The sequence below is a fragment of the Hordeum vulgare genome, chromosome 2H (genome assembly GCF_904849725.1).
Source record: "Hordeum vulgare subsp. vulgare chromosome 2H, MorexV3_pseudomolecules_assembly, whole genome shotgun sequence".
NCBI classification, from domain to species: Eukaryota; Viridiplantae; Streptophyta; class Magnoliopsida; order Poales; family Poaceae; genus Hordeum; species Hordeum vulgare.
In genome coordinates, this window is record NC_058519.1 from 357,937,378 (window position 1) to 358,081,556 (window position 144,179).

The 144,179-nt window shown below is 44.5% G+C and overlaps 1 protein-coding gene across 1 annotated transcript; it reads left to right on the forward strand.

The window, feature by feature from the left end:
- The first annotated feature begins 114,415 nt into the window (after positions 1–114,415).
- Positions 114,416–118,298, forward strand: LOC123426284 (DEAD-box ATP-dependent RNA helicase 53-like). Its single transcript, XM_045110082.1, has 7 exons — positions 114,416–114,821; positions 115,902–116,029; positions 116,121–116,529; positions 116,741–116,839; positions 116,928–117,152; positions 117,284–117,445; positions 117,521–118,298. Exons 1-7 carry the CDS (start codon positions 114,480–114,482, stop codon positions 118,025–118,027), a joined length of 1,872 nt encoding a protein of 623 aa, XP_044966017.1. The 5' UTR covers positions 114,416–114,479; the 3' UTR covers positions 118,028–118,298.
- Positions 118,299–144,179: the final 25,881 nt, after the last annotated feature.

Here is a 144,179-nt window from a genome sequence, read left to right on the forward strand (position 1 = left end):
CTCTCGTAATTTTGGATGCAATAGAAATCCATGTTTAGGTGTAGTTTGCTTGTTCTCAACTTGCTAGAAAATAATGTTGATTTAGAGATGCTGAAATATTTCGAAGTCTGAAATTTATTATATTTTGTTGTTGTCTTCCCATGAGTTTATCTGGTGATATGTAGCTCTTTTAAGAATGGTGCAATGGAGTTAGTTGTAGTCCTTAAGATTCTCTAGCATGCTATGAATTTTCATGTCATTTGGAGCCCTGTAGCTTATAGTTTTGCTGCTGTCAATATGCCTTCAGATCATAAAATCCACTGTCATAAACTGATATTTCACTAAGTCTGAAACTGTGAGTGTGAGAATTCATTTTGTGAGTTATTTTCCTAGTGATCCATGCTACCATGCTAGATGTTATTAGTAGTATGTTCTAGTGTGTTGCGGCAACAAAAGTCCTTCCCTGGCGCGTAGGAATTCCTCTTGTTACTTCTCTGATTTGTGTTGGTTTTTCCCTTGAAGAGGAAAGGGTGATGCAGCACAGGAGCAATAAGTATTTCCCTCATTTTGAGAACCAAGGTATGAATCCAGAAGGAGGGCCTTGTCAAGTCCAAAGTACCTGCGCAAAAACAAACAACTTGCACCCAACGCTTCAAAGGGGTTGTCAATCCCTTCAAGATTGTTTGCAAAAGTGAGATCCGAAGGCGGAAAGTGCAACGAAGTACAAAGTGTAAGGCTGAAAATATGGTGTGGAGTAGACCCTGGGGGCCATAGTGTTCACTAGAGGCTTCTCTCATAATAGCAAATATCACGGTGGGTGAACAAATTACTGTCGAGCAATTGATAGAACCGCGCAAAGTCATGACGATATCTAAGGCAATGATCTAGCATATAGGCATCACGTCCGAGACAAGTAGACCGATACTTTCTGCATCTACTACTATTAGTCCACACATCGACCACTATCCAGGATGCATCTAGTGTATTGAGTTCATGACGAACATAGTAACGCTTTAAGCAAGATGACATGATGTAGAGGGATAATCTCAAACCAATGATGAAACCCCATCTTTTTACCCTTGATGGCAACAACACGATACGTGCCTCGCTACCCCTTCTGTCACTGGGTGAGGTCACCGCACGGTATGAACCCAAAACCAAGCACTTCTCCCATTGCAAGAATCATAGATCTAGTTGGCCAAACAAAACCCCACAACTCGAAGAGAATTACAAGGATATGAAATCATGCATAAGAGAGATCAGAAGAAACTCAAATAAGATTCATAGATAATCTGATCATAAATCCACAATTCATCGGATCTAGACAAACACACCGCAAAAGAAGATTACATCGGATAGATCTCCATGAAGATCATTGAGAACTTTGTATTGAAGATCCAAGAGAGAGAAGAAGCGATCTAGTTACTAGCTATGGACCCATAGATCTATGGTGAACTACTCACGCATCATCGGAGAGGTCATGGTGTTGATGGAGAAGCCTTCCGTGTCCGAATCCCCCCTCCGGCAGGGCACCAGGACGTGCCCCAGATGGGATCTTGCGGAGACAGAAGCTTGTGGCGGCAGAAAAGTGATTACGATGCTCCCCTGAGTTTTTGTGGAATTTTTGGGGATACATAGGCGCAAACCCTAGGGCAGACGTGGCCCAGGGATCCCACAAGCCTGGACAGCGCGGGCCCCCCCTGGCCGCGCCATGAGGGCTTGTGGGGTCCCTGAGGACCCCCTGCCTTGGTTCTCAAGTCTCCCGATCTTCTTCCGTTCCGGAAAAAAATCTTTTCGGAAGTTTTATTCCGTTTGGACTCAGTTCAAAATCCTCCTCTGAAAGGGGTCAAAAATATGGAAAAAACAGGAACTGGCACTTGGCATTGGATTAATAAGTTAGTCCCAGAAAATAAATAAAAGGCATGCAAAACATCCAAAGTTTGACAAGATAATAGCATTAAACCATCAAAAATTATAGATACGTTGGAGACGTATCAAGCATCCCCAAGCTTAACTCCTGCTCGTCCTCGAGTAGGGAAGTGATAAAGAATGAATTTTTGATGTGGAATGCTACCTAGCATAGTTGTCCTTTGCAACTTCTTTCACGTGGCAAGAATATTCAGATCCGTATGATTCAAAACAATAGTTTGCTATTGACATGAAAACAATAATACTTCAAGCAAACTAGCAAAGTAGTCATGAACTTTGAAAATAACAAGGCCAAAGAAAGTTATCCCTACAAAATCATATAGTCTGGCTATGCTCCATCATCCTCACACAACTAATGTAAATCATGCACAACCACGGAATTGGTCAAGTAATTGTTTTCGCACTCTTACTTTCACAAACTTTTTATAACTATCACGCAATACATGAGCGCGAGCCATGGATATAGCACTATAGGTGGAATAGAGTGTGGTGGTGGTTGTGAGACAAAAAGGAGGAGATGGTCACATTGACTCGGTGTATCAATTGGCTCTGGAGATGCCCATTAATAGATATCAACGTGAATGAGTAGGGATTGCCATACAAGAGATGCACTAGAGCTAAAAGTATGTGAAAGCTCAAAAGGAAAACTAGTGGGTGTGCATCCAACTTGCTTGCTCATGAAGACCTAGGGAAATTTTGAGGAAGCCCATCATTGGAGTATACAAGCCAACTTATATAAAAGGTTCCCACTAGCATATGGTAGTGACAAAGAAAGAAGCTCTCAATCATGAAGAACATGGTGCTAATATGAAGCACAAGTGTGGAAAAAGATAGTAGCATTGTCCCTTCTCACTTTTTCTCCCATTTTATTATTTGGGATCTTAGGCCTCTTGATGGGGTTATAGTTGTGTAGCCCCGCGACTGGGAAGCGCCTCGGCGTCGAGGGGTGCATCCCGAGGCCATGCCGAACCGTCGGCGATGAAGGAGAGGGCACCGAAGAGGATCTCATGACCCATGCACAGATCTCCGCCGGACGACATGACGAAAATATGAAATCGCAAACTCGCCGGAAGTCGCTTAGACGCCTGCCCCACGGTGGGCGCCAACTGTCGTGGGTATAAGTCTGATAGTAGATGTATGGGGTACGAAAGTATATGGGTAGAGCCTTAGCTACGACGAGGATGTATGAGTTCAGGCCCCTCTACGGTCGAGGTAAAAGCCCTACGTCTTAGTGCTCTTGGGAGCTTTGTGTCGAGTGGATTATAGGATTACAGCAAGTGCCAACCCCCGTACCAGTGGTGAAGGGCGGCTTATATAGAATGCGCTGCCCTTCATAATGGCCTGGTGGACAGGGGTGGAATAGTGGCGAGTAAATGCTTACGTTACAGGTAACGTAAGCTTTAAATGCTAATAATGGTGTATGAAAACGTATGGCCGTTGCCCTCTTGGGAGGTTACGATGTACAGAGTGGATTCCAGTCAGTACGCTAGATATGCTCCGACTGGATCGTTGCCGACTGGATGATGGGTGCACCCTTAGTTCAGTTGGAACTGTCTAAGGGCCCTGTCTCCTATGAAGGGTAGTCCTAGGGTAGGGTCATAGGTCTGCCCTATAGGTCCTACCCAAGGACTACCCTTCATAGGACTGAGCTACCTTCCGAGTATCCGGGTCGCGGGCCTGCAGCCGAAGTTCTCATGGCCGATTCCCATGAAAGTCCCCTCGGGAGTGGTCGAAACGAGCGTGAGTTCGGAGAATCATCCGGCGCTCGTCGTCAGCACCATCGTTCTTCCAGTCGACGCACTCGCCAGAGCAATGTCGAGGTGTTCCGCACACCCATCCTCAACTTGGCTGCGGCCGCCAGGATAGCCGATTCTCTCCAGCCGACTGATTCAGAGGCTGGTAGAGGAATCGAGCAGATCCGTGCCCTGTTGCATACGGCGCAGCAGTAAAATTCGGCGGTCTCCCAGTCGCACAACAGGATCCACAAGAGTTCTGTTCAAGCAAACACGCATCGGTCGGTTTTCAGTCCCGACTCTCACCAACGACACAGAGGGGGCAGCCGTTCCAAGGAAACGAGTCGGAATCCACTTCCCATTCGGTCTCATCCTGAAGATCGCCGCCGTTCGTGTACTCCTCCGCGGAGTGGGCCTTACGGGCCCCGGCATTACGATGATCGTCGTTCTGGCGGTGGCGCACATGATCCAAGGCCTGATGCAAGAGGGTACATCGCCCAGAAGAAGGTCGACAGAAGTCGAGCCCACCGTGATGGTCACGATAGAGACCGTCCGAGTGGAAGCAGGACTGTCGTTTCTCGCCCCGAGTGCTTCAGTCGGGCCATCCGCTCAACTGATATCCCTCCCAATTTCCGATTGGCGACGGGAATCAGCAAATTCACGGGAGAGTCCAAATCAGAAACTTGGTTGGACAACTACAGAGTGGCGGTCCAGATCGGTGGCGGAGATGACCATGTCGCCATGAAACATCTCCCCCTGATGCTCAACGGTTCGGCTCGAGCTTGGCTAAACCAGCTAGCTCCGTCAAGCATCTACAGTTCTGTAGATCTATCCCGAGTCTTCATCAGGACCTTCGAGGGTACGTGCAAACGCCCTGCTGGTCTTGTAGAGCTCCAGCACTGTGTCCAGAAGCAGAGCGAGCCCTTGCGCGATTTAATCCAGCGATGGACGACCCTCTACCACATGGTGGAGAACGTCACAGAGCACCAAGCAGTCTGCGCCTTCAAGGCAGGCGTGCGGTACAGAGACCTGTACCTGAAGTTCGGTCGGACAGGCGACATCTCCATGAGCAAGATGATGGAGATAGCTGCGCGCTATGCAAATGGCGAAGAGGAGGACCGCATACGTAGCAGCAAGCATAAGTCAGTCGCCGATGGAGATGGGAACAACAATCGGAAGCAGAAGCAGAAAGCTCAATCCACTCCGCAGGCAGAGGCAGCAGCCGTTAGCAATGCCAAGTTCAAAGGCAAGGGGAAGGCACAGTACACCCCCAAGAAGAGGCAGTCAGGAAACTCCATCTTAGATCAACTGTGTCTGATCCACACAAAGACGGATGAGGAAGGCAATGTCATATTGCTGAAGCATACCACTCGGCAGTGTCGCCTCCTGATCCAAGGATTCGGCGAAGGACAGCCGAGTGAGAAGGACACCGAGCAGGATGATGAGGACAAGGAGGATCCGTTCCCCCAAGTCCATCTGACATTGATGATTTTTGCTGATGTGGAAAGCAAAAGTCGACTGAAGCTGGTCAACAGGGAGGTAAACATGGCAACCCCATCCACTCCCACGTTCCTCTAGTGGTCACAGACTGCGATCACCTTCGATTAGTCAGACCACCCAGCACACGTACCCACCCCAGGGAGGCAGGCTCTGGTCGTCGACCCGATGGTGGAAGGAGTTAGGCTGCGCAAAGTCCTCATGGACGGCGGCAGCAGCCTGAATATCATGTACGCCAACACTCTCAAGGGAATGGGCATTCCGATGTCCAAACTTAGCGAGAGCAGTATGCAGTTCCACGGCGTCGTCCCAGGAAGAAAGGCCAAATCACTCGGCCAGATTGCGTTGGATGTCGTCTTCGGCTCTGACAAGAACTTCCGCAAGGAGAAGCTGACATTCGAGGTGGTAGACTTCCAGAGTGCATACCATGCGATTCTCGGCCATCCGGCATATGCGCGTTTCATGGCCCGTCCATGTTACGTCTATTTGAAGCTGAAGATGCCCGGTCCCAAAGGTGTGATTACTGTCACAGGCAATCGGCAGCGGGCTGAGGAGTGTCTGCAGCAGGGGTCGAAAATTGCCGATCATCAGATGGTTATACTCGAGCTGGATGAGTACAAGAAGACCGCCGACCCCACTGACCTGATGCGTTCAAAGAAGCCAGCTTCCGAGTCTGCATTCCAGTCGGCGGGAGACACGAAGAAAGTCAGCATCCACCCGACGAGCGACACCGCTGCCCCGACAAACATCTCCACCACCCTTGATCCAAAATAGGAAGCCGAGCTCATCCAATTCCTCCGTGAGAACTGGGACATTTTTGCATGGAAGCCTGCTGACATGCCAGGTGTACCCAGGGAGTTGGCTGAGCACCGACTGCATGTGGATCCTGCTGCTCGTCCCGTCCGAGAACGCCTGCGTCGGTCCGCCGTGCACAAGAGGAAGGCAATCACAGAGGAGGTGGCTAAACTTTTGGCAGCCAACTTCATTCGCGAAGTACACCACTCCGAGTGGCTCGCTAATGTTGTCATGGTGCCCAAGAAGGACAAGTCTCTCCGTATGTGCATCGATTTCAAGCATCTCAATAAGGTCTGTCCAAAAGATCACTTCCGGCTCCCCCGCATTGATCAAATTGTTCATTCGACTGCGGGTTGTGAGCGTTTATCCTTCCTTGATGCCTATTCGGGCTATCATCAGATCCGTCTGTATGGTCCAGATGAATTAAAAACAGCCTTCATCACCCCATTCGGGTGTTTCTGTTACATCACTATGCCATTCGGTTTGAAGAATGCAGGAGCAACTTTTATGCGCATGATCCAAAAATGCCTCCTTGACCAGATCGGTCGAAATGTGGAGGCATATATGGACGATATCGTAGTCAAGTCACGCAAAGGTTCCGACCTACTGACTGACTTGGCAGAAACATTTGCCAACCTACGTAGGTACGATATCAAGCTCAACCCAGCCAAGTGTTCATTCGGCGTTCCCATGGGGAAGTTACTCGGTTTCTTCGTTTCCGAACGAGGGATGGATGTCAACCCCGAAAAGATCGGGACCATTCTTCGAATGGAGCGGCTGGTAAGAGTACATGGTGTTCAAAGGCTCACAAGTTGCCTAGCGGCTTTGAGCAGGTTTATCGCTCGACTCGGCGAGAAGGCGTTACCTCTGTACCAACTCATGAAGAAGTCAGATACCTTCGAGTGGACAGACGAAGCCCAAATCGCATTCGATGACCTCAAAGCCCTGCTTTCCACCCAGCCGGTTCTTACTGCCCCACTCAGTAAAGAACCCCTTCTTCTGTACATCGCGGCTACAAATCAAGTCGTCAGCACTGTTCTGACAATCGAACGCGAAGAAGAAGGCAAAGCGTACAAGGTTCAGCGGCCAGTATATTATGTTTCCGAATTCCTGACTCCTTCCAAGCAGAGGTATCCCCGTTATCAGAAGCTTATTTATGGGATCTACTTGACTGCAAAGAAGGTGGCTCATTATTTCCAAGACCACTCGGTATCTGTCATATCTGATGCTCTGTTGTTGGAAATTCTCCACAATCAGGACGCATCAGGCCGAATGGCAAAGTGGGCAATGGAGATGCTATACTGCGACATCAAGTTCGAAGCCAAGAAAGCTATAAAGTCTCAAGCTCTCGCTGACTTCATAGCAGAATGGGTAGAACAACAGCAACCGACTCACATCTACTCGGCTCATTGGACCATGTTCTTCGATGGGTTCAAGATGTTGAATGGCTCCGGCGCCGGCGTAGTGCTCATATCCCCGAAAGGTGATAAACTCAAGTATGTGTTGCAGATCCATTTTGATTCTTCCAACAATGAAGCAGAGTACGAAGCTCTCCTTTACGGGTTGCGCATGGCCATCACGCTCGGCGTCCGTCGCCTGATGGTCTATGGCGACTCAAATATAGTGGTTAATCAAGTAATGAAGGAATGGGATGTAAGGAACCCCACCATGACTGCATACTGCAACGCAATAAGGAAGCTCGAGAAGAAGTTCGAAGGCCTGGAACTTCACCATGTTCCCCGATTGAAAAACCAAGCAGTAGATGAATTGGCAAAACATGGATCCACTCGGCGACCGGTCCCGAGTGATGTCTGCCTCGAGCACCTACACCTCCCCTCGGTAAAATAAGATCCTTTACACAGGAACCTGTGGTTGATTTGATCATGGAGATTCTAGCTGTCATTCCCGAATGGACTGTGTCGTTCATTGCGTACATCATGAGGCAAGAGTTACCAGAAGACGAAGCCCAAGCTAGGCAGATCGTTCGCAGGTCGAAGTCCTTCACCGTCATTGATGACCAGTTATACAAGGAAAGTGTTTCAGGCGTCCTTCAACGGTGTATCTCTCCTAAGGAGGGGCAGTTAATCTTGGAAGAAATTCACTCGGGAACCTCCGGCCATCATGCCTCCTCAAGAGCAATCGTCGCCAAAGCATTCAGAGCTGGTTTCTTCTAGTTGCAGGCGAATGAAATGGCAAAGGATATGGTCGACCGTTGCGAAGGTTGTCAGTTCTATTCAAACAAGTCCCACAAACCAATGTCTGCACTGAAGACAATTCCTCTTGCTTGGCCATTCGTCGTGTGGGGATTGGATACAGTCGGACCATTCAGAACAGGCCAAGGAGGATTCACTCATCTGCTGGTAGCAGTCGACAAGTTTACCAAGTGGATTGAAGCCAAGCCTATCAAGAAGCTTGATGCCCTTATGGCCATCAAATTTATCAGAGACATCATCGCCAGATACGGGGTTCCGCACAGCATAATCACCGACAATGGCACATACTTTGACTCGGACAGGTTCAAAGGTTTTTGCGCAGGCCAAGGTATCTGAGTGGATTTTTCTTCCGTCGCACACCCCCAAACAAATGGACAAGCGGAGCGGGCGAATGGACTCATTCTCCAAGGGTTGAAACCTCGACTCCTGCAGGAAGTTGGACATGCAGCCGGCACGTGGGTCGCCGAGCTGCCTTCGGTGCTGTGGGGCCTCCGAACAACTCCGAACAGATCGACAGGGCGATCCCCGTTTTTCCTCGTTTATGGAGCAGAGGCAGTCCTTCCGAGTGACTTGCTTCACAACTCTCCACGAGTCGAACTCTTCTCCGAAGCCAAAGCAGAGCAAGCCAGGCAAGACGGAGTGGACCTTTGAGAAGAGGAGCGCGAGATGGCACTGATCCGTTCGACAATTTATCACCAAGATTTGCGGCGATTTCACGCGCGGAACGTCAGGAGCCGCACGTTCCAAGAAGGCGACCTGGTGCTCCGAGTGGATCAACAGAGACCATACAAGTTGGCTCCCGCCTGGGAAGGACCGTTCATCATCTCTAAGGTGATGAACAACGGAGCATATCGACTCTACAACCTCGACAGGGAAACGGACGAGCCGCGAGCATGGAATGGAGATCTACTGAAGCGCTTCTACACATAACCGCCGACGGAGACAATGTAAAGAACAAGTATCATTGAAGTAATACAAAGCAGATTGATTTCTTGCCGATTCAAAATTCTTCCGCGTTTGCAGACTCCGGTCAAAAAACTAACTCCGAGTGTGCACTAAAAGTCACACTCGGGGACTTAGCTACGACCCAGAGTCGCCTAAGTACAAACTCGCTCCGAATGTGCACTAAAAGTCACACTCGGGGACTTAGCTGCAACCCAGAGTCGCCTAAGTACAAACTCGCTCCGAGTGTGCACTAAAGGTCACACTCGGAGACTTAGCTGCGACCCATAGTCGCCTAACTACAAACTCGCTCCGAGTGTGCACTAAAAGTCACACTCGGGGACTTAGCTGCGACCCAGAGTCGCCTAAGTACAAACTCGCTCCGAGTGTGCACTAAAAGTCACACTCGGAGACTTAGCTGCGACCCAAAGTCTCCTAAGTACAAACTCGCTCTGAGTGTGCACTAAAAGTCACACTCGGAGACTTAGCTGCGACCCAGAATCGCCTAAGTAAACAACTCACTCCGAGTGTGCACGAAAAGTCACACTCGGGGACTTTGCTGCGACTCAGAGTTGCCTAAGTAAAAAAGCTTCCTCCGAGTGTGTACTCGAGATACACTCGGAGGCTTAGCGGACCCTCATTGAGGCTCATGTGGATGTGAAGACAACTGACAAGTACATGAGTAACAACTCGCTCCGAGTGTGCACGAAAAGTCACACTCGGGGACTTAGCTGCGACCCAGAATCGCCTAAGTAAAAACTCGCTCTGAGTGTGCACCAAAAGTCACACTCCGAGACTTAGCTGCGAACCAGAGTCGCCTAAGTAAAAAGCTTCCTCCGAGTGGGCACTCGGGATACACTCGGAGGCTTAGCAGACCCTCATTGAGGCTCATGTGGATGTGAAGACAGCTGACAACTACATGCTCCGCATGTTTGCCATTGGCTTCACCAAGAGACGCCCAAACAAAAACCACGAGCCAAAATCGTGTCAAAAAAAAACTCAGCAAAAGAACAGCAAAAGATCCGATTCGAATTCAAGTTGGATCGACGATCAGTCGGCTCGGTGTGAATCAAGTTTATCCACACCGAACCACGAATGTACCGGCCAACGGCAGTGGCCAAAGTTTAATACAGATTCCACTCGGCATACCGAGGTAAATGTGCGTTCAGCATAAAGTTTATCAAGCGTCGTCGGGACTGGCAGGCTCCACAAAGGTGTCGAGGTCGATTCCGTCTGCAATCCGAGTGGCTGTGTCGAGTAAGGTCTCCATGAAATCTTCAAATCGAAGCTTCTTGGTGTTGGTGACCTGCAACGTCTTCAGCTTGTCTTTGCGGGGTTCCTTGCAGTGCACTCGGACCAGAGACAGCACCACGTCCGCACCACACCGAGCGGCAGACTTCTTCCATGCCTGCACTCTGCTTGGGACGTCCTCCAGTCGAGTCATCAACCCCTCTATCTCGTTCCGGGAGTCGTCTTCAGGCACAGCTCCTTGTCGATTCGACCGACAACTCTTCTCAGGCAACCAATGAAAGGGCCCACCCTATTAAGGCGAGAATGCGCTCGGAACATGTCCCGGTTAGCTTCATCGCCGAGTGGAACATTCGGAACAAGCGACCGTTCAATTTCGGCTGTTTCAGCCTCAACGCCCCGACAGAAATCTGCAAAGAAAAGAAAAGCAGAAAATAAGCGCGGAGTGAACTCCAAAGTCAAAAAGTACTCGGCAAGAACTTACCACCAAGCAGTGCGACCATCTTCCTCGCCCAGTCGCTGCGTAGTTCTCCTGCGCTCTGCATCGAGTGTTCATTACCTTCAGCTGGGCCATCCAGTCAGATCTCTCCTTCTTCATTTTTTCTACCTCGGCCACCAGTGACTTGTTGGTCTCCAGATATTCCTCCAAAGATTTCTCTCGGTCAGCAAGAGCCTTCTTCACGCCAGCCAGGTCATTCACAGCCACCTCCAAGTCCGCAGCAAGTTGAGTCTTCTCAGCCTTCAGAGCATTGTACACCGATCCCATTTCACAAGTCTTCTATCAAAGAGACACAAAGGGAGGATCAGCCACATTCAACAAGGAAAAGTCTCGACAGATATGACAAAACAATCAAAGCTCAAAATTCTTCAAACCCCTACCAATGCAAGCAATCGACAGCGGTCTCGGGGACTACACCCAGTGGGTTCACTGAGAGTGACCCCACTGGCATGAAGCTCGAACAGGTCGGCCCTATTGAGCTCCATAGCAAACCAACAACACTATGAGATTACTATTACTCGACTTGAGTAACATACTCTCGGGGGCTACACCCAGTGGGTGCACTCGGCATGCCCCCACATGTACCATTCGGGCAGATCAGCTCTGATCTGTACATTATGGAAAATACATATAAAGACAACTGCCGGTGCAAGCACTCGACAGAAGTCTCGGGGACTACACCCACTGGGTTCACTCGGAATGAACCCACTGCAAAATCATCCTACTTTATCCTAGTATATCGCTGAAATCCCCAGTGGGTACCAAGAGGAATGTAAACACTTACTAGCGCACTTACTCAGATATCGTCTCGAAGCTCCAAGCTCTTCTTGTACAGGGATGCTATAGAGTCATACGCTCCCTTGGCGTCGCCCACCATCAGCTCTACCTGCACCATGGCGTCCTTGGCGGCTCCTACCTGGTATTCCGGGAGGTGTCGGGCGTCATATTGAACAGCCGACGAACCCGGCGTGGCAGAAGACTCCTTGGGCATCCCGAGCTCCGATCCACTTGGTTCCGCTGTGAGGGCCATCGTCTCAGTCGGTGGAACGTTTGTGGCGGGATTGGCAGCAGATGGGATAACCCCAGGGACAGGCGCCAAAGCTGGCCCCGACCTCCTTTGGTCGTCGTCGTCCAGATAGATCACCTCCGAAGGAAGCCCGACTGAACAAAATAAAACTACAGAAAAAGGTCAAGATCAAAGACAACACTCGCGAAATAGTAATACAGCTCTCGGAGTCGTGACAACATACCTTGCTGGGACGTGGCGGCGTTATCCGTGTCCATGGGATCATCATCCTGGCGTGGCAGAGAGGTGGTGGAGGTAGCAGCTCTGTTGAGGGAAATCCACTCGACGGATAAACATGAGTTCCAAAAAGAGGAGTTCAATCGGATACTGAAGGAAGATGAAAGAGTAAAGATACTTACGCTGAGGCGACCGGAACAGTGATCCTCATCCGGGGCAAGGCTTTCCGAGGATTAGGCCCACTAGGTTTGGCCACCTTGGACGGCTGGTTCACGGGCTCGGCAGAAGCACCCCTGGTTCTCTTCACACTCCGAGCACTCGGAGCCACGGGAGGAGCTGGCGGAGCACTCGGGGCCGTGGGAGGAGCTGGCGGAGCAGCGGGGTCATGACGGCGCTTGGTTCGGTGCTCCGATGGTAAGGGTGACTAGCTCTGCTCTCCACTCTCCTCCTCCTCCTCTTCCGTCTCCTCCTCCGTCTCCCCACTGTCAGAGACGTACTCGGCGCTGTCCGCGCTGCCCTCCTGGCTGCCCTCCTCTTCCTCGACTGGATTCCCGTTCGAGACTGCAGAATGCCAGTTTGTCCACTCCTGCACAAAACACAGTCGGCAACGTCAGTCAGCGAGGGAAGAAAAGCAATAAAGCTGAGAAGGTTAAAAGCACTCGACAACATGTACTCACCTCATTCGGAGGAGGATTTTCGGCGCGGAAGGGCTTCACCCGTCGGGCTCCCACGGGGTTGTCACACGTGCCTGTGATGCTGCGGACCCACACACTCACAGTCTCCCCGCTCACGTCCTCTGGATGAGACCGAGTGGAATCCGAAGGCCCCGCGTAATGCCACATAGCGTGGTCTCGGGCCTGAGCGGCTGGATGCGCCGACCCAGAAAAGTCTCCAGCAGGTCTATGCCGGTGACTCCCCTCCGGACGACGGCTATCAGCGCGTCGACCAAAGGCTGGATCTGGGTTCTTTCTCCCTTAGAGAGCGCAAGCTTCCTGGGAGGGCCCGGACGGTCTAAACTGAAAGGTGGCAATCCGCTCGAAGCATTCGGGCAAGCAATGTCCTGGCAATAGAACCAGGACGATTGCCAGTTCCTAACTGACTCGGATAGTTGGAGGGAGGGATAGCTACTCTTTGTTTTCTTCTGAAAGCCTAAACCCCCGCAGAGCTGGAGGATGTGCGTCTTATCATCCGATTGGCTAAGTTTTTTTACAATTTGGGATCTAGCGGAGAAGACATATTTAAAGAGCCCCCAGTGGGGAGGGCACCCTATGAAGCAATCGCAGAGGGTGACGAATGCAGAAAGGTGAGCTATTGCGTTTGGAGGAAAGTGATGGAGCTGCGCCCCGAAGTAATTCATGATACCTCGAAAGAAAGGATGGGGAGGCAAGGAGAAGCCTCTGGCCACGTGGCTGAGCAGCAAAACACGCTCCCCCTCCTTCAGCGCTGGCTCCGTCTTGCCTTCCGGTAGCCTCCAGGACTTGTTGGCGACAATTCCGTGCTCCACCAGCTCCAGGACGTCGTTCTCCATCACCGAGGAGGGGAGGAAGTCCCCCTGGATCCAGCCCGCTGGCAGCGCCCGCTGCCGCCGCTGAGTGGAGGCTCCCCCTTCTTCTTCTTCTTCTGCGCCTCGAGCTTGCTGGTCTGCCCCTTCGTCATGGCGAGGGCAACGGATCTGCAGAGGAGGAGGGGAAGGAGGTGGCCTGAGGTGTGCAGAGAGCTGCGGGAGGAGCGAGATTAATGGGAGGAGGATGAGCAGCGCAACAGGAAATCCTGCCGGGGAGGCTTTAATGGGCTTCCGACTGGGTCACTTACAGGTGGGCCTAGGATCTTATCCCCCCAACCGGCCGCTGCAAGATTAGTGGAGAAGATAACGGAGCGGTAATCGAGGAGGCAAAACCTACTCGATGGCAATGTCGTCATCCCCGCTGAGCACGCGGCTACCGAAATTTGAGGATCCCGGAAAATCCGGCGCTGTCAGTTTGACTAGTCACGTCGAAAGAGTCCGCGAAAGCACTCGGTCCCTGACGGTTCGTTTCACTGGCATATTCACTCGGATCACTGGCTGAAAAGGTAAAATGGATCGAGCAAACAACGCTAAAGTCACCTCAATACCAGTCGGTTCCGAACTCCAGACATCACTTCATCGTTCCAACCCCGATCCATTCGGGGACTAATGATGGGGTTATAGTCCTAGGGTAGGGTCATAGGTCTGCCCTATAGGTCCTACCCAAGGACTACCCTTCATAGGAGACAGGGCCCTTAGACAGTTCCGACTGAACTAAGGGCGCCCCCATCATCCAGTCGGCGACGATCCACTCGGAGCATATCTAGCGTACCGACTGGAATCCACTCTGTACATCGTAACCTCCCAAGAGGGCAACGGCCATACGTTTTCATACACCATTATTAGCATTTAAAGCTTACGTTACCTGTAACGTAAGCATTTAGTCGCCACTATTCCACCCCTGTCCACCGGGCCATTATGAAGGGCAGCGCACTCCATATAAGCCGCCCTTCACCACTGGTACGGGGGTTGGCACTTGCTGTAATCCTATAATCCACTCGACACAAAGCTCCCAAGAGCACTGAGACGTAGGGCTTTTACCTCCACCGTAGAGGGGCCTGAACTCATACATCCCCGCCGTAGCTAAGGCTCTGCCCATATACTTTCGTACCCCATACATCTACAGTCAGACTTATACCCACGACACCTCTTTTTTTCTCTTTTCTCTTTTCTCTTTTTTTTTGTTTTTGGGCTCTTTTGCCTCTTTTTTTTCCTCACATGGGACAATGCTCTAATAATGATGATCATCACACTTTTAGTTAATTGTTTAGCAGATCTCTGGCAATGGCTAGACAAATGCTATTCTCGATTGCTTAACAATTAGAAATTGTCTTGCAATGACCCACCAGCGCGTGGGGTCGAGGCAGTTTTCGAGGGTAGAGTATTCAACCCAAATTTGTTGATTCGCCAGTAGGAAGTGAGAGGATACTCTCAAGTATTAGCAGCTAAATATGTCAGATTCAACCACACCTGAAAGATTAATATCTGCAAGCAAAGTATCAACGGCAAAGTAATATGATAACAACGGTGTCAGAAATGATCTGTTGACGACACACTATTCCTAACGATTGTATCAATGGCGCCAAAAAAGTATTGTAGCAGGTAGCAGCAGTGTAACAAGTATCAGTAGTGGCAAGGAACAACACTAGTGACAGCAGTAGCAAGTAGCAACAGTAGTAAGTAACAGCAGTAGCAAGTAGCAACAGTAGCAAGTAACGGCAGAGCAAGTAACAGCAGCAGCAACAGTAGTAACAGCAGCAGAGAAAAACAAGTAACAGTAGCAGTGGAAGTAGTAACAGCAGTAGAGCAAAGCAAGTAACAGTAGCAGTGGGACAAACTCGTAGGCAATGGGTCGGTGATTTGTTTGGATGATATTCATCATGCAACAGTTATAACATGGAGAGATATGTGGCTAGCTCCCGTTTGTCAATGTGATGTAGGCATGCATTCCGTGTGTCGTCATACGTGCTTAGGGAAAAGAACTTGCATGACATCTATTGTCCATCCCTCCCGTGGCAGCGGGGTCCAAAAGGAAACTACGGGATATTAAGGTTCTCCTTTTAATAAAGAACCGGACCAACGCATTAGCACTTGGTGAACACATGAACTCCTCAAACTATGGTCATCACCGGGAGTGGTTCCGGTTATTGTCACTCCGGGGTTGCCGGGTCATAACACATAGTAGGTAACTATAACTTGCAAGATCGGATCTAAAACACACATATATTGGTGACAACATAATAATTTCAGATCTGAAATCATGGCAATCGGGCCCTAGTCACAAGCATTAAGCATGGCAAAGTAGTAGCAACATCAATCTCAGAACATAGTGGATACTAGAGATCAATCCCCGTCAAAACTAACTCGATTACATGATAGATCTCATCCTACTCATCACCGCCCAGCGAGCCTACGAATAGATTACTCACGAACGATGAAGAGCTTCATGGAATTGGAGAGGGAAGAAGGTTGATGATGACGATGGCGACCATTTCCCCTCTCCGGAGCCCAAAACGCTCTCCAGATCTGCCCTCCAGATGAAGAACAGGATGTGGCAGCGCCTCCGTATTGCAAATTCGACGAAATCTTCTCTTTTTATTTTTTCTGGGACGAAAGTGAATTTATAGAGCTGAGTTTGGGGGCGGCAGAGCCACGTGGGCCCCACAAGCTTGCTAGCTACCACCAGCGGGTGGCGGCTATAGGGCTTGTGGCCCACTGTCCCATCCCCTCCGGTGGATCTTTGCGCAGGTATTTTTCATATTTTCCAGGAATATTCTCCGTAAATTTTCAGGACATTCCGAGAACTTTCATTTCTGCACAAAAACAACACCAAGGCAATTCTGCTGAAAACAGCGTCAGTCCAGGTTAGTTCCATTCAAATCATGCAAATTAGAGTCCAAAACAAGGGCAAAAGAGTTTGGAAAAGTAGATACGATGGATATGTATCATTGCCCAAAGCTCAAAAATCACAATGATGATGACTCCATAGGAAATGCCTCCGGCAGTGTACCGGGATGTGCAACGATCTAGTATGATCATGCAATGGCAATATGAGAGTGACGGCACAAGTCATGAGACGGAACGGTGGTAGTTGCATGATAATATATCTCGGAATGGCTATGAAAATGCCATAGTAGGTAGGTATGGTGGCTGTTTCGAGGAAGGAATTTGGTGGGTTTGTGCACCGGCGAGAATAGTGCAGCACTAGAGAGGCTAGCAATGGTGGAAGGTGAAAGTGCATCTAATCCATGGACTCAACATTAGTCATAAAGAACTCACATACTTGTTGCGAAAGTTTTTATTAGTAACCAAAACAAAAGTTCTAAACGCATACCTCGAGGGGAAGGGTTGGTAGGTGTAAACCATCGAACGATCCCGACCTCAACACAAAGGATGACAATCAATAGATCAATTATGCTCCGACTTCCTAACATAGCGGTTCACCATACGTGCATGCTACGGGAATCACTAACTTCAACACAAGTATTTCAAGATTCACGACACCCTACTAACATAGCTTTTAATATTCCCGAATCCATGTCTCAAAACAAATTGAGAGGAATCGAAACTTTTCTTTCTACTCAATGCACATGAAGATGGAAGTTTTTGCATCCTCTTTGGGTACCTAGCACATGGGACTACTTTCATAGCATAAGCCAACTACCAAATCACGCACCGCCGTGCTCTAAAGATATAAGTGAAGCACAAGAGCAAAAGGTATCTAGCTCAAAAGATATAAGTAAGCACTAGAGCAAAAGTATCTAGCTCAAAAGATATAAGTGAAGCACTAGAGCAAAAGTATCTAGCTCAAAAGATATAAGTGAAGCACTATGAGCATTCTAGCAAAATCACGATGAGTGCATGTCTATCTCTCTCAAAAAGATTTGCAGCAAGGATGATTGTGACACAACAAAAAGAAAAGACTCCTATGATACAAGACGCTCAAAGAAAAACACATATCATGTGGTGAATGAAAATATAGCTCCAAGTAATGTTACCGATGGATTGAAGATGAAAGAGGGGATGCCTTCCCGGGGCATCCCCAAGCTTAGGCTTTTTGGTGTCCTTGAATTTGTCTTTGGGGGCTTTGTGCATCCCCAAGCTTGAGCTCTTTCCACTCCTTATCTCTTTGTCCATGAGAACGTCACCCAAAACTTGAAAACTTCACAACACAAAACTTAAACAAAAACTTGTGATAACATTAGTACAAGAAAGCAAACTACCACTTCTTTTGGTACTGTAGCAAACTTGAATTCCATCCATATTGATGATGAACTACTGTATTCTCACTTTTCCATGGCTAGTACCCCCCGATACTAACCATAGTTTCATCAAAACAAGCAACCAACTCAAAAAAAACAGAATCTGTCAAAAACAGACCAGTCTGTAGCAATCTGTATACTTCGTATACTTATAGTAACTCAAAAGATCTGAAAGATTACTAAGTTCTAGGGAACAAGCATATCAATCAGCAGAAAAAACAATCAACTCAAAAGCTCTTTCTGAATAAAAATGAAAAATCATCTCGTGAGTGAAAAGTTTATGTCTTTTTCCAGCAAAATCAAACAACCATTACCAAGACCAATCATAAAGGTCTTGCTTGGCTCAAACACAAAAATAAACACAAAAAACACATTCACAACAGAGTTGTGAAAGTGTGGACACAACAAAACAGAAAGAAATAGATAAATTCATTGGGTTGCCTCCCAACAAGCGCTATTGTTTAACGCCCTTAGCTAGGCATAGTAGCCATAGAATCACGTATCGTCGTCTTTGGTGCTCAAACCATAAGTAGCCATCATCCTGGATTCATAAGGCAATCTTATTTTCTTTCTAGGAAAGTGTTCCATGCCCTTCCTTAAAGGAAACTGAAATCTAATATTCCCTTCCTTCATATCGATGATAGCACTGATAGTCCTTAGGAAAGGTCTACCAAGAATAATAGGGCATGTAGGATTGCAATCAATGTCAAGCACAGTGAAATCCACGGGTACATAGTTCCTATTTGCAATAATAAGAATATCATTGATCCTTCCCATGGGTTTCTTGATAGTAGAATCAGCAAGATGCAAATTAAGAGAACACTCTTCAATCTCATGAAAACCCAGAATATCACATAAAGACTTTGGAATCGCAGAAACACTAGCACCCAAATCACACAAAGCATTGCACTCATAGTTTTTGATTTTGATTTTGATGGTAGTTTCCCACTCATCATGAAGCTTTCTAGGGATAGAAACTTCCAATTCAAGTTTCTCTTCAAGAGCTTTTATCATAGCTTCGACGATATGATCGGTAAAGGCTTTGTTTTGGCTATAAGCGCGTGGAGAGTTTAATATGGATTGCATCAAAGAAATGCATTCAATCAAGGAGCAACTATCATAATTGAATTCCTTAAAATCCACGGTAGTAACTTCATTACTACTCAAAGTTTTAACGTCTTCTACTCCACTTTTAACGCTTTTAGCATCAAGATAGATGGACTCCGAATCATTGGGGCACTTTTCAACCAAAGTGGATTCATATCTAGCCCCATAATCATTAGGTTTGACACAAGAAAACAAAGATTCAATGGGAGTTACACCAAGCACTTTAAGATCTTCGTGATTCTCATGACGAAAACACGCCTTTTAAGCCATTCATGTCTAGCACGAATTTGGGCGGTTCATTTTTGGCTCTCAATCATGGAAACACGCATAGCTTTCAAAGTTTCATCCACGTTGATTTTGGGAGGAGCACATCTAACTTTCAAAGCATCAACATCACAAGAAATCTTATCCACGCTCTTAGCCAAATCGTGAATTTTGAGTAGTTTTTTCTCTATGGACGCATTGAAAATCTTTTGAGAGTTGATGAACTCTTTGATATTACTCTCTAGATCAGAGGGTAATCTATTGTAATTTCCAAGAGTATTGTTGTAGGAGTTGCCAAAATTATTAGAGGAGTTACTAGGAAAAGGCCTAGGAACATAGTTTCCTCTAAAAGCATTGTTGTTGCCAAAGTTATTCCTACCAACAAAATTAACGTCCAAGCTAGCGTTGCTACTCTCAATCAAAGAAGACAAAGGAAAATCATTAGGATCCAAAGGAGCACTTCTACTAGCAACCAAATTCATTAACTCATCCATCTTAGCACTCAACGAGTTAATTTCTTCTATAGCGTGTACCTTTTTACTAGTAGGTGACCTTTCAGTGTGCCATTGAGAGTAATTTGTCATGATGTCGTCTAAGAGATTTGTGGCTTCTCCTAACGTGATTTCCATGAACGTTCCACCTGAGGCAGAGTCCAAGATATTTCTAGAAGCGAGATTCAAGCCAGCGTAAAAGATTTGAATAATCATCCAAAGGCTCAAGCCATGAGCGGGACAATTTCTAATAATTAATTTCATTCTCTCCCAAGCTTGTGCAACATGTTCATGACCAAGTTGCTTGAAATTCATGATATCATTACGGAGAGAGATGATCTTAGTCGGTGGAAAATACTTGGATATATAAGCATCTTTGCACTTATCCCAAGAATCGATACTATTTTTGGGCAAAGAAGAAAACCAAGTTTTTGCGCGATCTCGCAACGAGAAAGGAAAAAGCTTCAATTTAATCACGTCATTATCCACATCTCTTTTCTTTTGCATATCGCAAATCTCAATGAAGGTATTGAGATGGGATGCGGCATCTTCACTAGGAAGGCCAGAGAATTGCTCTTTCATAACAAGATTCAGCAAAGCGGCATTGATTTCGTATGACTCCGCACTAGTGGTGGGAGCAATCGGAGTACTAATAAAATCATTATTATTAGTATTCGAGAAGTCACAAAGTTAGGTGTTTTCGTTCATGGTGACTTCAGGAAGCAAGCAAGCACACAAGCAAACAAAAAGCGGGCGAGAAAAAGGGCGAACAAAAAACGCAAATTGGTGAAGTGGGGGAGAGGAAAACGAGAGGCAACTCGCAAACAAAGTAAATGCAAGAGATGAGTTTGCCACAGTTACTTAGATGAGTTCTTGACTTGATCTCCCTCCCCGGCAACGGCGCTAGAAATTCTTCTGTTGCGGCAACAAAAGTCCTTCCCTGGCGCGTAGGAATTCCTCTTGTTACTTCTCTGATTTGCGTTGGTTTTTCCCTTGAAGAGGAAAGGATGATGCATCACAGGAGCAGTAAGTATTTCCCTTAGTTTGAGAACCAAGGTATCAATCCAGAAGGAGGGCCTCGTCAAGTCCAAAGTACCTGCACAAAAACAAACAACTTGCACCCAACGCTTCAAAGGGGTTGTCAATCCCTTCATGATTGTTTGCAAAAGTGAGATCTGAAGGCGGAAAGTGCAATGAAGTATAAAGTGTAAGGCTTAAAGTATGGTGTGGAGTAGACCCTGGGGGCACAGTGTTCACTAGAGGCTTCTCTCATAATAGCAAATATCGCGTTGGGTGAACAAATTACTGTCGAGCAATTGATAGAACCGCACAAAGTCATGACAATATCTAAGGCAATGATCTAGCATATAGGCATCACGTCTGAGACAAGTAGACCGATACTTTCTGCATCTACTACTATTACTCCACACATCGACCGCTATCCAGCATGCATCTAGTGTATTGAGTTCATGACGAACGGAGTAACGCTTTAAGCAACATGACATGATGTAGAGGGATAATCTCAAACCAATGATGAAAACCCCATCTTTTTAACCTTGAGGCAACAACACGATACGTGCCTCGCTACCCCTTCTGTCACTGGGTGAGGTCACCGCATGGTATGAACCCAAAACCAAGCACTTCTCCCATTGCAAGAATCATAGATCTAGTTGGCCAAACAAAACCCACAACTCGAAGAGAATTACAAGGATATGAAATCATGCATAAGAGAGATCAGAAGAAACTCACATAAGATTAATTGATAATCTGATCATAAATCGACAATTCATCGTATCTCGACAAACACACCACAAAAGAAGATTACATCAGATAGATCTCCATTAAGATCATGGAGAACTTTGTATTGAAGATCCAAGAGAGAGAAGAAGCCATCTAGTTACTAGCTATGGACCCGTAGGTGTTGGGTTACGTAGCATAAATTTAAAATTTTCGTACGCATATTCAGATCTTCCTATGGAGAGACCAGCAACGAGAGAGGGGTAAGAGCATATTCATACCTTTGAAGATCGCTAAGCGGAAGCGTTGCTAGAACACGGTTGATGGAGTCGTACTCGCAGCGATTCCGATCTAGTGTCGAACTACGGCACCTCCGCGTTCAACACATGTGCAGCCCGGTGACGTCTCCCGCACCTTGATCCTGCAAGGAGGAGGGAGAGGTTGGGGAAGAACTCCAACAGCACGACGGCGTCGTGTCAATGGAGAGACGAGGTCTCCCGGTAGGGCTTCGCCAAGCACCGACAAAGAGGAGGAGGAAGAAGGGCAGGGCTGCGCCGAGGGAGAGGGAGAAGTCTATCTCCCAAGGGCCAAAACCCCTCTCTATTTAGAGGAGGAGGGGGAGGGGGTGCGCCACCCCCAGGGTTCCCCCTAGGTGGTGCGGCAGCCACCAGATGGGAAGGGGGGCGGCGGCTAGGGTGGGAGGGGGTGGCGCACCACCTGGTGGGCCTAAGGCCCACCTGTGCCTAGGGTTTGCCCCCCTTCCCTCTTCCCTGCGCATTGGGCTAAGTGGGGAGGCGCACTAGCCCACCTAGGGGTTGGTTCCCTCCCCCACTTGGCACACCTTACCTCCCGGGGTCGTTGCCCCCCCTTCGGTGGACCCCCGGGGCCACCTCCGGTGGTCCCGGTGCTCCCGGTACGTTACCGGTGATGCCCGAAACACTTCCGGTGTCCAAAACCATCCGTCCTATATATCAATATTTACCTCCGGACCATTTCGGAGCTCCTCGTGACGTCCGAGATCTCATCCGGGACTCCGAACAACTTTCGGTAACCTCGTATAACAATTCCCTATAACCCTAGTGTCATCGAACCTTAAGTGTGTAGACCCTACGGGTTCGGGAGACAGGCAGACATGACCGAGACACCTCTCCGGACAATAACCATCAGCGGGGTATGGATAGCCATGGTGGCTCCCACTTGATCCACGATGATCTCATCGGATGAACCACGATGTCAAGGATTCAATCAATCCCGTATACAATTCCCTTTGTCTGTCGGTATAGAACTTGCCCGAGATTCGATCGTCGGTATACCTATACCTTGTTCAATCTCGTTACCAGTAAGTCTCTTTACTCGTTCCGTAGCACGTCATCGTGTGGCTAACTCCTTAGTCACATTGAGCTCATGATGATGTTCTACCGAGTGGGCCCAGAGATACCTCTCCGTCACACGGAGTGACAAATCCCGATCTCGATTCGTACCAACCCAACAGACACTTTCGGAGGTACCCGTAGTGCACCTTTATAGTCACCCAGTTACGTTGTGACGTTTGATACACCCAAATCACTCCTACGGTATCCGGGAGTTGCACAATCTCACGGTCGAAGGAATTGAGACTTGACATTAGAAAAGCTTTAGCATACGAACAATACGATCTAGTGCTATGCTTAGGATTGGGTCTTGTCCATCACATCATTCTCCCAATGATGTGATCCCGTCATCAATGACTTCTAATGCCCATGATCAGGAAACCATGATCATCTATTGACTAACGAGCTAGCCAACTAGAGGCTTGCTAGGGACACATTGTGATCTATTTATTCACACATATATTACTGTTTCCTGTTAATACAATTATAGCATGAACAATAGACGAACACATGAACAAGGAAATATGATAATAACCATTTTATTATTGCCTCTAGGGCATATTTCCAATAGTCTCCCACTTGCACTAGAGTCAATAATCTAGTTACATTGTGATGTACCGAACACCCATAGCATTATGGTGTTGATCATGTTTTGCTCGTGGAAGAGGTTTAGTCAACGGGTCTGCAATATTCAGATTCGTGTGTACTTTACAAATATCTATCACTCCACTCTGGACATGGTCCTGGATGGAGTTGTAGCGGCGTTTGATGTGCTTCGTCTTCCGGTGAACCCTGGGCTCCTTGGCTATGGCAATGGCCCTAGTGTTATCACAGAAGAGTGTCATTGGACCCGACCTGATTGGAACCACTCCAAGGTCGGTGATGAGCTCCTTCATCCAAATTCCTTCATGAGCTGCTTCTGAAGCAGCTATGTACTCCACTTCACATGTAGATGCTGCCACGACTTGTTGCTTGCTGCTGCACCAGCTCACTGCCCCACCATTCAACACATATACGTATCCGGTCTGTGACTTAGAGTCATCCGGATCTGTGTCGAAGCTAGCGTCGACGTAACCCTTTACGACGAGCTCTTCGTCACCTCCATAAAGGAGAAACATTTCCTTAGTCCTTTTCAGGTACTTAAGGATATTCTTGACCGTTGTCCAGTGTTCCATACCGGGATCACTTTGGTACCTCCCTACCAAGCTTATGGCAAGGTTTATATCAGGTCTGATACACAGCATGGCATACATTAGAGAGCCCACGTCCGATGCGTAGGGGACAGAACTCATCTTCTCTCTATCTGCTGCCGTGGTCGGCGACTGAGTCTTACTCAATCTCATACCTTGCAAAACTGGCAAGAACCCTTTCTTTGAGTTTTCCATATTGAACTTCTTCAATATCTTGTCAAGGTATGTACTTTGCGAAAGACCTATGAGGCGTCTTGATCTATCTCTATAGATCTTGATGCCTAATATGTATGCAGCTTCTCCAAGGTCCTTCATTGAAAAACTTTTGTTCAAATAGGCCTTTATGCTCTCCAACATCTCTATATTATTCCCCATCAATAATATGTCATCCACATACAGTATGAGGAAAGCTACAGAGCTCCCACTCACTTTCTTGTATAGACAGTCTTCTTCGTAAACCTGTATGAACCCAAACGCTTTAATCACCTCATTAAAGCAAATGTTCCAACTCCGAGATGCTTGCACCAGCCCATAGATGGAGCGTTGAAGCTTGCACACTTTGTTAGCACCCTTAGGGTCGACAAAACCTTCTGGTTGCATCATATACAACTCTTCCTTGAGGTTCCCGTTAAGGAATGCTGTTTTGACGTCCATTTGCCAAATTTCATAATCATAAAAGGCGGCAATTGCTAAAATGATTCAGACTGATTTCAGCTTCGCTACGGGAGAGAAAGTCTCTTTGTAGTCAACTCCTTGAATTTGTCGAAAACCCTTTCCGACAAGTCGAGCTTTGTATACGGTTACATTACCGTTTGCATCAGTCTTCTTCTTGAAGATCCATTTATTTTCTATGGCTCGCCGGTCATCAGGCAAGTCCACCAAAGTCCATACTTTGTTCTCATACATGGATCCTATCTCTGATTTCATAGCCTCAAGCCATTTGTTGGAATCTGGGCCCGCCATCGCTTCTTCATAGTTCGAAGGTTCACCGTTGTCTAACAACATGATTTCCATCACAGGGTTGTCGTACCACTCTGGTGCGGAGCGTGCCCTTGTGGACCTTCGCGGTTTAGTAGTAACTTGATCCGAAGCTTCATGATCATTATCATTAACTTCCTCTTCAGTTGGTGCAGGCGCCACAGGAACAACTTCCCGCGCTGTGCTACTATCCTGTTCGAGAGGGGGTGTAATTACCTCATCAAGTTCTACCTTCCTCCCACTTACTTCTTTCGAGAGAAACTCTTTCTCTAGAAAGGATCCGTTCTTGGCAACAAAGGTTTTACCTTCGGATCTAAGATAGAAGGTATACCCAATAGTTTCCTTAGGGTATCCTATGAATACGCATTTCTCCGCTTTGGGTTCGAGCTTTTCTGGTTGAAGTTTCTTCACATAAGCATCGCAGCCCCAAACTTTAAGAAACGACAACTTAGGTTTCTTGCCAAACCATAGTTCATACGGTGTCGTCTCAACGGATTTAGACGGTGCCCTATTTAAAGTGAATGCTGCAGTTTCTAACATGTATCCCCAAAATGATAGCGGTAAGTCGTTAAGAGACATCATAGATCGTACCATATCTAATAAAGTGCGATTACGACGTTCAGACACTCCGTTGCGTTGCGGTGTGCCAGGCGGCGTCAGTTGTGAAACGATTCCACACTTCCTTAGGTGTGTGCCAAACTCGTGACTCAAATATTCTCCTCCACGATCAGATCGTAGACACTTGATTTTTCTGTCACGTTGATTCTCGGCCTCACTCTGAAATTCCTTGAACTTTTCAAATGTCTCAGATTTGTGCTTCATCAAGTAGATATACACATACCTACTCAAATCATCGGTAAGAGTGAGAACATAACGATAGCCACCGCGAGCTTCAACGTTCATTGGACCACACACATCAGTATGTATTATTTCCAATAAGTCGGTTGCTCTCTCCATTATACCTGAGAATGGAGTCTTAGTCATCTTGCCCATGAGGCACGGTTCGCATGTGTCAAATGATTCAAAATCAAGTGACTCTAATAGTCCATCAGTATGGAGCTTCTTCATGCGCTTAACACCGATATGACCAAGGCGGCAGTGCCACAAGTATGTGGGACTATCATTATCAACTTTACATCTTTTGGTACTCACACTATGAATATGTGTAACATCACGATCGAGATTCATCAAGAATAAACCATTCACCAGCAGAGCATGACCATAAAACATATCACTCATATAAATAGAACAACCATTATTCTCTGACTTAAATGAGTAGCCGTCTCGCATTAGGCAAGACCCTGATAGAATGTTCATGCTTAAAGCTAGTACAAAATAACAATTATTAAGGTTTAAGACTAATCCCGACGGTAGATGTAGAGGTAGCGTGCCGACGGCGATCACATCGACCTTTGAACCATTCCCGACGCGCATCGTCACCTCGTCCTTGGCCAGTCTCCGCTTATTCCGCAGTTCCTACTTTGAGTTGCAAATGTGAGCAACAACACCGGTATCAAATACCCACGAGCTACTACGAGCGCTGGTAAGGTACACATCAATAACATGCATATCACATATACCTTTAACGTTGCCGAACTTCTTGTCCGCTAAGTATTTGGGGCAGTTCCGCTTCCAGTGACCCTTTCCCTTGCAATAGAAGCACTCAGTCTCAGGCTTGGGTCCATTCTTTTTCTTCTTCCCGGCATCTGGCTTACCGGGCGCGACAACAGCTTTGTCGTCCTTCTTGAAGTTCTTCTTACCCTTGCCCTTCTTGAAACTAGTGGTCTTGTTGACCATCAACACTTGATGCTCTTTCTTGATTTCTACTTCTGCATACTTGAGCATCGAGTACAACTCGGGAATGTTCTTCTCCATCCCTTGCATGTTGTAGTTAAGCACAAAACCTTTGTAGCTTGGTGGGAGAGACTGGAGGATTCTGTCAATTATAGCATCATCCGGAAGTTTGACTCCAAGTGAAGTCAGACGACCGTGTAACCCAGACATTTTGAGTATGTGCTCACTGACAGAACTGTTCTCCTCCATCTTACAGCTAAAGAACTTGTCGGAGACTTCAGATCTCTCGACACGGGCATGAGCTTGAAAAACTAGCTTCACCTCTTGGAACATCTCATATGCTCCGTGTTGCTCAAAACGCCTTTGGACCCCGTTTCTAAACTATATAACATGCCACACCTAACCAGAGAGTAGTCATCACTCCGCGTTTGCCAGACGTTCAGAATGTCCTGGGCTGCTGCGGGAGCGGGAGGGTCACCTAGCGGTGCATCAAGGACATAAGCCTTTTTAGCTGCTTCAAGGATGAGCTTCAAGTTGCGAACCCAGTCTGCATAGTTGCTACCATCATCTTTAAGCTTGTTTTTCTCTAGGAATGCGTTAAAATTGAGGTTGACGTTGGACATCTACAATATTTATAAAGACAACTTTTAGACTAAGTTCATGACAATTAAGTTCATTTAATCAAATTAAGTATGAACTCCCACTTAAATCGACATCCCTCTAGTCATCTAAGTGATACATGATCCATGTTGACTAACCCGTGTCCGATCATCACGTGAGACGGACTAGTCACCATGGTGAGCAACTTCATGCTGATCGTATTCAACCATACGAGTCATGTTCGACCTTTCGGTCTCTTGTATTCGAGGTCATGTCTGTACATGCTAAGATCGTCGAGTCAACCTAGGTGTTACGCGTGTGTAAATCTGGCTTACACCCGTTGTATGCGAACGTTAGAATCTACCACACCCGAGCATCTCATGGTGCTTCGAGACTACGAACCTTCGCAACGGTGCACACTTAGGGGAATATGTTCTTGAAATTTTAAGAGGGATCATCTTATTATGCTACCGTCGTTCTAAGAAATAAGATGTAAAACATGATAAACATCACAATGCAATCATATAGTGACATGATATGGCCATTATCATCTTTGCTCTTTCGATCTCCATCTTCAGGCATCGCATAATCATCATCGTCACCGGCGTAACACCATGATCTCCATCATCATGATCTCCATCATCGTCTCTCCGTGAAGTCGTCACGCCAACTACTACTATCACTACTACTATAGCTAACCGTTAGCAATGAAGTAAAAGTAGTAAGCACATGGCGTTGCATCTCATACAATAAATTAAGACAACTCCTATGGCTCCTGCCGGTTGTCATACTCATCGACATGCAAGTCGTGAAACCTATTACAATAACATGATCATCTCATACATCATACATGCAACATCACAACTTTGGCCATATCACATCACATGTCAAACACTCCAAAAACAAGTTAGACGTCCTCTAATTGTTGTTGCATGTTTTACGTGGCTGATTTGGGTTTCTAGCAAGAACGCCTTCTTATCTATGTGACAGCCACAACGATGATATTCCAAAGATATTTACCCTTCATAAGGACCCTTTTCATCAAATCCAATCTGACTAGAGTAGGAGAGACAGACACCCGCTAGCCACCTTTATGCACGGTGTGCATGTCTGTCGGTGGAACCAGTCTCACGTAAGCGTACGTGTAAAGTCGGTCCGGGCCGCTTCATCCCACAATACCGCCGGAAAAGAATAAGACTAGTAGCGGCAAGCAAATTGACAAATCATCGCCCACAACTTTTGTGTTCTACTCGTGCATAGAATCTATGCATAGAAAACCTGGCTCGGATGCCACTGTTGGGTTACGTAGCATAAATTCAAAATTTTCCTACGCATATTCAGATCTTCCTATGGAGAGACCAGCAACGAGAGAGGGGTAAGAGCATCTTCATACCTTTGAAGATCGCTAAGCGGAAGCGTTGCTAGAATGCGGTTGATGGAGTCGTACTCGCAGCGATTCCGATCTAGTGCCGAACTACGACACCTCCCTGTTCAACACACTTGCAGCCCGGTGACGTCTCCCGCACCTTGATCCAGCAAGGAGGACGGAGAGGTTGGGGAAGAACTCCAGTAGCACGACAGTGTGGTGTCGATGGAGAGACGAGGTCTCCCGGCAGGGCTTCGCCAAGCACCGGCAAAGAGGAGGAGGAGGAAGGGCAGGGTTGCGCCGAGGGAGAGGGAGAAGTCTATCTCCCAAGGACCAAAACCCCTCTCTATTTATAGGAGGAGGGGAGGGGGTGCGCCACCCCTAGGGTTCCCCCTAGGTGGTGCGACAGCCACCAGATGGGAAAGGGGGGCGGCGGCTAGGGTGGGAGGGGGTGGCGCACCACCTGGTGCGCCTAAGGCCCACCTGTGCCTAGGGTTTGCCCCCCTTCCCTCGCCCCTGCGCATTGGGCTGAGTGGGGAGGCGCACCAGCCCACCTAGGGGCTGGTTCCCTCCCCCACTTGGCCCACCTCACCTCCCGGGGTCGTTGCCCCCCCCCCTTCGGTGGACCCCTGGGGCCACCTCCGTTGGTCCCGGTGGTCCCGGTACGTTACCGGTGATGCCCGAAACACTTCCTGTGTCCGAAACCATCCGTCCTATATATCAATCTTTCCCTCCGGACAATTCCGGAGCTCCTCGTGACATTAGGGATCTCATTAGGGACTCCGAACAACTTTCGGTAACCTCGTATAACAATTCCCTATAACCCTAGCGTCATCGAACCTTAAGTGTGTAGACCCTACGGGTTCCGGAGACACGCAGACATGACCGAGACACCTCTCCGGCCAATAACCATTAGCGGGGTCTGGATACCCATGGTGGCTCCCACTTGCTCCACGATGATCTCATCGGATGAACCACGATGTCAAGGATTCAATCAATCCCGTATACAATTCCCTTTGTCTGTCGGTATAGAACTTGCCCGAGATTCGATCGTCGGTATACCTATACCTTGTTCAATCTCGTTACCGGTAAGTATCTTTACTCGTTCCGTAGCACGTCATCGTGCGACTAACTACTTAGTCACATTGAGCTCATTATGATGTTCTACCGAGTGGGCCCAGAGATACCTCTCCGTCACATGGAGTGACAAATCCCGATCTCGATTCGTACCAACCCAACAGACACTTTCGGAGGTACCCGTAGTGCACCTTTATAGTCACCCAGTTACATTGTGACGTTTGATACACCCAAAGCACTCCTACAGTATCCGGGAGTTGCACAATCTCACGGTCAAAGGAAATGACACTTGACATTAGAAAAGCTTTAGCATACGAACAATACGATCTAGTGCTATGCTTAGGATTGGGTCTTGTCCATCACATCATTCTCCCAATGATGTGATCCCGTTATCAATGACATCTAATGCCCATGATCAGGAAACCATGATCATCTATTGACTAACGAGCTAGCCAACTAGAGGCTTGCTAGGGACACATTGTGATCTATTTATTCACACATGTATTAATGTTTCCTGTTAATACAATTATAGCATGAACAATAGACGATTATCATGAACAAGGAAATATGATAATAACCATTTTATTATTGCCTCTAGGGCATATTTCCAACAGTAGGTCTATGGTGAACTACTCACGCATCATCGGAGAGGTCATGGTGTTGATGGATAAGCCTTCCGTGTCCGAATCCCCCCTCCGGCGGGGCACCAGGACGTGCCCCAGATGGGATCTTGCGGAGACAGAAGCTTGCGGCGGCGGAAAAGTGATTACAATGCTCCCCTGCTTTTTTGTGGAATTTTTGCGGATATATAGGCGGAAACCCTAGGGCAGACGTGGCCCAGGGAGCCCACAAGCCTGGACGGCGCGGGCCCCCCTGGTCGCGCCATGAGGACTTGTGGGGTCCCTATGGACCCCCTGCCTTGGTTCTCAAGTCTCCCCATCTTCTTCCGTTCCGGAAAAAATCTTTTCTGAAGTTTTATTCCGTTTGGACTCCGTTCAAAATCCTCCTCTAAAAGGGGTCAAAAACATGGAAAAACAAGAACTGGCACTTGGCACTGGATTAATAAGTTAGTCCCAGAAAATAAATAAAAGGCATGCAAAACATCCAAAGTTTGACAAGATAATAGCATGAAACCATCAAAAATTATAGATACGTTGGAGACGTATCATAGTGCATCTTGCCCTCTATTGTCTCATGCCTTGGTTGAGCATATTGGATTTGTGTAGCTAGTTGTTCGAGGGCGTAGATAATGCTATGTGGCTGATTTTTGCAGATTGTAGTGATTTCTTGTTTAGCTCGTGGTTGTTGAACCGTTGCTCCGTTTTGCTCGTGTCCTACATGAAACTTTCTTAGAATCTCGTGTAGTTTCATATTACCTTGATTTTTGTATGTTTTGGAATGCTTGTGACTGTCGTTGCACACATATTGCATTCATGTCATCATATCATGCGGTGTTTGTATCTTTTGCACCGTAGCTCCGTTGGAGATGTTCTCTATATGTAAATTGATTGGAACGACGCGTAGAATCACGGGAACCTATTTATTTTGCTGTTTAACAAACATTTAGACTTGTTAATTCAGATCTGGACAGAATTATAAATTAACGCCTGAGGTCATCTCTGAGATGATATATGTCATTTCCGACCTCATTTAAAATGCCTAGATAGGTAGTTTAATTATGCTTCACCTCTTGCCATGTTTAACCACATTTAATATTGTCTTGTACCTAATCGGGATAGAACTAAATAATCTGTATGTGGAGTTTTGTCAATATGCAACTCGTTGCATATTGAACTTCACTTACTGTGTAGTGTTTGATTGTTGTGAATTGTCATGCCATGTCTTGCGTATATTCAACTGATCATGCATCATATGTGGATTGCATCTTGTCGTGCATGTGCCGTGGTGAATATCTGTGTTGATGCTTGTTTCCGGTTTGCTTCGTCTCAATAGAGTTCCGCAAGCGTGTCGGATTGTGAGGACCGGTTCGACTACATCGGTTCGTCTGCGTCATGGAGTCATTCTTCTTCCAAGCGGGGTCTCAGGCAAGATGACCATTTCCCCAGATACCATTACTATCATTGCCATGCTAGTATTATCATTTTTGTCTCTATGTCTCGTTGCCTACCACCAGTTAAATATCAGCCTCTCAACATTGCCATGAAAACCTTCAACCTGTTCACCACCTAGCAAACCACTGATTGGCTATGTTACCGCTTGCTTTACCATGTGTTAGCGTTGCTATTTGCATGTGCATTTGCTTCCATGTGATAACATGGGTTCCTTGTCATATCACCATATTAAATGCTATTTAATTTAATGCACCTATATACTTGGTAAAAGTTGGAAGGCTTGTCCTTTCTAGCCTGGTGTTTTGTTCCACCTTTGTCGCCTTAGTTTTCGGTTACCCGTGTTATGTTCCATATTTGAGCGCTCCTAACATGATCGGGGTTATTATGGGAACCCCCTTGATAATTCATTTTAGGATAAAGCTCGTCTGGCAAGGCCCAACATTGGTTCCATATTTTCCCAACATAATTATTTTGTTAATACTCAAAAGCATAGGGCGTCATGAACCCGAGGAGTAATTCTACATAATACAGGGAGGGTCAGTGCTGATGGTGCTGGTCCAAAACAGAGCAGCTTATTAAGGCTACCTGGGGCAACTCGGCGTTTGGCGTGGTAACCATCGCTCATCCGTCGTGTCCTGAGAACGAGATACGCGGCTCCTATCGGGATCGTCGACACGCCGGGCGGCCTTGCTGGATTAGTTTTACCTTTGACGAATGTCTTGTGCATCGGGATTCCGGTGATGCTTTGGGTAACCTCACAGTTGAGGTTTTCCACTAAGGAGTCCGACGAGATCCCGAGTTTCATGATCGAGGATTTCTATGCGGCTTGTGGTAATTTGTGATGGACTAGTTGGAGCACCCCTGCAGGGTTAAATCTTTCGGAAAACCGTGCCCGCGGTTATGTGGCAACGTGGAAACTTTGTTTAACATTGTTTCTAGATAACTTGAAGTTAACTTAATTAAAATATGCCAACTGAGTGTGTAACCGTGACTGTCCCTTTCGCGAGTTCCTCCTCCGATCGAGGATACGGTGGGGTTATGTTTGACGTAAGTAGGTGTTCAGGATCATTCATTTGATCAACAATAGTTCACGTCCGCTATGCGTCGATCTTCCCCCTTTTTATTCTTGTACTCGTAAGTTAGCCACTAAATAAATGATTAGTCGCTTGCTACAGCCTCACCACTTAACCATACCTCACCCATTAAGCTTTGCTAGTCTTGATAGCTTTGGAAATGAGATTTCTAAGTCCCCTGTGGCTCACAGATTACTACAACACCAGTTGCAGGTACATGTAAGGTGATTAAGACGTGAGCGTGATGGTTGTTCATTTGGAGTTTCTTCTTCTTCTTCATCGATCTAGGAAGGGTTCCAGGCCGGCAGCCTGGGATAGCAAGGATGGACGTCGTTTTATTTTCTCGTTTGTTTTCATCCGTAGTCGGATCATGCTCTTCTCATGATGTTTATGTATTATACTGATGTGACTCTGATGTAGCTTGTGGCGAGTGTAAGCCAATTCCATATATCTCATCTTTTCAGTACATGTACTTGTAACAATATCCATTCTTGTGAAACGACGAGATGCGCTTCTATCCCTCACGAGGCCCTCGTGCCAAATTGAGGATAGGATCGCATCTTGGGCGTTACAAGTTGGTACCAGAGCAGTACCGACCTAGGATCCCCCTTGATTGATCGAACTTGGCCGAGTCGAGTCTAGTAAAAATTTCTTTGAGTCTAGTTATATATCGGAGGGTAGGATTCTTTTTTCTCCTCTTCTATGCTTTGGTGAGGATTCTTGACGTAATATTTTAATTCTACTCCTCTTCTCACTCAAAAAAATTTAGGATCACGCGGATATTTTTGGAATCTATATGATGTCGGTGTGACGGAGTTCTGTCTTGGTGCCTCCTGTCTGACTTGATTTCTTCCAGGGAGTTGAGCTCTAGGGGATTCTTGAGCGCATCTCTATCATTCAGATTTCTCAGTATCTCAGGACCAAGGATGTTCAAAATTGCTTCAACACTAGTAGTGGCGAGAGGAGTCCGGCTTCCCCAGTACTGGTGCAGAGAGTTCCAGATGTATCGCCATACTTAGTATCATTGTGATTACGAGTGTCTGAAATAGATGAGTTTCCGAGAATCTGGTTGTGTGTTGATGGATGTGATACACAGGACGGGTTAGTATAGGAGTTGAGTGATATATTACTCCTTGTATCCGTGGACCAGATTGCATGACCAAAAATTTCGGGAGTTCTTAGGTGGGAATTCAAGTAGTTACTTATAGGACAATCTTCGAACAAATGCATGATGTTAGGTTGGGGTTCGACATCTAGTGGATTCGTTTGTTCACGGTCGACTAACAACGGTTCTCGTTGTGTCTTAAAGAGTCCTTGTAGCTTGCTACGACTCGGGGACACTTCGTATGTCATGTGCACTGCCTTGCACAGGATGGCTACTGTAAGGATCGAGCCCGTGCGATCCTATCCACGAAAATATCAGACGAAATCTCTCTCATGAATTTGTTCTATCTTGTTTCATAAGCCTCATCCCTTTGTGTTGTTGGAGTATGGTAATTCGAGTTGCTTCGATGTCAAGTGGTGATTTCAGATCTTTCCAAAGCAGTGTTCTCTTATTCATGTGAGAGTGCTAATCCTTTTGCTTAATCAATTCTCTTGTAAATTCTTGTCAACTGGAGTTGTCATGTCAATTTCCTTTCAACCGGTGTTCTTCTCTTCAACTGAATCCTATCCTTTCAAATTTTGCAAGATAAATCTTTTTTTCTTTCCGGAGTTCATCTCATCTGTCCCAAGTTGTATTTATTTTTCCCGCCCTCCCACCCTTTTCTTCAGTGATTCAATTTTCATCCAAGTGTCTTCTTTTAGTTGTTGCTTCCGCTATCTCTTCTTCCTTTTGTAGCCGGTGATTCATTGTGAAGATTCTCAGGAGCTTCATGTTCATCTTTGTTCATTCTCATGGTCATTTTCGGTGAATTCAATTTAGATATTTGTGTTCATCATATCCTTGTCATCCTTGTAATTCCTCCCATGTTGGAAATTCTTTTTTAAGCCTCTCTTTTTATTATTCCATCTCTGTTCTAGCCCGAGTGTTGAAGATGTCTCAGAAATTCTGTTCTCAATCCTTTCAATTATTTCGAGGTTCTCAACCTCATCGAGTTTTCTTTATACCAGTGCAATATCTCTCTTTCTAATCAGTTGTTTCAACGGAGTTTTCTTTTGAGTGGGCCCATAACCCACATTTTTTTCCTAGGATCTTATTTGTCTCCTTTAATATTTTCCGGAGATCTCTCATTCTTTTCAACTATGATGTAAGTATGGATTTCATTAGTCATATTCTTTCTTCAAGATCATTTTGAATTAATTCTCATATTTGGTTCAACCTTTCATTCTTCAATATTCCGGAGTGTCTCAATAATTCTTGGTGGTGTTCTCCTCATCATTTTCAGCTTGGAAGACTGAAGGGGTGTTTCTCTCAAATCTTGGTTCATTCTCTTGAAGATTCATCATTTTAGCTTGTGGCATCATCTTGATTTGTTCCAATCATGAGTAATCCCTTTCTTGCTATCCGGTGCTTTGTGAGTTGTTTTAATTCTTGATCCTCCGAAGGCCATCATTTCAGAAGATTCTTCGTTCTCAGCTTTCAGCTTTATTCTCAAATTCTTCTCGATTGTTGTCTCTTCGTTTGTCTCTCAATTATTCCGGGGTCTCCTCAAGACTTCTTCAAGTTTGTGCTCATATATCTCCTCAATCTTTTCAAGAAGAATAAGGGGTATGCTAAATCCGTTGCTTGTCATCAATTTAACTTGATGAAGGATAAGTATAACATAATTCTTATTCTTGTTCATAGTAGTCTGAATTCTTCTTCCGGAGTGGCTCATGATATCAATTCTTTGTCTCAAGGTGTTCTTCAAGATTCTTGTGGTAGTAGTTCTCATTTTTCTTCTTCTTTTTTTCTTGCCAAGAGCTAGTTTCTATTCTTTCTAACGGAGGCCTTGTGGTGTTGCTCTCTTCAATCTATCATTTTGTATTTTCAAGATCATATTGTTTCCTTGCTTATCAATTTAGTTTGTTTGTTGTGAATCTTGTCTAGTTCTCCTATCTTATCGAATTTTTTATTCCCTTTTTCCTATCGAAGTGTTGCCTAAATTTTTTGTGAATTCTTGCTTGTTCCTCATATCATTCCTCATTGCTTTGCAACCTTCAAGGAACATTGGTTTCACTCATTTTTCAAAGAAGCAACTAAGTTTAACCTCTTGCTTTCTCATCCTCTCCCCCTTTTCATTCTTGGATCTCGGGTCGAGATCCTCTTGTAGTGTAGGAGAGTTGTGACAGCCGGAGACCGACGTTCTAGAAGATTCCCCTTTTATTTCGTTTTCGTCGTGTGGCTTATTTTATTTGTCGCATCATCATTGCATCATGCGCATCGTCCGCATTGCATCGCCATCCCGTTGCCGCCAGTTTTCAAACTTGCATCCGATATTAGTTGCCGGTTCTCTCCGTTCTCGTCGTTGTCCGTTCTGAGCCCGACCACACACGCACGCGCCCGCGACATCGTCCAAACCTGTTTTTCAAAGTGTGTGTAAAACTTTCCCTGATTGGGTTGAAACTTGACGTGCGGTCTTATTTAGATATAGCTAGGCCTCATGCCAAATTTCGTCGCAATCAGAGTTTGTCTGGTACCCGAACGGTCGACCGTAGCGGCACCGTATTCGGTTATTCGTCAGACGTTTTTCGGTGTTTTAAATCACGTTGTCGGGTGCCCGTTTTCCCTCTCATCTCCGGCTAGCCACTCTTCACAGCAACTTAGCCCGTTCCCGCATTCGAGATTGTTCGATTCCGATCGTACGGTTGAAACCGGGGAAAAATTCTGCTAAACCTACCCCCCCCCCATTGTTATATATAGACCCCCATGCCATTTTAGACACCCAACCCCCCTTGCCTCGAAATCCGTGCCAGCCTCCACCTTCTCCACCTTATCCTCCCATATCCAATCTGAGCGATTTGGACCGTCGGATCGGAGATCCAACGGACCAGATCCTCCCATGCCCGAAATCCTCCTCCTCATGTAGCTCTCTCTGCCCGCAGCTCCTCTCCTCCCGAGCTCCTCGCCGCGCCGGAGCTCTCAGGCCGCCAGATCTCCGCCCCCCTCTCCTCTCCCTTCTTCTTCTTCCTCCTTCCCCTCTCCTCACCCGTTTTCTCTCTCTCTCTCCGTCGCAGGTTCCAAGCAGCCATGGCGCCAGCCTCCGCCTCCTGGCTCGGTCCCGAGAGGGATTGGGTCTAGGGGAGGAGCCCCTCCAGCGCTCACCTGGGTCGGCCAGCGCCCGCGCCCGAGGCCTAGCCGCGCCTCCCTCCAGCCGTGGCCCAGGCCTCCCCCCGAGGCCCAGCTACTCCCTCAGCCTCGCCTCGGCCTGCCTCTCCACCGTCCTGGGCTAGGCCCAGCTAGGTGACCTGCCCCTGCCTCTTATCCCTCGCACCCGGTGTATTTTAGTTAAATGTCGCATGTCTCTGCTAGGCCCGATAGGAGAGATTCGGCCCATAGGGTTTTATTTAATTCCTGCGAATTTACTTGTTTTCAGAAATTGCTAGATTTTAAAATGGTCGTAGTTAATTAACCATGCATCGGATCGGAATGATTTATATATGAAACTTGTGTAGTTTTTTGGGTAGATTCATAATTTGCAACTTGCATGCATGTTTGAAGTGATTTGACTTGCCATATGCATAATTTTGCGTGCTGTCCTAATAGGGGATTATCCCGTAAATATTTTCGTGCGTGTACGGATTGCTCAAACCCCGTGGATATAATGCTCATATTTTTAGGGACCTTTTTTCATGTATTTTAGAGTAGTTGTTTGCATTTTTGCATGTAGGTTCCATAGCTAGTTTGTTATATCGTGTTTAGCACATATTATCGCATATACGTGTGGCGATATTTTTATTTTGCAACCCCTCATATTATACATGTTTTCGTGGTAGGAAAATCCATAGAATCTAAATGTGCATTTAGTTATAGCTTTTGAGCAAGTTACTGCGCGTGATATTTTACCATGTTTCCCTTTTGTTTATTTTGTGGGATTTAATCCGTGTATGATATGAATGAGTCGTCAACTAGATATATGCCCTTGGATATGTATGCTAGCCTCTGGTAATTTTGGATGCAACAGAAATCCATGTTTAGGTGTAGTTTGCTTGTTCTCAACTTGCTAGAAAATAATGCTGATTTAGAGATGCCGAAATATTTCTAAGTCTGAAATCTGTTATATTTTGTTGTTGTCTTCCCATGAGTTTATCTGGTGATCTGTAGCGCTTTTGAGGATGGTGCAATGGAGTTAGTTGTAGTCCTTAAGATTCTCTAGCATACTGTGAATTTTCATCTCATTTGGAGCCATGTAGCTTATAGTTTTGCTGCTGTCAATATGCCTTCAGATCGTAAACTGCACTGTCATAAACTGATATTTCACTAAGTCTGAAACTGTGTGAGAGAAGCCATTTTGTGAGAGAAGACATTTTGCAAGCACAAACGTTAGTTTAAAGACAACCCGATGGCTCGTGACGGTTGCCGTACCTTCGACGTGCAAGTCGATATTAACTATTACAACATGATCATCTCCTACATCCAATATATCATATCACGTCATTGGCCATATCATATCACAAGCATACCCTGCAAAAACAAGTTAGACGCCCTCTAATTGTTGTTGCATGTTTTACGTGGTTGCAATGGGTATCTAGTAGATCGCATCTTACTTACGCAAAAACCACACGGAGATGTGCAAATTGCTATTTAACCTCTCCAAGGACCGCCTTGGTCAAAACCAATTCAACTAAAGTTGAAGAAACAAACACCCGCCAGTATTCTTTATGCAACGAGGTTGCATGTCAAGAGATGAAACCAGTCTTTCGTAAGCGTACGAATAATGTCGGTCCGGGCCGCTTCAATCCAACAATACCGCCGAATTGAGAAAAGACTAAGCAGGGCAGCAAATCGAACATCACCATCCACAAAACCCTTTGTGTTCTACTCGAGAATACATCTACGCATGAACCTAGCTCATCATGCCACTGTTGGAGAACGTCGCATGGGAAACAAAAAAATTCCTACGCGCACGAAGATCTAGCATGGTGATGTCCATCTACGAGAGGAGATTTGGATCTACGTACCCTTGTAAATCGCACAGCAGGAAGCGTTAAGAAACGCGGTTGATGTAGTGGAACGTCCTCACATCCCTCGATCCACCCCGCGAACCGTCCCACGAACCGTCCCGTGATCCGTCCCACGATCCGCTCCGATCTAGTGCCGAACGGACGGCACCTCCGCGTTCAGCACACGTACAGCTCGACGATGATCTCAGGCTTCCTGATCCAGCAAGCAAGACGGAGAAGTAGATGAGTTCTCCGGCAGCGTGACAGTGCTCCGGTGGTGGTGAAGGATCTACTCCTGCAGGGCTCCGCCCGAGCTCCGCAGAAATACGATCTAGAGGAAAAACCGTGGTGTTTGTGGTCGGGCTACCGTGGCAAAAGTTGTCTCAAATCAGCCCTAGAACTCCACTATATATAGGAGGAGGGGAGGGGAGGCTTGCCTTGGGGTCCAAGACCCCAAGGGTCCGCCGGCCCAGGAGGTGGACGAGTCCACCTCCAATCCTAGTCCAACTAGGATTGGAAGGTGGAGTCCTTCCCTTCCTTCCCACCTTTTTTTTCCTTTTCTCTGTGATTTTCTATCTTCTGCGCATAGGTCCCTTTTGGGCTGTCCCACCAGCCCACCAAGCGCTGGTGCGGCACCCCTAAGGCCTATGGGCTTCCCCGGGTGGGTTGGCCCCTCCCGGTGAACATCTGAAACCCATTCGTCACTCCTGGTACATTCCCGGTAATGCCCGAAAACTTTCCGGTAACCAAATGAGGTCATCCTATATATCAATCTTCGTCTCCGGACCATTCCGGAAACCCTCGTGACGTCCGTGATATCATCCGGGACTCCGAACAACACTCGGTAACCACACATATAACTCAACTATACTAAAACATTACCGAACCTTAAGTGTGCAGACCCTGCGGGTTTGAGAACTATGCAGACATGCCCCGAGGTACTCCTCGTTCAATATCCAATAGTGGGACCTGGATGCCCATATTGGATCCTACATATTCTCCGACTAACTTATCGGTTGAACCTGAGTGTCAAGGATTCAGGCAATCCCGTATGTCATTCCCTTTGTCCTTCGGTATGTTACTTGCCCGAGATTCGATCGTCGGTATCCGCATACCTATTTCAATCTCGTTACCGGCAAGTCTCTTTTCTCATTCCGTAATACAAGATGTCGTGACTTACACTTAGTCACATTGTTTGCAAGGCTTGTGTGTGATGTTGTATTACCGAGTGGGCCCCGAGATACCTCTTCGTCACACGGAGTGACAAATCCCAGTCTTGATCCATACTAACCCAACGGACACCTCCGGAGATACCTGTAGAGCACCTTTATAGTCACCCAGTTACGTTGTGACGTTTGATACACACAAGGCACCCCTCTGGTGCCAGTGGGTCATAGGAACAAATACTTGACACGCAGAAAACAATAGCAATAAAATGACACGATCAATATGCTACGTTCATAGTTTGGGTCTAGTCCATCACATGATTCCCTTAATGATGTGATCCAGTTATCAAGCAACAACACTTTGCACATAGTCATAAAACCTTGACTATCCATGATCAACTGTCTAGCCAACTAAAGGCTTGCTAGGGACATTGTTGTGTCTATTTATCCACACATGTATCTATGTTTTCATTCAATACAATTATAGCATGGATAATAAACGATTATCTTTAAACAGGAAATATAATAATAACTATTTATTATTGCCTCTAGGGCATATTTCCAACAAATTCATCGGATCTGTAGTGACCCGACCAAAATGGATTGTAGCCTCTCTGCTTTCTGTACCATCCCTGGATCACTATGCAGACACACACAGTACTTCGATGAAATACCATAACATCACATGTAAAATAAATGCCATAGATCCATAGTATACCTTATATCACAACGGAAACAGGTCATTAAGGGTGTGGAGTCCCATCAACGCCAACGATAAGTTGAGTGTACACCATAACCCTATATTGTAACTCTTACTCATTGTTGAAATTCTTACAACATCATACATTTCAGTTGTGTAGGTCAATACTTAGAATGTACCAGAAAACTCATAATATAAACATATGATGACGACTATTCTATATGCAATATGCCTTTGTGGCTCTGTGTTTGATTTTTTGCATAAAAGCTAGTTTTATTTTCCCTACATCAAACGAATATCACGAGTCTTCACTACAAAGTTATCTACCATGACATGGTTCCGCCCACCTATGTCTCATAGCCCACAAGTATCATCATTTGCCCATAATTATTTATGAGTCCAGTGTTGAGAGTTTAGAGATAGATCCAAGTCCAAAGGATCAAGTTGTCCATAACCAGGGACACGACTAATCGATTAGGTTTTAACTCTGCAGAGTGTTTTGCACTTTAGCAACAAGATTCAATCCCTCCTTTTTAGGTTCTTGCACTGCATTGTATTTGAGAATAGGATGATTGAAACGTGGTCTTTCAAGGAGTTTCCCTAACCACTTCCAGTGCCCATCCCATCCTATTGTAGATCTACATATCGTACCACTCGACTAGTCAGAGTCACTACGCTGATCAACCAAGCTAGAGCCCATAATGACTTGTGGTTGCACAGGTAAGCTTCGAGGCATGAAGTATTCTTCCGTCTCTTTGAGTGTGGGTGGTACTTTCCGCATGATTGGCTAACACTTTTCCATCAACACCATATGCAATTCTCCTAGTTACTCCAGGTACCTCCGACCATTCCACACAGTAGTGTATATTGAAATCTTTTGTCGGGTCAAGGTAATTCTCCTCGTAAACTTTAGGTACCTTGTCTCGGGTCTTGAAGTCTTGAGGTCTTGATTTCTCGAAGATGCAGGCCTTGAAAATGCCATCATGAAGTAGTCGTCTTTGACGTAGAGTCCTCCTCCTCACACCACTCACGAACATTCATACCAAACCCTGTCTACTATAGCATAGAATTAAAAGTAAATAATGTCTCGGTGCTTGATAACAAGGAGATGGGTTCCTAGCTCATGCATTCTTCTCAACTACAAGAATTAAATATCACTACTTGAGGGATTTGTTGAACGGTGACACTAAATGCAATAAAACATAGGTATGAATAAAATGGTCAAAGTGAACTTGCTTGGTATTTCTCTATGAAGATTATAATGCTCTCAGAATATGGTGGTAGAACTATTCATCACTCTGATGAAATCTATATTATACAAACATGACATTAGCATAAGCATTCACTCTAGCAATCATAGCATTCAAAAAATAAAAAGAAATAAATAACTCAATAGGGAAAATCAAATAGAATCCAAATGAAACTTCAGAGAAAACTATAAAGAAAAACTCCTACGAAACCTACTAAAGAACCAAAGTTTTTGTTCTAATAAACTTAAAAGAAAAGTGATAAAACTAAGTGAACAAAAAATAAAATCGTAGTTTTCCAAAAAGTCTATTAGCAAAAATGGACAAATAAAAAGATTTTATAAAACCCTATGTATGACCTAGACAATTTTTACTACAAAACTAGAGAAACAAAATATAAAAATATATTTTAACTAACAAATAAAAGTGGCTAGTGTTGACTAACAGAAACAACAAATAATTTATCAAAAGTGACAAAAAGAAATAATTTAAAACTATCTAAAACAACAAAGAAAGACTAAAACAAAACTATAAGTAAAACAAATTACCCAAAGTCTATTTTTTAAACTCATGTTATTCACAGAACATAACCAAACTTTGCATCTAGAGAAACTACACAAATTTATTGATCTAATGCAAAATAGGGTCACTCCAAAACATTAAACATCCCAATAGTTATTAAGAAAAAAAAGCATAACTAAATATGGAAATAAAACATAAACTGACCCCCCCCCTACAAGTTATCCAAGGTCACATGGCTTTCTGTGGTTGGCTCGGGTTATGCACGACGATGGATAACAAGCACACGATCGAAGTCTAGGAACTTCATGAGGCTGACGACTAAATAATGAAAACCATGCAACTCGGTTTAATTTAACTAGAGAAAATCATACTTAAACCGGTCTAATAAAAAGAAATCCTACCTCTTCGATAGATCTAATATAGGGCATAGGATTTAGATCCGGCGATGGGAAATGATTGCGGTTTACTATGGCGGTTGATGTCGACGGTGGCCTCGAGCAGGGTCGTCGTGGCCCTCCGGTGATCGACAGATATGGTGGCAAGGTCGTGCGGATGCGGCGGTCTCGTTGGTGATGGAGATGAAGCTCGGGGAGGTCCGGCACGAGCAGGGCGACGACGGAAGAGCTCAGGTGAGCTACAGTTCCAGCGAAGTTCGAGCGAGCTCGGTGTGAGCACTATAGATGGGTGGATGTGGCAAGACATTGTGAGAATCATGCACGGAAGTGAGAGAAGTCAATGGTTGGAGGAAGGACTCATCAGATGGCTCACTGGCGATGAATTTGAGAGGAAACAAAGCTTCAACCGACTTATCTTGCCGACGTGGTGCGGTGTTTTGAGGTGGAATAGGGCGGGGATTTTTTTGGGAATCAAGATAGGGGGTGTTGTGGTTTTATAGGGACAACTTCAGGGGCGAGGGGGAGGCAGGGATCGTGATCCGGACGATTCACGGATTCGGTGGTGCTCGGACGCACTGCAGGTTGCTCCTATCGTGGGGAGGAAGAAGATGGGCGTGGGCCCGAGCGCTCACTAAGTGAGGGTGAGCGGCAAGGGAGAGAGGCGAGCAGGCGACCTCTACGTACCGGTTCCGCAAGCTAGTTCATGAGCCAAAAGGCCGGTTGGTGGTATGCGCAACTTTGGTTAATTTTGTTTTTGTTTTCTAACACATAGAAGAAGAAAGTAAAAGAAAATGAAAACATAATTTTAATAAAATAAAAATTATACCATAAATCATGAAATAAAATATAGAAAATATGAAATCTTTTTCACAACCAATTAAAATACTATTTGGTTAAAAATAGTTTTTGCAATAACTTCAAATTGGAATTGAATTTGATTTGTTTTCAAATCTTTTGGAAATATGTTTTCAATTTTCAAATACTTTTCAACTATTCTCTCAAATTTGAAGGGTCCTATTCCTCCACTCTATTATTTTATCTATCAGAAAATTGAAAAGATTTGAACTCAAAAATTAGAAGAGATTGAAATAAAAACTTGGAAGGCTTTTCATGGAAAATTGGAAGTGTTCGATTTTTTTGAAATGGTTCCTCTTTACATCCCACCCTATTTCATATAATTTGAAGAAGTCCTATTATCTTCTCTCATGAAAATCCTCATGTGGCATAGAGTTTTTGATTCGAAATAGTTCTCAAAAATGGAATTCTAATATTCAAAAACCCATTTTCATTTCTTTAAATGGAAGAAGTCGTATTATCTTCACTCTAGAGTTTTGTGATGATATAAATTCGAATTCACTCACGTAAAAAATGCAAACTAAAAGTTTGGAAAGTCATTTCATTCCCTCTCATTCAAAATTTCACTAAATTTTATACAATCAATCACACAATAGTCAAACAAACAAGCATCATTATTTAATTAATATAAAATTCCAAAATTTAGAATTTTGGGATGTTATGGGATCCCAACAAACACACCGCAAAGAATATTACATCGAATAGAACACCACGAGAATCACGATGAACTTTGTATTGAAGATCATAGAGATAGATAGCCATCTAGGTACTAGCTATGGACCCGTAGGTGTGTGGTACACTACTCACACATCACCATGGGAGAAACAAGGTTGATGGAGAGGCCTCCCATGACCGATGCCCCCTCTGACATGGCACGTGAAGAGGGCTCCAGATGGGATAACAGTGGAACAGAGACTTGCGTTGGTGGAAAAAAGTGTTCCGGGTGGCTCTCTGGTGTTTTCCCAATTTTAGAAGATTTATAGAGGCAGAGTCACGTCAAGAGGTGCCACAGGGTGGTCCCAAGCCATCACGACGCGCCCACCCCCTAGGGTGCGCCCTGTTGGCTTGGCACCACCTCGTGCGGTGTCTCGCCTCCCTCCGAAGCTTCCAGGTCTTATTTTTGTCCAGAAAAATAGTCAAAAAGTTTTGTTCATTTGGACTTCATTTGGTAGTGTTTCTTGAAAAGCGAAAAACACATAGAAAGTAACAACTCAGATTAGGCACTGGGTTAGTTGGTTGGTTCCCAAAAAATGATATAAAACAGCATGTAAATGCATATAAAGTATCCAAGAATGATAATATAATAGCATGGAACGATCAAAAATTATAGATACATTAGAGATGTATCAACGGTCCGAACATTTTATGACATCCAACATCTTGTATCAAGCATCTGTGAATTTGTTTGTATGTTCAAATTCTTGCAAACGGGATGTGAACCTGGCCCGACTATTTAAGCGAGCAAGCTATGTCAATCAACCCCACCGTCGCCTCTCATATCCTGTTCTCTTTTTACATAGTCGCCGACCCTTTCCTCTCCTTGATCAAGTGATGGGCAAGTCTGACGACAACAACTTGTTCTCGGCACCGACTTATGGAACCAGAAGGAGCTTCAGATCATGGCGCTACCATGGAGAATCTATGGGGCCATCATCCTCCATCACTCTGTCGGTGAAGGGTGAGGTAGTGATGTATTTCCCAAACAACAACCAACAACAATCGCCGACCCTCCTCACCAAGGGGACACATACTGATGAGGAGTTCCATTCGATGATGGAACTCGTGATCGAGAAGCATGCAATGAGTGTGGGCCTGTTGCGCCCTTACCGTGCCACCCCCGCGTCAAATAGGAGTTGTGATGTAGGGAAAAACCCTAGGTGGCCCAATCTTGTACACTTGGATAAAGATCAAGAGGAACAAACAAGAACTCAATGGGAAGAAGCACTCAAAGAAAAGATCCAATCACACATGCCTCTATAATCAAATCCACACAAGCACCACAAGATCCACAAACAACAAGGCAAATAAGTACTATGGTAAGCTGCTCCGAAAAGCCTTTGGAGCTTGCTGGTTTGAGCGTTGCCGTGAGGGTTGTTTGTGTGGCCGAGCTTTTCTTGAGGTCTGGCAAAGATGGGGTGGGTGGCTGTAGGCGAAAACCTTTGTTCGATAGGGGTCGAAGGATACCTGCGATGATGCTTCTTGAAGGCGTCTCCGAAGAGCTCACCCACACATCTTTGATTTGTTGGCATGTTGGTGGTGGAGATTTAGTTGGTCCATGTTGGCATGGTTGTGGTTTCTGCACGGTTGTCCCTTAATCAATAGTTTGTTGTATGGTTATCCGATGTTTTCTATATAAACTGGGCCACTATGTTTTTTCTATCTTAATGAAATCGAAATACACTTGCCTTGGATGTAAAAAAATCTTCCCAAATCCACTAGGAAGGTGATCTCTTGGGGGTACTATTCTCCAAATCCACAAGTGGAAGAGGAGGATAATCGCTTGAGATTCGTTTCCAAGAGGAGATGATAGATAGCGAAGCCCAGTTAGTTTTAGTCTAATATACTTTACTAACACTAGTTAGGAGGTAGAGGATGAGTATTTATAGTCTAAGCTCTAAAGGGGTAAGTGCAAACACAAAGGTACATGGGTTGCACCAAATCACTACTCACATGCAAGGACCGAAGCAGACAAGAGAGTTCAGAATCTAGACACCCCGAGGTACCTTCTGGGTCCGGTTCATGGTACGGCAGAAGGTATGCACCCTTTCCAGAGGTTGCTACGGATGTGGTTCAGGGCTGGAGGTTGGACAAAAGATGTTATGCGAGTTCTTATTAAGCATGTATAACTAGATACATGATGCATGCCTACATATGATTGATGGACTGAAGCTCAATATGTGTCGCTTTAGGTTGTGATTGTTACACGGTTAACATCATCCAAATATCCATTGATACTCCATGCCTATGTGTTTATCATATTGCTCTTGTAAGTTATTACTACTGCTCCTACTATTGTTCCAATAACTAAAAAACTGCTATTGCTATTGTTACCGCTACTGTTCTTACTATTACCACTACTATCAAAACTATCAAACTAGTGTGCTACTAATACATTGTTGTAAAGAAATAATATTCCACGTGTGGTTGATGTTGGAATTATGCCCTAGAGGTAATAATAAATATAGTTATTATTATAATTCATGTATCAAGATAATCGTTTATTATCCATGCTATAATTGTATTGAATAAAGACTCATTTACATGTGTGGATACATAGAAAAAACACTGTCCCTAGCAAGCCTCTAGTTGGCTAGCCAGTTGATCAAAGATAGTCAGTGTCTTCTGATTATGAACAAGGTGTTGTTGCTTGATACCTGGATCACGTCATTAGGAGAATCACGTGATGGACTAGACCCAAACTAATAGACGTAGCATGTTGATCGTGTCATTTTGTTGCTACTATTTTTCTGCGTGTCAAGTATTTGTTCCTATGACCATGAGATCATATAACTCACTAACACCAGAGGAATACTTTGTGTGTATCAAACGTTGCAACGTAACTGGGTGACTATAAAGATGCTCTACAGGTATCTCCGAAGGTGTTCGTTGAGTTAGTATGGATCGAGACTGGGATTTTTCACTCCGTGTGACGGAGAGATATCTCGGGGCCCACTCGGTAATACAACATCACACACAAGCCTTGCAAGCAATGTGACTTAGTGTAAGTTGCGGGGTCTTGTATTACGGAACGAGTAAAGAGTCTTGCCGGTAAACGAGATTGAAATAGGTATGCGGATACTGACGATCGAATCTCGGGCAAGTAACATACCGAAGGACAAAGGGAATGACATACGGGATTATATGAATCCTTGGCACTGAGGTTCAAACGATAAGATCTTCGTAGAATATGTAGGATCCAATATGGGCATCCAGGTCCCGCTATTGGATATTGACCGAGGAGTCTCTCGGGTCATGTCTACATAGTTCTTGAACCCGCAGGGTCTGCACACTTAAGGTTCGACGTTGTTTTATGCGTATTTGAGTTATATGGTTGGTTACCGAATGTTGTTCGGAGTCCCGGGTGAGATCACGGACGTCACGAGGGTTTCCGGAATGGTCCGGAAACGAAGATTGATATATAGGATGACCTCATTTGATTACCGGAAGGTTTTTGGAGTTACCGGGAATGTACCGGGAATGACGAATGGGTTCCGGGAGTTCACCGGGGCGGGCAACCCACCCCGGGGAAGCCCATAGGCCTTGGGGGTGGCACACCAGCCCTTAGTGGGCTGGTGGGACAGCCCAAGAAGGCCCTATGCGCCATAAGAAGAAAATCAAAGAGAAAAGAAAAAAAAGAGGAGGTGGGAAAGGGAAGAAGGACTCCACCCACCAAACCAAGTTGGACTCGGTTTGGGGAGGGAGACCTTCCCCCCTTGGCTCGGCCGACCCCCTTGGGGCTCCTTGAACCCCAAGGAAAGGCTCCCCCTCTTCCCCCTATATATACGGAGGTTTTAGGGCTGATTTGAGACGACTTTTCCACGGCAGCCCGACCACATACCTCCACGGTTTTTCCTCTAGATCGCGTTTCTGCGGAGCTCGGGCGGAGCCCTGCTGAGACAAGATCATCACCAACCTCCGGAGCGCCGTCACACTGCCGGAGAACTCTTCTACCTCTCCGTCTCTCTTGCTGGATCAAGAAGGCCGAGATCATCGTCGAGTTGTACGTGTGCTGAACGCGGAGGTGCCGTCCGTTCGGCACTAGATCGTGGGACTGATCGCGGGACGGTTCGCGGGGTGGATCGAGGGACGTGAGGACTTTCCACTACATCAACCGCGTTCACTAACGCTTCTGCTCTACGGTCTACAAGGGTATGTAGATCACACATCCCCTCTCGTAGATGGACATCACCATGATAGGTCTTCGTGCGCGTAGGAAAATTTTTGTTTCCCATGCGACGTTCCCCAACAGTGGTATCAGAGCCAGGTTCATGCGTAGATGTCTTCTCGAGTAGAACACAAAAGTTTTTGTGGGCGGTGATGTGCGTTTTGCTGCCCTCCTTAGTCTTTTCTTGATTCCGCGGTATTGTTGGATTGAAGCGGCTTGGACCGACATTACTCGTACACTTACGAGAGACTGGTTTCATCGCTACGAGTAACCCCGTTGCTCAAAGATGACTGGCAAGTGTCAGTTTCTCCAACTTTAGTTGAATCGGATTTGACCCAGGAGGTCCTTGGATGAGGTTAAATAGCAACTCATATATCTCCGTTGTGGTGTTTGCGTAAGTAAGATGCGATCCTACTAGATACCCATGGTCACCACGTAAAACATGCAACAACAAAATTAGAGGACGTCTAACTTGTTTTTGCAGGGTATGCTTGTGATGTGATATGGCCAACGATGTGATGTGATATATTGGATGTATGAGATGATCATGTTGTAATAGATAATATCGACTTGCACGTCGATGGTACGGCAACCGGCAGGAGCCATAGGGTTGTCTTTATACTAACGTTTGTGCTTGCAGATGCGTTTACTATTTTGCTAGGATGTAGCTTTAGTAGTAATAGCATGAGTAGCACGACAACCACGATGGCGACACGTTGATGGAGATCATGGTGTGGCGCTGGTGACAAGAATATCGTGCCGGTGCTTTGGTGATGGAGATCAAGGAGCACGTGATGATGGCCATATCATGTCACTTATGAATTGCATGTGATGTTAATCCTTTTATGAACCATATTTTTCTTAGAACGACGGTAGCATTATGAGGTGATCTCTCACTAAAATTTCAAGACAAAATTGTGTTCTCCCCGACTGTGCACCGTTGCTACCGTTCGTCGTTTCGAGACACCACGTGATGATCGGGTGTGATAGACTCAACATTCACATACAACGGGTGCAAAACAGTTGCGCACGCGGAACACTCGGGTTAAGCTTGACGAGCCTAGCATGTGTAGACATGGCCTCGGAACACATGAGACCGAAAGGTCGATCATGAATCATATAGATGATATGATTACATGGGGATGCTTACCACTGAAACTATGCTCAACTCACGTGATGATCGGACTTGAGCTAGTGTAAGTGGATCATGAACCACTCAAATGACTAGAGAGATGTACTTTTTGAGTGGGAGTTTAGCAAGTAATTTGATTAAGTTAAACTCTAATTATCTTGAACATAGTCTAAGTCCACTTTGAATATATTTGTGTTGTAGATCATGGCTCACGCGACAGTCACCCTGAATTTTAATACGTTCCTAGAGAAAGCTAAGTTGAAAGATGATGGAAGCAACTTTGTAGACTGGGCTCGTAATCTTAAGCTAATCTTACAAGCTGGGAAGAAGGATTATGTCCTTAATGCTGCGCTAGGAGATGAACTACCTGCTACGGCTGATCAGGATGTTAAGAACGCTTGGTTAGCACGTAAGGAGGACTACTCAGTAGTTCAATGTGCAGTCTTGTATGGCTTAGAACCGGGACTTCAACGTCGCTTTGAGCGTCGTGGAGGATTTGAGATGTTCCAGGAGTTGAAGTTTATCTTTCAGAAGAACGCCCGGATCGAGAGGTATGAGACCTCCGATAAATTCTATGCTTGCAAGATGGAGGAGAACTCGTCTGTCAGTGAACATGTGCTCAAAATGTCTGGGTACTCAAACCGTCTAGCTCAGCTGGGGATTGAACTCCCGCAAGAGGCTATCACTGACAGAATCCTTCAATCACTGCCGCCAAGCTATAAAGGCTTTGTGTTGAACTACAACATGCAAGGGATGAACAAGTCTCCCGGGAGTTGTTTGCGATCCTGAAAGTCGCAGAGTCTGAACTCCATAAAGAGCATCAAGTGTTGATGGTGAATAAGACCACTAGTTTCAAGAGAAACGGCAAAGGCAAGAAGGGTAATTCAAAGAAGAGCGGCAAGCCTGTTGCCAATCCGACGAAGAAACCCAAAGCTGGACCTAAGCCTGAAACAGAGTGTTACTATTGCAAGGGTATGGGTCACTGGAAGCGCAATTGCCCCAAGTATGTGGCAGATAAGAAGGCGGCCAAAGAAAAATCAGGTATATTTGATATACATGTTATTGATGTGTACTTAAGCGGCTCTCGTAGTAGTGCCTGGGTATTCGATACCGGTTCTGTTGCTCATATTTGCAACTCGAAACAGGAACTGCGGAATAGACGAAGGCTGGCGAAAGATGAAGTGACGATGCGCGTAGGAAATGGTTCCAAGGTTGATGCAATCACCGTCGGCAGAGTTTCACTTCAGTTACCATCAGGATTAGTTATGAACTTGAATCATTGTTATTTAGTGCCTGCGTTGAGCATGAACATTATATCTAGATCTTGTTTATTGCGAGACGGTTACTCTTTTAAGTCAGAGAATAATGGTTGTTCTATTTCTATGAGTAACATCTTTTATGGTCATGCCCCCAATGTGAGAGGATTGTTCATATTGAATCTTGATAGCGATACACACATACATAACATTGAGACCAAAAGAGTTAGAGTTAACAATGATAGCGCCATATTTTTGTGGCACTGCCGCTTAGGTCATATTGGTGTAAAGCGCATGAGGAAACTCCATGCCGATGGACTTTTGGAGTCACTTGACTTTGATTCACTTGACACGTGCGAACCATGCCTCATGGGCAAGATGACTAAAACTCCGTTCTCCGGAACAATGGAGCGTGCAAGTGACTTGTTGGAAATCATACATACCGATGTGTGTGGTCCGATGAGCGTAGAGGCACGCGGCGGATATCGTTATTTTCTCACCTTCACTGACGATTTGAGTAGATATGGTTATGTCTACTTAATGAAGCACAAGTCTGAAACATTTGAAAAGTTCAAGCAATTTCAGAGTGAAGTTGAAAATCATCGTAACAAGAAGATCAAGTTCCTACGGTCTGATCATGGGGGTGAATATCTGAGTTTCGAGTTTGGTGCTCACTTAAGACAATGTGGAATTGTTTCACAGTTGACACCGCCTGGAACACCACAGCGTAATGGTGTGTCCGAACGTCGTAATCGTACTTTCTTAGAGATGGTGTGATCTATGATGTCTCTTACCGATTTGCCGTTATCATTTTGGGGTTATGCATTAGAAACAGCTGCATTCACTTTAAATAGGGCACCATCAAAATCCGTTGAGACGACACCATACGAACTTTGGTATGGCAAAAGGCCAAAGTTTTCGTTTCTTAAAGTTTGGGGATGTGATGCTTATGTCAAAAAGCTTCAGCCTGAAAAGCTGGAACCCAAAGCGGAAAAGTGCGTCTTCATAGGTTACCCAAAAGAGAAAGTTGGGTACACCTTCTATCTCAAATCCGAGGGCAAAGTGTTTGCTGCTAAAAACGGAGCTTTTCTCAAGAAGGAGTTTCTCTCGAGAGAATTGAGTGGGAGGAAGATAGAACTTGACGAGGTTGTCGAACCTCTCATCCCTCTGGATGGTGGCACAGGGCAAGGGGAAACCTCTGTCGTTGCGATGCCGGTTGAGGAGGAAGTTAATGATGATGATCATGAAACTCCGGTTCAAGTTTCTGTCGAACCACGCAGGTCGACGAGACCACGTGCTGCTCCAGAGTGGTACGGTAATCCCGTCTTATCAATCATGTTGTTGGACAACAATGAACCTGCAAATTATGAAGAAGCAATGGTGGGCCCAGATTCCAACAAATGGCTAGAAGCCATGAAGTCCGAGATAGGATCCATGTATGAGAACAAAGTGTGGACTTTGGAAGTACTGCCTGAGGGCCGCAAGGCTATTCAGAACAAATGGATCTTTAAGAGGAAGACGGACGCTGACGGCATTGTGACCGTTTATAAAGCTCGACTTGTGGCAAAGGGTTTTTCACAAGTTCAAGGAGTTGACTACGATGAGACATTCTCACCCGTAGCGATGCTTAAGTCCGTCAAAATCATGTTAGCAATAGCTGCATTTTAGGATTATGAAATCTGGCAGATGGATGTCAAAACGGCGTTCCTTAACGGTTTCCTTAAGGAAGAATTGTATATGATGCAACCCGAAGGTTTTGTCGATCCTAAGAATGCTAACAAGGTGTGCAAGCTCCAGCGATCCATTTATGGACTGGTGCAAGCATCTCGGAGTTGGAACAAACGCTTTGATGAGGTAATCAAAGCATTTGGGTTTATACAAGTGGTTGGAGAATCTTGTATTTACAAGAAAGTGAGTGGGAGCTCTGTGGCGTTTCTAATATTATATGTGGATGACATATTGCTGATTGGAAACAACGTAGAGTTTTTGGAGAGCATAAAGGATTACTTGAATAAAAGTTTCTCTATGAAGGACCTAGGAGAAGCTGCTTACATTCTAGGCATTAAGATCTACAGGGATAGATCAAAACGCCTCATAGGACTTTCACAAAGCACATACCTTGATAAAGTTTTGAAGAGGTTCAAAATGGAACAGTCCAAGAAAGGGTTCTTGCCAGTTTTACAAGGTACGAGATTAAGTAAGACTCAGTGCCCAGCAACTGATGAGGATAGAGAGCATATGCGCACCGTCCCCTATGCTTCAGCCATAGGTTCTATCATGTATGCAATGTTGTGCACTAGACCGGACGTTAGCCTGGCCATAAGTATGGCAGGTAGGTTCCAGAGTAATCCAGGAGTGGATCACTGGACGGCGGTCAAGAATATCATGAAGTACCTGAAAAGGACTAAGGAGATGTTTCTCGTATATGGAGGTGACGAAGAGCTCGCCGTAAAAGGTTACGTCGATGCAAGCTTTGACACAGATCCGGACGACTCTAAGTCGCAAACCGGATACGTATTTATTCTTAACGGGGGTGTGGTAAGCTGGTGCAGTTCCAAGCAAAGCGTCGTAGCAGATTCTACATGTGAAGCGGAGTACATGGCTGCCTCGGAGGCGGCTAAGGAGGGTGTCTGGATGAAGCAATTCATGACGGATCTTGGAGTGGTGCCAAGCACACTGAATCCAATAACCTTGTTCTGTGACAACACGGGTGCCATTGCCTTAGCAAAGGAACCACGGTTGCACAAGAAGTCCAGACACATCAAACGACGCTTCAACCTCCTCCGCGACTACGTCGAAGGGGAGGACGTAAATATATGCAAAGTGCACACGGATCTGAATGTAGCAGACCAGCAGACTAAACCTCTTCCACAAGCAAAGCATGATCAACACCAGAACTGTATGGGTGTTAGATTTATTACAATGTAATTCGCATGATGATGTGAGGGCTAGATTATTGACTCTAGTGCAAGTGGGAGATTGTTGGAATTATGCCCTAGAGGCAATAATAAATATAGTTATTATTATAATTCCTGTATCAAGATAATCATTTATTATCCATGCTATAATTGTATTGAATAAAGACTCATTTACATGTGTGGATACATAGACAAAACACTGTCCCTAGCAAGCCTCTAGTTGGCTAGCCAGTTGATCAAAGATAGTCAGTGTCTTCTAATTATGAACAAGGTGTTGTTGCTTGATAACTGGATCACGTCATTAGGAGAATCACGTGATGGACTAGACCCAAACTAATAGACGTAGCATGTTGATCGTGTCATTTTGTTGCTACTGTTTTTCTGCGTGTCAAGTATTTGTTCCTATGACCATGAGATCATATAACTCACTAACACCGGAGGAATACTTTGTGTGTATCAAACGTCGCAACGTAACTGGGTGACTATAAAGATGCTCTACAGGTATCTCCGAAGGTGTTCGTTGAGTTAGTATGGATCGAGACTGGGATTTGTCACTCCGTGTGACGGAGAGGTATCTCGGGGCCCACTTGGTAATACAACATCACACACAAGCCTTGCAAGCAATGTGACTTAGTGTAAGTTGCGGGATCTTGTATTACGGAACGAGTAAAGAGACTTGCCGGTAAACGAGATTGAAATAGGTATGCGGATACTGACGATCGAATCTCGGGCAAGTAACATACCGAAGGACAAAGGGAATGACATACGGGATTATATGAATCCTTGGCACTGAGGTTCAAACGATAAGATCTTCGTAGAATATGTAGGATCCAATATGGGCATCCAGGTCCCGCTATTGGATATTTACCGAGGAGTCTCTCGGGTCATGTCTACATAGTTCTCGAACCCACAGGGTCTGCACACTTAAGGTTCGACGTTGTTTTATGCGTATTTGAGTTATATGGTTGGTTACCGACAAGATCATCACCAACCTCCGGAGCACCGTCACGCTGTCGGAGAACTCTTCTACCTCTCCTTCTCTCTTGCTGGATCAAGAAGGCCGAGATCATCGTCGAGCTGTACGTGTGCTGAACGCGGAGGTGCCGTCCGTTCGGCACTAGATCGTGGGACTGATCGCGGGACGGTTCGTGGGGCGGATCGAGGGACGTGAGGACGTTCCACTACATGAACCGCGTTCACTAACGCTTCTGCTGTACGGTCTACAAGGGTATGTAGATCACACATCCCCTCTCGTAGATGGACATCACCATGATAGGTCTTCACGCGCGTAGGAAAATTTTTGTTTCCCATGCGACGTTCCCCAACAGTTGAATTGCCAATTGAACTGCTAAAGCTTATAAATATTCTTTGGCTTCCCTTGTCTTGAATCAATAAATTTGGGTAAATACTTCCCGTGAAGACTTTTGAGATCCCTTATACTTGTGGGTGCCCATCCTGTTACCATTATGCCAAGATCACCATATCGGGACCCTCTACCCGAGATCTGCCAAATTCAACTCTGATAGTAGCCTCCAATTAATTTGTGTGTGTGTGTGTAGATAGATAGATAGATAGATAGATAGAGATATAGAGATAGAGATAGATAGAGAGAGAGAGAGACCCAACTTTGTTTGTAAAGGTTCCCTTGCCGCTTCCAAGGGCACCCCATGGTGGAATCAAGGCACCCTCAATTGTGCAAGGGCGTGAGCAGAATAGGGTTTGTGGCACTCGGGGTGCATCGCGCCTCCACACCCCTCCAACAGAGACGTACCTCCCCCAAAGGAGGGTACTTCAGAAACATCATCATCATCTCCACTTGTTCTTACTTATGTTTATTACTTACTTGTGCAAGTCTATATTATTGTGTTTACTCTCTACCACCTAGTTGCATATTCTCACAACCTACTTTCTTGTCATATGCCTAAATTCATAAAATAAGTGAAACAAATTAGTCACCTATCTCCCCAATATATGGGAGTCATTGCCAAGTGGTTCAGACAACTACTCAAGAAACTAGGATTCACATGGAACGACCAAGCCCTAGAAACCTTTAAGCTTTTGAAGCAGACCATGGCAACCACCCGAGTGCTCGCTTTGCAAAACTCCACATGTCCATTCAACATTAAGACAGATGTGTGTGACATCGAAGTGGGCAGCGTCCTTGTCCAAGGTGGCCACCCAATGACCTATCCCAACAAATCTTCATGGTGTGGTATCAGAAACTTCCCAGCTAAAATAGTTTATTTCCTTCATCATGGAAATCGACAAATGGTGAGGCTATGTGCAATGTGGACCATTCACTATCTTGACAGACCAAAAGATCATGTGCACATTACGCCGATTTTTGGTGTTAAAACTGACAACCCTTGGGTAAGGGGCCCGAGTTGTGAGATCGGATCGATGGGTAACATGAGACTAGGAACACATGGGGTTTTACCCAGGTTCATTCCCTTTCTATGGAGGTAAACCCTATGTCCCGCTCTTGTTGTATTATTGATGTAATAAACTACTGAGTTGATCAACCTAGAGATCGCATGTGGTGGTCTAAACCTTGGGGTGATGTTTATTATGTATGGATGCGTTCTATGGGATAAACCCTCTAGATTATGTAGTCACCAGGTCTATCAAGGGTTACATGAACATCGGTTGCCATCTAAAGATTACATGCCGAACAAATCAAAATCATCCTCCCTTGGAGTACACGTCGGGTTTGTTAGGGGATATTTCCCCCTTAGTGGTTTTGGTGATGGGTGACAATGCTTTTGTCGACTAATCGTGTGCATTAAGCCTTTCAGATAATTTATCATACGACACGAGACGATTCCAGCCCCTTGGATGATAATAGTGAAGACGATTATTTTCCTGCAGATCGTTTTCGGTGGAATTTAGTCATCGGAGAACCATATTATTAAGAGGGGGTCCATTTCGGAAAGGTTAGGGTGAAATTAACATGTACATGCTTTCATTTGCACCCTTGTTCCTTTCATGCACTAGTGGATAAATGACTAGCCACAACTCTTCTTCGTGGCACGCCATTTCTCAGCAACGCCACCTCTAATATTTTCAAATAGTGTTGATGTTGGCCGAATTCAAACGTCATAGCTATTTGCTTAGTGCTGGTGTTGCACATTAGGCTCGGCATTGCACATTAGGCCTATTAGGCCCATGCGAGCACTAGTTGGGTTTAACAGCTCCCGACGCACTAAAAAACTTATGCTTTCGTCCTCCTCTTGACCCCCAACTCCATGATACATCTCCAACGTATCTATAATTTTTTATTGTTCCATGTTGTTCCGTTATCATTCTTGGATGTTTTATAATAATTTCACAACAACTTTATATCATTTTTTGCTACTAACCTATTGACCTAGTGCCTATGTCAGTTGTAGTTTTCTGTTGTTTTTTCCTTCGCAGAAAATCCATATCAGATGAGGCCTATTTTCCACGAAACTTTAGAAGATTTTTTTGGACTAGAAGGAAACTTGGGGGCCAAGATTGAATAGGAGCCAAGGTCCAGGGGGGCCACTAGGCACCACGACGCGCCAGAGGCCCCTAGCACGACCTAGTGTCTAGTGGGCCCCTCGGGAAGCTTCTCCACCGCCTCTGAGCTCTATAAATACCCTAATATTCAGAAAACCCTAGGAGAGTGGACGAAAAATTGTTTGAGCCACCGCAAGTTTCAGAGCCACGAAAACCAATCTAGAGCCCGGTCTGGAGAGAACACGATCATGCAGGGGTTCACCATCCTCATTGGTGCTCCTCCGATGATGCATAGAAGCTAGATGGCTTTCTCTCTTGTTTTGTTTCTCAATACAATGGTCTCTTGGAGATCCATATGATGTAACTATTTCTTTTGCAGTGTGTTTGCTGGGATCCGATGAATTGTGAGTTTATGATCAGATCTATGAAAACATATTCAGGCTTGATTATTATAGCCTCATATTTCTTCTTAATATTTGGTTTTTGTTTGGCCAACTTGATCTTTTATCTTACAATGGAAGATGTGCTTTGTGATGGGTTCGATCTTGCGGTGCTCAATCTCAGTGACACAAAGAGATATGACACACATGTATTGTTGCTATCAAGGATAAAATGATGGGGTCTATTCCTACATGAGTAGATCTTGTCTACATCATGTCATCGTTCTTAAGGCATTACCCCGTTTCTTCATGAACTCAATACGCTATATGCATGCTAGATAGTGATTGATGTGTGGAGTAATAGAAGTAGATGCACACAGAAGTCAGTCTAGTTATCTTGGAAGTGATGCCTATATACATGATCATTGTCTTGAATATCATCATAATTATTTGCTTTTCTATCAATTGCCCAACAGTAATTTGTATACCCATCGCTTGTTATTTTCTCCAAATAAGCCACTAGTGAAACCTACGCCCCCCGGGTCAAATTCACATCATATATTTGCAATCTCTACTTTGCTATTTGCTTTTCTATTTTATTTGCTCTTTTGTCTTTAGATCTATATTATCTAAAAACCCAAAAATACCTTGTTGCATTCTATTTGCTATCACTCTTATTTACATGTATCAATCTATCCTTACTTTACCCACGAGGGATTGACAACCCCTCTACGTGTTCGGTTGCGAGGATTTGTTGTTTGTGTGCACATGCTGCTTACATAGTCTTGTGGATCTTCCTAGTGGATTTATACCTAGGTTTATTAAATCAGGGAAATACTTGCCATCGATGTGCGACATAACCCTTTAAGCTTGGAGGGAAACCAACACACCTGTGATTAACGTCACTCCATTCCTATCAATCCCCTCTGCCACCGTGACCCACATAGCCGCCACCCGACGCAGCCCGTCTTCGCTCGATGCGCACCGCTCGACGCAGCGGGACGCTGCCCGCACACCTCTTCTCGCCCTGAGCACCTCCATGGTAAGTCCGGTGCCGATACATCTCCAACGTATCTATAATTTTTTATTGTTCCATGCTATAATATTATCATTCTAGGATGCTTTTAGGGTGTTAATATACCAACTAATATTATTTTTTAGCATTAACCTATTAATTAAGTGCCTAGTGCCACTTGATGTTTTGTGCATTTTTTTGGCTTTTCAGGTTTACAGTAGCAAACGTTGTCCAATTGCCACGAAACTCTTTTATGATTTTTTGGGACCAAAAGAAGACGTGATGCTTCGGGAGGAGACGAGATGATGCACGAGGGAGGGAGCAAATAGTAGGGCGCGCCCAGGGGGGTGGACGTGCCCTGATGTGTGTTGCCCCCCTCGTTTCGCCCTCAACGTCCCTCTCTCGCCTATAAGTTCGAAAATATCCCAAAATCCTACGAGAGTCACCAGAAACACTTTTTCCGCTACGGCAATTCTCTGTTCTGCCGTGTTCCTATCTAGAGCTATGTTCCGGTGCCCTCTCAGAGGGGGGTCGATCATGGAGGGCCTCTACATAAACCATTATACTTGCATAGTGATGTGTGAGTAGTTTACCATAGACCTAAGGGTTCGTAGTTAGTACCTAGATGGTTGTATCTCTCTCTCGTGATCTTCAATACAATGATCATCGCATCTTCGCTTCGATATATCCGATGTAATTATTTTGTGTTGTGCGTTTATTGGGTTTATGTTCATATTATGCATGATAAATATTTGAGTCTTCTATGAATTCTATTGTGAATCTTATTTGCATGATTATAATAGCTTTTTAAATCTCTTAGATCTATTGAAATAGTTTGGCCAACTAGATTGATATTTCTTCTGTGAGAGGGGTACGTTGTAGTGGTATAACACCCAAGATGCGATCCTATCCTTATTTTTTCCACGAGGGCATAGATAGGGATAGAACCGCATCTCGTCGTTTTGCAAGAATGGATATCGTTTCAAGTACATGTACTGATGAGATGAGTATATGGAATTGGCTTACACTCGCCACAATCTACATCAAGTTCACATCATTACAACAACATAATCAATCATCATGAAGAAGAGTAGGGTCCGATATGGATGAAAACAAACGATAAAAGAACGACGTCCATCCTTGCTATCCCAGGGTGCCGGCCTGGAACCCATCCAAGATCGAAGAAGAAGAAAAAACTCCAAACAGAACAATCATCGTGCTCATGTCAAAGTATCGCTTTACCTGTACCTGCAACTGGTGTTGTAGTAATCTGTGAGCCACAGGAACTCGGAAATCTCATTTCCAAAGGTATCAAGACTAGCAAAGCTTAATGGGTGAGGTATGGTTAAGTGGTGAGGCTGCAGCAAGCGACTAACCATTTATTTGAGGTGGCTAACTTACAAGTACAAGTTTTATGTAAGATTTTACGACTAACCATGTGAATGAACAATTCCTTTTGACTCTATAAATAGATATAAGTGAAGCATGAGAGTTTAATTCTTTCTAAAAAAGACCACGCTCTAACAAATATAAGTGAAGCAAAAGAGCATTCTACAAATCACGGTTTTCTATATGTAGAGAAACAAGCAATCCAAACTTCAAATGATATAAGTGAAGCACATGAACCATTCTATAAATCAACCATGGACTATCTCTTACCAGCATGGTGCATAAAATAAATGTGAAAACTAAACACAAAAGACAATGTAAGATTTACGCATATCACGTGAATGAAACGAAGACGAAACATACTAATACTTGTTGAAGAAAGTTGGGATGCCTTCCTGGGCATCCCCAAGCTTAGATGCTTGATTCTCCTTGGATATTTACTTGGGGTGCCTTGGGCATCCCCAAGCTTGAACTCTTGCCTCTCCTCCATCTCCTCATATCGAGACCTCCTCGAACTTAGAACACTTCACCCATACAAAACTTAAGAGAAAACTCATGAGATCCATTAGTATAATAATGCAAATTACTACCTTAAGTATTGTTTCAAACCCCTTCATATTTTGTTTTTACATTATAGCTACTGTAATATAACTTACCCATGGCTTATACCACCGATACAATGGACAGTTTCATCAAAATGAGCAAAACAATGCATCAAAAACAGAATCTGCCAAGAACATGACAGTCTGTAGTAATCTGAACATTGACCATACTTCTGTAACTTCAAAAAAAATCTGAAAATTAGGAAGAAATAAACAATTTTCATAGAATTACTATGTAAAAATTTCAAAAACTTTGGATATTCCAGTAAAAAATGTAATGCATGCACTACAACCACCAAAGTTTCTGTTTTTGCACCGCACATACCAACAAGCAATCAAATCATACTAAAGGAAAATCTTGGAACATTATTTTTATAATACAATGGTATTTATACAAGGGGATAATTATTTTTGTTGAGAAGTTTCTGCAATCAAGATTCACAATGTTCCCATGGGCATGATAAAGTTCAAGGCTAGCCCCCACTTCAATGGTACTCGTCCTTCTCACTCTAACTTTTCTTTTTGAGAAAGTTTGAAGTTCCACACTTTATTTATTTTGTTTTTAAACTTTATAAAAGAACACAACCAAATTAAATGGCTCTCTAAATTTTTTAGGTTGTCTCTCTGGCAGCGCTTTTTTAAAGCCATTAAGCTAGGCATAAAGTGCTCAAGTAATGGAGCCACCCAGATCCTAAGGTATATCAAAGCCAATTTTAATTAACAATGATTTGTGATTAAGTACTGAGCACAAACAAACATATATCATGCAATGAATAATTCTAACTCTCTTCCTGTGCATCGGCATGTCATAAAAGAACTATTCATGCACATCAAGTAAAGTCCAATACATAGCGTAAGTAGTTTCTTGCAATTTTATCGTATTGGAAACATAGAGAGGTGAAGATTTGGTTCCTCTCTCATAATATTGCAAGTAGGAGAAGCAAGCACATGCATATTATATCCATCAAAATTATCATGTGAAGTGGTAAAACGCAACCCATCAATATAATCCTTAATAAGTGCAAACTTCCTCGATATAGTATAGTTGGGATAATTCAAAAATATAATAGGACTATCATGTGTGGGTGCAATAACAATAATTTCATGCTTAACATAAGGAACTGCAGCAAGTTCATCTTCATAAGCATAATTCATATTGGCATCTTGGCCACAAGCATAGCAAGCATCAACTTCTTCAAAAAGGGATATTTCAAATGAATCCATGGGGTCATAGCAATCATCATAGCATTCATCCTTCGGTATGTGCGAAGGGAAATCAAACAATGTATGAGTTGAAGAGTTTCTCTCATTAGAAGGTGGGTACAGATAGCTAACCTGCTCTTCCTCCTTTTGTTCTTCGCTCTCCTCCTCATCTTTTTCGTCTAATGAGCTCACAGTTTCAGAAATTTCTTCTTCCATAGATTCCTGAAAATTATTAATCTCTTCCAAGTTAGTCGTCATTATTTCAATAAATTCATTAATATCAAGATTGTATACATAATTATCATAGCAATATTTAAGTATGGCAAAATTTTCAGATTTGTAAGGATCATCATCATACTTTTCAAGCAAAGAAGCAGTTTCATAAGCACCTTTAAAGGCAACAAATTCTTTTATTCATTCCAAATCATAGTAATCATATATACCGTTAGCATAAGAAGCCAAGGTTTTATTATTGTTAAATTCACATTTAAAGGGAAGGTGTAGACCCTTAATATTGGAGCAACAAGTATATTCACATCTCAAACATGCATCCCAAGCAAACCAATGCAAAATTCTAATTTCATCCCATAAGTGTTTCCCTTTTTGAGATAAGAAATAATCCCTAAAGTATTCATGTTGATCCGACGTTACACCCATTATCAAGTTTAATGGGGTTTTCTAACGATTATCAAAGTAGTTTTAATATTTTCCACATAACAAGCATCGAGGGTTTTAGGAGGTTCCCCATCTCCATGAGTAGCAAGTACAACTAATTTTTTTGGTGATTCCTGTTCCATATCCATAACTAAAGATATAAAACAACTAATAAAAGAAAATAAAAATTACTTAGTGATAAAGCAAACAAGCACACACGAGAATATTCACCCCATGCTATTGCTCCCCCGCAACGGCGCCAGAAAAAGGGCTTGATAACCTACAAGTGTAGGGGATCGTTTGTAGCCTTTTTCGATAAGTTAGAGTGTTGAAACCAACGAGGATATAAAGGTAGAACAAATATTTCCTCAATTTCTATCGACCACCGATACAACTCTACCCACACTTAACATTTTCTTTACTTAAATCAAGAATAAAACTAGAAGTACTTTGCAAGAAAATAGAGAGCAGTAAATAAAAGTAGGGGTTGTTTAGTAGAAAGTTTTTGTGTAACGCAAGAAAATGATTGTCCATAGGCAATTGAATATAACATGATAGATACTTATGATGTGCAATGAGGGAAAGGTATACACTAACACACTTTTCGTACTTGGATCACATGCACTTATGATTGGACCTCTAGCAAGCGTCCATAACTACTAGAAATCATTAAGGTAAACCCAGCCATAGCATTAAACATCAAGTCCTCTTTACTACCATATGCGCACAACTCCCTTACTCGGGTGTAAGTTTGTGTCACTCTCGCCACCCACTATAAGCAAATCGTGAACATATTGCAAACCCTGTGTCGGTGTCGAATTCGGAGGATCTCGGGTAGGGGGTACCGAACTGAGAACCTTGGATCGATGGGTTGTAAGAGACGAAGGAGAAAATATTCACACGGGTTTGGGCCCTCTTGAGGAGGTAAAACCCTACGTACTGCTTGATTATATTGATGGTGTGTGAGGATTACAAAGTAGATCTACCTCGAGATCGTATGATCTAAAACCCTAGATCAGTCAACATGTGAGTGTGGACAAAACCCTCTAGTTTATATAGACACCAGGGGTCCCTAGGGTTACATACAACCGACCTTGAGTCGAAGGCAGAGGCGCCGACCTAAACTATTAAACTTGGACGATATGCCAGTCTTCGGAGCTTTAATTCTTGAATACAAAGTCATCATGTAGTCCGGTCTTCAATAATATGACCAATATGGTCGACCTATAAGAGATGGGCCGACCATGCAAGGACCGCTTAGTCCAGGACTCCCCCAATAGCCCCCGAACTTGCATCCAACACCGATGTACATGGTCTTTGGCAGCTCCTTGCGCCCAGAGTCATAGGCTTGCGAGGTGAGTTCTTCCATCCCCTCTCATTTGTGTAATGACGATCCAGTCATTGACAAGTTATCGATTATTGAAGCGTCGCAAGGCCCACGACCTCCAAACTTTCCACTCGAGAATCGATAGCAACACTCAATTCCTATGTGCATCAATGAAGAAAAGCAATCTAGCCGTCCCTCACAATATCGCTTCTTGTATAACATGTGAAATAGGTAAACAGTTCGGAGAACCACGCAGTCTGGACATGTGGTGCTAACAGATAGATAATTATCGTGGAGTAATGTTATGTTAATTTTTACTTAGTAAGAAACATCTTCCCAAGGAAATAGTTACTTTATAGGTTCCTTTCTCGGGGTCTTGTGAGCGTCCGTTGTGTACGAAGATAGTGTATACTTTGGAATTTTAACCCTTGGTGTTAACAACTGAATTATTATTACCTTCATTTTCCATACCAATTTGTCATTAAGAACCCTAGCTTTCAGTTTCACCCGTGTGAGGTATGTATCCGAGTTACCCGGTCACGACAATCGCAGAGGTCTCCCTTTATCCTCTAGCCGAACAATAGCGAACGTGCATGATAAACACAGGAGCCAGGCAACCTAGCTTGGCAAAATCTTAAGTAAAATTTAGTGCATATTTTGGCATTATGTACATGAAGAACATATGCTTTATAAAAATGATGCACGAATGTATTATTATCGGCTTTACAAAGCCCACATGTGTCTACATAAATTACGCATTTCACCGACACAATTCGGTCAATCCAAATATTAATTGGGATACATTGATCCCCTTGTCACAGGAAAAAAGATGCAGGAAAAATTGAAAAAAGATAACGAGGAAATGAATAAGCGTAACTGTATCAGCTTAGTTGTAGAAACACTGAAGATGAGCCGCTTTCCATGGGTTTGGTTCAAGATTACTGTCCGACATGTTACGGAGACAATATGCCCCTCCGGTAAGTACATCGTCGATGATGAAGGGACCCTCCCATTTGAGTGCAAGATTATTCTTTTTCTTCTCAGGGAGGTGCAACACAAGCTCTCCCATGTTATTAGTCTTTGCCAGAACTTACCTGTTCTGATATCGCCGAGCCCGTTGTTGATAAAAGGTGGATCGTGCCACACCTATGTCGCGTTCTTCTTCTAGTGCGTCCAAGTCATATTGCCGATCTAACTTGGCTTTTTTTCTCGTATATGCGCACTCTAGGTGCCTCGTGGATAATGTCACACGGGAGAACTGCCACCGCCCCGTATACCATAAATTATGATGTCTAACCCGTGGACCTGTTCGAAGTTTTACGGAAGCCCCACAATATGGAGTGAAGCTCCTCTACCCAATGGCAATCGGATTCTTCGAAAGATCGGACTAGTCGAGGTTTGATTCCACTCATGATGAGACTGTTAGCCCATTCAACCTATCCATTTGTTTGTGGGTGGTGGACGGAGGCGTAGTCGAGCTTGATGCCCAAGTTCGCGCACCAGTCCTTACCCTCTTGGGCTATAAAATTAGTCCCATTATCCGTAATTATACTGCACGGCACGCCATAACGGTGAACCACATCTGATATAAACACGATGACCGGTTCGGACTTGGCGGAAGTTACTGGTTTAGCTTCAATCCACTTAGTAAATTTATCGACCATAACTAGTAAGTATTTATTTTTCTTGGATCCTCCTTTCAAAGGGCCAACCATGTCCAGCCCCCAAACTGCGAACGACCAAGTGATCGCTTTTGTCCGAATAGTTGTTGCAGGCATGTGGCTCTAATTTGCGAAGAGTTGACATCCAACACAATGTTGGACAAGCGAATGAGCGTCCACTTGAGCTGTGGGCCAAAATAAGCCATCTTGGAACACTTTGCTTACCAAAGATTTAGCTGCGGCGTGATGGCCGCCCATACCTACATGTATTTCAACCAGGAGTTGTTTACCTTCTTCTTTGGATATGCATCGCCAGAGGACACCAGTAGTGATTTTTCTATAAAGTTCCCCTTCATGATCTTTGTAAGACTTGGATCCTCGAACAATCTGTCTTGCTTCTATTTGGTCATCGGGGAGTTCTTGGCGAAGGAGATAAGCCAGAAAAGGTTCAGTCCATGGTGTGATTACAGCCATAACCGTGTGAGATGAGAATGTTTCCTCTAATGAGGATTGTCCAATTATTTGATCATCTGGCTCAACTGTAAGAGCATGGTTTGCTCCTTTTTTGTGACTTCAATATCCTCATGATCGTCTTGCCATACCATGGAAGGCTTAAACAACCGCTCCAAGAAGGTATTTTTGGGGACAGGGTCATGCTTGGCACCCATGCGAGCGAGGATATTGGCAACCTGATTATTGTCTCTAGAGACATGGTGAAACTCCACGCCTTCCAAACAAGGTGATATTTTTAGGATAGTGTTCCTATGAGCTTCCATATTCGCCATTAATTTGAGAGATGGCGAGGTTCGAGTCCCCTCGCTCCTGCATCCTTTGTTCGCCCATCGAAGTTGCCATCATTAGACCATGTAGCAGAGCTGCGTATTCGGATGCGTTATTAGAATTACTATACATGATTTGCAACACGTACCGAATATTATCGCCCATGGGGGATGTAAGTATGACACCAGCCCCTAGGCCAGCAAGCTTCTTGGAGCCATCAAAGCACATCGTCCAATGGGAATATGTACTATAATCTTTAGGGATTTCAACTTCTGTCTATTCGGCTACAAAGTCAGCTCGCACATGAGATTTAATATCTCGGTGTGGATTGTACATGATTTCAAAGGGTAATAGTTCTATGGCCCATTTAGCTATGTGTCCGGTGGCATCCTTGTAGTTGATTATGTCATTCAAGGGTACCTCGGATGCTACCATTACCGAACACTTCTGAAAGTAGTGTCGAAGCTTGCGAGATGCCATGAAGACTGTGTAGGCTATCTTTTGGTAGTGAGGGTAGTGAGTTTTGCACAGGTAGGACTTCAGACACATAGTAAACTAGCTTGTGTACCCGTAATTTGTGGTCTGCCGCCTCTCGTTCAACCACGAGTACCGCGCTGCCAACCTAATTCATATCCAGTATGTATAATAGGATTGGTTCCCCTGTTGTGAGTGCAGTCAGTATTGGGTTGCTGGCCAGCAATGTTTTAATTTCTTCCAGGGCTGTTTTTGCCTCTTCGGTCCATTCGAAATTTTTGGTTTGTTTGAGAAGACGAGAGAGCGGTAGTGCCTTTTCATAGAGACGGGACATAAAACGGCTTAACGCCGCCACACAACCCGTCTTGATGACCACATCATCCACATATGCCTCGATTGTCTTGCCAATTTATTTCTCTAGGCATGTTTGAATCATGCGTTGATACATGGTGCGTGCGTTTTTTAATCCAAATGGCATTGTGTTAAAGAAAAATGGCTCCTAGAGAGTGATGAAAGCGGTTGCAGCTTGGTCGGATTTCTTCATCTTTATTTGATGGTATCCAGAATAAGCGTCGAGGAAACATAGTGAGTCGTGTCCCGCGGTGGCATCAATGATTTGGTCAATGCAAGACAAAGGAAACGGATCCTTAGAGCATGCTTTGTTGACGTCTTTGAAATTGATGCATAATCGCTAGGATTTGTCCTTCTTGGGACCATGACCAGATTTGCCAACCACTTGGGGTGTTTGATGCCCGAATGAATCCGGATTCAAGCAACTTTGCCAGTTCGGTGCCATAGCTTGACACTTGGGATCGAAGAAACAACGTAACATTTGTTTGATGGGTTTGAAGCCGTCTATTATGTTCAAGTTATGCTCGTCCTGTCTTCGTGGGATTCTTGGCATGTCTAAAGGGCACTAGGCGAATATATCCCAGTTTTCTCGCAAGGATGTATGCAATGCTTCATCGACCGTGGGGTCAATCTGTGCTCTAATGGATGCTATTTTAGCGAGATCCATCGGGTGCACTTGGAACTTGATTATTCCGTCAGCAGGCTTGAAGGATGTGGACTTGGGTCTCTTGCTAAGAGTCACATCATCCCTGTTGACCATCGATCCTAGTTCGATGAGTTCTTCAGCTGCAAGGGGCTCTGAAAGTGCCTCAAGGGCGAGCGTTGCAGTTTTATTTTCAGTCAGTAGGGCCCTATCCGGATCGCTAACGTGGGTGTTGACACCGTTGGGTCCGGGCATTTTCAGTTTCATATACCCATAATGGGGTACGACCTACAATCTGGTGAAGGCCTCCCATCCCAGAAGGGTGTGATAGCCGCTTTTGAAAGGAAAGATTTGGAAGGTGAGCTCTTCGGACCTGTAATTCTCGTATGTGTCGAATACTACATCGAGGGAGACCCGACCTCCACATTGGGCTTCTCTTCCGGGAATGATTCCTCAAAAGGTTGTGTTGATGTGTTCAATGCGGGATCTATCAAACTGCATTTTATTCAAGGTATCCTCATAAATGAGGTTTAAGCCGCTGTCGCCGTCCATTAGCACTCTAGACAGTTTGAAACCATCTATAATGGGATTGAGGACTAATGTGGCGGGTGTTTGGTTAGAACGTATTCCAGTCTGGTCTTCTTCCATAAAGGTAATGGTGTGTTGGTCCACGGATGTGCCGCTGCCACCATGAATACTTGGTCGGTTTCTCGAAGAGCCCTTTTCCTTTGATTATTTGAGGATAAAGGCTTGTAAATTGTGAGTACGTCAAAAGTGTTATGGGGAAGGTTGAGTGAATGCCCTTGCGGTGGTTGGGACTCGAGGATAGCCTCTCCGCTTTTAGCCACATTCCTGATAATCCAATAGGCCCGAAGCATGTGGGTTGACATAGTGTGAGGCAATGCAGAGTGTATGGGACATGGGTTGTCTAATAGCTTGTCCAGTTTGGTTTGAGATCCATCGAGGGGCTTGTTCTTTTTTGAAGGCCATCTTTAATGAGTTGCTCTTCGAGTATGTGCTTCCCTCTGAGATTCTCTGGTTTGCTCGGTGTGGATTGATTCCACCTGTAGTTGTCAAGACTGCGAGGTACTTTCCTTGGCGCAGTATTTATGTATCAATGCTGAAAGCTGAGTGAGGCTTTGGATGCAGTGACGTGCGAGGGCATTCAATATTCCCTCCTCCTGGCAGTTATGCTAGAATATGTTTATAATATTCTGGCAGTTGTAATCCGGTATCCATTTTATATTTAGCAGGAATCTAGCCCAGAAGTGTTGGACTGATTCACCTGGTGCCTGCCGAACATGGTGTAGGTTCCGTATGCTAGTCCTTTTTGTGATATTCAGATGATTCCTAGGCTGGGAGGTGGGTGGGGCAAAATTTGGTGTTTCGACAAAACACGTGCCTCTGGTATCACTAATTGTATCTCATACCATTGGGTAGTTCACAGTATCGGGTTCGAAGCCCGTATAGTTGGCTGGACATGACAGCTCGAGGCCCGAAATGAGTTCGGGGCATGACTCGAGCGCCGGCAGATCCAGATTGCTAGATACCAAGATTTAGATGGTTCTGAGTTCCCGTGGTTGGGAGGGCGAGCCCTCCGTTGTTTCATCAATAGTGACGATCGGGTGAGTAATAGGTTAGTGCACTCCAATACGCGGGATCAGATTATTACTCTTTAGTATGTTCCTTTGGATTTACTGTTGGTTGGTTTCTTCATAAAGGCTTAGACAGGAGCGCAACATAGCTTTTATCTCTCCAAGCCATAGGGACCAACAGCTGTGGCCCCTCACTGAACTAGCATGTCATGTCATCCCGAGTAGTACATCCACGTGAAGACAATGGATCTACCCACAACCGTTCATCGTCGCGGCTAAGCACAAGCGTAGGGTGCATTATTCCTTTCTCCTCCATGTGTCCTCTTCCGCCTTTCTCGCTTCCACTGATGTCATCCCCTCACCACTCAACTCCACGTCCAAAAGCTAAATTGTAGCGATGGTCCGCTCCCGATGGCATTTTCACCCCTTCCACCACAACCCTCGTGCACTCTCTGCTCCCTGCTAATACGGTTGAGCATGATTTTCCTGGCTGGGTTGCTTTGTCACTGTCTCGGTCCCATAACTCGTGTTCCCTCTGAGGGCGCCACTATAGCCGAACGCTCGCGCACCACCTATCGACGAAGCAGGTGCCGGGGCAGTCGGCACCGCAATGACTAACCCACATGATGTGTGCACGACGCTACCTCTCGTCGGGGCCAAGGGCAACCAACAAGGGAACATGGGATGCGACATTAATTCAATGGCACATAACCTTCGAACAAGGGAAGGACACCAAACCGGATCGACGAGAAACAAAGATTGCATAACTTCGATGCCTTCTTCTTTTAGTTCTTAGATTCATAGTCTCGTGCTTCTTCATCAACCTCTTTAATTGAGCCCCTGACTACACTGGTGGTTACTCAAGCTCGGTGTCTTTTGGTCCTCCATCAACAAGTTTTGCGACTTCACTAGTGGACAATTTGTACAAAAGAAGACAAGACAAGGGAAATATGTTTGGTCTTTTCATTAGTTTTCAACAATAAAGCACACCAGAGCCAATCATAAACTCATTCACTTCAAACACTTATAAGACACAATAAGTCGTAAACGATAAATCTTGGAATTTTTGGGTTTTGCAACTTAAACACGAAGATGGAAAAAAATGACAAAAAGAAAAAAACAACGAAGACCCAAAAAGAACAATCAAAACAAAACAGAGGAAAATAAAAAGAACAATGAAATAGAAATACTTTTGGATTTTCTAAAAAAAGGCAAAAAGAAGAACTAAAAAACAGAAATAAATTTGGAATATTTGGTTTTTTTCAAAGAAGGCAAACAAGAACGCAAACATAAAAAATTTCTAAAGTTTCAGCAAGAGGCAATCAAATATACTTCCAAAGAAAAAGCAAAAAACAAAGAAATATGGTCGTTGTTTCCTCAAAGAACTTCAAAATTCCAAAAGAACAAAAGGAGAAAGAAATCTTTTGGGTTTTTTAAAAGCAAACAACGAACAAAAGAAACACTAGAGACTCAATAAGACGCAAACAAGAAATCTTTTTGTAACTTTTGGGTTTCACAACGTGAACACAAAGATGAAAGAAACGAGAAAAAACAACAAGAAAAGCCTAAAATAACAACCAAAAGAAAACAACGGGAAACAAAAGAGAAACGAGAAGTACTTCTGTATTTTATTGAAAAATAAAATGCAAAGAACTTAGAGAAACACAACAGAAATGTTTTAAGAATTTTTAGCTTTCTCAAAGAGGGCACACTATAACGCAAAGATAAGCAAAGATAAAATATTTCCAAAATTTCAACTCAGAGGAAATCAAATAAACTTCCACAAAAAAGCAAAAAGAATGAAGAATATATTTTTTGTTTTCTTAAAGAATTTCAAAAGAACAAAAGGACAAAGAAATGTTTTTTCTTTTAAAAGAAAACAGCAAACAAACAAAAGAAAGAATAATAAGCAAAAAAACACTACAAACAATTGAGACACCACGTAGAAATCTTTTTGGAATTTTTGGGTTTCGCAACTTAAATATGAAAGAAACGACAAAATTAAACTGCAAGAAAAGCCAAAAAGGAAAAAAAGAAATATTTATGTATTTTTTGAAACATAAAAAGGCAAAGAGCACCGATAAACACAAAAAAAAAATTCAATTTTTTTGGTTTTCTCAAAGTAGGCAAATACGAATGCAAAGAGAAACCAAGATAAAAGATTTCCAAAGTTTCTACTAAAGGGAATCAAATAACCTCCAAAGAAAAAGTAAAAGGAAAGAAGAATATTTTTCTTGTTTTCCAAGAAATACAGAAGGACAAAAGGACAAAGAAATACTTTTTTTAAGAAACAATAGGAAGCAAAAAACTAAAAAACAGAAACACTTCAAACCTTTTATCCACCTCACTCATCCCCTAAGGCTTCCCCGATAATACCCACTCATCCTCCTTTTTACTACACTACTCGTCTGTATCTTGTGGGTTCTTCTGATGCGTGATCGTACGATGATTCATCTCCCTCGAGTACTATGTCTCCTTCTGTTGGCAACGCACCGCCTCCATCTCAACCAACTTATGGCTTCTAGGTTCGCCCAATTCCACCTATTGATCACTATGGGTATTTTGGTGTTTCTCTTCTCAATACGACTTACCGTGAAGTCATGTTCATCCGGAACAACGACATGCAATGGCAGAGGATAGTGTTGTTCTTTGAACATATCGGCACGTGGGATATCATTATCCTTCCTCCCCATGCTCATCCCATCACTTGTATCTTCTAAATGGGTCTGGAAGATTTAGAATTTGATGGTTCTCTTGTATTACAAAGCTAGTCTTGTGACATGTGGCTTTCAACAGAAACATGGCTATGAATACAATGAGACATTTGCTCGTATGGCCACATGACCACCCTTTCGACACTTCTTGCTATGATATTTGTTCACCACTCGTTCGTCTCTCACCTTGATGTCAAGAATGTATTTATTAACAACGAGTTGCATCAGGAAGTCTACATGTATCCACCAGCTAGATAGTTTTTCCCTGATGGCATGATCTACCTTCTTCATCGCCTCTATATGCCTTTAGTTCCTCGTGTACGGTTTGAGTGTTTTTTCTCAATGATGACTATAAGTAGTTTTTGCCAAATGATCATGATCTGCACTTTCTATCCATCTTTCAACTCGTGGTCAAACTTCGCTCCTATATGTCGATGACATGATCATAATTGCCAACAACTCTTAAGTGTAGTGCCATTTTGAAGTTTTATGACTGATATTGGTCCTCTTCGCTACTTCATTGGAATTGAAGTTTCTTCTATTTCTGATGGCTTCTTTATATATCAAGAGAAGTATATTCAAAATCTTCTCGCTCGTGCTGCTCTTAGTGATAGGGTCATTGTTGACACTCCCATGGATCTCAATGTCCACCTTTGTGCTTCCAACGGTGAGCCTTTTTGATTTGACGCGCTACCGCCATTCTGTTAGGAGACTTTGAGATGTCACTCATCCACACATTTCATATCACGTCATTCCAAGTCAGTTTGTTTCTGCTGCTCACTTTGATCCACTTCAGTCACCTTTGATGTGTTCTATGATATCTTTGTGGAACTATCTCTCACCTATGCTCAAGTTCTATGATATCTTTGTGGAACTATCCCTTCTTCCTATGCTCATGTTTGTTCGTTCCTTTGTCATTATTGTGTCTTTATAATTACTGTGATTTTCTTGATGATTTTCTCATTGCCCGGAAGAGAAAGAAACAGGCCACGCTTTTCCCTTTGAATGCAAAGGTTGAGTTGCAAGCTTGACATCATTGACAACAAAGGTGACTTGGTTATGATGGTTGCTTGAGGATTTTGGTGTTTTTGGCACTAGACCTACTCATCCCTCGTTATATCGTACAGACATAATCAGTATTGCACGTAGCCCTATGAAGCATGATCTCACCAAGCATATTGGTGTTGATGCACCCTTCGAGTGGTCCACTGTGCATGATCAAATAATGCTCTTTAGTTTGTCCCTTCCGGTTTACAGTTGGTCGGTTTCTACATGGAAACTCAAATACAGCATAACACGGTTCTCACTCTCCTAAGTCAATGATGTTGATCCACCATGATCTCGAAGATTTTTGTGTTTCTATCACTACATTACTCTTCTTGTCATACCATAGAGTAGATGTTCTATCAGGATTGCGCCCGGCCATGTGAAGCATGAGCTCACCAAGCATATTAATGGTAATGCCTCTGTTGTGCACTCTTGTGTGTAGGATCGGTCTATTACTCTTTAGTATGTGCCTTTCCATTTACACTTGGTCAGTTTCTTCATGAAGGCTTACACAAACGCACAACACAACTTTTACCTCTCCAAACCCACCCACACGGCCCAAATAGTTGTGGCACCTCAATCAACAAGCATGCCATGTCATCCCAAGTAGTAGATCCACGGGTAGACACAGAATCTGCCTAGAGCCGTTCGTCATCATGGCTAACATGCAAGCATGGGGTGGATGATTCCTTTCTCCTCGCAGTGCCCTCTTCTGACCTTCCTTGCTTTCCTTATCACCATCCCCTCACCGCTTAACTCCAGGTCCAAAATACAAATGGCGACAGTGGTCCGCCCCCGACGATGTGTTCACCTCTTCCACCACACCCCAACCCTCTGCTCCCTATCAGAACGGTTGGGCGTCCTTTGCCTAGCTACGTGTTGCTCGTTGTCTCGGTCCCACAACCCGTGTTCCCCTGGAGGGTTTCGCCATAGTCAAACGCTCGAGCACCACCTATCGGCGGAGCAAGAGCTGGGTAGTCGGCACCGCAACGGCTAACCCACATGATGCGTGCACGACGCTACCTGTCGCCCGGGCCAAGGACAACCAAAAAGGGAACATGGGGTGGAAGATTCCTTTCTCCTCCAAGTGCCCTCTTCCGACCTTCCTCGCTTCCCTTATCGCCATCCCCTCACCGCTTAACTCCAAGTCCAAAATCCAAATGGCGGCGGTGGTCCGCCCCGACGAAGTTTTCACCCCTTCCACGACACCCCTACCCTCCTCTCGCTGTCAGAACGGTTGGGCGTCCTTTGCCTATCTACGTGTTGCTCGTTATCTCGGTCCCACAACTAGTGTTCCCCTGGAGGGTGTCGCCATAGCCGAACGCTCGAGCACCACCTTTCGGTGGAGCAAGAGCTGGGCAGTCGGCACCGCAATGACTAACCCACATGATGCATGCACGACGCTACCTATCGCCCGGGCCAAGGACAACCAACAAGGCATGGGCTATGACATCGAGTGAGTGGCACATAGTCTGACAACCGGGGAAGGACGCCAAATCGAATCGACGAGGAACAGAGATTGCACAACTCCAACACCTACTTCTTTTAATTTTTAGTTTGATAGCTTGATGCTTCTTCGTAAACCTCTTTAGTTGAGTCTATGACTACACTGGTGGTTATGCAACCTCGGTGTCTTTTGGTTCTCCATCAACAGGTTTTGCAACTTGACTACTGGACAATTTGTACACAAGAGAAGACAAGGGAAATATGTTTGGTCTTTTCATTAGTTTTCAACAATAAAGCATGTAAGAGCCAATCAAAAATTCGTTCATGAATCAATAAGTCGTAAATAACAAACTTTTTGGGATATTGGGGTTTTGCAACTTAAACACAAAGATGAAAGAAACAACAACAAAAACAGCAAAGAAAAGACACAAAGAACAATCAAAACATAACAGAGGAAAACAAAAGAACAACAAAAGAGAAATATTTTTGGATTTTCTGGAAAAAAGGTAAAAAGAAGAACTTAAAGAAACACAACATAAATATTTTTGAAATATTTTTTTCTCAAAGAAGGCAAACTAGAACGCAAAGAAAAGCAAAGATAAAAGATTTCTAAAGTTTCAACAAAGAGGCACTCAAATAAACTTCCAAAGGAAAAGTAAAAGGAACAAAGAAATAGTTTTGTTGTTTCCTCAAAGAACTTCAAAAGTCCATAACAACAAAAGGAGAAAGAAATCTTTTGGGATTTCTTTGAAAATAAAACAACAAACAAACAAAAAGAAACAACATGAAGCAAAATAAAAAAGAAAACTTCAAACACTTGAGACTCCATCAAACAACAAACAAACAAAAAGAAACAACAGGAAGCAAAATAAGAAATAACACTTCAAACACTTGAGACTCCATAAAACGTAAACGAGAAGTATTTTGGTTTTTTTTATTTCTTTCGAAAGAAAAAGCAAATACAGGGAATTTCTTTTGGGTTTCCTTCAAAACAAACAATAGGAAAGCCAAAGACAAAAACACTACAAACACTTAAAACACAAAGACAAAGAAACGACAAAAGGAAAACAACAAAGAAAAGCCAAAGAGAACAATCAAAAGAAAACTAAGGAAAACAAAAGAACAACGGAAGAAAAATATTTTAGGATTTTCTAAAACATAAAAGCCAAAAAGGAACTCGGAGAAACACAAGATAAATAATTTTGTGATTTTTTTGTTGAAGAAGGCAAACAAGAGTGCACAGAGAAGCAACGTTAAAAGATTTCCAAAGAGGCAATCAAATAAACAATCAAAGAAAAAGCAAAAAGAACAAAGAGTTGTTGTTTTATCAAAGAACTTCAAAAGACCAAAACAAAATAAGGACAACCCAATCTTTTGGGGCTTCTTTTAAAAGTAAACAACAAACAAAAAAAGAAAAAATAGGAAGCAAAAAAGCACGAAAGAAAGCGATCAAAAAGCAAATTAAACCAAACAAAGAAGTAAGAGAAATATTTTTGGGTTTTTAATATTTAACGGAACACCTACTTGCTACTTCTTGTTTCATCGCCTAGTACTTCTTTGTCAAACTCTTCAGACACTAACTACACTGGAGATTAGTGTTTGCTAGCTGATTCTTTTGGTTCTCCATCAACAGGTTTTGCTACTGATTTTTCTAGTACCAAGTGACCATTTTTTACACAACCAAGTACACTTCTATGCATCCTTGGTACTCAACATGTTTTAATCTAGCTTATGATTCTCTCAGTTTGTGAGCCATTCGACCACCAGATTCTCATGTTCATATTGTTACTACTAATAGAACTTCCCTCCAAGTTAATTCTAGAGGCACTCTTGCTACTTCGACTTTTTATGTTCCTTCTTTTGCTCATGTTTCCCGACCCATGTAGCTTATCTTAAATGGTTAGATTGTTGACCCTGATTGTAGGGTCATTCTTTACTTTAACTCTTGTTCTAATTAGGATCCTCACGCAGATGCTCTACTTGGTGTTTGGCCCTCAATATTGTAACTCCCAGGACCTCTGGGAGCTTGAGTGGTTTAACCTTCCCTCTACGACCACTGTCAGTCTTGTGTGGCTCTTATCTCTCATCCTTAGTTCAACGTGATCCTCTTGGATCTACCTTTGGTGTGTCTTTAGACTGTCAGGTTTGTCAGCTTGGCAAACAGGTTCGGTTACTTTATCCTTCAAGATTGTGTCCGAGCATATTTTCTATCTTGTTCATTTTCATATTTGGGGTCTAGGTCACCTTGACTCAAAAGGAGGCAATCGCTACTATATTATATTTATAGATGATTTCTCTCGACACACATGGATATATTTTGACTTTCTCTTGTAGTGATGTCTTTCTATCAATAAGAAGTTTGTCGCGATGCTTCATTCCCAGTTTCCACTCCTATTTGTGCCTTCCATGCAAATTTTGCTTGTGAATTTATCTATCATTTGTTGCGTGAAAATTTCTTGCTGAGCAGGGCACACTTTCTTAGTTCTTTGCTTGTGAGTTTATTATCATTTGCTGCATGAAAATTCCTTCCTGAGCATGGCACACTTTCTTAGTTCTCTTCTTGTGGTACTGATGCTCAGAATGGTTTTGTTGAGCGTAAGGATTATCACCTTCTTGAGGCTGCTTGTGCATTGAAGATCAACACCTCTCTTCCACCTCACTTTTGGGTTGAGATCGTTTCTACTTCCACCTACCTCATTAACAATCAGCCTTCCCTACTTTGCAAGGTGCAGGGCCGGCCCTGAGGAGGGCGGGAAGGCGGCCGCCCCGGGCCCCCGCGAGCAGGGGGCCCCGCGCAGGTATGTGTGAGCATGTAGCTGGAGTTGCCATTAAAAAGCTCTGGAACCTGTTCTCTGTCTCGAGGAAGAAGAAGGTTGAAGCGTTATCTCACTTTAGCAGGCTGGACTTTGGCCTTTTTCTTTATTTAGCAGTTTGGTCCTTGGTCGGTCAATTCACACAAAAGAAATTGTGGTGGGTCACACAACAAGCTGGCCGGGGGTTGGGGGCAGAGGCCGCACTGGTTAAGCAAAGTTAACGAGCCCATTGTTTGAAGGACGAATCACGATCAATTGATTTTATTTTGCGTGGGAGATAGCATCAATTGTATTAAAAAAATGACCCCCCGGCTAAAGAAAAGAGACCCCCCTACTTTGTATTAGTACTAATTCAAATACTTTTGAAATCTGATTTCATACTATTAATTGAGGCTGATGTTGTATTAACCTTTGTTAGTCATGTATGTCTTCTATATCCAACTTCGAGTTTAATATGTTCGTACACGCACACTGTGGTTTTTTCTCGCTGATTACACATTTTAAATCACTGGATGTTCATTGCTATCGGTCACCGTACTAGAAAATTTGTTCATCGTGCGCCATCGCAAGCATAATTTGGCGCATAATAAGTTGTTAACCATAATTTGGCTTGATCTTATGTGCGACTCCATCGAACAACACTTGATCTACATTGCCTCTTTCTAAACAAGATCAATCATCGTCACCACACGGTCACGTCAAGAGGCTGAGTCGTTGAGAGGAGACTACAACGCGCCTATCGATCACCGTAACTAAAAGATTTAGATAAAGTATGTCTATTATTCTATCTTATGTGATAAAAATATCATTAGTGAGTTTGCATCTTTAAGTAATATTCATAAATTACTTGACAGTGATATTTTTTTCTCTGCATTAAAAATCTTTTGATAACATTTTACATAGACATATATTGATCAGTTTTATGCTTATATTGAAGTGCCCGTGTTTTGATTTCGCCCCGGGCCCCCAAAATCTTAGGACCAGACCTGGCAAGGTGATATTCCTCTCGAGTGTCTTTTTGGTTGTTCTCATGGCTACTCAGGGCTTCGTTTGTTTTCTTGCTTTTACAACATTCTTGTGCACCCTGAACGCACCAAACTAACTGATCAATCTGTTGGATGTGCATTCTAAGGTTACAATGATGAGCACAAGGACTATCAGCGTAGCGATCCTGTCGATCGACGAATGTTCGTTCCTCGAGATATGACTTTTTACAAGTCTCATCCTTTCTATCCATTTTTCAACCTCTCCGTCGGACTCTCTCCTTGAGGATATTTCTGTCCTAACTTTTCCCGGTAAACCTATCACTCATGTATTGCCCTCATTCATTCATCCCATTGTGTCTTCATGTACTAATGTTGTAGACCCCCACGTCATCGTCACCTACGTCTTCCCCACCTTTCTCATCCCCTAAGCCTTCCCAGGTGATTCTCCCTAGCCTCTTCTTTGTTACACTAGTCGTCCGCACCTTGTGGATTCTTCTGATGTGTCATCTTTCGATGGGCCATCTCCCTCGACTATTATGTCTCATGTCGGAAACGCACCGCCTCCAGCTCATTTTTTCAACCTCTCCGTCGGACTCTCTCATTGAGGATATTTATGTCCTAACTTTTCCCGGTATACCTATCACTCATGTATTGCCCTCATTCATCCATCCGATTGTGTCTTCATGTACTACTGTTGTAGACCCTCATGTCATCCTCACCTACATCTTCCCCACCTTGCTCGTCCCCTAAGCCTTCCCTGGTGATTCCCCCTAGCCTCTTCTTTGCTACACTAGTCGTCCGCACCTTGTGGATTCTTCTGATGTGTCATCTTTCGATGGGACATCTCCCTAGACTATTATGTCTCCTGTCGGCAACGCACCGCCTCCAGCTCAACCTACTTATGGCTTCTGCGCTCACCCGCTTCAGCCTATTGATCGCTACAAGTATTCTGGCGTTGCTCTTCTCAATATGACTTCTTACCGTGACACCATGTTCATCCGGAAGGACGAAATGTGATGGAAGAGGAGATTGCTGATCTTGAACGCATTGGCACGTGGGATCTCATTTCCCTTCCATGCTCATCCCATCACTTGTATATTGTAAGTGGGTCAACAAGATTTAGCTAATGGTTCTCTTGCATTACAAAGCTCGTCTTGTGACATGTGTCTTTCAACAGAAACATGGCTATGACTACGACGAGACATTTTCGCATATGGCCCACATGACCACTCCTCGCACACTTCCATTGTGATATTTGTTTGCCACTAGTCTGTCTTTCAACTTGATGTCAATAATGTCTTCTTTTATGGTGAGTTGCATGAGGTCTACATGATGGCATGATATGTCGTCTTCATAGCTCTCTCTATACATTTAGGCCTCGTGTACGGATTGAGTGTTTTGTCTCAGCGATGAGTGCGACCAGTGTTTGCAAAACACTCATGATCATGTGCTTCATATCTTTCAGCTCGTGGTCAAACTCTGCTTTTATATGTAAATGGCATGATCATCACTACCAACAACTTGGAGTGCATTGCCTTTTTGAAGGCTAGTCTTAGATTTTATGTCTGATCTTGGTCCTCTTTGCTACTTCATTGGAATTGAGGTTTATTCTACCTGTGATGGCTTCGTTATTTTCCAAGAGCAGTATATTCATGATCCTTTTGGTCATGTTGCTCTTGGTGATAAGGTCGTTGTTGACACTCCTATGTAGCTCAATGTCCATCTTTGTGCTTCTGACAATGGGCCTTTGTTTGATCTGACGCGTTACCATCATCTTGTTGGGAGTCTTGTGTATTTAGATGTCGCTCGTCTAGACATTTCATATCGCGTTCTCATTCCAAGTCGGTTTGTCTTTACTCCCACTTTGATCCACTTAAGTCACCTCCCCCGTGTTCTGTGACATCTTCGTGGAATTATCTCTCACCATCTCGCTATTCTTCTTATGCTCAAGTTCACTTGTCCCTTTCTATTTACTTTGTTTTTCTTGATGGTTTTCTCATTGCCTAAAAGACAAAGAAACATATTACACTTCTCATTTTGAGTGTAATGGCTGAGTTGCAAACTATGGCCTGTTTGACAACAAAAGGATATGATGGTTGATTAAGGATGGTTTTCTATCTTCGTCACTACACCAACTCCTTGGTTGTGAGAGTACATGTGCTATCAGTGTTGCGCATGACCTTATGAAACATAGCTCAGCAAGCATTGTAATGCCCCAAGTGTGTAACCTTCCCTTTTTGGAACCTTCTTGGTGGGTCCACCTTGTCAGTGACAAGAGAGCTATCAATGCATGTGATTTCATGTGATGTTCCTTGTATTTCTTCTTTGCATGCATGCATAACATATCATGTCATGCCCATGTCTTTGAGATGTTGCCTTGTGTTCTTATGAGTTGATGTGATGCCTTGTGATGATGTGCATGTGATGTGTAGCTTGTGTGGAGTGATGCATGTGATAGTAGTTTGCATAGGTTTCAAACCATCCTCCCTCCCTCTCTATTTCTTCTATGTCAAGATTCACTTCTTCCTTTCCTGTTTTAAAAATGACCATGGTTTAGCAGGTTTTGTGTTGGAATGGAGAGGTGTGTTTGCTATTTTTTTAAACATGTTTTAAAGGTGCATATAATTACAAAACAGATCAAGCTAATTCTGTTTTGTAAAATATTTACTTGCTCCCAAACTCTTGTTTCTTTTTTTATTAAATAGGTCTTGATTTTTCATGTCCATGTATGTGCTAGTGTTATTTATAGCACTTGTAGACATCCTTGTGCATTTCTTTCCTTCCCTGTTTTTCTGTAAATCGGAAAGCCAGGGATTTGTTTTTCTCTTATCTGTCGCAACCTGTGGGCTTACTCCCACAGGTCGGCCCACTTCTTTCCCTCTCGCGCACAGGAGCCCACGCGCGCGTCCCTCCCTTCTCCTACCTAACGCCGCCCGCACCCCTTTGCTCCTTTCCGTCAGTAGCCGAGAGAGAGAGATGTCGCGTGTGCACAAACGTCGAGGACCACCCCCATATAACGTGGCGTCCGTGCCCCCCTCTTCCTAGGGTTCCCCCTCTCTCCCATCCGCCGCCGCCACCCCATCCCATCTCTCTTCTCCCCAAAGGTAAGCCTCTGTAGATTCAGATCACGAAGAAAAGAGAGCATCGCCGGCGTCTAACCCCCGTGCATCCACGTTGTCCGGCGCGGCCGCCATGTCCAGGAGCTCGGAGAGGCTCCCTGCGCCCCATTCCCGACCTCGCTGAGGCCGGGGAACGCCCACGTCGACGGCCAGGAGCTCGCCAACGCCTCGGCCCGCTACTCTCCTTGTCTACCTTGGTTCTACTTCGGTTCAACGCCAGTACCCCTCCGATCGTCTTCTTCCCCTCCGATCCGGTCTCCTCCACTGTATGGCTTCTCCTCTACCTTCCCTAGGTGAGGACCCTTCCTTCCTCCCTCCTTCTCTTCGACTAGACCGGCTAGTGCTCGTCGTAGTTTTCTCTGTCAGGGAGTAGACCGTGCGCGTTATGTGTGTTGCGGTGTACTGTGGTGCGTGTTCGTGTAGTAGCGCAGCAGCGTGTAGGCTGGCGCGGCGTAGCAGACGTGCAGAAGCAGTAGGGCGTGTACCTTCGTGAGCAGCAGCAGCAGCAGCAGTTCAGCCCCCGGCGTCCTTCCCGTCGTCGGCGACCCTGTGTGCAAGCAGAGCACCAGGTGCTATTGCTAACTTACCTAGAATTCCTCCCCCATTCTGTCAGACTCCTGTATAGTAGCGCAGTGGTGTGTGTCTGTGTGTGTATACCTGAGGTGCAGGGTTCGATCCCTAGTCGATGCACTCCCCCTTTTTTTGCATTCCTTTTTCAGGCAGTAGTAGCGAAGCAGAGCATGTTTTCTTGTGTGGAGGCCCTCCTCTATCGAGTGCATGGTTCCTAGTAGAGTGGTAGAGTGTACTCTGGTATACCAGGGGGTACAGGGTTTGAATCCTCTCCCCCCATTTTTATTTTTGCCGTGCATTTTTCTTCCTTTGCTATTTTTCCTTGGATGTGAAGCTGCAGGTTGCACTAGATTGAATTGTGCCATTTATTTTTGCAGCTATCAATAGCATGTGGCTCCTATTCCTTTTGCTCCAAGTCATTCTTTGTTGTTGCCTAGTCCTTGTAGCTAGTGGTGCAAGTACTTGATGGTGCAGGTTGTGTTTTGTGGTGTGGGATTGTGATGGTGTTGGTAGATATGTGTGTGGTAGCACACATTGGAAGAGTGCTTGATATAGATGTGATGTGGTGGAGGCCTTGTGCAAGCATGTGTATGTGTGTGGAAGGGTCCCCCCCTCACCACATATCATGTGTGTGAGTGTGTCCTATCTAGTGTGTATGTTTGTGTGTGTGTGTGTATGTGATCATGTGTGTGTGTCTCACCCATGTCATGGCAAGATATTACTTGGGGAGCACATCTGCAAGATATCATGTGTAGTGCAAGTGCTTGTGTGAGAGCTATGTAGGAGTTAGTTCTATCTAGCTTGTCTAAGTGTAGTTTTGCTTGTGCTAGTGTTGTTTGTGTGGGAATGGTGATGTGCTATGGCCCACATGCATGGGGTCTAAACCCTCATGTCACCATTGGCCTTGTGAGAGTGTGCACTAGCTTGGGTAGGAATTGTTCTAGTGGTTTGCACATGTGATGATGCACTATTCACTATATAGGATTCTATGTTGATTTTCTTTCCTAGTTTGTGTCCACTTGTTTCAAGCAATTGAATATGTTTTATATATGTATTTGGGGTAGAAAGATCCCAGGAATTCATTGGTCAAATCATTTTTTCATTGGAACATTTTCTAGAGATGACATATTTCAGAATTGTTCCATGTTTAGAGCTTGGTTCCATGTGATGTGGTGAGCCCATGTGTTTGGCTCTTGGTTGTGGTAGTAGAGGGTGACCCCCTCTACCACATGTTGGTTTGATTTCATGTATAGGAATCCATATGTGCAAGTTGTGCCCAATCAAAGTAGGCATGTGGCTGAAATTCCAGATTAGTGAAAATCTAAAATTTTCACTAAGTCTCAGAATCTGTTTATATTTTCTTCTCCTGTTGATGAGGTTGTGCACATCAATGTGTTGTGATTTAGCCTTAGCTTTCAACTGGAAAGTTGAAGCTTATATGTTTTCTAGCTCCCTATAAATTTTAATTCCATTTGGAGTCTTGTAGATATTGTTTTGGCTGCTGTCAAAATGCTTCAGAGCAGAAACAGATAGTGAGAATCTGGAATTTTCATTAAGTCCCTGAAATCTGATATTGTTGGGCAAGTTTGCAGCCTTGTAACTTTCTGTGTTTAACTCATTTGTGTGAGATTCTTGCTTGTGCTTGTAGTAATCTTGGATAGCTACAGCCACATATCTTATTTGGCATGTTTAGGTGGTTGTAGGTGCTTTGCATGTAGCTCACAAAGTGCTATGATGCAGTTTATGGCAGATTGTGTAGTTTTGGCATTCTGATGATTGTGAGTGCTTAGTTGATGATGTGGTGTTCTTATTTTCTCCACCCCATCCATGTTGGATTGTTTTATGTCTTGGCTACCTGGATATACCATAGTTGAGCCATTGGAGTGTGTTGTTGTGAATTTGACACGTAGGGCTTCATTTCTTGTTTCGTAGTTTCTCGTTGATCCGTAGCTCCGTTTGTCATGTTCTTTATATGCTTTTGCATTGTTTTCAAGAGATACATCTGATCATGTCATTCTCATGCATGCCAAGATAGCTTAGGATGCAGTTCTATCCAGGAACATGTATTTACTCCTCATGCTTGTGCTAGTGATAGAAATAGTGATGCATGCTCATATTCATCTCATGCATCATGTGCTTGTTGCATCTTGAGGTGCTGTTGTTCATTGGATGTTATTATTGTGTTGGGTAGCACTGGGATCGGAGAACGAGTACGTGGATTCGGGAGAGTACGTGCAGGATGATCAAGAAGAGTTCCAAGCTCAGGATATCACAGGCAAGAAGATATGACCTTGATTCCATCTCTAGACTTGTTATGCTAGATTACGTTCCTTCCATAATATGCTCGCTGCCTACCACTGAAATACTTTCCTCCTGATATGCCATGAAACCCAAACACTTATCCCTTCCTAGCAAATCTTGAATGGCTAAGTAGGCTTTGCTCAGCTACTCATATTAGTGTTGCTAGATGCAGGTGCTTTGCCTCATGTGATAACATGAGCTTGATATCATTACCTTATTTTGTTATTTAATTAATACACCTATATACTTGGTAAATAACGGAAGGCCTAGCCTTTTGTCGGGTGCTTTGTTCCGTTATTGCCGCCATAGTTACCATCTACCGGTGTTTGATTCCATATTGATCGCTCCTAACACGTTCGGGGTTGTTATGGGGACCCCCTTTGTAAGTGCATCTAGTGCCCCATAGTGATTTTGGTGGTTTGAAGACTTATAGGTTAAGTATCTAATGTGTTTATGAGTGTACACATGATCTATAAGTCACTGAGGAGTTTGAGATATTTGATGAATATCGACCCTAAAAATGTACATCTTCGGTTGAAGAAATTGGTCTGAAGCTGAAGAATTGAATCGCAAAGAATCTGCGATGAAATTGATATTCCTCATGAAGATACTGAAATTGAGGAATTCGGTGTGTCCTGAAGAAAATCATTCTGAAGACTTTGAAGCATGAATATTTACTCTTTCTGTTTTATTTTCTTCACATTTGAGTAATAGGAACACCGTACTGTTAAAGGGGGTCGAAGTTACACTTTGGAATGAATTTCCTCATGATGCTCAACCCAAGCCTAATCCTACCAAAAGCCTCAAGTGAGGAATACGAGTGACATGAGGACTCTCACAGTTGAGGGTTCCGACCGTTTCGATAGCCACGCCAAGTCATTGGACTTATCCACACCAACGGTCATATTATTTAAGGGCATTAGTGTCAAATCATGTCGGGATGCTCCTAGGCTATAAATAGCCGACCCCCACAACCATTAGTTGGTTGGCTGCTCCGCTAGGAACTGACACTTGTCATAAGAGCAACCCAAATTCCACAGAGTCTTCGAGAGTAATTCATCAGTGAGGAAATACCCCATACACGGAAACCACAAACCAAACCTAGTGATTGAGCATCACTGAAGAAGTTGTTCCTGTGTGGGACTGAAGCCTTTTACCTTTGAGGACTGTGCATGCTCCATACGATTAGGCGTCATGGTCTAGAGCTTTCCAGCAGTCAATTGTGGATCGCCGGGTGACCAAGTTTGTGAGGGTTTGGAAGTCTGCCCTGAAGACTTACCACGAGTGTTGGGCAAGGACTGTGTGTTCTTAGCCCAAGGAGAACATGGTAGGGATTGCGTGTCCTGGGACTGGGTGTCCTTTGGTTTCAATACCAAGCCGCTCCAAACCAGATGTACGACTGTCACAGCAGTTGGAACTAGGTCATCAACTACTGTCTTCGCTGTGAAACGGGTTCTAATTCCTCAACTCCTTACTTTCCTCAGATTATGTGTTGATGACTTTCACTGCTACTATTTGAAGAATTTGCTGAAGACTTCCTCTGAAATTCCGCAACCCCAAATTCTTCACGCTAGTTAATCCTCATCTGTTTTCTGCGTGCCTTCTCACTGTGCAATCTGTTTTCACATTCCTCACTCTGAAAAACTGTTGTTGTGAAACTTTGCACTTCTGATATTTTACTGTTTCCGTTGTAAGTTAGTCATCAGTGAGGAATTTCCTCTAAAGGAATTTCCTCAGTGATGAAATTCTAAAAATCTCCAATTCGCCCCCCCCCTCTAGTCGATATAACGCACTTTCACCGTTGATAAATCGCGTAGTGTTAAGACTTGTCCGGCAGGACCCAACATTGGTTTTAATCTGCTAATCACTTAATAATAATCTGCATAGGGAATAGCTACCCCGAGGAATTTAATCAACAACCCGGGCCAGTGATCCCCATGAGTGTTGGTCCCACCTGAGCGATGTCCGGGGCCCCACTGGTCACCCACTGGTTTAGCCATCCCGACGTCTAGCTCATCCGTCGTGTCCTGAGACTGAGATACGCGGCTCTTATCAGGGTCGTCGACACGGCAGGAGGTCATGCTAGTCTTGTCTTACCTTAGAGATATATCTTGCGTATAGGAATCTCGGTGAAGCTTTGGTTCTCCCCAGAGTTGAGGTTTTCCTCTAAGGAATCTGACGAGATCACGAGATTCGTGATAGAGGATTACTTTGCGGCCCGTGTACGTTTGTGATGGACTTGTTGGAGCAGCCCTGCAGGGTTTAATCTTTCGGAAAGCCATGCCCGCGGTTATGTGGCAACTTGGAATATTTTGTTAACATCCGGTAATAGATAACTTAAACATAAGTTAATAAAATTGCCAACTGTGTGCGTAGCCGTGACTGTCCCCTTCGAAGATCTCTCTTCGACCAGGAACACAGTGGGGTTATGATTGACGTAGGTAGGTGTTCAGGATCACTTAGTGATCATCTATCATTGACCGCTAGAATAGACCACCTTCATTTCAAGTTCTACGTAAGCTAGCCACCATATAAAGCTTAGGATGTTGCAACCTAAATACTCCACCTATCCAACCTAATAACTTGACTAGTTCTGGCACCGAGGTCATAGATTGTTGAGTCCCCGTGGCTCACATATTCCTCCACAACACCAACAGGTTCAGGTACCCCCGAGATAGGTGATCCCAACGGCACGCAGCTGGCATGGCAGTACGACGAGGAGAACGACCGCATGTACGCGAACTACCCAGAAGATTGAGGCGTGGTCATGATCGTGGGCCAGCAGGCAGGGTAGCATAGTCATTTCCCATGTTTTGTAGTCCGTAGCGGAACTACCTTGATTGTATGCGTGATGTATTCTAGTATATTTATGAGATGGCAATTGAATCCCTTATTGTCATTCTGTTGTTATTATGTATGTGCTATGTTACCATATTTGCGAAACGCTTAGATGCACCCCTTTCCAATTCGGGGCCTCGATCCCCAGATCGGAAAGGACCACATCTTAGTCGTTACAAGTTGGTAATCAGAGCCTTACGACCATAGGAGCCTTTGTGTGATCGTACTTGGCCGATTCGAGTCTAGTAAAATGTTTTGAGTATTAGTTATATCGGAGAGTAGGATTCTTTTTTCTCCTCTTCCATGCTCTGGTGAGGTTCCCGACTTAGGAAATCTTAATTCTACTCCTCTTCTCACTCAAAAAAAATAGGATCACGCGGGTATTTGTGAAATCTATATGATTTCGATGTGACGGAGTTCTGTCTTGGTGCCTCCTGTCTGCCTTGATTTCTTCCGGGGAGTTGAGCTCCAGGGGATTCTTGCACACATCGCCATCATTCAGATTTCTGAGTATCTAAGAACGAAGGATGTTCGTAATTGCTTCAATACTGGTAGTGACGAGATAACCCCGATGTCCCCAGTACTGGTGCAGATTGTTTGGGAGTACTGCCATACTATGTATCGTTGTGATCATGAGGGTCTGTTGTAGATGAAGGTCCGAGATGCTGGTTGTGCATTGACGGATGTGATACAGGTGACGGGTTAGTATAGGAGTTGTGTGATATTACTCCTTGTATCCGTGTACCAGATTGCTTGACCAGTTATTTCGGGAATTCATAGGTGGGATATCAAGTAGTATCTTATAGGACTATCTTCCTACAGATGCATGATGGAGGTTGGGATTCGATGTTCAGTGGGTGTGTTTGTTCACGGTCGTCTTACAGCGGTTCTCGTTGTGTCTTAAAGAGTCTTTGTAGCTCGCTACAACTCGGGGATACTTCGTATGTCGTGTGCACTACCTTGCACAGGATGGCTACTGTAATTTTGAGCCCGTGCGATCTTATCCATGAAGATAACGGATGAAATCTCGATCATATGTTTGTTCCGAGCAGTACTAGCTCATACTTGTTTGCAGTGGTCTTAATCGGAATTTTGTCGACCGTCACTTTGAGGAAGCATTCTTACTATTTTGTTCGAGTGCAATTGCTTTATTCCTGTTCAGATATTCCTGTCATTTTGATTCAGCAATATCTTCAATTTGCATGATTGAGTAATGTAATGGATAAACTCATGTATGGCTACTTATGAATGTTGTGATTGCAATGGATTGTTATGATATCATCATAGGCTATTATGTTTTTGCTCCACTACTTCTATGATGATCTATTGTCTTTCTATGATGATCTATTATCTTTACATGATGATCCATTATATGTTCGATACACACATTAAAAGGGAGCTCCGATATTTTATCATGCACATACTAAGGGGGAGCTCCGTACTAAATCTCTCCAAGGCTATAATGTATGTTAAATCTTTTTGAGACCTATGTATATGTTGTCATCAACTACCAAAAAGGGGGAGATTGAAAGTGCATGCTATGCCCCTAATCGACTTTTGGTGTTAATGACAACACATACATAGGAAACTAATCCTATTTGTTGAGTGTATCTCAGGATGGCAAGTACTTTAGTAGATTGAGAATTATGTTCCAAAGGTGGTCTCAGAAGATCGGGATTTATATGTCAAGAAGGCTCGGGATGGAGAAAAGATGATGTAGACTATCCTTTTGAATTTACTATTCTTGAGTATAGGGATCCCACACTATTAAGAGGGGATCACAGGTTTTGCGATGAACTTGCTCATACCACATCTTCACTATCCTGCTTAATACCACATATTCTCTACCTTGCTCCTATCTCAAAACAGGTCTAATGCCTCAGACTTCCGGCTCCCTCCGGACGTCCGAGGGTCGGTCAAGGTTCGGACGACCGACGGGCTTCGGAAATCCGGAGCTCTGCACCAGAAGAACTTGAGCCCTATAACTCGGATTTCCGGCTCCCTCCGGACATCCGAGGGCCGGTCGACCGACAAGCTTCGGAAATCCAAAGCCCTACACCAGAAGAACGTGAGCTCTATAACTCGGATTTCCGGCTCCCTCCGGACGTCCGAGGGCCGGACGCCCGACCCCTTCGAAAATCCGGAACCTTGCACCAGAAGAAGTTGAGTCGAATAACTCGGATTTCCGGCCTTCTCCGGACGTCCGGTCCCTGTTCAACTCACAGTGTTTCCAGACATATCTACAGCTCTCGGACGACCGATCCCTGTCGGACGACCGACCCCTTGCGGACGCCCGGACTTCCGTAAACTGCCGGACGTCCGAGCCCTGTGTGACTTAAAGTGTCCCCAACGGCTGTTTTACACTCCCCACTATATATACCCCCCCTCCAACTTCGTGAGAGGGTGTCCAATACAGCTAGAACACATCCAAGAACACCTTTCTTCTCACTCACTCTTGTCTACACCAAATCTTAGATCCCAAGAGCATTTGTGAGTCCCTTTGAGTGTTGTTCCAATCAAAAGATAGATCTTCTCCTTCTCCTCCTTCCCACCAAAGTGATTTGTGATTTGAGCAAGTTTTGAGCAATCCCCGTGATCTTGTTACTCTTGGAGGTTGGAGACTCCTAGGCGGTAGGAGTCTTCAGAGAGGAATCAAACCATTTTGATTTCCCCCGGAAAGTTTGTGAAGGTTTGGAAGCCACCTCAAGGCTTACCAGTAGTGGTTGAGAAACGCCTTCGTGGAGTTATCTCAAAGGGAGAATAGGGTGAGCCTTCGTGGCGTTGGTGTGCCTTCGTGGTAACATCCGCCCCTCTAACGGTGACGTAGCTTCCCTCCAAGGAAGTGAACATCGGGATACATCCTTGTCTCTCTTGGAGTTTCGGTTATTCCTAAGCCTAACTCTCTACTTGTGTTAATCCTTATTACGTACTTGTATTTGATTATTGTTTACCGCTTGCCTTACTTCACTCTAAATAGCTTACTCCTTGTCGTAGCAATTATTAGGCCTACACTCATATTCCGCACTTTTGCCTAAAATTGATAAGTAATTATTAAAATTTGGAACTGTACCTATTCACCCCCCCCCCCTCTAGGTCCATCTCGATCCTTTTCAATTGGTATCAGAGCCTCGTGCTCTATTCTTGTGGCTTAACCGCCCTTGAGCGAGATGGACGGGATTCCAGCTACGGTTGCTCCAGTGGAGAGGGACGGGACTTCCACGGAAGTCAAGTCTTTCACCTCTGAGGACCTGGAACGGGCCCTTGCCAAGCAAAAAGAGGAGCATGATGCTTCTCTTGAGGCCTTGGTCCAAATAAGACTGGCATCATTAACCACAGGGACAGCCACGTCCCTGAGGGCCTCAGGGCCACATGTGCACGGTTCTTCATTTGGCCAACAACCTCCGGAAAGGAACCAAACCAGTGTCCCATGGCTTTATGCTAGATCTCAAATTGAGAAACCTAAGTACAATCCTGGAGGAAAACCTCCCTTGCTTGATGACAATTCCGATTTTGCTTTGTGGAGAGTTGGTATGCAGGATCATCTTAGGTACACCAATGATGAGATGTTGGACATCCTCGAGCATGGGTACAATCCTGTAGATCCAAGGTGCCTCACTCCCAGAGAAACTTATGACAAGCATCTCAATGACACTGCGATCATGTGCATAAGAAAAGGAATGAATGACAAGCAACGGAGACCTTACATTCACATCACAAGTGCCAAGGAACTGTGGGATGGCATTATAAGGACCAAGACCGGTACCTCCACTCTTCGGCTTGCTCAAAATGAAATTTCCAAGGGGCAATTACAGAATTTCTGTATGGAAAAGGGTGAATCTCCCAAGCAACTGCTAGAACGGCTCATGACTCTCGCCGCAGACATTGAGTCATGTGACTGTGACAAGACGCAAGATGGCTTCAATCTGACCAAGAGATTTCTCGTGGACAAGTTACTTCATGCTCTTGCTCTGTATCACCATCAAATGGTATGGGACATGAGGCAGCACCATGGTTTCAAAGAAATGACTCCAGATGACATCATATCCACTTTCCAATTATTAGAAGATTCAAAGGCAAATGCAACAAAGCACCTTGCCATGCATGGCACTTCAACATCAAAGATCAATCTTGCTTTGAAAGCCTAGCATGAATGTGACGAAGAATAAAGTGAAGAAGAAGAGAGTGATGATGACTGCGAAGATGGTGATGATGTTGACTCTGATGAAAGCCCATCTTATGAGGACGTTGCTCTCTTTGTAAAGAAGTTCAGTGCAGGAAAATTCAAGGGAATATTCCCAAAGAAGAAGGTAAGGAAATGCTACAACTGTGAGGAAACCAACCACTTCTCCAATGACTGCCCTTATGAGAAGAGAGAAGACAAACCAAGGTTTCCAAAGACCTTTGTAAAGAAGAAGTTGCCAAACACTATGAACTCCAAGCTCAAGAGGACAGATGGAAGAGCAATGGTTGCACAAGAAGAATCAGATCCAGAAGACGTTGGTGGGGTTGCCGGAGTAGCTCAGGATACACAAAACACCTTGAGGCTAGTCAACAGAAGTGGTGTTGTTGTTCACTACAACTATATGAAAGACTACAAGGGAAACGCTCACAAGTGTTTGATGGCAAAGACTGCCATGGGAGATGAGGAAGACCAAAGCTCCCATGATAAGGTTAAGGTAACTCCACGGTTAAACTCTTTCAGTCTAGCTTCTACCCCATCTGATGAGTATCTTGATGGGGAAGATCACTATGAGGATAATGACTTAGATCATCCCATGTTTGCTAAAATAAACAAATTTATGTGCTCTATTAAAGGAAAGAAGCTCACTATGTTTCGCATACTTATGGAAATGGTGAGTAAGCACACCAATACCATCAAGGAACTCGAAACCCTCATCACTGAGGAGAAGGAAAGAAATGAAATCCTTGAGAAGAAAGTCCTGTATGAGGAAGCACAAAATGATGCATTATGCTCAAAAGTAGGTGAAAACCTTGATAAACATGCTAATGATCTTGCCTCCTTGAAAAAGGTTGAATCTGTGTGCAAAGAGTTACTAAATGATAAAAACCGACTAGTGAACTCTCTTGCTTCCCTTTCTAAGGACTGTGAGCGTCTATCCTTGTCTCTCAAAGACAAGGAAGAGAAACTCATTGTTCTTACAAAGAGCTTTGTGGCACTCAAGGTTACTTATCTTGACACTTTAGCTAAGGCTTACTCCTCACCTATTATTGATGTTGATACCTGCACTACTAACTCTAGTAGTGAACTGACATCTATCCTTGAGGAAAACAGTTCGCTAAAGGCATAGCTAGACAGAGGTCTCATGACATGTGCACAAGGACAAAAGACTCTCAATGAGATATTAAGTCGACACAATGTAGGCCTTGCCAAGGAAGGGCTTGGGTTCAACCCAAGCACCGCCAAGAAAAGTGCATCTCCTCTCAAGTGTACCACTCCGCTTAAAGAAATATTTGTACGAGAGGGACATAAGGAGAAAGGTAAGGTTGTGAGTGGGTCGACCACTAGGGGTTCGCCTACTCACAACAAGACAACTGAATTCATGCCTCCATCCTATGTACTACGCAAATCAAAGGAAGGAGAGGTTTATGCTAAATTCGTTGGTCCCCGTAATGCATTCTGATGTTATGCTATTTGGGTCCCTAAGACTCTTGTAACTAATATGAAAGGCCCCATGACGAAATGGGTACCTCAAACCAAGTCTTAATTCGTTACAGGCTGTTTTCTCCGAAGGAGCCAAATGGGTGATCGACAGTGGATGCACCAATCATATGACCGGAGATAGTAACTTGCTCTATGACTTCATGCAAGCCATTCGACCATACATGAGCATTGTATTTGGTGGAGGGTCGAAAGGGCAGGTAATTGGGTTGGGCAAGGTGGCAAGCACTAATGACATGTCTATTGCAAATGTCATGCTTGTCCAATCTCTTCAATATCATTTACTTTCAGTTCGCCAATTGGCTTCCGTTGGTTATGACACATTATTCGAACTAACGGATGTGAAAGTCTTTAAGAGAGACACTCTCGAAGTGGCCTTTGTTGGAGAGTTGGATGGCAACCTTTACACGGTTGATTTCTCGAAAGAGAGCACCTTCCATAAAACTTGTCTAATGGCCAAGGCCGACATGGGATGGTTGTGGCATCGCCGGCTCGCCCATGTCGGCATGAGAAATCTTCAAAACCTCTTAAACGGCAATCACATCCTTGGACTAACAAATGTGTCTTTTAAGAAAGATTGTGTGCAATGCATGCATAGCTGGGAAACAACATCAATCAAAACATCCACCCAAGAACATTGTATCCACTTCGAGGCCGTTAGAGCTCCTTCATGTGGATCTGTTTGGGCCTCCTTCATGGGCAAGTCTTGGAGGGAAAAAGTATGGCATAGTCATCGTTGAGGATTACTCAAGATATACATGGGTGTTCCTTCTCAAGTCCAAGGACGAGACGAAGATCACCTTCATTGATTTTGCCAAACAAGCCCAGCGGAAGTTTGACAAGGACATCAAGGCAATAAGAAGTGATAATGGCTCTGAGTTCAAGAACTACACCCTAGAAGAATTTCTTAGTGATGAGGGAATTGAACATCAGTACTCCGCACCTTACACCCCTCAGCAAAATGGTGTGGCACACAGGAAGAATCGGACACTTGTGGAAATTGCAAGGTCCATGTTAGACGAATACAAGTCACCACATAGTTTTTGGGCTGAGGCCGTCAACACAGCATGTCATGCATCAAACCGGCTCTTCCTTCGATCAATATTGGAGAAGACTCCATATGAGCTCCTAACTGGGGACAAGCCCAATGTTAAGTACTTCCGTGTGTTTGGATGCAAGTGTTTCATCCTCAACAAACGGGAACGGTTAGGAAAATTTCAATCCAAAACAAATGAAGGGATTTTTGTTGGCTATGGATCAAACTCTCACGCCTACAGAGTCTACAACAAATCCACTAGATGTGTTATAGAAACCTGTGACGTGACGTTTGATGAATTTAACCGCTCCCATGGGGAGCAAGTTGATCTAAATGATGCAGGTGAAGAAGACTCCTCACAAGATATCTTAAACATGGGTGTAGGTGCACTTCTTCCCATGGAACAAAGACCCCATGATGATGATGAAGATGATGAGAGTATTTCTCATCCTCAAGACAGTTCACTGCCCGTACCTCCACAAGATACTAGCACACATATCATGCCAGTTGTTGAGGATCAAGTGAGAGAACATGTCTCTCACTCGGATCACACTCAAGAACAAGTTGATCTTCAAGAGCTAGACCAAAGTATGGGTATGTTTGATGATGAACCTCAACAGGTGCAACGCAAAGAGGAATATCTTCCTCCGCACATAAATGATCCATATGTTGAGGACGTTGATGATGGAAACGAAGTCGAACCTCGTGAAACCCTGACCTCCATCATGCCACGTGTGGCCGATCGTGTTGATATTGATCAAATCCTCACCGGCGTGTCGGAAGGTAGAGTGACTCATAAACAATTAACAAACTTTTGTGCTCACTTTTCGTTTGTCTCTAGTACCGTGCCACACAGGGTTCAGGATGCATTGTGTGACAATGACTGGCTCCTTGCTATGCAAGAGGAGTTAAACAGTTTTACACGCAACAAAGTATGGTCATTGGTAGAACGACCAACTGAGGAACATAATGTCATTGGAACTAAATGGATTTTCAAGAACAAGGAAGATGAGAATGGGACTGTCCTACGCAACAAGGCAAGGTTAGTAGCACAGGCGTACTCCCAAGTTGAAGGTTTGGACTTTGGTGAAACTTTCGCCCCTGTTGCTCGTCTTGAATCCATTCGCATTTTATTGGCCTATGCTTCTTTCAATGGTTTTACTTTGCATCAAATGGATGTGAAAAGTGCTTTTCTTAACGGTCCTCTACAAGAAGAGGTATATGTATCACAACCACCTGGGTTTGTTGACCCTCACCACAAAGACCATGTATACAAACTTCACAAGGCTCTGTATGGCCTCAAACAAGCACCCCGTGCTTGGTACGATCATCTTAAGAAGTTCCTACTCGATGATGGCTTTGTGGTGGGGGTGATCAATCCCACTCTTTTTACTAAGAGGGAAAATGGTGACTTGATCTTATGCCAAATCTATGTAGATGACATCATTTTTGGTTCTCCTAACATCCATTTGTGCAAGAAGTTTGCAGCCTCCATGACCAAAACCTTTGAGATGTCACTCAACACGGACTTGAAGTTCTTTCTTGGGTTACAAATACAACAATTTCAAGAAGGGATTTTCTTATCTCAAACTAAGTACCTCAAGGACATTCTTGAAAAAATTGATATGACAAATGCTAAACCAATGAAGACACCCATGGCCACAGATGTAGTTCTAAATGAAGACACCAACGGTATTCCTTTTGACCCATCTACTTACCGCTCCATGATTGGTTCGCTACTTTATCTTTGCGCATCTAGAACGGACATCATGTTAACAGTAGGCATATGTGCTAGATTTCAAGCTTCCCCTAGGGAAAGCCATCATACGGCGGTTAAGCATATTCTTAGATACCTTGTTCACACCCCAAAGTTAGGCTTATGGTACCCTAAGGATGCAAAGTTCGATCTTATTGGGTACTCCGATGCGGATTGGACCGGTGACAAAGTGGGACAGAAATCCACTACTGGTGCATGTCAGTTTCTTGGACACTCCTTGGTAAGTTGGTCCTCGAAAAAGCACAACTGTGTTTCTCTCTCCACGACCGAGGCCGAATATATTGCAGCCTCAAGCTGTGCAACCCAACTACTATGGATGAGGCAAACCCTAAAGGATTATGGTATCACGTATCGACACGTTCCTCTTCTCTATGATAGTGTCAGTGCCATAAAGATCTCCGAGAACCCCATTGATCACCCTCGCACAAAACATATTGATATTAGGTATCATTTCTCGAGAGACCATGTGCAAAAGGGTGACATTGATATTACCCATGTGGGTACCGACATGCAGCTCGCGGACATTTTCACCAAGCCACTTAGCATAGCTAGGTTCTGCCAACTTAGGCGTGAACTTGGTATCTTGGAGCTTGATAACATAAGTTGAAACCTTGCACACATACACACACTCACATTATGTTTGTGTCTTGATGTGGGCATGCATTTAGGGGGAGTGGGTCATAATTTTGTGTTTTGAGCTTACAAAGTATGCATAAATCCACTTCTGTCCACAAGTAGTATATGTAATGCTTGTAGGCAACTATATTCGTGCTCTTTGTGAGAAACCATGAAAAATCATCATACCATCATCAAAAATTCTAGAATCAGCCTCTGCCTCCTCCTCTCTCTCGGTCCTCCAACGTGTCTCGGACTTCCGGCGACTTACCTCATTCGGGACGTCCGACCAGTGTCGTTCGTCCGACGGCAAAATCCTCTCCGGACGTCCGACGCGTCGGGGCCTATAAATATCTGGGCGCGGGGCTGGGCTTTGCCCTAGCCCTCACACGCCCCCTTTTTCCCCTGCAACCGCCGCCGCCAGCTCCAGGTGCTCTCGCCCGCGCCACCGCTCCCGAGATCTGCCTGATCTCCTCCGCGGATCCTTCTCTTCTTCCTCTTTTTCCTCCGCGGGATCTGTCTACAGGTATCTCCTCCGTTCCCCTCGCGTTTGGTTCCCTCTCTCCCAAGTCCACGTGTTCGTTCGTAAGGTTTGACCATGTTAGTTCCTCATTTGGGGTTTCCATCCGTGTAGGTTGTTGTGCACCATGCCCAAGGTTAAGCACGCCGCCCGGAAGGACGTTGCTGGCTCATCCGCTCGTGCCCCTACTGGCACGGGGTCGGACTCGGAAGGGCAACGTTGTCCCTTCAAACGGACTGTCCGGCGTCCTTCGTCTCCACAGCTCCCCTCGTCGTCTGATGGTGATGGCTCTGACTTCGAGGATGAGCTTGCCGCCGAGGACCTTGCTAACCAGCCCATTGATCGGAGGTCCCTGCCAAAGCCCGGGACTCGCAGGGCGTCCTATATGCCACCACCTCCTCCTGCTCAGCCCGCAGGTGAAGCTCGTCGCATCTCCCTTGAACCCCCTGCTACCTTAGGTCGTGAAGTCACAAACTTCACCACACTTGCCAAGTCTTCATACCTCACTTTCCGCCGCGACATTGATCAATTCTCTATCGTACGTGACTCTACGGACTCACGTTTCCGCACACACGTCCAGGCGGACATTTTTACTACAGTCATAGTTCCTAAGGGTCTCTCTGTTCCCGGGTGCCATTGAGCTTATTGAGGCGTCGGGGCTTGCCACCCCATTTGCTTTTCATCGTGATTTTAACGTTGCTGCCATTCACCAGTTCTATGCCACATGCCTCTTTGCTCCAAACCACACTGTTAGCTGGATCACCTCTGACGTTCGCTTCACAGCTTCTTATCATACGTTTGTTGCCGCACTTGGTTTCCCCAACTCCGGCTTCAAAATACATAGGAATGATCCTAACCATGCACCTAAGTCCATTGAGGCATGTGGGTATCTCCTCAAACCACTCCATGAGCTTGATGCGGATGAACGCATGAAGGATCTTAACCAGGTATCCATCTGGCGTTCACCTTACTTTATCATCTTTCAGTGTCTTATTCGTACCATCTATCCCAAGATGGGTGATAAGGGCTCTTGCAGTGGGTACTGTATTGACATCATGTCACACTTGTACGAGCACCCCAAAAGCAAAATTAATGTGCCTCACTTTCTCTGGCATGAGATTCGGCTTGCTAGTTTTCAATACAAGCGAGCTTTTCCTCATGCCCCCTTCATCCAGGCTCTAATTAATCATGTTGTTGATTTCTCTGTTGCTGTCACTCACACACATCGCATGTGGGTCATTCCCGCTCACATGGAGGATAACTATGCTCCCAAGAAAACACCATCCACCACATCCACTCGTCGCACTGCTGCTCGGTCAGCAACCCCCTCATCTAGCTCCGCTCCTCTCGGTCGCTTTGCCAAATTCATTGGCAAGGCACATTCTGCTATGATGAAGACCGTCTCTTTCCAGTGTGGTCAAACCCATGATGTGGTTTCTCGCCTAATCTCCTCCAAGAATGCCCTCAAGGCTCGCCTGAGAGACTCGGGCGCTCTTGATGTGAGTGATGATGAGGCCCTTCCTGTTGCTCCTCCTTCTGACTTTGGCTTCCCATCTGGACCTGAGTGGGATGATTTCCTTGACGAGGCTGGTGGAGTGGCTTGCCTGACGATGAGGATGATGCCGATGATGATGCTGATGAGCTCTGAGCTTGGTTGATGCTGTTGGTGCCTCCCTTCTTGGTACTTGGTGCCAAAGGGGGAGTAATGTATCGTAGTTTTTAGTCTTCGGAGATTTAGTCTAAATTTGCGTGGTTGAGTAATGTAATGGATAAACTCATGTATGGCTACTTATGAATGTTGTGATTTCTATGGATTGCTATGATATCATCATAGGCTATTTTGTTTTTGCTCCACTACTTCTATGATGATCTATTGTCTTTCTATGATGATCTATTATCTTTACATGATGATCCATTATATGTTCGATACACACATTAAAAGGGAGCTCCGATATTTTATCATGCGCATACTAAAGGGGAGCTCCGTACTAAATCTCTCCAAGGCTATAATGTATGTTAAATCTTTTTGAGACCTATGTATATGTTGTCATCAACTACCAAAAAGGGGGAGATTGAAAGTGCATGCTATGCCCCTAATCGACTTTTGGTGTTAATGACAACACATACATAAGAAACTAATCCTATTTGTTGAGTGTATCTCAGGATGGCAAGTACTTTAGTAGATTGAGAATTATGTGCCAAAGGTGGTCTGAGAAGATCGGAATTTATATGTCAAGAAGGCTCGGGATGGAGAAAAGATGATGTAGACTATCCTTTTGAATTTACTATTCTTGAGTATAGGGATCCCGCACTATTAAGAGGGGATCACAGGTTTTGCGATGAACTTGCTCATACCACATCTTCACTATCCTGCTCAATACCACATATTCTCTACCCTGCTCCTATCTCAAAACAGGTCTAATGCCTCGGACTTCCGGCTCCCTCCGGACGTCCGAGGATCGATCAAGGGTCGAACGACCGACAGGCTTCGGAAATCCGGAGCTCTGCACCAGAAGAACTTGAGCCCTATAAGTCGGATTTCTAGCTCCCTCCGGACATCCGAGGGCCGGTCGACCGACAAGCTTCGTAAATCCGGAGCCCTGCACCAGAAGAACGTGAGCTCTATAACTTGGATTTCCGGCTCCCTCCGGACGTCCGAGGGCCGGACGTCCGACCCCTTTGGAAATCTAGAACCTTGCACCAGAAGAAGTTGAGTCGAATAACTCGGATTTCCGGCCTTCTCCGGACGTCCGGTCCCTATTCAACTCACAGTGTTTCCAAACATATCTACAGCTCTCGGACGACCGATCCCTATCGGACGTCCGACCCCTTGCGGACGACCGGACTTCTGTAAACTGCCGGACGTCCGAGCCCTGTGTGACTTAAAGTGTCCCCAACGGCTGTTTTACGCTCCCCACTATATATAACCCCCTCCCACTTCGTGAGAGGGTGTCCAATACAGCTAGAACACATCGAAGAACACCTTTCTTCTCACTCACTCTTGTCTACACCAAATCTTAGATCCCAAGAGCATTTGTGAGTCCCTTTGAGTGTTGTTCCAATCAAAAGATATATCGTCTCCTTCTCCTCCTTCCCACCAAAGTGATTTGTGATTTGAGCAAGTTTTGAGCAATCCCTGTGATCTTGTTACTCTTGGAGGTTGGAGACTCCTAGGCGGTAGGAGTCTTCAGAGAGGAATCAAACCATTGTGATTTCCCCCGGAAAGTTTGTGAAGGTTTGGAAGCCACCTCAAGGCTTACCACTAGTGGTTGAGAAACGCCTTCGTGGAGTTATCTCAAAGGGAGAATAGGGTGAGCCTTCGTGGCGTTGGTGTGCCTTCATGGTAACATCCGCCCATCTAACGAAGATGTAGCTTCCCTCCAAGGAAGTGAACATCGGGATGCATCCTTGTCTCTCTTGGAGTTTCGGTTATTCCTAACCCTAACTCTCTACTTGTGTTAATCCTTATTACGTACTTGTATTTGATTATTGTTTACCTCTTGCCTTACTTCACTCTAAATATCTTACTCCTTGTCGTAGCAATTATTAGGCCTACACTCATATTCCGCACTTTTGCCTAAACTTGCTAAGTAATTATTAAAATTTGGAACTGTACCTATTCACCCCCCCCCCCTCTAGGTCCATCTCGATCCTTTTCACCTGGCAAGCGGTGATGGTTGCTACTAATGCAAACACCCAAATGTTGCTACAGTTGTTGCAAGAGAGAGCTGATCAGCAGCAAGGCAATTTCCAGCATGGTGGCAATCAGTTTGCTAGTCTGCGTCAGTTCCTGTCGAATCAGCCAAAGACTTTCACTTTCTGTGACCAGCCATTTGATGCCGAGGATTGGATCCGTGATATGAACAAGCATTTCGAGTGTAGCAATGTTCGTCCTGAGGATTTCGTCAAATTTTCTACTTTCCAGCTGAGGGGCAAGCATCTATCTGGTGGCAACAGTTGAAGGATTCCAAAGGCGCTAGAGTGATCACTTGGGATGAGTTCTGCCGTGACTTCAGGTCCCACTACATTCCTTCCAGCTTTGTGGAGGAGATGCGTGAGAAGTTCAGGCATTTGAAGTAGGGTGGCAATTCCGCGTACAAGTACAACGTTGAGTTCCACGAGCTAGCCCGTTATGCCTTGCAGGATATCCCTGATCAGAAGAGCAAGATTTATCAGTTCAGAGGTGGCTTGAAAGAAGATTTGCAGTTAGCTCTTGCTTTGCACGATCGTGAGGAGTTCGACAAGTTCTACAACTTAGCTCTCAGGGAAGAGGCAGCCTTGCTCAGGTGGAGAATTCTAAGAAGCGCTTCAGAGATTCCAGCTCTTCCTCTACTCAGGTGGTTCAGAAGCAAGAGAAGTTTTGGGTGTCTCCTCCTCCTCCTCGGCACTCGCAGCAGCTCAAGCACTCTGGTGGCTGTGGTTCTTCCCACCCACCCAACCCTGTCTTCCAGCAGAGATTCCAGCATCAGAAGCAAGGGCCTCCTCAGACTCAGTACCGGGAGCCAGCAGAGGTTACCTGTCACAAGTGTGGTCAGAAGGGTCATTATGCCAACAAGTGCACTTCTCAGCTCCGACTGCTGCCTCCTCCTCGAGGCAAACCTCCAAGCAATGCTCTTGTCAAGTTCAACCCCAGATCAGCTCGAGTCAACATGGTGAATGCAGCTGAGGCAGAAAACTCGTCAGATGTGATCATAGGTAACCTCCTCGTCAATGATATTCCCGCTAAAGTGTTATTTGATTCTGGTGCTTCGCATTCATTCCTCTCCATTCCATTTCCATCCAAGCATAATATTCCTGTTGAAGAGCTTCCTAGTCCGTTGTCAGTAGTTTCTCCACGCAAGTTCATGCATGCTAGTACTAGTGCTCCCGATGTTTCTGTCAAGTTGGGCAGTTATTCCTTTCTGGCTTCTATGTATGTCTTGGGCAAGGCCGACATCAACTTGATCCTTGGTATGGACTGGTTGGCCATGAACAAGGCATGGATTGATTGTGAAGCTAAAGAAGTGAAGCTTACCCACTCTTCGGAGGATGTGATTATATTTGTGGCGCGCGATGATACAATCCGTCTGTTCTCTTTGAATGAAAAGGGTGAGATCAATCCTATTTCGCAAGTCCCGGTGGTCTGCGAATATGAAGATGTGTTTCCTGAAGAGCTGCCAGGCATGCCTCCGCACAGAGAAGTTGAGTTTGTGATTGAACTTGAGCCAGGCATAGAGTCGGTGTGCAAACGGCCGTACAAATTGGGTCCAGAAGAGTTGAAGTAACTTAAGAGGCAACTCGATGAGCAGGAGCATTTGGGTTTGATCAGACCGAGCTCGTCTCCGTGGGGCTGTGGAGTTCTGTTTGTCAATAAGAAGGATGGCACGGACCGGCTGTGTGTCGATTACCGTCCATTGAACAAGAAGACAATCAGGAACAAATATCCACTTCCGAACATAACTGAGTTGTTCGAACAGTTGAAAGGTGCTAAGGTCTTCTCCAAGCTTGATCTCAGAATGGGCTATCATCAAATTCGCATTCGCGAGGAAGATATTCCGAAGACTGCCTTCAGGACTAGTTTTGGCTCGTATGAGTATACGGTCATGTCTTTTGGTCTGGCTAATGCTCCTCCGACATTCTGTCGATTGATGAACTACATATTCTCTCCGTTCAAGAATGACTTTGTCTTGCTCTATCTCGACGACATTCTGGTCTTTTCTGAAACTGAGGAAGAACATGAAGAACATCTCAGATTGGTGCTTGATAAGCTGAGAGAGTAAAAGTTGTATGCCAAGTTTTCCAAGTGTGAGTTCTGGCTGAAAGAAGTGGTTTATCTTGGGCACATTATCTCTGCCGAGGGCATTAAAGTTGATCCGTCCAAGGTTCAGGCCATTGTCGAATGGGAGCCTCCGCAGAATGTGAAGCAGCTTCGAAGCTTTCTCGGGCTTGCTGGCTATTGCAGAAGGCTCGTTGAGAACTTCTCCAAGATCGCCAAGCCGCTCTCAAGTCTTCTTCAGAAAGGTGTGAAATATGCTTGGTCTCTAGAGTGTCAGTTGGCCTTCGACACACTCAAAGAGAAGCTTACCTCCACTCCAGTCTTGGTTCCTCCGGATGATTCCAAGACTTACCAGGTCTTCTATGACGCTTCTCTCAAGGGTCTTGGTGCAGTCCTGATGCAAGACAAGAAAGTGGTTGCTTATACCTCCAAGCAGTTGAAGCCAGCGGAGAAGAACTATCATGTGCATGATCTTGAGCTAGCAACTTTGGTACATGCTCTCATGACTTGGAGACACCTCTTGTTGGAACGTAACGTTGAAGTTTTCACCGATCAAAAGAGTCTCAAGTACATCTTCACTCAGCCTAACCTGAATCTTCGGCAAACACGTTGGGTGGAAATGCTCCAAGATTTTAATCCGAGTGTTGAGTACACGCCAGGCAAAGCTAATGTCGTGGCAGATGCCTTGAGCAGAAAGGCATACTGCAACAGTCTCATTCTGCAACCTCTCCAGCCTGGTCTTTGTGAGTCTTTCAGGAAGCTCAACCTTCAGTTAGTACCTCAGGGATTTCTTGCAAACCTTCAGATCTCTCCTACCTTGGAAGATCAGGTCCGAGCAGCACAGCTTCTTGACGCTATGGTGAAGAAAGTCAAGATTGGCGTGGCAAAGAGTCTTCCCAAGTATAAGTGCTTCACTGTTGATGCCAGAGACACGTTGTTCTTCGAGGATCGCCTTGTCATCCCGAAAGGTGATCTCAGAAAGGTAATCATGGAGGAAGCTCATAACTCTCTGCTCTCTATTCATCCTGGAAGCTCCAAGATGTACCACGACTTGAAATAGACCTTCTGGTGGACTCGTATGAAGCGTGAGATTGCTCAGTTCGTAAATGAATGTGATGTATGCCGAAGGGTGAAAGCAGAGCATCAACGTCCAGCAGGTCTTTTGCATCCATTGCCCATTCCCGAGTGGAAGTTCGATCACATTGAGATGGATTTCCGAAGTCCAAGAAGGGTAATGATGCCATCTTCGTCGTCATCGACAAGTTGAGTAAAGTGGCTCATTTTCTTCCAGTCAAGGAATCCATTTCAGCAGCTCAGCTTGCAAAGTTGTACACCTCCAGGATTGTGTCCTTGCATGGTATGCCTATGATGATCTCTTCGGATCGCGGAAGTATCTTCACTTCCAAGTTCTGGGACTCTTTTCAGTCTGCTATGGGCACGAAGATCCGCTTCAGCACAACGTTCCATCCTCAGACTAGTGGTCAAGTCGAGCGAGGCAATCATTTTCTTGAGGATATGCTGAGAGCCCGTGTTATCTCTTTTGGCATGACGTGGGAGGATTGTCTGCCTTTTGCGGAGTTCTCGTATAACAACAGTTATCAAGCTAGTTCTGGCAAGGCTCCGTTTGAAATTCACTATGGCAGGAAGTGCCGTACCCTGCTCAACTGGTCTGAGACCGGCGAGCGTCAGATCCTTGGGAATGATTTGATAGAAGAAGCTGAGGAGATGTGTCGGGTCATTCGCGACAACCTCATAGCAGCTCAGTCCCGTCAGAAGAGCTATTATGATAGCAAGCACCGTGACATGTCTTATGAGCTTGATGACTTCGTCTATCCCAAGGTGTCGCCTATGAAGGGTATGCAGCGCTTTGGCATCAAAGGCAAGCTTGCGCCTAGTTTCGTTGGTCCGTTCAGAGTGGTTGGCAAGAGAGGCGACCTTGCGTACCAGCTTGAGCTCCCGTAAAACTTTGCAAATGTCCATGATGTGTTCCATGTTTCTCAACTTCGGAGGTGCTTCAAGACCCCCGAGCGCACTGTTCATCTTCAAGACATCGACCTTCAGCCTGACCTATCTTATCGTGAGCATCCTGTTGCGGTTCTCGAGGCGACTGAGCGCAAGACCCGCAACAAGACTGTAAAATTTCTGAAAGTGCAGTGGTCACACCATTCCGATAAAGAGGCTACTTGGGAACGCGAGGATCACCTCCGTTCTAAATTTCCGGAATTCTTTCAGGCTTAGATCTCGGGGCGAGATCTTTTTGTAGTGTGGGAGAGTGTGTAATGCCCCAAGTGTGTAACCTTCCCTTTTTGGAACCTTCTTGGTGGGTCCACCTTGTCAGTGACAAGAGAGCTATCAATGCATGTGATTTCATGTGATGTTCCTTGTATTTCTTCTTTGCATGCATGCATAACATATCATGTCATGCCCATGTCTTTGAGATGTTGCCTTGTGTTCTTATGAGTTGATGTGATGCCTTGTGATGATGTGCATGTGATGTGTAGCTTGTGTGGAGTGATGCATGTGATAGTAGTTTGCATAGGTTTCAAACCATCCTCCCTCCCTCTCTATTTCTTCTATGTCAAGATTCACTTCTTCCTTTCCTGTTTTAAAAACGACCATGGTTTAGCAGGTTTTGTGTTGGAATGGAGAGGTGTGTTTGCTATTTTTTAAAACATGTTTTAAAGGTGCATATAATTACAAAACAGATCAAGCTAATTCTGTTTTGTAAAATATTTACTTGCTCCTAAACTCTTGTGTCTATTTTTATTAAATAGGTCTTGATTTTTCATGTCCAGGTATGTGCTAGTGTTATTTTTAGCACTTGTAGATATCCTTGTGCATGTCTTCCTTCCCTGTTTTTCTCTGTAAATAGGAAAGCCAGGGATTTGTTTTTCTCTTATCTGTCGCCACCTGTGGGCTTACTCCCATAGGCCGGCCCACTTTTTTCCCTCTCGCGCACAGGAGCCCACGCGCGCATCCCTCCCTGCTCCTACCTAACGTCGTATGCACCCCTCTGCTCCTTTCCGTCAGTAGCCGAGAGAGAGAGAGAGATGTCGCGTGTGCACAAACGTCGAGGACCACCCCCATATAACGTGGCGTCTGTGCCCCCCTCGTCCTAGGGTTCCCCTTCTCTCCCATCCACCGCCGCCGCCCCATCCCATCTCTCTTCTCCCCAAAGGTAAGCCTCTGTAGATTCAAATCACAGAGAGAAGAGAGCATCGTCGGCGTCTAACCCCCCTGCATCCACGTCGTCCGGCACGGCCGCCATGTCCACGAGCTCGGAGAGACTCCCCGTGCCCCATTCCCGACCTCGCTGAGGCTCGGGAACGCCCATGTCGACGGCCAGGAGCTCGCCAACGCCTCGGCCCCGCTACTCTCCTTCGTCTACGTCGGTTCTACTTTAGTTCAACGACAGTACCCCTCCGATCGTCTTCTTCCCCTCCGATCCGGTCTGCTCCACCGTACGGCTTCTCCTCTACCTTCCCTATGTGCGGACCCTTCCTTCCTCCCTCCTGCTCTTCGACTAGACCGGCTAGTGCTCGCCGTAGTTTTCTTTGTCAGGGAGTAGACCATGCGCGTTATGTGTGTTGCGGTGTACTGTGGTGCGTGTTCGTGTAGTAGCGCGGCAGCGTGCAGGCTGGCGCGGCGTAGCAGACGTGCAGAAGCAGTAGGGTGTGTCCCTTCGTGAGAAGCAGCAGCAGCAGTTCAGCCACCGGCGTCCTTCCTGTCGTCGGCGACCCTGTGTGCAAGCAGAGCACCAGGTGCTGTTGCTAACTTACCTAGAATTTCTCCCCTATTTTGTCAGACTCCTGTATAGTAGCGCAGTGGTGTGTGTCTGTGTGTGTATACCTGAGGTGCAGGGTTTGATCCCTAGTCGATGCACTCCCCCCTTTTTTTGCATTTCTTTTTTAGGCAGTAGTAGCGAAGCACAGCATGTTTTCCTGTGTGGAGGCCCTCCTCTATCGAGTGCATGGTTCCTAGCAGAGTGGTAGAGTGTACCTTGGTATACCAAGGGGTACAGGGTTCGAATCCTCTCCCCCCCCCCCCATTTTTATTTTTGCTGTGCATTTTTCTTCCTTTGCTGTTTTTCCTTGGATGTGAAGCTGCGGGTTGCACTAGATTGAATTGTGCCATTTATTTTTGCAGCTATCAATAGCATGTGGCTCCTATTCCTTTTGGTCCAAGTCATTCTTTGTTGTTGCCTAGTCCTTGTAGCTAGTGGTGCAAGTAGTTGATGGTGCAGTTTGTGTTTTCTGGTGTGGGAGTGTGATGGTGTTGGTAGATATGTGTGTGGTAGCACACATTGGAAGAGTGCTTGATATAGATGTGATGTGGTGGAGGCCTTGTGCAAGCATGTGTATGTGTGTGGAAGGGTTCCCCCCCACCACATATCATGTGTGTGAGTGTGTCCTATCTAGTGTGTATGTTTGCGTGTCTGTATGTGATCATGTGTGTGTGTCTCACCCATGTCATGGCAAGATATGTCTTGGGGAGCACATGTGCAAGATATCATGTGTAGTGCAAGTGCTTGTGTGAGAGCTATGTAGGAGTTAATTCTATCTAGCTTGTGTAAGTGTAGTTTTGCTTGTGCTAGTGTTGTTTGTGTGGGAATGGTGATGTGCTATGGCACACATGCATGGGGTCTAAACCCTCATGTCACCATTGTCCTTGTGAGAGTGTGCACTAGCTTGGGTAGGAGTTGTTCTAGTGGTTTGCACATGTGATGATGCACTATTCACTATATAGGATTCTATGTCTATTTTCTTTCCTAGTTTGTGTCCACTTGTTTCAAGCAAGTGCATATGTTTTATATATGTATTTGGGGTAGAAAGATCCCAGGAATCCATTGGTGAAATCATTTTTTCCATTGGAACATTTTCTGGAGATGACATATTTCAGAATTGTTCCATGTTTAGAGCTTGGTTCCATGTGATGTGGTGAGCCCATGTGTTTGGTTCTTGGTTGTGGTAGTAGAGGGTGACCCCTTCTACCACATGTTGGTTTCATTTCATGTATAGGAATCCATATGTGCAAGTTGTGCCCAATCAAAGTAGGCATGTGGCTGAGAATCTGTTTATATTTTCTTCTCCTGTTGATGAGGTTGTGCAGATCAATGTGTTGTGATTTAGCCTTAGCTTTCAACTGGAAAGTTGAAGCTGATATGTTTTTCTAGCTCCCTATAAATGTTCATTCCATTTGGAGTCCTGTAGATATTGTTTTGGCTGCTGTCAAAATGCTTCAGAGCATAAACGGATAATGAGAATCTGGAATTTTCACTAAGTCCCTGAAATCTGATATTTTTGGGCAAGTTTGAAGCCTTGTAACGTTCTGTGTTTAACTCCTTTGTGTGAGATTCTTGCTTGTGCTTGTAGTAATCTTGGATAGCTACAGCCACATATCTTATTTGGCATGTTTAGGTGGCTGGAGGTGCTTTGCATGTAGCTCACAAAGTGCTATGATGCACTTTATGGCAGATTGTGTAGTTTTGGCATTTTAATGATTGTGAGTGCTTAGTTGATGATGTGGTGTTCTTCTTTTCTCCACCCCATCCATATTGGATTGTTTTATGTCTTGGCTACCTGGATATACCAGAGTTGAGCCATTGGAGTGTGTTGTGGTGAATTTGACACGTAGGGCTTCATTTCTTGTTTCGTAGTTTCCCGTTGATCTGTAGCTCCGTTTGTCATGTTCTTTATATGCTTTTGCATCATTTTCACGAGACGCATCTGATCATGTCATTCTCATGCATGTCAAGATAGCTTAGGATGTAGTTCTGTCCAGGAACATGTATTTACTCCTCATGCTTGTGCTAGTGATAGAAATAGTGATGCATGCTCATATTCATCTCATGCATCATGTGCTTGTTGCATCTTGAGGTGTTGTTGTTCATTGGATGTTATTATTGTGTTGGGTAGCACCAGGATCGGAGAACAAGTACGTGGATTCGGGAGAGTACGTGCAGGACGATCAAGAACAGTTCCAAGCTCAGGATATCACAGGCAAGATGATATGACCTTGATTCCATCTCTAGACTTGTTATGCTAGATTATGTTCCTTCCATCATATGCTCGCTGCCTACCACCGAAATATTTGCCTCCTGATATGCCATGAAACCCAAACACTTATCCCTTCCTAGCAAATCTTGAATGGCCAAGTAGGCTTTGCTCAGCTACTAATATTAGCGTTGCTAGATGCACGTGCTTTGCCTCATGTGATAACATGAGCTTGATATCATTATCTTATTCTATTATTTAATTAATGCACTTATATACTTGGTAAATAACGGAAGGCCTAGCCTTTTGCCGGGTGCTTTGTTCCGTTATTGCCGCCATAGTTACGGGCTACCGGTGCTTGATTCCATATTGATCACTCCTAACACGTTCGGGGTTATTATGGGGACCCCCTTGATAAATCTCGTAGTGTTAAGACTTGTCTGGCAGGACCCAACATTGGTTTTAATCTGCTAATCACTTAATAATAATCTGCATAGGGAATAGCTACCCCGAGGAATTTAATCAACAACCCGGGCCAGTGCTCCCCATGAGTGTTGGTCCCACCTGAGCGATGTCCGGGGCCCCACTGGTCACCCAGAGGTTTAGCCATCCCGACGTCTAGCTCATCCGTCGTGTCCTGAGACTGAGATACGCGGCTCTTATCAGGGTCGTCGACACGACGGGAGGTCCTCCTAGTCTTGTCTTACCTTAGCGATATATCTTGCGTATAGGAATCCCGGTGAAGCTTTGGTTCTCCCCAGAGTTGAGGTTTTCCTCTAAGGAATCCGACGAGATCACGAGATTCGTGATAGAGGATTACTTTGCGGCATGTGTACGTTTGTGATGGACTAGTTGGAGCACCCCTGCAGGGTTTAATCTTTCGGAAAGCCATGCCCGCGGTTATGTGGCAACTTGGAATATTTTGTTAACATACGGTAATAGATAACTTAAACACAAGTTAATAAAATTGCCAACTGTGTGCGTAGCCGTGACTGTCCCCTTCGAAGATCTCTCTTCGATCAGGAACACGGTGGGGTTATGATTGACGTAGGTAGGTGTTCAGGATCACTTAGTGATCATCAATCATCGACCGCTAGAATAGACCACCTTCATTTCAAGTTCTACGTAAGCTAGCCACCATATAAAGCTTAGGATGCTGCAACCTAAATACTCCACCTATCCAACCTAATAACTTGACTAGTTCTGGCACCGAGGTCATAGATTGCTGAGTCCCCGTGGCTCACAGATTCCTTCACAACACCAACAGGTTCAGGTACCCCCGAGACAGGTGATCCCGACGGCACACAGCTGGCGTGGCAGTACGACGAGGAGAACGACCGCCTGTACGTGAACTATCCAGAAGATTGAGGCGTGGTCGTAATCGTGGGCCAGCAGGCAGGGTAGCATAGTCATTTCCCATGTTTTGTAGTCCATAGCGGAACTACCATGATTGTATGTGTGATGTACTCTGATATATTTATGAGATGGCAATTGAATCCCTTATTGTCATTCTGTTGTTATTATGTATGTGCTATGTTACCATGTTTGTGAAACGCTCAGATGCGCTCCTTTCCAATTCGGGGCCTCGATCCCCAGATCGGAAAGGACTGCATCTTAGTCGTTACAAGCATATTGGTGTCGTATGCTCCAACGTGTAGGATTAAATGATTTCTCGTTAGTATGTACCTTGTTGAGTCTCACACTTATAAATCAGCTGAGATCCTTATGAGTGGCCGGCACCACCTTTCACCACATCACCATCCCGCTCTACCCTCCACTATATATGATATGTGGCATTGTTGTAGCAACAAGGATGGTGGCAACCTCGCTTCCATAGATGTCTCCCACGCGGTGTCGCTAGAGTCTTCATCCTCTCAAGTAGCATGAACGGACAAACGAGACACTATCGCCATGGCTGCTAGCATTCCCTTCCTTGGATCGTGAAGTGATTGGGAGTGAGACTAAGGGAAATATGGGATATGAGACGGTGACTAGTGTATTAGTGGAATGAGGCGCAAACAAAACCGCTAAGATGAGTTAGGCCCACAACCAAAATGGTTTGTGTATTTTGATGGAAACAGGACCGGGTGGGATATAGTCTACTCTATCAATCTCAAGTAATAATCAGCTTTTTTCTTGGCAAACTTTAACCCCAACTTTCAAATAATAAATTGATCCAAACACTAAACTGGAGTTGACCATAATTTTTTATACATCACACCATATTTTTAGAATCTACTAACAAGTAAGGCGTATGAAAACAAGGGATAAATCTACACACGTAATTTACATGTAACCATTATAATTATATCATTTTAGAATTGCTATAGGTAGGTTTGGCTAGATGTCTAGGCCCATGTCTATACTATATGATACGCCTCCAACGTATCTACTTTTCCAAACACTTTTTCTTTTGTTTTGGACTCTTATTTGAATAATTTGAATGAAACTAACCTGGACTGACACTGTTTTCAGCACAACTAGATTGGTGTTATTTTTGTGCAGAAATAAAAGTTCTCGGAATTGGACGAAACTTTTTGCCAATTTTTTCCAGGAATTATAATGAATTATGGAGCGAAGACCTGCTGGAGGAGGAGTGTGAGGGGGGCCAAGCCAACAGGGTGTGGCCCGTGCCCTGTTCGCGCCCTGATGGCTTGTGGGGCCCCCGTGGCTCCTCCGACCCTATTTCGAGTCCTATAAATTCCTATACTCGGAGGAAAAAATAGGAGAGAAGATTTCATCGCGTTTCACGAGATGGAGCCGCCGACACCTCCTGTTTTTCCTACGGAGGGCTGATCTGGAGTCCGTTTTGGGCTTCGGAGAAGGGGATTCGTCGCCGTCGTCATCACCAACCCTTCTCCATCAAAACCACCATGATGCTCACCACCCGGAGTGAGTAATTTCTTTGTAGGCTTGCTGTACGGTGGTGAGATTAGATGAGATTGATCATGTAATCGAGTTAAGTTTGATAGGGCTTGATCCCTAGTGTCCACTACATTTGGAGATTGATGTTGCTATGACTTTGCTATGCTTAATGCTTGTCACTAGGGCCCGAGTGCCATGATTTCAGATCTAAACCTATTATGTTTTCATGAATATAAGAGTGTTTTGGATCCTATCTTGCAAGTCGTAGTCACCTATTATGTGTCACGATCTGCATCCCCCAAGGTGACAGAAATTGGGATTCTTTCCGGTGATTGTCGTAGTTTGAGGAGTTAATGTATTCACCATGTGTTAATGCTTTGTTCCGGTTCTCTATTAAAAGGAGGCATTAATATCCCTTAGTTTCCAATAGGACCCCGTAGCCACGGGAGGGTAGGACAAAAGATGTCATGCAAGTTCTTATCGCAAGCACGTACGACTATATACGGAATACATGCCTACATTATATTGATGAACTCGAGCTAGTTCTGTGTCGCCCTAGTGTGTAACTATTACATGGTCAATGTCATCTAAATCATTATACATCATCGATCCACGTGCCTACGCTTTTCATATACTGAATCTTGCTAAGTTACTACTGTTGCTGCTACTGTCACACTTGCTACTAAATCGCTACTGTTACTTTTGCTACTAAAATTGCTATTATTACTACTACTATTTGTCGTGCTACTAAATCCTTGTTGCAGAGAGATATCCCAGGTGTGGTTGAATTGACAACTCAACTGTCAAGGCTAATAAATACTCTTTGGCTCCCCTTGTGTTGAACCAATAAATTAGGGTAAAATACTATCCGTGAAGACTGTCGCGATCCCCTACACTTGTGGGTTATCATTATATAACGTCGAACGTTTGTAAACACAAGGGTGTGTGTTAACTTATCACCATCGTCTAGAGGATAATCTTACAAAAAACTTACAATATAATTCTAACTCAAATAAATATTTATTTTTGTGATTTCAAAAGGTAGATAAAATGACAAGGTGTTGAACCAATATGCATGCATGTTACATTGTGTTTATCGAATGAACTCACATGAGTTGAATAACGATCCTCATCTCAAGGAATTGGGTCTTCGAAGTTGGTGCATGAAAACTTAAATCCGTAAGTGAATCTATCTGTAGGAAATGATAAAAAGGGAGTTACTCACCCTTTTTTACTAATGACCTTACAATTGTAAGTAGACACTATGCAACCACCAAGATGGTGCTTGACAGTGCAATTACCAAGCAGCACAACAGAAGATTTGCATATCTTTTAGGTATATGGCCTAACCAAAGGATCATGTTTGATCCGAAAATGTCACAAAGCCAAAGCAGCAGTAGCGGTATGTGAGTCTCTCCGGCATGATCTGCAATAAGAAAGCCTACATACAAGTAAGGCGAAATTGATCGCAAATCCAAGATGTTCTAACTTTTTTCTTAATCGGATGTATACATACACGCTTTATTGTGTATACTAGATCATAGGTGGCGCGCGTTGCCGCACACATTTATTTGTACAATAATATAATGTTTTTAATATATGGCCACATGAAACATATTAACAGTCTGGATGGAACTCTAATGTATACTTGGTAAAAGCAAGGCCCAATGATAAACATTGATTTCTTATAACAACATACGCAACAATCATATATAAAAAAGATGATAAGCAACAACATAAAAAATAAATACGTAACATGAGACATAAATTACATTATAGATTGTATACAGTGCATTCATCAAATCTTCATGGACCTCTACCTAAAGGGCAGCTATGCTCAGCAACAAAGAATTAGATGAGCCTAGTGAACCTAGCCATTTCTTGTGGAGAGCATCACACTAGTGGTTTTGAAATAACCTTGAACTATTTCAAAACTGTGACACTTATTCTGGATCAAAAAGAGTATATATTATCTAAAAAGTGGTATATCTATTATCAAAATATTCTTAGATACTACATTAGATGCACATACTTTTCGGTTTGATAGGTAAAGAAACAGGAACATCGGGTATTCAATCTTTCTAAACAATAGAAAAAAGTAGGAACTTCACATTTAATATATAAATAAATTGTAGTATAGAATAAAAAATACAAATCACCTCATCTAATCCCTGGTAGATATTATTCCATGTGTATAGAGGATATTCATATACTATAATATTAATCAAAGAAGATATGGATCAAAGAAAAAAAATACTTATTCTGGATCCTAAATTAATAAAATAAATCGGTACATTTAAAAAAAATAAGGTACTACATGCAGCATAAAACACTCATGTGAGTGTAACATTTTCCCTTATAATCTATTTATAAAATACTCCATCTGTCCCAAAATAAATGACGTAAAATTTATACCAAATTAATATAAATTTTATACTAAAGCAGTAACACTTATTTTGAGACGGAGGGAGTATGTTTCTGTTCCTCAACCTTAAATTGTACTCCAGCGTGCTGGTCATGCGGCCCAGTCCAATTCACGGCCCAGACCAGGAAAAAAAGATACCGTTGTCTTCCTCCGTCCCTTGCAAAAAAAAAACAAAAAGTGTTCCGAGGTCTCAGCTCGACCTTCCAACACCAGCACGAGGACGTCTCATCTCAACCGTCGGCATGAACTCGCTTCTCCGCCGCGCGCTCTCTGCCCCCTCTCCGCCGGCGCGTCTGCAGAGAGCGCTCCTCTCGGCGCCTCTCTCTCCTCCGCCGGCAGGCCCTCCCCAGCCATGCCGCCCCTCCGCGCCGCAGCCGCTGGAGCCACCGAGGCAGCGAGCGTTCCACGCCTCCCCTGGACCCCTGGGGTTCAGGTCCACCACCCCCGCTCCGTGGCCCGGGACAGTCTCGGAGGCCGGCGCGGCAGCGGGGGAGGACGGGCTGGAGGTCGCGAGGCTGGGGATCTCGCCGCGTATTGTGGAGAGACTCGCCGCGCGGGGCATCACCAGGCTCTTCCCCATCCAGGTAGGGCCTTTTGCACATTAGAATTCGTAGCTTCAGTCCCAGTGTTTTGCTTAATTGCGTCGTTGTAGCCATACGAGTCGTGATACACCCAGTTGTTCGCGTTATCTTCAGTTGAATTCCTTTTAGCGAGCTGGTTCGCCATTTGTGTGATGTGCGCTGATTTACTCTGCGTCGTACTCAGTTGTTTGCAAGCATGGACACAAGAGGAGGTTTAGCTTCGCGTAGGAAACAAATCCGCTGAAATGTTGCTTCGGACTGGCGGGTTGAAATGCATTGAAAGGTGCTGTTGTGCTAACTTAGCAAGAGCTCTATTGATTCCAACCATGTTTTTCTCTTAGACATGTAGCTTCACAATATTGACAAATAAAATGAGAAAGGAAATCACAAATCGCTGGATTTTGCAAGTACCCGTGGAATCTGGTTAGAACCATTTGGTGTATAGTTTCACACACACACACACAAAAAAAAAACATTTGCTGTATAGCTAATGCAGCAGCAGTTTTATATGGCTACCTGAGGACTTACTGAATACTATGTTCCTCCAGTCCCCCCCCCCCCCCCCCCCCCCCCCAAAAAAAAAACATCCATATGATTATTATGAAAGAGGAGAGAGTTGGTTCAAAGAAGGAAAAGAAAACTCCATACCAAATTTGATATGACTATGACCATGTAGAGCAAGCTCAGTAGGTTGTCTTGCTGTCCTCTATTTCTGGATCTATCAGCAATGTGGCCTTGTATTGCATCTGGTGGCTGACCAGTTTACTGCAGGAAACGGTACATGATCATCCTTGTTATTTCTCAGAAGAACAAATGTGCCATCTTTACAAGGAACTTAATGATATTTCCTGTGAACAAATGACAATAAATCTGCAAAGGTCTCTCGTGACATATTGACATTACTATATAATGTGCTAGATTAGGATTTCGATGAGGTTCATGTATAGACCTATTTATCTGTGTCATGTGTATACCTATTTTCTGATAATCTGTTAAATTTATGATATGATTTACTTTGTTTTGCTATGCTAGCCTAGTTTTTCTATTGCTACAGTGATGTTTTTATCCTGTGCTTCTGTGCAGAGAGCTGTTCTTGAACCAGCAATGCAAGGGAAAGACATGATTGGCCGTGCTCGAACTGGAACTGGAAAAACCTTAGCTTTTGGCATTCCTATCATGGACAGGATTCTTCGTCACAACGAGAAGAATGGGTTGGGTTCTTTTTCTACTTTAGAACTGTTCTTATCTAGCTACTGCAAATATACGATTTATGGTGATAATTGTATAGTCTGCTGCATGCAGAAGCGGTAGAAATCCTTTAGCCATCATCTTGGCACCTACTCGAGAACTCGCTCGACAAGTTGAGAAGGAATTTAGAGAATCTGCTCCATTAGACACTCTTTGTGTCTATGGAGGTGTTCCCATCAGTCAGCAAATGAGAACTCTTAATTATGGTGTTGACGTTGTGGTTGGAACTCCAGGGCGTGTTATTGATCTTTTGAGAAGAGGTGTTCTAAACTTATCAGAGATCCAATTTGTGGTTCTGGATGAAGCTGATCAGATGCTGGCTGTGGGTTTTGATGAAGCTGTTGAGGTGATCATGGAGAAGCTGCCACAAAACCGACAAAGTATGCTGTTCTCTGCAACAATGCCTAGTTGGATCAGAAAACTTACAAACCAATACTTAAAAGATCCAGTAATAATTGACCTTGTGAGTGACTTTTTGTCTTTTTTGCCCTAAGACATTTAATCTTTGCTGGGAATCATCTTACATTTTGCATGAATCCCTTGCTAATTTATATATTATGCACATCAGCACATGTGTATATTAGTATTGTTTGTATTTGTTTGCTGTTCTTTGTCAGTTCAGCATCTGGGTTAGAATTTTAGGGGAATTATTTGGCAATTACTCTTTTTCTCAGGTTGGTGACTCAGAACAGAAATTACCTGAAGGAATCTCTCTTTATTCAATTGTATCTGAGAACTATGGGAAGTCCTCCATTCTTGGTCCATTGATTAAAGTGAGCATTCTCCTGACCGTATGTGTGTTTTGTGGTTGGCATTGTCAGCAACTCTACCTAATACTGCTTCCTTTCCACTTCTCCGTAGGAGCATGCTGATGGTGGGAAGTGCATTGTATTTACTCAAACTAAACGAGAAGCAGATAGATTGGCATATGCCATGGGCAGGAGTTATGCATGTCAGGCGCTGCATGGAGATATCTCACAAAATCAGAGAGAAAGGACACTCTCAGGATTTCGAGATGGCCGCTTTAACATCCTTGTAGCAACTGATGTTGCAGCCCGTGGATTAGACATACCCAATGTTGATCTAGTAAGTGGCTCGAGATATTCCCTATGGATATGAACAGCACAAGAACCTCTTTGGCACCCTAAAATATGGTTCCTCTGGTCGTTTGATGTGCACATTAGCATAACTTGGAATATCATGTTACTTTCTTTCAGGTGGTACATTATGAAATCCCAAACTCGTCAGAGTTATTTGTTCACAGATCTGGGCGAACTGCACGAGCAGGGAAGAAAGGCATTGCCATTCTAATGTACACATATGAACAAAGTAGAACTGTAAAGGGCATCGAGCAGGATATAGGATGCAGGTTCACAGAGGTAAACCATGGTTTCATGTTAGTACTGATGTGAAATATTAGAACTCATTGGCTGATTTCTCTTTGGGATGTGTAGCTTCCCAAGGTTGCAGCTACAGACGAAGCTGCGGAGCTGTTTAACGTTATGAGAGACACTCGCTCTAGATCAGTTGGAACCAGAAGAAGTGGTGGTTCCTCTTTCAGCCATTACGGTGGCTTTGGCGAACGCCACTCCCGTGGCTTTGGTGAATTTGACAGCTTTGGCGGTACCCCTAATCGTGCTGGGTGGTCTGCAGATGCGGGTTCAAGATACCGTGGCGGGTTTGGGGATTCTCGACAATCTTCTCAACCATCCAATGGCTTTGGCAGGTCCAGCGGGTTTGGAGATTCTCGGCGAGGTCCTCAAACTTCTAATGGCTTTGGCAGGTCTAGCTTCAATCGCTCAGGTGGATTTGGCGACTTTGGAGAAGGCAACAGCAGAGGTGGTAACTCGGAGTTTCGTTTCACCAGGAGATCCGATGATTCAGACCCTTCACGGTATGGCAGAAGCTCTAATGGTTTTGGCACCTCTGATTTCGGCAGACCAGGCAGCAGTAAGGATTAACCATCGGGTCAGAGGATTTAACTGTGTACAGCTCCGATGAGCCTTTGGACCACTAGTGTTTTTCTTGCATGAATAAGTTTACCAATCTCTCTGTGTAGTTCGTTTGTATGTTGGGTTGTTTGAGAAACATGTATGCTCTGTGAATATTTGTGATGCTTTTTAGGGCAGAATAATTGGGATGCATGTCTCTGGTACTCGTTGTATTTCATGGGAAAAAAACTCATCTTCTGCCCCCTCATGAAAGTTTGGGCTGGGCGCCAGTTCCCTGAAATGTTTGGTCAGACAGATCTGTAAAAGTTGGTTTATACTCCCTCCGTTTTTAAATATAAGTCTTTTTAGACATCTCAATAAGAACTACATACGAGTGTATATAGACATATTTTAAAGTGTAAATTCATTCATTTTGTTCCGTATGTAGTTCATAGTGAGATATTTAGAAAGACTTATACTCTCTCTGTCCAGAAAAAATTGTCACCGAGGCATTTTTTCAAAAAAAAACTTCACGTTTGCCCGACCGAACCCGCGCTCCCCCTCCATCTTCCTCCACCGTGCCATCGCGCGTCCGCGCTGCGCAGCTCCTCGTGCCACCGCACCGCGCCGCCTCCCAAGCTCCACGACGCAGCGTCGGCGTGCAGCTCCTCGTACCACCGCGCCGCCTTCCAAGCTTCACGACGCAGCGCCAGGCGACGCGTAGGGGATCGCGCAGGATAGGATCTTGGCGGCGGAGTTCCTGGACGGCGGCAGTGGATCTGTTCGTGGACGGTGGCGGGGGAGCAGGTCCTGGGAAGCGGCGGCGAACGGCACAGCTGGGCGGCGCCCGGCCATAGAGACGCGTGGGCGAGGGACGGAGGAAAAAGATGGAGTCAGGGATCTGTCCGTAAGAGTTATAAAATTAGGAGGCTTGTTTTGCAAAAACATCATAACACTACGTTTTGGACAATTTTTTCTGGACGGTGGAGTATTTAGGAACGAAGGGAGTATTTGAGTTTTGCTATCAGTGATGCACATCCTTTGTGGGAAACACTGTCATCTTATCTGATCTTCGCTGTTTGAATAGCTTGATTTGAAGGGCAGGGGAATCCAAATTCGTTTGGCCATATGTTTCTTGATCTTTTATCTTTTTCTACATTGGAACTGTCTGGGCAGAGGAGTAGTTTTCATTTTTTTGAAACAATGTAAATTTCCATTGGGATATGATTTCACTTGAAAAAGAGAATGATCCGGTTTACAAGAAAAACCTGATTGAAAATCTTAACAACACGGGTGCAATACATCTTGCCGAAAACAAGAACATAGAAAACACAAAACACCACGTGCATTGTCACAACATAACACAAAAGTCACATCCTAATCATCTACTCCCTCTGTTTCTAAATATAAATCCTTTTAGAGATTTCATTATGGACTGCATATGGAATAAAATGAATGAATCTATAATGTAAAATATGTCTATGTACGTCTGTATATAGCCTGTAATGAAATCTCCAAAAAAGATATATTTAGAAACGAAGAGAGTAGAACTGATTGTAGGTGGTTGGATGATGCAACGCAAGTTATGTCATAAGGATATACAAGGCTCCACTAGCAGAAGAGTAAGCTATAGATAGGCAGCACATAACATCAGGAGGAGTAAGAAAAAATCATGAGAAGCACATAACAACAAACCTAGCTAGTCCTTACACGATAGCAAATTGAGTGATCTTCACATCTTTCTAGCGACAGCTTGAGCATTATGGAAGTATAGTTCTTTCTTACCTTGAGACTTTAAATTGGCTTCGCAAAAATAACCCACTTCGGGTATATCTCATCCGCAAGGTAGTAGCCCATGTTGCATGTGCGTTCATTTGCTTGGAATTTCACGAGTGATTCCTCCTTGGATAACTCTTAAAGACCAAGGGGGGCTTGGCATTATGTCCTCCGAACGCATGAATATCACGCTCCTCACCAAATGGTTATGGGGGATCGCGAATAAGGAGGGTGGACTTTGGCTTGACATTATCAAAGAAAAATACCTACGTGGCCAACCCCTTGCGTTCTGTCAACGATCGGGTGAATCTCAGTTCCGACAATCTATTATCCCTTTCCTCCCCATCCTACGGATTAGGCCGTCGATTTCAGTAGGGTGTGCGACCCTCTTCTCATTCGATCGATGGGTTGTCGACGATCCTCTAGTTGTCCGCAACCGGAGTTATTCTCCATCCACATTACCCCCACTTGTGAGTACATGTTGTCCTTATTGACTTAGGGAGCATCGCCTTTCGTTGCTCCTTTGGCCCGGTCGAGCAGGCGGCCTGGGAGGAACTGTTGGAGTGCATTGCCCTACACGCTCCTAACCTACAGTACGGCCGTGTTTCTTGACGCCGTGAGGGGAATGGTTTCTTCTCTACTAAATCCTTTTATGAGGCCATCGCGGCATCCCCGGCACCATCGCCGCTTGTCTAACAGTGGACGATTAGACTTCCACTGAAAATTAGGATTTACATGTGGCAATAAGTCCGAGAGAATCTTCCCCCGGGTGTGCAGGTTCTAAAATGCAACGGGCCCGGGAAAGGCATTTGCCCCTTGCGCGACCTCCAGGAAGATTCCAACCACAACTTTTTCTCTTGCGTGACTGCCCAATTCCTTTGGGGCGGTTTCAGGGAGGTGCTGGGCAGTGGGTGGTGCCACTCCAACCTTTCTGATCTACTAGCATAATTCTCGTGCGTTGCTACGGAACCATAAGAGATGATCAAAAGATGATGATGTCGTATGACTATTGCATGGTTTATAATTAAAAAGAGAGCGTAAATATAATAAAAGGTCATGTTGTAGGCATTGATGACTTTTAAGTGACCATTGTAGGCTCTTTGCAAGATTTAGAGTGAGATAAAATTTTAAATTTTAAAACATAGGTGAATGTCGTGAGTAATTTAAATGCACAAGATCGTGGATTTGGTAGTAGGACAACGTCTATGACCACGTTGAAATTGCAATGTGTTCGCTCTCTCCTCCGCAAAAAAATGTATTCACTCTCTTTTGTTATGCTATAGAAGTCAAAGAATTGGTTGGGCAGAGAAATTAATATAAAGACCATGATTTTGAACTAGAGTCGTATAATCTATGTTTTTATAAGAGTGTTATTCTTATATTAGGATAGTAGTGTATTTGTTTATTTGAGATAGGTCTCACAAAAATAACATTTGTTTATTCTATCTTTTAAAAAGTTGTTAGTCTCACATGTGGATATAACTGTATATGTTTATTTGTGTGGTCTCATATATGAACTCACCACCAACTTTAGCCTTTATAAGTAGGAAAGATACGAGGAATTTTAGGTTTTATCCCATGGCTCACGCCACATTAGGTGGCTCGTGATTGGGGTGTTACTATGGACGCTATGGAAGGTTTGTAACAAGTTGGTTATTGGACGGACTCCTCTTTGGCAATGTTCTTACACAATTGAGAGAGTCTGGGATTAAGGGGTCCTAGGACGGTCAACCCATTTCTCACAGGCCGACCTAATGGGCCACATTATTGAAGACCGGACTGCATGACGACCTCGTGGACAAGTAGGAAGGCTTCGAAGATTGGCATGCCGCCCAAGTTGAGTAGGTTATATCGGCACATCTGCCCTTGGCTGAGGTCGGTTGTATGTAACCCTAAGGACCCCCGGTATCTATATAAACCAGAGGGTTTCCTTCGCATAGGCAAGTTGATTTATCTAGGGTTTTAGCTCATACGATCTCGAGGTAGATGAACTTTGTAATCGTCATACACCATTAATATAATGAAGCAGGGCGTAGGGTTTTACCTCCTCAAGAGGGCCCGAACCTGGATAAATATTGTCTCCTTCGTCTCCTGCAACCCATCGATCCAAGGTCCTCACTTCGAGACCCCCTACCTGAGATCCGTCGGTTTTTGCACCGACATTGTGTTGGAAATATGCCCTAGAGGGAATAATAAAATATTTATTATTATATTTCCTGTTTCAAGATAATTGTTTATTATCCATGCTATAATTGCATTGAATGGAAACACAAATGCATGTGTGGATATATAGACAAAACAATGTCCCTAGTGAGACTCTAGTTGACTAGCTCGTTAATCAAAGATGGTTAAGTTTTCTTGGCCATAGAAAAGTGTTGTCAGTTGATAACGGGATCACATCATTAGGGGAATGATGTGATGGGAAAGACCCAAACTATAAACGTAGCATGTGATCATGTCATTTTGTTGCTATTGTTTTCTGCATGTCAAGTATACGTTCCTATGACCATGAGATCATGTAACTCACTGACACCAGAGGAATACCTTATGTGTATCAAACGTCGCAACGTTACTGGCTGACTATAAAGGTGCTCTACAGGTATCTCCGAAGGTGTCCGTTGAGTTAGAATAGATCAAGACTGGGATTTGTCACTCCGTATGACGGAGAGGTATCTCGGGGCCCACTCGGTAATACAACATCACAAATAAGCCTTGCAAGCAATGTGACTAAAGAGTTAACCACGAGATCTTGTATTGTGGAACGAGTAAAGAGACTTGCCGGTAACGAGATTGAAATAGCTATAGAGATACCAACGATTGAATCTCGGGCAAGTAACATACCGAAGGACAAAGGGAACATTTTACGGGATTAACTAAATCCTTGACATAGAGGTTCAACCGATAAGATATTCATAGAATATGTAGGATCCAATATGGGCATCCAGGTCCCGCTATTGGATAATGACCAGAGAGTGTCTCGGTCATGTCTACATAGTTCTCCAACCCGCATTGTCTGCACACTCACGGTTCGGTGACATTTTCGGTATAGTTGAATTATTGATGTTGGTAACCATATGTTTTTTAGAGTCCCGTATGAGATCCCGGACGTCACGAGGGTTTCCGAAATGGTCCGGAAATGAAGATTGATATATAGGATTGTTGCATTTGGCTTCCCGAAAGATTTCGGGCATTACCGGTAAAGTACCGGGAGTGACGAATGGGTTCCGAGGTTTTACCGGGAGCGGCCACCCACCCCGGGAGAGGACCTAATAGGTCCATGGGTGGCGCACCAGCCCTTAGTGGGCTAGTGAGGCTAGCTCAATAAGCCTAATTCGGCTGAAAGCAAAAATAAAAGGAAAAAGGAAAAAAAGGAAGGAGGTGGACAAGATGGGAAGGAGTCCTCCACCAAACCGAATTGCAGGAGGACTCCTCCCTCTTGGGCTCGGCCGAACCGTCCTACTTGGAGTAGGAGGCAAGCCACCCTCCCTCTTGTTCCTCCTATATATAGTCGAGGTTTGATGGTCTTTTTGCACCCCCAAGCCTTTGTGCATCCCTCTCTCCCTCCACTACTTCGTGACACCTCATAGCTAGTTCGGTACGACACGGCGAAGCCCTGCCGGAGTAGCTCCACCACCATCACCGCCACGCCATCGTGCTGCTAGAGAATTCAACTACCTCTTCGTCTCTCTTGCTGGATCAAGAAGGCGGAGATCGTCATCGAGCTGTACGTGTGCTGAATGAGGAGGTGTCGTCTGTTCAGTACTAGACCGGGACAGAGTTCGTGGGACGGATCGTGATTGGATCACAAAGACGTTCGACTACATCAACCGTGTTTCTTAACGCTTCCCGCTTAGCGATCTACAAGGGTATGTGGATCCGATCTCCCCTCTCATAGATGATCATCACCATGATAGGTCTTTCGTGTGTGTAGGATTTTTTTTTGTTTCCCATGCAACGTTCCCCAACAGTGGCATCATGAGATAGGCTCATGCGTAGATGATATCTCGAATAGAACACAAAAGAGTTTGTGGGCGTTGATGTTCAATTTGCTGCCCATCTTAGTCTTTTCTTGATTCAGCGGTATTGTTGGATTGAAGCAGCCCAGACCAACATTAATCATACGCTTACGAGAGACCGGTTTCATCGACTAACATGCAACTTGTTGCATAAAGATGACTGACGGGTGTCTGTTTCTCCAACTTTAGTTGAATCGGATTTGACCGAGGCGGTCTTTGGAGAAGGTTAAATAGCAATTTGCATATCACCGTTGTGGCTATGCGTAAGTAAGATGCGATCATACTAGATACCCATAGCGGCCACGTAAAATTTGCAACAACAAATTAGAGGACGACTAACTTGTTTTTGTAGGGCATGCATGTGATGTGATATGGCCAAAGACATGATATATTGGATGTATGAGATGATGATGTTTTAATAGTTAAATATCGACTTGCACGTCGATGCTACGGCAATCGACGAGAGCCATAGGGTTGTCTTTAATTATTTTGCGCTTGGAAATGTTTTACTTTATCGATAGTAGTAGCTTTAGTAGTAACATCATAGTTAGCGCGACAACCTCGATGGCAACACGATGATGAAGATCATGATGCTGGAGATCATGGTGTGGCGCCGGTCATGATGGAGATCATATCGGTGCTTTGGTGATGGAGATCAAGAAGCACAAGTTCATGGCCATATCATGTCACTTTTGACTTGCATGTGATGTTAATCCTTTTATGCACCTTATTTTGCTTAGAACGACAGTAGCATTATAAGGTGATCTCTCACTAAAATTTCAAGATAAAATTGTGTTCTCCCCGACTGTGCACCGGTGTGACAGTTTGTCGTTTCGAGACACCACATGATGATCGGGTGTGATAGACTCAACGTTCACATACAACGGATGCAAAACAGTTGCACACGCGGAACACTTGGGTTTAACTTGATGAGCCTAGCATGTACAGACATGGCCTATGAACACAAGAGATCGAAAGGTCGAGCATGAATCATATAGTTGATATGATCAACATGGAGATGTTCACCATTGAAACTATACTCAACTCATGTGATGATCGGATTGGAGTTAGGGCCAGTTCTTTTGCTGGCTTCTAGAATAAGCTGGAATAAGCTACCCCCTACCCAGCTTATTCTAGAAGCCTAATCAAATTTATTTATTTCGAAGTCTACTAAGTAAGACTTGACTAATAGGCTTTAAAAATATATTTTTGGTTGGGCTTCTAGAATAAGCTGGGTAGGGGGCAGCTTATTCTCGAAGCTGAAAAAAGCCACCAAAAGAACTGGTCTTTAGTGAATTTGGATCATGCGACACTCGAATGACTAGAGGGATGTCAAATTGAGTGGGAATTTACTAGTAATATGATTAGCTAAACTCAATTATATTGAACATAGTCTAAGTAATCTTTGCAAAAATTTATGTTGTAGATCAACGGCTCGCGCAGTAGCAACCCTGAATTTTAATACGTTCCTAGAGAAAGCTAAGCTGAAAGATGATGGAAACAACTTTGTTGGCTGGGCTCTTAATCTGAGGCTTATCCTCACGGCTGGCCAAAAGCAATTTGTCCTTCATGCAACGCTAGGTGATGCACCACCCGATACGGCGACCCAGGATGTTTTGAACGCTTGGCAGTCACGTAAGGATGACTAGTCATTAGTTCAATGCACAGTTTTGTTTGGCTTAGAACCGGGACTTCAAAGACGTTTTGAACGTCATGGAGCATATGAGATGTTCCAGGAGTTGAAGTTTATCTTTGAGAAGAATGCCCGGATCGAGAGGTATGAAACCTCTGATAAGTTCTATGCTTGCAAAATGAAGGAGAACGCTTCTCTCAGTGAACACATACTCAGAATGTCTGGGTACTCTAACCGTCTTGTTGATTTGGGGATTAATCTCCCACAAGAGGCTATCACTGATAGAGTTCTCCAGTCACTGCCACCTAGCTGTAAGAGCTTCGTGTTAAACTATAACATGCAAGGGATGAATAAGTCACTCGCCGAGCTGTTTGCGATGCTGAAAGTCGCAAAGTCATCCAGAAAGAGCATCAAGTGTTGATGATCAATAAGACCACCAGTTTCAAGAAAAACGGCAAAGGAAAGAAGGGTAACTCCAAGAAGAGTGGCAAATATGTTGGCCCTTCGACGAAGAAACCCAAGGCTGGACCTAAGCCGGAAACTGAGTGTTATTATTGCAAGGGAGTTGGTCACTGGAAGCGAAACTACCCCAAGTATCTGGCCGATAAGAAGGCGACCAACGCCAAACAAGGTATATTTGATATACATGTTATTGATGTGTACCTCACCAACTCTCGTAGTAGTGCTTGGGTATTTGATACCGGTTCTGTTGCTCACATTTGCAACTCGAAACAGGAACTGCGGAATAAACGAAGTCTGGTGAAGGATGAAGTGACGATGCGCGTGGGAAATGGTTCCAAGGTTGATGCAACCACCATCGGCACAATCTCACTTCATTTACCATCGGGATTAGTGATGAACTTAAATAGTTGTTATTTAGTGCATGCGTTGAGCATGAACATTATATCTCGGTCTTGTTTATTGCGAGACAGTTACTCATTTAAGTTAAAGAATAATGGTTGTTCTATTTATATGAGTAATATCTTTTATGGTCATGCACCCAATGCGAGGGGTCTGTTCATATTGAACCTCGATAGTGATGACACTCATGTCCATAACATTGATACCAAGAGATGTAGAGTTAATAATGATAACACCACTTTCTTGTGGTACTTCCGCTTAGGTCATATTGGTATAAAACGCATGAAGAAACTCCATACTGATGGACTTTTGGAGTCACTTGATTTCGAATCACTTGACACATGCGAACCATGTCTCATGGGCAAGATGACTAAGACTCCGTTCTCTGGAACAATGGAGCGTGCAAGTGACTTGTTGGAGATCATACATACAGATGTGTGCGGACCGATGAGCATAGAGGCGCGCGGTGGATATCGTTTATTTTCTCACCTTCAATGATGATTTAAGTAGGCATGGTCATATTTACTTGATGAAGCACAAGTCTGAAACGTTTGAAAGTTCAAGCAATTTCAGAGTGAAGTTGAAAATCATCGTAACAAGAAAATCAAATTCCTACGATCTGATCGAGGAGGTGAGTATCTAAGTTACGAGTTTGGTGCTCACTTAAGACAATGTGGAATTGTTTCACAGTTGACACCGCCTGGAACACCACAACGCAATGGTGTATCCGAACGTCGTAATCGTACTCTATTAGATATGGTGCGTTCTATGATGTCTCTTACCGATTTGCCGTTATCGTTTTGGGGCTATGCATTGGAGACAACTGCACTCACTTTAAATAGGGCACCATCAAAATCTGTTGAGACGACACCATATGAACTGTGGTATGCCAAGAAGCAAAAGTTGTCGTTTCTTAAAGTTTGGGGATGTGATGCTTATGTCAAAAAGCTTCAGCATGAAAAGCTGGAACCCAAAGCGGAAAAGTGCATCTTCATAGGTTACCCAAAAGAGACAGTTGGGTATACCTTCTATCTCAGATCCGAGGGCAAAGTGTTTGTCGCTAAAAAACGAAGATTTTCTTAAGAAAAAGTTTCTCTCGAAAGATTTGAGTGGGAGGAAGATAGAACTTGATGAGGTTGTAGAACCTTTGCTTCAACCAGATGGTGGCGCGGGATAAAACGAAGTTTCTCTCGAAGCTACACTAGTTTAATATGAAACTAATGATGATGATCATGAAACTTCAGATCAAGTTGCTATCGGACCTTGTAGGTCGACAAGGGCACTTGCTAGTCTAGAGTGGTACGGGAAGTATTACCTGAACACCGAAAGGCCATTCAGAACAAATTGATCTTTAAGAATAAGACGGACGGCAACGGTAATGTGACCGTCTATAAAGCTCGACTTGTGGCAAAGGGTTTTTCGCAAGTTCAAGGAGTTGACTACGATGAGACTTTCTCACCCGTAGCGATGCTTAAGTCCGTAAGAATCTGTTAAAAATATGCCCTACAGGAAATAATAAAGTGTTTATTATTATATTTCCTAGTTCATGATAATTGTCTATTATTCATGCTATAATTGTATTAACCGGAATCCATAATACATATGTGAATATATAGATCACAATGTGTCCCTAGCGAGCCTCTAGTTCGTGGCTTGTTCATCAATAGATGATCATGGTTTCCTTATCATGGACATTGGATATCATTGATAACGGGGTCACATCATTGGGAAATGATGTGATGGACAAGACCCAATCATAAGCATAGCACTAGATCGTGTTGTTCGTCTGCTAAAGCTTTTCTAATGTCAAAGTATCATTTACTTAGACCATGAGATTGTGCAACTCCCGGATACCGTAGGAGTGCTTTGGGTGTACCAAACATCACAACGTAACTGGGTGATTATAAAGGTGCACTACATGTATCTCTGAATGTGTGTGTTGGGTTGCACAAATCGAGACTGGGATTTGTCACTCCGTGTGACGGAGAGGTATCTCTGGGCCCACTCGGTAATTCATTATCATATCGAGCTCAGTGTGACTAAGGAGTTAGCCACGGTATGATGTGTTACGGAACGAGTAAAGACACTTGCCGGTAACGAGATTGAACAAGGTATAGGGATACCGACGATTGAATCTCGGGCAAGTATCATACCGGTAGACAAAGGGAATTGCATACGGGATTGATTGAATCCCAGACATCGTGGTTCATCCGATGAGATCATCATGGAACATGTGGGAACCAACATGGATATCTAGACCCTGCTGTTGGTTATTGTCCGGAGAGGTGTCTCGGTCATGTCTGCATGTCTCCCGAACCCGTAGGGTCTACACACTTAAGGTTCGATGACGCTAGAGTTTAAAGGGAATAGTAAGTGGTTACCGAAGGTTGTTCGGAGTACCGGATGAGATCTCGGACATCACGAGGAGCTCCGGAATGGTCCAGAGGTAAAGATTGATATATAGGAAGTCCTGTTTTGGTCACGGAAAAGTTTCAGGCTCATCGGGAGTGTACCGGGAGTGCCGGGAGGGTGCCGGAGGACCCCCGGGAGGGGTGTAACGACCAAAGGAGTTAATGGTCTTTTAGAGGATGTGGAACTTCCTTTATTGGTCTGTCCAAGGCCTTCCCTAAAGGCCCATGCAGCTAGGGATAAAGGAGATAAGGCAAAAGGGGTTTAAAAGGAAGGGATCCACCTCCCTTGTGGGAGGTGGACTCCTCCCCTAGTTCGACCGAACCTCTCCTCCTTGGAGGAGGGGCCAAGGCAAACCTCCCTCTCCATCCTCCTATATATACTTGAGATTTTGGCCCTTTTGAGACACACAGATTATCTCTCCCAAGGCGCAGCCCTACCTCTCTCTTCTTCCTCCTCCGCAGCGCTTGGCGAAGCCCTGTCGGAGAACGACATAGCTCCATCGCCACCATGCCATCATGCTGCCGGAGCTCTCGCTCAACTTCTCCTCTCTCCTTGATGGATCAAGAAGGAGGAGACTTCACCGGGTTGTATGTGTGTTGAACGTGGAGGCGTCGTGGTTTGGCACATAGATCGGAATCCACCGTGATTTGAATCGCTGCGAGCACGACTCCATCAACCGCGTTCATAGTAACGCTTCCGCTTAGCGATCTTCAAAGGTATGAATATGCTCTACAACCTGTCTCGTTGCTGGTTTCTCCATAGATAGATCCTTGCAAGGCATATGATTTTTTTTGAAATTACTACGATCCCCAACAGTGGTATCAGATCCAGGTTCTATGCGTAGATTCTATGCACGAGCAGAACACAAAAGTTGTGGGCGTTGATTTGTCGATTTGCTTGCCGTTACTAGTCTTATCTTGATTCAGCGCCATTGTGGGATGAAGTGGCCTGGACCGACTTTACACGTACTCTTACGTGAGACTGGTTCCACCGACCGACATGCACTTACGTGAGACTGGTTCCACCGACCGACATGCACTAGTTGCATAAGGGGGCTAGCGGGTGTCTGTCTCTTCCACTTTAGTCGGATCGGATTGGACGAAGAGGGTCCTTATGAAGGGTAAATAGCATTGGCATATCAACATTGTGGCTTTCACGTAGGTAAGAAATGTTCTTGCTAGAAACCCTAACCAACCACGTAAAACTTGCAACAACAATTAGAGGACGTCTAACTTGTTTTTGCAGGGTATGCTATGTGATGTGATATGGCCAAAAGGATGTGATGTTACATATGTGATGTATAATGTTCTTGTAATAGGATTCATGACTTGCATGTCGATGAGTATGACAACCGGCAGGAGCTATAGGAGTTGTCTTAATTTATTGTATGAGATGCAACACCATGTTGATTACTTTAATTTATCGCTAACGGTTAGCTATAGTAGTAGAAGTAATAGTTGGCGTGACGACTTCGCGATGACACAATGATGGAAATCATGGTGTCATGCCAGTGACGATGATGATCATGGTGCCCCGAAGATGGTGATCAAAGGAGCAAGATGATATTGGCCATATCATGTCACTATATGATTGCATGTGATGTTTATCATGTTTTACATCTTATTGCTTAGAACGACGGTAGCAAAGATAAGATGATCCCTCATTAAAATTTCGAGATAGGTATTCCCCTAAGTGTGCACCGTTGTGAAGGTTCGTTGTTTCGAAACACCACGTGTTGATCGGGTGTGATAGATTCTAACATTCGCATACAACGGATGTAAGCCAGTTTACACACGCAGAACACTTAGGTTGACTCGACGAGCCTAGCATGTACAAACATGGCCTCGGATACGGGAGACCAAAAAGTCGAACATGAGTCGTATGGTTGATACGATCAACATAGAGATGCTCACCATTGATGGCTAGTCTGTCTCACGTGATGATCAGACACGGGCTAGTCGACGTGGATCATGTGTCACTTGGATGACTAGAGGGATGTCGAACTAAGTGGGAGTTCATTAGTAATTTGATTAGATGAACTTAATTATCATGAACTTAGTCTAAAAGTGTCTTTACAAATATTGTAGATCCAATGGCCAACGCAAAATTCCCATTTAACTTCAACGCGTTCCTAGAGAAAACCAAGTTGAAAGACGATGGGAGAAACTATGCGGACTGGGCTCGTAACTTAAAGCTCATCCTCATGGCTTCCAAAAAGGCATATGTCCTTACTGCACTGCTAGGTGATCCTCCCATTCCCGTGGCAGACCAGGACGCTAGGAACGCCTGGCAATCATAGAGTGATGACTACTCTCTCGTTCGGTGCATCATCCTTTACAGTTTAGAACCGGGGCTCCAAAGGCGTTTTGAGAAACACGGAGCATATGAGATGTTCGAGGAGCTGAAACTTGTTTTTCAAGCTCATGCCCGGGTCGAGAGATATGAAGTCTCTGACAAGTTCTTTAGCTGTAAGATGGAGGAGAATAGTTCTGTCAGTGAGCACATACTCAGAATGTTTGGGTTGCACAACCGCTTGACTCAACTGGGAGTTGAACTTCCAGATGATGCGATCATTGACAGAATCCTCCAGTCACTTCCACCTAGCTATAAAGGCTTTGTGATGAATTACAAAATGCAAGGGATGGAAAAGACTATTCCCGAGTTGTATTCAATGCTGAAATCTGCGGAGGTAGAAATCAAGAAAGAGCATCAAGTGTTGATGGTCAATAAGACCACCAGTTTCAAGAAGGGCAAGGGAAAGAAAAGCTTCAAGAAAGATGGCAAAGCAGTTGCCACGCCCGGTAAACCAGTTGCCTGGAAGAAGCCAAAGAAAGGACCTAAGCGTGAGACTGAGTGCTATTACTGCAAGGGAACCGGTCACTGGAAGCGAAATTGCCCAAGTACTTAGCAGACAAGAAGGCCGACAACGTCAAAGGTATATGTGATATACTTGTTATTGATGTGTACCTTACCAGCGCTCGTAGTAGCTCCTGGGTATTTTATACCAGCGTTGTTTCTCGCATTTGCAACTCTAAGCAGGAGCTGCGGAACAAGTGTAGGCTGGCTAAGGATGAGGTGACGATGCACGTCGGGAATGGTTCCAAGGTCGATGTGATCGCCGTCGGCACGCTACCTCTACATATACCTTTGGGATTAGTTATGAACCTTAATAATTGTTATTTAGTACCAGCTTTAAGCATGAACATTGTATCGGGATCTCGCTTTATGCAAGATGGCTACTCATTTAAATCTGAGAATAATGGTTGTTCTATATTTTTATGAGTGGTATGTTTTATGGTCATGCCCCGCTGGTAAATGGTTTATTCATGATGAATATCGATCGTGATGATACACATATTCATAGTGTGAGTACCAAAAGATGTAAGGTTGATAATGATAGTCCCACATACTTGGGGCACTGCCGTCTTGGTCATATCGGCGTAAAGCGCATGAAGAAACTCCATACTGATGGACTTTTGGAGTCTCTTGATTTTGAATCATTTGACACATGCGAGCCGTGCCTCATGGGAAATATGACCAAGGCACCGTTCTCCGGAATAATGGAGCGAGCGATCAACTTATTGGAAATAATACATACCGATGTATGCGGTCCAATGAGCATTGAAGCTCGCGGAGGCTATCGTTATGTTCTCACCCTCACTGATGATTTGAGTAGATATGGGTATGTCTACTTAATGAAGCACAAGTCTGAAACCTTTGAAAAGTTCAAGGAATTTCAGAATGAGGTGGAGAATCAACGTGACAAGAAAATAAAGTTTCTACGATCTAATCGTGGAGGAGAATATTTGAGTCACGAGTTTGGCATGCACCTAAGGAAATGTGAAATTGTTTCATGACTCACGCCGCCTGGCACACAACAGCATAACGGTGTGTCTGAACGTCGTAATCGCACTCTATTAGATATGGTACAATCTATGATGTCTCTTACCAATTTACCGCTATCATTTTGGGGCTATGCATTGGAAACTGCCGCATTCACTTTAAGTAGGGCACTGTCTAAATCCGTTGAGACGACACCGTATGAATTATGGTTTGGCAAGAAACCTAAGATGTCGTTTCTGAAATTTTGGGGCTGCGATGCTTATGTGAAGAAACTTCAACCAGAGAAGCTCCAACCCTAAGGAAACTATTGGGTACACCTTCTATCTTAGATCCGAAGGCAAGATCTTTGTTGCTAGAAACGGATCCTTTCTAGAGAAGGAGTTTCTATCGAAAGAAGTAAGTGGGAGGAAAATAGAACTTAATGAGGTAATTGTACCTCCTCTCGAACCAGAGAGTGGCGCAGTGCAAGAAAGTGTTCTTGAGGCGCTTGCACCGGCTAGAGATGAAGTTAATGATGATGATCATGACGCTTCGGATCAAGTTGCTATTGAACCTCAAAGGTCGACAAGGGTACGTTCCGCACCAGAGTGGTACGACAATCCTGTCATGGAAATCATGTTATTAGACAATAGTGAACCTTCGAACTATGAAGAAGCGACGACGGGCCCAGATTCCAACAAATGGCTTGAGGCCATGAAATCCGAGATAGAATCCATGTATGAGAACAAAGTATGGACTTTGGTGGACTTGCCCGATGATCGGAGAGCCATAGAAAGTAAATGGATCTTCAAGAAGAAGACTAACGCGGATGGTAATGTGACCATCTATAAGGCTCGACTTGTCGCTAAGGGTTATCAACAAGTTCAAGGGATTAACTACGATGAGACCTTCTCACCCGTAGCGATGCTGAAGTCGGCCCGAATTATGTTAGCAATTGCCGCATTTTATGGTTATGAAATCTGGCAAATGGACGTCAAAACAACATTCCTAAATGACTTTCTTAAAGAAGAATTTTATATGATACAACCGGAAGGTTTTATCGATCCTAGCAATGCAAACAAGGCATGCAAGCTCGAGCACTCCATCTATGGGCTGGTGCAAGCATCTAGGAGTTGGAACATTCACTTTGATGAGGTGATCAAAGCGTTTGGGTTTATACGAACTTATGGAGAAGCCTGTATTTACAAGAAAGTGAGTGGGATCTCTGCAGCATTTCTCATATTATATGTGGATGACATATTGTTGATGGTAAATGATATAGAACCATTGGAAATCATAAAGGCCTATTTGAATAAGAGTTTTTCAATGAAGGACCTTGGAGAAGCTGCTTACATATTAGGCATCAAGATCTATAGAGATAGATCGAGACGCCTCATAGGTCTTTCACAAAGCACATACCTCGACAAGATATTGAAGAAGTTCAATATGGAGAAGGCTAATAGGGGGTTCTTGCCTGTATTACAAGGTGTGAGGTTGAGTGCGACTCAACGACCGACCATTGCAGAATATATAGAGAAGACGAGTACCATCCCCTATGCTTCAGCCATAGGCTCTATTATGTATGCCATGCTGTGTACCAGACCTGATGTGAACCTTGCCATAAGTTTGGTTGGGAGCTACCAGAGTGATCCAGGAGTGGATAACTGAACAACGGTCAAGAATATCCTAAAGTACATGAAAAGGACTAAAGATATGTTTCTCGTATATGGAGGTGCCAAAGAGCTCGTCATAAAGGGTTACGTCGATGCTAGCTTCGACACAAATCCGGATGACTCCAAGTCACAAACCGGATATGTGTATATTTTGAATAATGGGGCAGTTAGCTGGTGCAGTTGCAAGCAAAGCATACTGGTGACATCTACATGTGAAGCGGAGTACATCGCTGCTTCGGAAGCAACACAGGAAGGAGTCTGGATGAAGGAGTTCATCACTGACCTAGGAGTGATTCCAAGTGCGTCGGGCCCTATGACTCTGTTATGTGACAACACTGGAGCTATTGCCATTGCAAAGGAGCCAAGGTTTCACAGAAAGACCAAGAACATCAAGTGCCGCTTCAACTCCATACGTGGATACATCCAGGATGGAGATATAGATATTTGTAAAGTACATACGGATCTGAATGTCACAGACCCGTTGACTAAACCTCTTCCATGGGCAAATCATGATCAACACCAGAACTCTATGGGTGTTCGATTCATCACAATGTAACTAGATTATTGACTCTAGTGCAAGTGGGAGACTGTAGGAAATATGCCCTAGAGGCAATTATAAAGTGGTTATTATTATATTTCCTAGTTCATGATAATTGTCTATTATTCATTCTATAATTGTATTAACCGAAAACCGTAATACATGTGTGAATATATAGATCACAATGTGTCCCAAGTGAGCCTCTAGTTGGCTAGCTTGTTGATCAATAGATGATCATGGTTTCCTGATCATGGACATTGGATGTCATTGATAATGGGATCACATCATTGGGGAATGATGTGACGGACAAGACCCAATCCTAAGCATAGCACTAGATCGTGTTGTTCGTCTACTAAAGCTTTTCTATGTCAAAGTATCATTTCCTTAGACCATGAGATTGTGCAACTCCCGGATACCGTAGGACTGCTTTGGGTGTAACAAACGTCACAACGTAACTGGGTGATTATAAAGGTGCACTATGGGTATCTCCGAAAGTGTCTGTTGGGTTGCACAAATCGAGACTAGGATTTGTCACTCCGTGTGACAGAGAGGTATCTCTGGGCCCACTCGGTAATTCATCATCATATTGAGCTCAGTGTGACTAAGGAGTTAGCCACGGGATGATGTGTTACGGAATGAGTAAAGAGACTTGCCGGTAACGAGATTGAACAAGGTATAGGGATACCGACGATCGAATCTCGGGCAAGTATCATACCAGTAGACAAAGGGAACTGCATACGGGATTGATTGAATCCCCAACATCGTGGTTCATCCGATGAGATCATGGTGGAATATGTGGGAAGCAACATGGATATCTAGACCACGCTGTTGGTTATTGGCCGGAGAGGTGTCTCGGTCATGTCTGCATGTCTCCTGAACCCGTAGGGTCTACACACTTAAGGTTCGATGACGCTAGAGTTGTAAAGGGAATAGTATGTGGTTACCGAATGGTCCGTAGGTAAAGATTGATATATAGGAAGTCCTGGTTTGGTCACCGGAAAAGTTTCGGGCTCATCGGTAGTGTACCGGGAGTGCCGGGAGTGTGCCGGGAGTGTGCCCGGAGGGGTGTAACGACCAAAGGATTTCATGGGCTGTTAGAGAAGGTGAACCAAACCTTATTGGGCTGGCCAAGTCCTTCCCTAAAGGCTCATGCGGCTAGGCATAAAGGAGATAAGGCAAAAGGGGTTTAAAAGGAAGGGATCCACCTCCCTTGTGGGAGGTGGACTCCTCCCCTAGTTCGGCCGAACCTCTCCTCCTTGGAGGAGGGGCCAAGGAAGCCCTCCCTCTCCCTCCTCCTATATATACTTGAGGTTTTGTCCCTTTTGATACACACAATTGGACTCTCCCAAGGCGCAACCCTACCTCTCTCTTCTTCCTCCTCCGCAGCGCTTGGCGAAGCCCTGCCAGAGAACCACATAGCTCCACCGCCACCATGACGTCATGCTGCCGGAGCTCTCCCTTAACTTCTCCTCTCTCCTTGCTCGATCAAGAAGGAGGAGGCATCACCGGGCTGTACGTGTGTTGAACGCGGAGGTGCCGTGGTTCGGCACATTGATCGGTATCCACTACAATCTAAATCGCTGCGAGTACGACTCCATCAACCACGTTCATAGTAACGCTTCCGCTTAGAGATCTTCAAAGGTATGAAGATGCTCTACAACCTGTCTCGTTGTTGGTTTCTCCATAGATAGATCCTTGCATGGCGTAGGATTTTTTTTAAATTACTACGATCCCCAACAGAATCATGTTAGCAATAGCTGCATTTTTCGATTATGAAATATGGCTGATGGATGTCAAAACAACGTTCCTTAAGGGATTTCTTAAGGAAGATTTGTATATGATACAACCAGAAGGTTTTTTCGATCCAGAGAATGCTCACAAATATGCAAGCTTGAGTGATCCATTTATATACTGGTGCAAGCATCTCGGAGTTGGAATCATCGCTTTGATGAGGTGATCAAGGCATTCGGGTTTATACAAGTTTTTGAAGAAGCTTGTATTTACAAAAAAGTGAGTGGAAGCTCTATAGCGTTTCTAATATTATATGTAGATGACATGTTTCTGATTAGAAACAATGCAGAGTTTTTGGAAAGCATAAAGTATTACTTGAATAAAAGTTTTTCAATGAAGGTGAGAAGCTGCTTACATATTAGGCATTAAGATCTATAGAGATAGATCAAGGCGCCTGATAGGACTTTCACAAAGTACATACCTTGATAATATTTTGAACAAGTTCAAAATGGAACAATCCAAGAAGGGGTTCTTGCCCGTGTTACAAGGTATAAAGTTGAGTAAGACTCAATGCCCAGTAACTGCAGAAGATAGAGGAACGATGAGTGTCGTCCCCTATGCTTCAGCCATAGGGTCTATCATGTATGCAATGCTGTGCACAAGACCGGATGTCAGCCTTTCCATAAGTATGACAGGCATGTTTCCAAGTAATCCAGGAGTGGAGCACTAGACATCGGTCAAGAATATTCTGAAGTACCTGAAAAGGACTAAGGAAATGTTTCTCGTTTATGGAGGTGACAAAGAGCTCGTCGTAAAGGGTTACGTCGATGCAAGCTTTGACGCTGATCCGGATGACTCTAAGTCACAAACCGGATACATATTTATTCTTAATGGGGGTGCGGCAAGTTGGTGCAGTTCCAAGCAAAGCGTCGTAGCTGATTCTACATGCGAAGAGGAGTACATAGCTGCCTCAGAGGCGGCTAAGGAGGGTGTCTGGATGAAGCAGTTCAGGTCAGATCTTGGAGTTGTGTCGAGTGCACTGGATCCAGTTAACGTGTTCTGTGACAACACTACTGCCATTGCTCTAGCCAAGGAACCAAGGTTTCACAAGAGGACCAGACACATAAAGCAACACTTCAATGCCATCTGCAAGTACATCAAGGAGGAGGACATAAATATTTGCAAAGTGCACACAGATCTGAATGTTGCAGATCCTCTGACTAAGGCTCTTCCACGAGCAAAACATGATCAACACAAGAACTGTATGGGTGTTAGATTCATTTCATTGTAAATCACATAGAGATGTGAAGCTAGATTACTCACTCTAGTGCAAGTGGGAGACTATAGTTATTATTATATTTCCTGTTTCAAGATAACCGTTTATTATCCATGCTATAATTGTATTGAATGGAAACGCAAATGCATGTGTGGATATATAGACAGAACAATGTTCCTAGCGAGCCTGTAGTTGACTAGCTCGTTAATCAAAGATGGTTAAGGTTTCTAGGCCATAGACAAGTGTTGTTAGTTGATAACGGGATCACATCATTAGGGGGATGATGTGATGGACAAGACCCAAACTATAAACATAGCATGTGATCATGTCATTTTGTTGCTATTGTTTTCTGCATGTCAAGCATACGTTCCTATGACCATGAGATCATGTAAATCACTGACACCGGAGGAATGCCTTATGTGTATCAAACGTCGCAACGTTACTGGGTGACTATAAAGGTGCTCTACAGGTATCTCCGAAGGTGTCCGTTGAGTTAGCATGGATCAAGACTGGGATTTGTCACTCCGTATGACGGAGAGGTATCTCGGGGCCCACTCGGTAATACAACATCACAAACAAGCCTTGCAAGCAATGTGACTAAAGAGTTAACCACGGGATCTTGTATTGTGGAACGAGTAAAGAGACTTGCCGATAACGAGATTGAAATAGGTATAGAGATACCAACGATTGAATCTCGGGCAAGTAACATACCGAAGGACAAAGGGAACATTATACGGGATTAACTAAATCCTTGACATAGAGGTTCAACCGATAAGATATTCGTAGAATATGTAGGATCCAATATGGGCATCCAGGTCCCGCTATTGGATATTGGTCGTTGAGTGTCTCGGTCAAGTCTACATAGTTGTGGAACCTGCAGGGTCTGGACACTTAAGGTTCGGTGACGTGTTTGGTATAGTTGAATTATTGATGTTGGTAACCGAATGTTGTTCAGAGTACCGGATGAGATCCCGTATGTCACGAGGGTTTCCTGAATGGTCCAGAAACGAAGATTGATATATAGGATTGTTGCATTTGGTTTCCGGAAATATTTCGGACATTACCGGTAAAGTACCTGGAGTGACGAATGGGTTCCGGGATTTTACTGGGAGGGGCCACCCACCCGGAAGAGGACCTAATAGGCCCATGGGTGGCGCACCAGCCCTTAGTCGGCTGGTGAGGCGAGCCCAATAAGCCTATTTCGGCTGAAAGCAAAAATAAAAGGAAAAAGGAAAAAAAGGAAGGAGGTGGACAAGATGGGAAGGAATCCTCCACCAAACCGAATTGGAGGAGGACTCCTCCCTCTTGTGCTCGGCCGAACCCTCCTACTTGGAGTAGGAGGCAAGCCACCCTCCCTCTTGTTCCTCCTATATATAGTGGAGGTTTGGCAGTATTTTTGCACCCCAAGCCTTTGTGCATCCCTCTCTCCCTCCACTACTTCGTGACACCCCGTAGCTAGTTCGGTACGTCATTGTGAAGCCCTGCCAGAGTAGCATCACCACCATCATCGCTATGCTATCGTGCTGCCGGAGAATTTACCTACCTCTTTGTCTCTCTTGCTGGATCAAGAAGGCGGAGATCGTCATCGAGCTGTATGTGTGCTGAACACGGAGGTGCCGTCCATTTGGTACTATATTGGGACGGAGTTCGTGGGACGGATCGTGATTGGATCGCGAAGACGTTCGACTACATGAACCTTGTTTCTTAATGCTTCCTGCTTAGCTATCTACAAGGGTATGTGGATCCGATCACCCTCCCGTAGATGATCATCACCATGATAGGTCTTTCGTGTGCGTAGGAATTTTTTGTTTCCCATGCAACATTCCCAACATATTGGTGCTTTTATTGAGAGTTCCGCAGTGGGATCGCTGGAAGGATTGATGGCCCGCTTAATTGTAAGCGAATGAATCAACAACGGGGACATCTTCATCCCCGGGAAGGTTCTCACGTTCAGCAGCTTCACGCTGCATGCCGACCCGATCGGCCACCTTGGCCAGATCGGAGGCTTCGTCCCCGATGAGGAGATAAGGATCGGAAACCTAGAGTTCTCCGCTGGGGCAATCTTTCCCAACTAAGATCACGGTTTTGTCCGTTGAGCTCAAAAATCCTCAAGCCTTGACTTAGGGTCTCTTGTTCGGCCATGACCTCGATTCTCTCTTCGGAGAGTTGGCATCGATCCCGTATCCGACCTCTATGCTCGGGCAACTACAAACGGCCATTGCCGAACATGCATCCCTCGCGGAAGCTATGGAGGTCAGCTCTAAAAACATCAAGAGATCAATCTAGACAACCTCTTGATGTTAAACGAGACGCTCGACCAAATACAATCATTAAAAATCACGGATGGCCCAGACCCGACCTATACACAGACCGGTCCAGATGCAGATTACAAGGACTTTTACGGCCCACTTACCACCCACTTGATAGTCACCGTCGAAGACTTAACCGACGTGTTGGATTACGCCTCCGAGGAGGTCGAAGACATTGATTATGCAGCTGATGACCCCACCCCTATAAATACTAGGCGATGGACTGCCACCTCCACCTACGACGTCTACATGGTGGATACACCCAACGGCAATGGTTAGAGAAGTTTGATTCATCTCAATTAGTTTTGAGTTGTGGTTGTGGTAATATTGAAGTCATGCTAGTAAGGTGTTGTGGATCTAGAAATACTTGTGTTGAAGTTAGTGATTCCCGTAGCATGCACGTATGGTGAACCGCTATGTGATGAAGTCTGCGCATGATTTGTCTATTGATTGTCATCCTTTGTGTAGCGGTCGGGATCGCGCGATGGTTTATACCTACCAACCCTTCCCCTAGGAGTATGCGTTGAATGCTTTGTTTCGATTACTACTAAAACTTTTGCAACAAGTATATGAGTTCTTCGTGACTAATGTTGAGTCCATGGTTTAGATGCACTTTCACCTTCCACCATCACTATCTTCTTAGTGCCGTGCAACTTTCGCCGGTGCACAAAACCCACAATTAGCCTCCCTCAAAACAGCCACCATACCTACCTACTATGGCTTTTTCGAAGTCATTCCGAGATATATTGCCATGCAACTACCACCATGACATGTGCCACCACTTCTACATTGCCATTGCATGATCGTAAGATAGCTAGCATGATGTTTCCATTAATGTCTATGCCATGCTAGATCATTGTCACGGTACACTACCGAAGGCATTCCATATAGAGTCATCGTTGCTCTAAGTTTTGAGTTGTAAGTGTGATGATCATCATTGATGGAGCATTGTCCAATGTGAGGAAATAAAAGAGGCCAGCGAAGCCCATATACAAAAAGAGGCCAAAGATGCCCACCAAAATAAAAAAATAAAATAAAATAAGAGGCCAAAGAGCCCACCAAAAAATGAGAGAAAAAGAGAGAAGGGACAATGCTACTATCCTTCCACAATTGTGCTTATTAAGCACCATGATCTTCATGATTGAGAGTCTCTCATCTTGTCACCACCATATAGCTAGTGGGAAATTTTCATTACATAACTTGGCTTGTATATTCCAATGATAAGCTTCCTCAAATTTGCCTTAGGTCTTCGTGAGCAAGCAAGTTGGATGCACACCCACTAGTTTTCTTTAAGAGCTTTCACATACTCTTAGCTCTAGTGCATCATTTGTATGGAAATCCCTACTCACTCACATTGATATCTATTGATGAGCATCTCCACAGCTCATTGATATGCCTAGTTAATGTGATCATCTTCTCCTTGTTTGTCTTGCAACCTCCACCACACTCCACACCACTTATAGTGCTAAAACCATGGCTCACGCTCATGTATTGCGTGAGAATTGAAAAGGTTTGAGAAAGTAAAGGTGTGAAAACAATTAGTTGGCCAATACCGGGGTTGTGCATGATTTAAATTCGTTGTGCAATGATGATAGACATAGCCAGACTATATGCTTTTGTAGGGATAACTTTATTTTGGCCTTGTTATTTTGAAAGTTCATGATTAACTTGCTAGTTTGCTTGAAGTATTATTGTTTCCACGTCAACAACAAACTATTGTTTTGAATATAATGGATCTGAACATTCACATCACATAAGAGGAGTTACAAAGGACATCTATGCTAGGTAGCATGAAAGCATCAAAAATTCATTCTTTATCACTTCCCTACTCGAGGACGAGCAGGAGTTAAGCTTGGGGATGCTTGATACGTCTCAAATGTATCTATAATTTTTGATGGTTTCACGCCGTTATCTTCTCATCTTTGGATGTTTTATGTACCTTTTATATCTTTTTTGGGACTAACTTATTAATTCAGTGCCAAGTGCAAGTTCCTGTTTTTTCTGTGTTTTATGTCCATTGAGCTCAAAAATCCTCAAGCCTTGACTTAGGGTCTCTTGTTCGGCCATGACCTCGATTCTCTCTTCGGAGAGTTGGCATCGATCCCGTATCCGACCTCTATGCTCGGGCAACTACAAACGGCCATTGCCGAACATGCATCCCTCGCGGAAGCTATGGAGGTCAGCTCTAAAAACATCAAGAGATCAATCTAGACAACCTCTCGATGTTAAACGAGACGCTCGACCAAATACAATCATTAAAAATCACGGATGGCCCAGACCCGACCTATACACGGACCGGTCCAGATGCAGATTACAAGGACTTTTACGGCCCACTTACCACCCACTTGATAGTCACCGTCGAAGACTTAACCGACGTGTTGGATTACGCCTCCGAGGAGGTCGAAGACATTGATTATGCAGCTGATGACCCCACCCCTATAAATACTAGGCGATGGACTGCCACCTCCACCTACGATGTCTACATGGTGGATACACCCAACGGCAATGGTGATCATACCCCCATACCACAAAACAGCGATAAGTTTGGGGAGAAGCCATCAAAGAGCCGAAAGAAGCGTAAACAATCCAAGGCGAACAAAGGAAGGGTGACCATACAGGGCACCGGGGAGAACACAACCCATCAGGACACCGTAACCTCGGAGCTCCTGAGCAACCACTAGAGGACCCGAACAAGCCTGAAGGCCAGTCCGATCCCCATGACCCCAATGACTCATACGACGACAACTACCTCCCTCCTGATGACGCGAAGGACAACTTGGAGGCCAAAGAGTTCACAGTTCCTGAGGACCCTCAGGGTCAGGAACGGTTCACACAACAGCTCATAGCTACCGCCTGCAGCCTCCAGGCGAAGTAATAGCGGCTCCAAGCCGAAGAAAACACCATCAACAATAGATGGAGAAAAGTACTCGCAGCTGAAGAAGGATATGGCACCGAGTGACCGGCTCAAAACAAAAGTTACCCACGTCGGCGCGTGCTGCCTTAGTTCGATGACGAGGCCCTAGAGCTCGTGTCCCCGAGGCACACACAGTACGATCAGCCCGATTGACCACCTCGAGGGCACGACAGAGCAGCCGAAGAAGCTGAGTATAGACTCGAGCCTCCACGCAGAAAGAGAAAGGAACATGTGCAACCCAGGGGAATACACGACCTACGCCACGACTTGTACAACAAAACATGTCGCAACAGATCCATTTATGTATCAGAAGGTACTATCCCACTCGATGGGATAGAGACCGACCTCAGTTTCTCCACATCAACACAGACGAGGAATCATACCGGGCACAACTAACACCCGATCTCCGACACAGTATAGCCCGGGTCAGAGGCGCCGCACACCCACTATGCTTTAGAGACAAGGTCATGCATCACCAATTCCTGGAGGGGTTTAAACCCGTGAACATGGAACAATACGACGGGACTATGGACCCCGCCGTGTGGATAGAATATTTCCTTGTCCACATCCATATGGCCAGGGGAGATGAGCTCCACGCCATCAAATACCTGCCCCTAAAGCTAAAAGGGCCAGTGATACATCTCAAACGTATCTATAATTTTTGATGGTTTCATGCTGTTATCTTGTCATCTTTGGATGTTTAATGTACCTTTTATATCTTTTTTGGGACTAACATATTAATTCAGTGCCAAGTGTCAGCTCCTGTTTTCTGTGTTTTTGGCTCTTTTCAGATCTGATTTTGGAACGGAGTCCAAATGGAATAAAATCCCGAAATAAAATTTTCCAGAATGGAAGAAGATCAGGGGGCTTGAGGGCCAAGGCAGGAGAGCTACAGGGGGGCCACAAGCCTTGTAGCCGCCACCAAGGGGGCGGTGGCTACCAGGCTTGTGGCCTCCCTGGCACCCCCCTGACCTAGCTCCTTTGCCAATATATTCCATAAAATACATAAAAAATAGGGGAATCCACGAAAACACTTTTCCGCCGCCGCAAACTTCCGTTTCCGCGAGATCTCATCTGGAGACCCTTCCCGGTGCCCTGCCGGAGGGGACTTTGGAGTTGGAGGGCTTCTACATCAACATCATCGCCCCTCCAATGACTCGTGAGTAGTTCACTTCAGACCTACGGGTCCGTAGTTAGTAGCTAGATGGCTTCTTCTCTCTC

Coding starts and splice junctions, on each gene's coding strand:
- LOC123426284 (XM_045110082.1), top strand. CDS start 114,480: ATGAACTCGCTTCTCCGCCGCGCGCTCTCTGCCCCCTCTCCGCCGGCG. Junction 116,030..116,120: donor CGTCACAACGAGAAGAATGG/GTTGGGTTCTTT, acceptor TGCTGCATGCAG/AAGCGGTAGAAATCCTTTAG. Junction 117,446..117,520: donor TAGGATGCAGGTTCACAGAG/GTAAACCATGGT, acceptor TGGGATGTGTAG/CTTCCCAAGGTTGCAGCTAC.